At 50.0% G+C, this 143,505-nt stretch overlaps 2 protein-coding genes and 1 long non-coding RNA gene across 4 annotated transcripts; 2 read left to right on the top strand and 1 right to left on the bottom strand.

The window, feature by feature from the left end:
- Positions 1–37,386: 37,386 nt before the first annotated feature.
- On the top strand, positions 37,387–38,022 carry NEUROG3 (neurogenin 3). Its single transcript, XM_070431921.1, has one exon. It carries the CDS (start codon positions 37,387–37,389, stop codon positions 38,020–38,022), a length of 636 nt encoding a protein of 211 aa, XP_070288022.1.
- A 42,297-nt stretch (positions 38,023–80,319) lies between these two features.
- On the bottom strand, positions 80,320–129,482 carry TSPAN15 (tetraspanin 15). 2 transcript variants are annotated; one of them, XM_070432896.1, is made up of 8 exons: positions 129,302–129,480; positions 104,366–104,551; positions 103,110–103,184; positions 91,820–91,915; positions 89,200–89,316; positions 83,244–83,291; positions 81,725–81,841; positions 80,320–81,109 (listed from the first exon to the last, which is right to left on the bottom strand). In XM_070432896.1, the coding sequence occupies exons 1-8, from the start codon at positions 129,395–129,397 to the stop codon at positions 80,960–80,962; spliced, it is 885 nt and encodes a 294-aa protein (XP_070288997.1). In that variant the 5' UTR covers positions 129,398–129,480; the 3' UTR covers positions 80,320–80,959. The 2 variants fall into 2 exon arrangements, with proteins under 2 accessions (XP_070288997.1, XP_070288998.1); XM_070432897.1 differs by lacking the exon at positions 103,110–103,184 and having other exon boundaries at positions 129,302–129,482.
- On the top strand, positions 128,810–138,448 carry LOC139021981 (uncharacterized). Its single transcript, XR_011473582.1, has 4 exons — positions 128,810–129,091; positions 137,272–137,440; positions 137,941–138,077; positions 138,310–138,448. It is a non-coding gene; the product is annotated as an uncharacterized lncRNA (long non-coding RNA).
- The last annotated feature ends 5,057 nt before the right edge of the window (positions 138,449–143,505 follow it).

The raw sequence follows: 143,505 nt of genomic DNA, 5'->3' as shown, positions 1-143,505 counted from the left end.
GGCTTGGAGGCCCAGAGCCTCTCCCCGTCACTCCAAGCCACTAAAATCACACACAAACCAAGGACAAGGCAGTGCCTGCTGCGCACAGGACACGCGCCCTGGAGCTGTGCTGCGCAGAGAGTGGTGTGGGAGCAAAGCGGCTGATCTTGGTCCCGTGCTAGCGTAAAAACTGACGGACAGCACTGGCACCACGGGGAGCTGGATGGAACTGAAGAATCTCAGGCCCTGGCACAGACCTCCTGAGAGTCAAGATCTCTAAGTCCGCAGCCAAGGAATCCGTGTTGTAACCAACTCCAGGGAGTTCTTATACACGCTGAAGTGTGGAAAGCACTGCTGTAGACCAGAGGATTTTCAAACTCTTTTCATACATTCACATCACACGCTAATAGCCGCCGCCCCCCCCCCACACAATATTTATAGATATTTTGAAAATATATCTGTAATATATTTTTGTAAGAAAAAAATGCCAATCAAGCCTATTTTATTTCACTATCAACTAACATTGTTCTTCTCCAACCTAAAATCACTAAAGGATTTTCCTAAACAATTAGTTCCCAAACCAATGAACTCAGAATCTCCATGAGCTGAAGCGGAGCATGTCTATTCCAGGTGATTTATTTTTATTTTTTAAAAATATATTTTATTGATTTTTTACAGAGAGGAAGGAAGAGGGATAGAGAGTTAGAAACATCGATGAGAGAGAAACATCGATCAGCTGCCTCCTGCACACCTCCTACTGGGGATGTGCCCACAACGAAGGTACATGCCCTTGACCGGAATCGAACCTGGGACCTTTTAGTCCGCAGGCCGACGCTCTATCCACTGAGCCAACTCGGTCAGGGCTATTCCAGGTGATTTAATACGCACTCAGGGTGTGGACACTGAGGTGCAATTTTAAAAACATCGCAGGATATGCTCCTCCACCAGATGGCCGCCCCTAAACTTAAAACTCTTAGAAGCTCCAAAGCAGTGAGTTACACTTTGTTAATAAAGATAAATTTGTATAATAAGCCCCAAGCCCCAAACAGGAAACACTGCCCAGGGCACACCATCCTAATTAAAATCATTTACCTCCTTTGACTAACAAAGACCAGTCACTGAGCCCTCAATATGGCACCAAATCTCAAGGAGACCCAGTGGCTACTTGGTGGCAAATGTACTTCATTGGTCCCCTGCCATCCTGAAAGGGCCAAAGGTTCATTCTGGCAAGGAATGAATTGCGGGTGTGTTTCCTGCCCAAGAGGGCCTCCGCTAGCTCCACACATCCTATCGAGTATGTAATCTACAGACACGGATCCCACATAACATTGCATTACACGGGGTCCTGTTTTACTGCAAAGCAGGAGCAGGAGAGTGCACGTGACCAAGGGACCCACCGGCTGTATCACGTACTACACCAGCCAGAAGCTGCTGGGCTCAGAAGGCATTAGAACCGCCCACTGAGGGCACAGCCAAGTGCCAGCTCAGAGGCAATAGTCTGCAAGCTCGGGGTGCCATCCTCAAGGTGGCATTCTAGACCTCGAATCAAAGACCTTTACATGGTGATGTGTCTCCAATCAAAAAAAATACATGGATTTGGGAACAAAAGAGTGGAAACAGCAATGGCCCTACTTAACATCATCCCCAAGGACCCACTTGGGGAATTGTGCTTTCCATCCCCCAACTCTGGGCTCTGCAGGGTCAGAAGTCCTGCTCCCCAAAAGGGGAGCACTGGTGCCAGAGGACGATGAGCTAAGGCTGTAGCCTGTGCACTTTGGGCTCTTGTTCCTGGAGACCAAAAGGCAAGAAGAGGAGCCCGTCTTGCAGGAGTAGCTGGTCTTGGTCGCCAGGAGGAGGTAGGGACAGGAGGACCATGTTTGGCACTCAGGTGATCCCCAATGGAATGGTAAAGGGCAGGTGTAGAAACTCTGTAAAGGGCACGGGACCAGAAGCTCAGAGCCCTCGGGGATGAGGGCCTGCGTGATGCCACCAGGTGAGTCACTGACGTCGAAAGAGGTGCTAGCTGAGAGGGAGGGGATCTAGAATGGCTACAGGAGGAGGGAGATGAGGGCTGCAATTTGTCCCACGAATGTTCCTCTGGAAGAGAAAACCACCAGCATCCTGAGAAAGTGGGTCTGAGTGGTGCAAGGGGTGGACTGTGGTAACTGTGAGGATGTGCTGGCCAGATCCCCGTCTAAGGAAGGACTCATTGCTCTAACTTCTGTGAGAGTCTAGAGACAGTGGCAGCTTTCAGCTGTCATTCCCGTCACAGATTATATTTCTACAGGAGACACTTTACCCATTTCAAACCCTCCCAGGAGCAGCCTCATTCAGTGGGTGATGGAGACGGGGTATCAACGGGCCCTTTCAGCACAGAGCTCCCCTGGAGGTCGGCGGGGCCTGTCAGGTTGGCATCGTGGCCAGTTCCCCCTCTGCTCACCCCTGTTTCCTCTGCCTCTCAACACACAGGCTGCACTCTCAATTCTGCCCCCATTTGCTTCCTGGAGAACCCAAAATGGGGCAAGTCCCCGTTCTGCTGGAATGAGAAAAAATTAATCTCATTTCATGGGAGATAGCTCCTGCCCCTGCTGTAGCAGGGATGGTCAAATGTCCTCCCGATTTGTAATCCCCTTTCGCCTTTTAACAGCTGAGCCCTCTCTTCCACCAAGTCTGACAGGTCTCTAGCCACCCGCGGTAGAACTGGGTAGCTAGAAAGTCCAAAACCAATGATCAGAGGTAATAAGAGATCTTAGAAAGATTATTGGCTATAAATCAATTGTATTAAATACAAGCAGCAAAGAGTTAGAAAATTAAATGACCAAAGCAATACTATTTGAAATAAAATTTTAAAAAATATATAAAGCTCCTAGGGTTAACCTAGCAAAGGATGGACATTTGGTCCTCTATTCTGTTCCACTGACCTATGTGTTTCTCTCTCTGCCAGGGCCACATAGTCTTGATGACTGCAGCTATATAGTAATTCTTGAAATTGGATAGAATGTTTCCTCCCTCTGTATTTTGAGTTTTCAAAACTGTTTTAATTTTTGTAGTTCCTTTGCTTTTCCATATAAAACTTAGAATCATCTTGTCTATATCTTTAAAAAATCTTGCTGGAATGTTGATAGGAATTGTGTTAAGTTTTTATGTCAGTTTGGGGAGAACTGATATCTTCATTATGTTGAGTCAAGCCATAAACACAGCCTGTCTCTTTCATGTTTTAATGACTGTAAGTGGTATTATAGTTTTAATTCCAGTGTCCTTGTGCTCATTGCTAGTACATAAACATGCAATTAATTGTTGAATTTCTTGTGTCCTATAACCTTGATGAACTCACTTATTAGTATTAGGATTTTTGTAGATTTCTTGGAATTTTCTATGTAGGAAATCATGTCATCTGCAGAGAGAGGCAGTTTTATTTCTTCCTTTGCAACCTTCATGCTTTTTATTTCCTTTTCTTGCCTTATTGTGTTGGATAGAATTTCCAATAAGAATTTCCATAACGAGAGTGGTGAAAGCAGACATTCCTTGCCTTATTGCCACTCTTAAAAAGAAATCATAGTCTTTCACCATTAAATATGTTAGCCATGGTTTTGTTTTAAAGATGCTCTTTATCAAATTGAGGAATATCCCTCTATTTCTATTTTTCTAAAGATTTTTATCATGAAGGAATACATTTCATCAAATGCTTTTTTGGATTGATTAATATGATCATGTGATTTTTTCTCTTTGCCATGTTAATGTGATAGGTTATATTGAATTATTTTTCAATATTGAGCCTGAGTTGCATGTCTAGAATAAACCCACTTGTTCATAATGTATACGTTTTTATAAATTGTATTTGCTAATATTTTGTTTAAGATTTTTTGCATCTATATCCATAAAGGATAGTGGGGTTTTTGTTTGTTTGTTTTTTACTATCTCTGTGTGATTTTTGTATCAGGGAAATCTAACTTCATAAAATGAATTAGTGTTCCCTCCTATTTTCTGGAAAAGATTGTATAGAATGAGTGAAAATTCTTTAATTCTTTGATTTTCTGTTTAGTTGCTCTATCAACTGTTGAGAGAGGGATGTTCACATCTCTATGGTTGTAGATTTGCTTGCTCCCCCTTTCAATTCTGTCAGTTTTTGTTCGCATATTTTGCATTTCTATGTTTGGTGCATACCTGTTTAGGTTTGTTGTATCTTCTTGGTAGATTGACTGTGTAATGTCCCTCTGTCTCTGGTAACATTCCTTGCTCTGAAGTTTACTTTATCCTGCTTTCTTTTCATTAATGTTTGCTTAATATACCTTTTTCCATAAATTTACTTTCAACTTGCCTATATTGTTATATTTCAAGTGAGTTTCTTATAGCAGCATATTTTTAACCCACTCTTTTTAACCTGTCTTTTATTTGGTGTATTTAGACCAGTGGTGGCCAACCACGGACCACTGCTGATCCGTGAGGTCCAAAAGGTTGGTGACGTCTGATTTAGACAATTTACATTGTATGTAATTATTGGTATGGTAGAGCTTAAGTCTGCCAATTAATTTTTTGTTTTCTCTTTGTTCTATTTTTCATTTTTCTGTTTTTATTTTTCTACCTTCTTGTGTGTTACTTGAACATTTCTTGGAATTCTATTTTTATTTCTCTTTAGTTTATTTTTTTAGTTTGTCTCTATATAGCCTATTTATGTTATCTAATCATCTAATGCAGCAGTTCTCAACCTGTGGGTCGCGACCCCTTTGGGGGTCAAATGACCCTTTCACAGGGGTCGCCTAAGACCATCAGAAAACACATATATAATTACATATTGTTTTGTGATTAATCACTATACTTTAATTATGTTCAATTTGTAACAATGAAATTGGGGGTCACCACAACATGAAGAACTGTATTAAAGGGTCGCGGCATTAGGAAGGTTGAGAACCACTGGTCTAATGCAATCTAAGTGTAACATTATATGTACATAACTTATCACGGTCTACTAGTGACATAATTTTACTATTTTGAGTGAAGTATAAGAACCTACTTCTCTTTATGTTTGTTTACTTTTCCAATTATAATGTAATGTCTTAAATATGTCTTCTACGTATATTTAGAACACATCAGTGTTACAATTTTTATTTCAAATGTCAAACATCATTTAGAAAACTCAAAGCGAGAAGGAAAGCCTATTGTATTTAGCCATCCTTTCGCTTACCATGCTATCTCTCCCTTGCTGGTGCCCCCATGTTCTTTGTTTTATGTTTTCCTTTCTCTTTAGAGAACTTCCTTTGGCCATTATTTTAGAGTAGGGTCTCCTGACATGACAAATTATTTTCATTTTCCTTCATCTGAGAATGTCTGGATATCGTCTTCACTGCTGAAGGGTATTGCATTGGATGCAGGATTCTAGGTGGACAGGACAGGTCTTTCTTTCCACACTTGAAAAGTATTGTGTCCTTTCTTTCTGGCCTTGGTGGTTTCTAGTGAGACATTGTGACCTGGGTACAACGATAAGAAAGAGACCGATGGATATATAGAGTCTGGGAAAAGTCCATCAGTTGGGATGTATAGTAAAGTGGAACTTCAGAGCAATAGGGAAGGATAATCTTTTCACTAAGTGGTGCTGTGACAACTGGGTGTCCGTATCAGAAAAAAAATGAAATCAGATCCTTACCTCACATAATTATAGATATAGCAATAATAAATCCTGGCTGTATTATAGACCTCAATATGAAAGGTGAAACAATAAAGAATTTAAAATATAATTCATACATATCCATTATATATATCCATATTCTAGGCCTCAGAGTAGGGAGAATTTTCTTAACATGTTATAAAAAGAGACTACCATAAAGGAAATTCTTGATAAGTTTTGCTACATTAAACTTGCATTAAAATTTAAAACTCCTATTAATCAGGATACTGTTTTTAAAAAGTAAAAAGCCAAGCACAATGTGCATGCAAGAAAATGTTTTTCCAATACATATAGCCAACAAAGGATTCAGATCCAGAATGTATAAAGAGCCTCTAGAAATGAATAAGGTATACAGTCAATAAAAATGAAGGTGAAGAATTTGAGCAAATTACAAAAGAAGAAAACCAAGTAGCCAATAAACTTCTGAAAAAGTGCTCAGCATCATGAGCAATCAGGGAGAGAGGAACTAAAACCACTGTGAGGCTACCGCACCCTCGTCAAGTAAATTCTAAGAAGTCTGAAGTGATGGGCAGTGATGAGAATTCCCACCCACAGCTGGTGGATGGGTATAAACTGATACAACCACTGGGGAGAACCATTGACAACTTCCTAGGAAAGGTAAGCATCTGCATTCTTTAAGACCCAGGACACAAGAGTGAATGCTCAGAAGCACCAGGTCATGTGTACAAACATTTTTCATATTAAAAACTGGAAAACAATTTAAATGTCCATCAAACTAAAATGGATAAATAAATTGTAGTAGACCCTACAGATGGAATGCTACACAGTAAAAAAGACTATGAACTCTAACTGCATGCAATACCATAGTTAATCCTAAAAATACTATATTGAACTAAAGAAACTAGAAGCAAAATTCTTATTGCATAGTTTCATTTATATAAACAGCAACAGGAGGTGAAATTGAATTTTAGTGTTTAGGGATGTATACTTGGGTGATAAAAGCATACTAGTAAGAAGAAGCAAAGAAATTATTACCAAATATTTAGTGATTAGTCTTAGGGGAGAGGGAGGAATTGTGCAAGGGGCATGCACACAGTAAGCAGGGAGGTTATGAGGTGCTGGCAACATCTGATTGCTTCACCTGGTTGGTGGTTTTGTGGATGTTTACTTTATAACAATTTGTTAAATTGCAGGGGGGCACAGACCTGAGGAAGGAGTCCATTTATCCAGGTGGTGGTAGAACAGACCTATGCTTTCATTAGAGGCAGCCTGGCTAGGGATTAAGTGTATTGGCCTCTGGACCAATCAACTTGGATTTGAATTCTCTGGCTCTGATACCTACTACTTGCTGTGTGACCTTGTACAATTTGCTTAACCTCTCTGTGCCTTGGTCGTCTTATCTGGGATTATAATGCTACCTAATGTAAGCTTATTAGCACTTAAACATGCAGTAAACTGTACAGGAGCTTTGCTAGATAAGTAAACATTCATACATTCATTCAACATGAAATTCCTTGTGTGCTTGTGGTAGGCTGGGCCCTTCAATACGCCCTCACAGGCCAGGGGACATGGGCCACGGTGCACACAGAGCTCTCAGAACTGGGGCTTCATCTTAGAGTCAATGTGGCTACGTTCCACTGAAATCCAGACCAGATTGCGAGCCTGGGCCAGGCTGAGCCCACTAGCTGTCAGGGGCTCCCAGGTTGGGCATTCCTGCAGGGCCAGGAAGCCAGGCAGGCCTTCCCTGGCTGCCTGTTTCTTCTGGGGGCATGGGGGCTCAGCGGTCTGGCACCAGAACCCAGGCGGCCCCTCCTACTTCAGGGCTCAGCAGAGTAGAGGGAGGTCAGGCTGTGAGAAAAGAGGAGCCGGGGGAGTGGAGGAGCTGGGGGTCCTGGGTGCCTTTTATCCGGTCCACAGAAGGAGTGGAAACAGAAGTGTGGGGGTGGGGTGAACAAAAAGAAGGAGCCAAAAGCAGAGAATGAGGCCAGTCCAGCCAAGTGCTTTTTGTGGGGTCTTAATTAAGCCTGGAGGCCCCATTGTTCCTTTCAGAGTGAACATATGTTCAGGGCCTGGCGGAGGTTTGGGACTGAAATTTCAATGGTGCCGGGTCCTGTGGTCGGCCACGGGCGGTGGGGGGCTGGGGAGGCGGTGTGGGGGAGGCTCTTCCCAGGCCCAACAAGAAACCATAGCATCTCACAGTCTCCTTCGCGGGAGGAGGAAATGAAACAACTAGAACGGGTAGCAGAGCCCCTGCCCACCCCAGGGTGGGAAAATGAGCAGGCCGTGTGGCCCTCGGCGAGCCCCGGTTTCCCAGGGCGCTCCATTCAGGTCATCGACGGGCGCCCATACCTGCTACCACATGAGCAGGGGCCACCCAAGGGCCGACAGCCCTCCAGCAAAGGGCGTGAGCTCCAGGCAAGTCAAGCCTCTAATGCTTGCTCTGCTGTCCACCTTGGGCAAGTGACTCAGTGTCTCCGAACCTCTTTTCTCGCCTGTAAAGTGGGGGTGATGACTTCCATCCCATGCATTTGCGGTGGGAATTGAGGAGGCGGATCCCCGTGGAGCCCTCTGCACACGGCGTCTCACGCGTGTTTGCTGTTAGAAGCCACCATGGTCATGACCAGTGAACCTTCCCCTCCTGGAGCCCTGGTGGTGACAGGGAAGGCACACGAGCCCATGAGCACGCTCAGAGCAGAGTTAAGAAAGGACCACAGCACAGAGAGGCCAACGGCCTGCAGAACAACACGCCCAAGTCTTACTGCGACGACTGCAACTCACACCTCACCCAGGTCTCTCCATCTGCGAGGAAGACACGCTGCAGTGGTAGGAAACACGACGAGAATGTGAAGGACGCCGTCAGGCTCAGAGCCTGATTGACAGGACAACCGCAGCGTTTCAGCAAGGAGAGACGCCGCCTACTCCATCCTCTGCTCAGCCTCCAGCAACTGGCTAAGGTCACCGTTTAAGGTGACCCTACCCGCTTGTGGCTCCACGCTGCTGCTCCAGGTTAGCTAAGCCGATGCTGACAGATCCTCTCTCTTCACCTGTCCCTCCGGATTACAGGAAGGCCATGTGCCTGTGGCCTCAATCTCCAAGGAGTCTAAGAAAAGTCATTGATTTTCCGTTTATTCCCCCTTTTCTTGTTGTAAGTATAGAATGATGACTTCCAAGCCCTTCACATGTTGAAGCTGAGATCAGAAGTCCCATCCATAAAGTCATTGGTTATTTTAAGAACCCCCTCACTGATTGCTTTGGAGGACGTTAGAAATAGCTCAGAGTTCAATCAGAGAGGCAAAACCACCAGCAGCTACTTACTAGTAAAAGAAAGGACTTCTCACAGGGACTAACCTTACTCTGTGGTGGGGCCTGGTGGCGCCAGCGATGGGAGGCTGTTGCTTCCCAGTCAGCTGCTGGATGGAGCCTGCCGCTCACAGGCAGGCAGGTGGGAAGGGGAGATGGACATGAGAGAAGAGAGCAATGGTCAAGTGGACCCTGTGAGGATGAGCGGGAACCTTCACCCATCTCTTACCACCTCCAAGCCTCAAGCTTTGATGATGTTGGTGACATCTACCCTTCATTATGGAAGTAAACACACCCCTGGCCCAGGAGTTAGGGAAGCTGAGGGGCACCTGGCAGGAGCTAGAGTCGCTGCAGTCTGGCTCCTGTCCCACGTGGACAAGATTAACCAGCAGGGGAGCAGCAACGTAGACGAACTGTGTCGTGCCCGGCCTTGACCTTCTGAGCATAAACATGTATAGATGCCTATTGCTCCACTTTACATTCCAAGTCTTGCGCCAAAGTGGACTGCGGGGCACATTCACCTGGAACTCTGCAGGGAAGGGGATTCTGGGAAACATAGGTCAGTTTAGTGACGTTAACCCAATACATATCCACCACACTGGACACATTCATTATTGCAAGAACCGGTAAGTAAAGGAATAAGTTTAGCACTTAGCCTTCCTTTCCCATACAAATTTTATTTCAGGGTAATTCACTCGTTGATGAGGGAAACTCTTCATTCTGAGGCCAACTCACTTGGATCTCTGGCAGTTTGCAGCAGGCATCCAGGGAGCGATGGTTCTCCTGGACGCGAACTCTCCAGCAGGCTAGCTCAGGCCCATTCACATCATGGTCTCGGGTTTGAAATTCAGCAAAAAGAGCAAGTCTTCATGAATAAATGCTTTTCAAACTTCTGCTGGCATCATGTTTGCTAGTGTCCTATCGGTCAACACGCCAGAAATGGACTCTTCATCCCAGTTGCAAAGGATGGAAAAATAGACCCCCATCTCTCAGTGGCCAGCGCAGCACTGTCACCGTGTAGAAGGGTGGGCATGGAAGACACCTAGTTGTCTGACAATCTACCACAACCACCTTGCCAAGGCCTCCGTGAATTCAAGCAGATGTTGTGGTTTATTTTCATTAAACTTTGTATTTTAAGATAATGGTAGATGCTTATATTGTTGTCAGGACAAAAATGCAAGGAGATCTCTTATACATTTTATTCAGTGTCCTCCCTTTAAATTTTTTTTTTCTGTTTGTTTCTTTGGTCTCTTGTTCCTGCCTTTTTAAAAATGTTGTTTATTTATTCAGCAGACATTTTTGAGCCTCAGCTCTGTGCTAAGCAATTCAGGCTTTGAAAATATACGATGCAGCGCCAAGCAGGTGCCTTGGATGAACTGAGGGAGGAAGCTTCACAAAGGCAGCGCTCTTTGCCTTTTCTTGCCTTCCTGCATATTTTTTAGGATTCCAATTTTGTTTTTTAGTGTATCAGTTTGTATATTTTTCTTAGTGGTTTCTCTGGAATTACAATATGCAGGGTGGGGCAAAAGTAGGTTTACAGTTGTTCAGACAGAAAATAAAACAATGAAAAATGATACAAGAATAAAGTCTGTGTTTTGCAGACTCACAACTGTAAACCTACATTTGCCCCACCCTATACGTATGTGACTTACCACAGTCCACTGGTACCAACATTCCCTCACTTTAGGTGAAGTGTGGAAACCTTACTTCCATTTATATGTCTTTACCTTCCCCACTTTTAAATGCTTTAAATACGATTGTCTTGAATATCGTATGGTGTTAGAATTTTTGTTTCATCATTATATGATTCATAAGACTCATGAAAGGGATATTCTATTGTATATGTCCATAGTTTTGCTCTTTCTCTTGTTTTTCTCTTCTTTCCAAATCCCCAAGAGACCTTCTTTTATCACTTTCTTCCTGTTTGAAGAATTTCCTTTATCCATTCTTTAATATAGGCCTGCTAATGACCAATCTTTGAGGGTGTGGTGTGTTTTTTTTCTTCATTCCTGAAGGATACTTTTGCCAGACACAGAAATTGTACTTAGATTTTTTCCTTTCAGCACTTAAAAAAAAAAAATGTCACTTTTTTCTGGCCTCCATGATTCAGATAAGAAATCTGCTTTCATTGGAATTGATGTCCTTCTATAAGTTAACGTGTTATTTCTCTCTGCCTGCTTTCAAGATCTTTATTCTTTGTCTTTAGTTTTTAGAAGTTCAATTATGATGTGTCTTGGCATAGATTTGTTTAGGTTTATCCTAGTTGAGGTTAGTCCAACTTCTTGTATGTTAATGTCTTTAACCAAATTTGAGAAGGTTTTCAGCCATTATTTCTTTGAATACTATTTCAGCTCCACTCTCTTTCTCTTCTTTTCTGGGACTACAATGAAACAAATGTTAAGTCTTTTGTTATCATGCCACATGTTCAAGTTGGGTAAATTCTATTGAGTTGTCCTCAAGTTTGCTGGTTCTACTCTCTATTCTCTCTGTCTATTAATAAACCAATCCAGCAATTTTTAATATTTTCTAAATTCTATAATTTCCATTTGATTCTTCAACTTCTTTGCTAAGATTTTTCTAATTTGTTTCAAGGGAATTTATAATTCTTTGTTGAATCATGTTTATGATAGTTACTTTAAAAATCCTTGTCAGATAATTCCAGCATCTGATTCATCTTGGTATTATCATTGGTTGATTGTCATTTCTCATTCAAGTTATAATGTTCCTCATTTTGGGTATGGTTTGTGATTTTCAATTGTATCCTGGATATTTTGACTATTATTTCAGGAGACACTGGTCCTATTCAAATTTTAACTTAACTTGTAGTCACCCTGTTTAGATTTAGTGTTCAGGTCATGGTCTACTTCTGTGGGTTGTGTTTCTAAGGACAATCTGGTTTTCAGAAAAACTCAAATGGAGGGACAATTTACAAAATATTTGACCGATATTCTTCAAAATTATCAAAGTCATCAAAAACAAGGGAAATTTGAGAAATTGTCCTAGACCCGGGGAGCATAAGAGACATAATGATTAAATATAATATAATATCCCGAATGGTATCCTGGGACAGAAAATAGACGTTAGGGAAAAACGAATAAAATCTGAATAGACGATGGAGTTTAGTTAATAACAATGCATTAATACTAATTGTGACAAATATTCCATAGTAATGTACAATGTTAACAATAGGAGAAACTTGGTACTGGGTATATAGGAACTCTGTACTATCTTTGCAACTTTTCTCTAAACCTAAAACTATTCTAAAATTAAAAGTTTATTTTTAATAACCAAATGGAAATCTTGGGACTAAAACATTACTAGATGGGCTTAACATCAGATTGAAGATGGCAGCAGAAAAATTCTGGGAAATTAGTCAGACTGAAGAACAGAGAGAAAAATATATTGAAGAAAATAAAACCAAACTTGTGAGACAATAACAAGTAGCCCAACATGCATATAATTAGAGCCCCAAGAGTAAAAGAGAGTAAAATTGAGGCAGAAAAAAATTATTCAAAGAAATAACAACCAAAAATTTTTCAAATTTAATATTCATTGATTCACAGATTCAATACTCTCAGCAAACTCCAAGTAGGAGAAACATAAAGAAAAACATGCTTAGGCACATCATCGTCAAACTGCTGAAAACCAAGAATGAAATGAAAATCCTAAAAGCATCCAGAGAAGACACATTACATAATAACAAATCAATTACATAAATGCCGTGTGACTTTTCATCAGAAAAAAAACAGCTGATGCAAACAGGAAACAGAATGAAATTATTAAGGTGTTGAAAGAGAAAAGATAAAATGTCAATCAAAATTTCTATATCCACCAAAAATATCCTTCAAGTTGACTACAAACTAAAGACCTTATCAGAACAATAAAATTTGAGATGATAATAGTAGGCCTGAGCTATAAGAAATGCTAAAGGAGGTTCTTCAAGCTGAAGGAAAATGATACCTATTGGTAACTCACATCTACGGGGTGAAATAAAGAACACCAAAGGTGGCAAATAAGTAGGTAGACATAAAAAGCTATGCTATTTTGTAATTTTCTCAAAAAAGAATAAAAATAATGATGTCAAGAAAGTGAAAATGATAATAATGTTAGATAGGTTTATAATACTGTGGAAGTAAAAGATATCACAAACATAGAAAAAAGGATGGAGGGGACAGGTACATAGCACTATGTTGTTGGAAGAAAATAAAAACAATGAAAGGGTATTAAGAAGTTAATGGAGAAAAGGAGATGAAATACTAAAAAAACATTTCATTAACCCAAAAAGAGCAATGGAGGAACAAAAAAATGGAAGGAACAATGAAAAACAAGTAGCAAGATGGTAAACCTACATCCAACCACATCAATAATTACATCAGAGGTAAATGTATTACACAGTCCAATTAAAAGACACAGATTGTCAGAAGAGACTGGATTGAAAAACAAAACCCAACTATATGTTGTCTACAGGAGAGATAGTTCAAATACAAAAGCACAAATTGGTGGAAAGTGAATTGATACAAAAAGATATACAATGCAAACACCAAACACGGGAAACCTGGTGTGATTATATTAATGTCAGATGACGTAGATTTCAAGACAGACCTTATAAGAAGAGATACATGCTACTTCATAAGGTGAAAAAAGACAATTAATAAATAACATAACAATTGCTAAAATGTATGAACTTAATAACAAAGTTCAACATTTATGAATTCAAACTGGCAGAACAAAAGAAATAGACAAATCCACAACTATAGTTGGAGATTGTAACACTCTTCTCTCAGTAACCTATAAAGTAGTCCAAAAAAAGGTAAGGCTATAGAAGGTCTGAATAGCATTATCAACCAATTTGGCCTAATTGACATTTGCAGAATGCTACACCCAACAATCACAAAATAGAAATTAATTTCAAGTGTGTATAGAACATTCAAGAAAGACCATATTTCAGACCATAAGTTTTAATAAATTTCAAAAAGTTAAAAATTTATAGAATATTTCTCCAGTCACAAAGGAATTAAAATATAAGCCAATACACAGTAAATATCTAGGGGGGAAAACCAAATAATTGGAAATTAAATAACATACTTCTATATAACCCATATCATAAAATAATTAATTACATAAGTTTTTTAATTACTTAAGAAGTTAGAAAAAGAAGTAAATAGAATTCGCCTGGCCGGCATAGCTCAGTGGTTCAGTATCGACCTATGAACCAGAAGATCAAGGTTCGATTCCTGGTCAGGGCACATGCCCAGGTTGCAGGCTCAATCCCCAGTGGGGCATGCAGGAGGCAGCCAATCAATGATTATCTCTCATCATTGATGTTTCTATCTCTCTCTCCCTCTCCCTTCCTCTCTGAAATCAATAAAAAAAAATTTTTTTTAAAGAAGAAATTCAACCTAAGTAAATAGAATAATAAGTATGAGCAAATTCAATAAAATGGAAGAGAAAAATGAATAAGTTTAATAAAATTGATTACCCCCCGCGCACCCTCACACACACACAAGACTTATCAAGAAGAGAGTACAAATTATCAGTATCAGGAATCAAATGGATGCTATCATTAGACATCCTACAGACTTTGTTTATTTTTTAATTAAAATATTTTAATTTTTAAAAGAAATTTTAAGGATAAAATTATATCAATCTTAAACACTCTTTCAGAAAATAGAAGAGGACAGAGCACTTGTGTACCATTCAGGGTCCACACAAGATGTTAAACTGTAATTTGAAGTTTAATATAAAGAAGTATTAACAGGAGGTTGGTAAAAAGGGAAATTGTCTAGTTAGAATTAGAAAGAGCCCTAAAGAACAGAGGAGTAGCCAATGTAAGGAATAGCTGCTGTTCCTAGGCGCCGTCCTAGAGCTACCACAAAGATCCCCTCCCTGGGGCTGAGGTCCAGACCTCGCTGAAGAGGATATGGCGTGGCTCACTGGGTGACTGAGAGGTCTGAGGCGCTTGCGATGCCATGCTGGTGTGACTTGACGGAAACCAGCTCTCTGGGGTGCCGAGGGAAGTCACCTGCAGGGAGGTGCTGTGCCTCAGAACTTGCTACGAATTTGCTGTGCGGGTCACTGTGGTGGGCATCCATGGCAAGGTGCCTCAGCAGTAGCATTCCATTGCAAAACCGCCGAAGAAGTACCCAGGAACGCTGCTGGCTGCCGCACCCAGGGGCGGCCCGTGCTGCAGGGACAAGATGCTGGAGGAGCCACCATGCTGAGTAGCTCAGAGCTGGAGAAAGCTCACTGTGCTGGAAGAGTGCTCCTCCAGTGTCCCTCCAGCACCCTCTGCTGACAAAGTGTAACACGGTGCCGGCTGGCAAAGGAGATCTATTTATATGACCATCCCCCTTTCACAGAGCAGGCAAGCAAAGATGGACTTGGAATTGAAATGCAATAAATCGATAACTGGCACAGCCTCCCAGTTCATTCTCATGTGGCCAGAAAAACTCTGATGACAACACCTGACAAAGACTACACAAGAAAATTACAGACCAATATGCTGCCTGAAGCTAGACATGGAAGTCCTTAAGAAATGTTAGCAAGTCAATTACAGCAATGTATAAAAAGGATAATGTCGCCATGTGCTGCTTAACGACGGGGATATGTTCTGAGAAATGCGTCATTAGGCAGTTTTATCCTCGTGCACACATCACAGACTGCACTTAACAAACCATTGATGGAATAAGCTGTATCACACCTACACCGGATGGTATAGGCCAGTGGTCGGCAAACTGGCCCCTTGAGTGTGGCTCTTCCACAAAATACCACGTGCGGGCACGCACGTACAGTGCGATTGAAACCTCGTGGCCTATGCCACGGGGCCAAAGAGCCGCATGTGGCTCCTGAGCCATGGTTTGCCGACCACTGGTATAGGCTATTGCTCTGGGCTACGAGACTGTACTGCATGATACTGTAGGAAATAATATGAGATTAAATCAAGCACAAGAGAAAATGACGCAATTAAGAGAAGACATAAACACCAGATGTATGAGGCTACTGCAGGCAACACAAGACTTACTGTTTTGTAGCAAGCTTTTTTTTTTTACAAGTAGAAAGAGTATGATGAAAAGTATAGTACAGTAGAGCAAATACATGAGCCAGTAATATAGCCATTCATTATGATTATCAAGTATTATGTACTGTACATAATTGCATGTGCTGTACTTTTACACAGGTTTGTTTACACCAGCATCACCAGTTTACACCAGTAATGTGTTGTGCTGTGACTTTATCATGTCTACACTGCCACTAAACAAGAGGAATCCTTCTCCATTATCATCTTATGGGACCACCATCATGCATGTGGTCTGTTTCTGACCAAAATGTCATATGTGGCCTATGATTGTACATCATGAACAAGTGAGTTTATCCCAGCAACACAAAGTTGGGTTAACATTAAATATATATATATATATATACACCCCACATTAAAGAATAAAGGAGGAAAAACATACAATCATCTCAATAGGTGCACAAAAAGTATTTGACAAAATTTAACACCAGCTCATAATTAAAACTCTGAGTGAATTAGAAATGAAAGGGAACTTTATTCAACCTGATAAGGACATCGATGAAAAACTTACCTGATAACATCATGCATAGTGAAGAAAGACTTGATCAGAGGAAGAGAAATAAAAAACTGGTGAATTTGCTGCTAGAGTTGCCATCTTAAGTAGATAGGCGAGGTGAGGAGCAGCCTGGTTTCTCCTCTTCCCATCCTTTAATCTCCCGTCAGTGTCTCCCATTGGCTGATCCCAAGCAGGAGCCAGTTCCCCTGAGGGCCTAGGAAACAGACCATGGAGGTCTTCTCCCTGCAGCTCAGAGCACAGCTGGGAAAGGCCAGGGGGGCCTGAAGGGAAGCAGGACAGGACATGGCAGCCTGTTGGGAAATTGCCATCTCTCTTGGCAGAGGAAAGGGGGTCTTGCCCAGCACAGCCAGGCCAAACTTACGGTCGTCCAGCAATATCTACTCAACTCCGGAGGGCCTCTTGCTGCTAGCCTGGAACCTCTTCCTCATCCTCTAATCCCTCTTCCCCTAGCCACCTGTTGACTCACCAAATCTGACATCCGGGTTCCCAGGCCAGCATTCCTTCTCCTGTGCCATGCTGAGGACCTGCCTTTTCACAAGTCATTCAGAAGACTGGAATCCTGTCATGCTCCTCTAGCCCAGGCTCCATTCCTGACTCCAGTTTCTGTCAGCACCGCTCTCCCCCGCCGCCCCCCCCAACACACACACACACTTGGTAACCTAGCCCCACCCCAACCTACCCACCCCGCTTCTTGCCTGACATTGAGATCACCCATGTAAATCACCTACTCTCCCATGTGAATCTGTCTGAACTCTGTGTCCCACCAGGCCCATCTGGACTTTCTGGCCAAGTCTATAATAACACAAATGTTGCCAGTAAAATTTATGATTTGAGCTGTCTTCCCAGCTGGAGACAAAGTATCTGTGCCCACTGTGTTCTTACCACGTTCCGTTCACACCTCTATGAGGCCATTGACAGTTTCCTCTGATAAAGGACTTCGGTGGTGGGAACACTACACTGACTTAACTTTGGGGGAACTCCCCTGACCTGAATCCTTGTTGTTCAGGTGAAATGAACTCCTCGTTTCCCCTCCCCACCATCATCCACAGTGTCCCACGGATGGAGCACGTGGCCCCGCATAAGCCATGCAGAGTAGCTTTCATTCCCCTTGTTCTAGTGATTGGTTCAGAGATGGACACACAACCCCAGTCAGACAAATCAGAGCTAACAAGACTCACTTATAAAAATAATTTGAGCTGTGAAGGAAGCAGATGTTATATCTGCAAGACTTATCCTTATGGGGACAGAGGGTTATCCCAACAGACCTCAAAGCACTCTTTGACTCAATTGTCTAAACATTTTCCCTGGGACTTGCCCCACATCCAGGAGAGGACCCGGGGGCCCACGAAGGGCAAGTCTATGGGGCACAGGCTTACTCGTCCTGGCACCTACTCCTGCTGCTCCAGGAGGGCAGGCCTGGGGAGAGCTTGAGACTGCAGCCAACTGGTAGCTCTCACATCATCCTTGCCTACGGCGCAGGTGATTGCATTTCCATTTCCCAGTCCCTCCTACACTCTGCAGTGCTGGGACTCACTGTGCAAACCGCATGCCTGCTTTGCTTGCTGACTTCCTGTTAGAATTTGATCACAGGAGACACTACAGGGAGACTGGGAGGCAGGAATAGCTGAGAAGGAACTTGCTCCTTCCTGTTTGCCGATGTCTCCTGTCAGCATCATCTCAGCAATGGCCCCGACAGCACAAACTGACTCTGAGCAAGAAGTTTCCAGCTTCCTTTGGCAATCTCGCACCAGTCTCATTACCACTCACCCTCAATCCCTTAGTGCCTCCTCCTCTCTTCTGCCTTTAAAAGCTGGAGTTGCCCGTCGCTTCTCGGCCTTTTGGCTAACATCAAGTGTAAAAGTTGGAGTTCCTGAGACTCTTTAGACTCATTCTTAGGCCCTTCTCTTCTCACTCCATGTTCTTTCCCTAAACTGTCTCATCTGTACCCAAACACTGGTTACACTCAGGTGACCCACAAATGTACATCTCCAGCACAGCCCCTTACATTGACCTAATGAAACTCAGAATCTTCTCCTCAGACTTCCACCAAGACCTGGGTGGCTAACATTCCACTAAACATCTCTGCTTGGACATCTCAAAGGTACCAAATACTACATGTCTTTAGGTGATCTCCATCATGTTGAAAGGCACCGCCATCATTTCTATCATGCCTTCTCCAGTGTCCTACACTAAATCTATTGTCAGACTCTGTCCACTTTCCCTCTCTCAGCAAAATCCACCCATTTCTCTCCATGCCCTGACCCCAGTCAAGCCCCACCTTCTCTCACCTGGACAGGCCTCTTGGTTTCTCCTCCGTCTATGCCAATATGCTCTTCACATATATGCTGATCTCTTCATAAATGTACATTATCAGCAGGTGCGTCCCCAGTTCAAAGCCACTCAGGGGCTTCCTATTGCTTTCAGGGTAAATACCCACAAAGCTCTACAGGGCCCAGACTTTCCAAATGGGGCCTTCCCAGCCCTCCAGTGTCACCTCAAACACCTCTCTTTCTTGTTCTCAAGGCCCCCTCCCAAGGGCTCTTTAACTGTATCCAATGTGCCATACTCCTTCCTGCTTCAGGCTCTCTCTCCAGAGCACCTTCCTTGACTCCAATCTTGCATTGCTCCCTAAAGCATGTCACTCAGAGCGCTCACTGGGGTTTGTCATCATCTACTCATAAGATTGCCTTGTTACTGTCTGCCTCCCCAAGTAGACTGGCTGTCAGCTCCTTAAGGGACTGTGACGTTTGGTTCCCCTGGACATCGCTTTAACTAACCCAGTGGCCAGCATACAGTAACCCTCAATAAAGCACCACCCTTGCTACGAGCTGGTCACTATCCTAAGTGCTATAAATGTATTAACTCATTTAACCCAAGAACAACACTAGAAGTGAGTACTATTATTGCCTCCATTTTATAGACAAAATTATCAAGGCCAGAAAAATTAAGCAATTTGCCATCACAAAGAGGGTAAGGTCCATACACAGCCTGGATTAAACCTTCCCGGCTGACCCGACAGTCTGCTGTTGATCACTCCCTACACTGCCTCTTCATAGATGAGTAAGCGATGATTCCCACCTAATAGAGGAGCAGTCTGCAGTTCCACTGAGCTGGAGTTAGAACCCAGAGCCGAGGACTCTTCCCGCCAGCCTTGGTCCCTGCATCTTTGCCTCAGTGACCTCATCAAAAGCTTGTAAGCTTCTCATCTATGGCTTAGACCCAACTCTGGCTTTGTATCAAAGGTGCTAAGCACTTGCTAAATTGACAGACTCTGGGGCTACCAGAGAGCCTATTCTGGGATAGCAAGCGCAGGGGGTCCTGCAAGTCTTGGTTTAGATGCCTATCTCACCATAGACTATGAGCTCCTGAGGCAAGGACTGGATTTATCCCCAGTGGTTGGCCCATTTCAGACCTCAGTGTGTGCTAAATGGTCTTCATTTTGTTTCATCACAGTTTTTAATTCAAAGTTCTTCATTCACTCAAAGCCTTGGCACATCTCTTTAGAAAAAAAAAGAATTCTTAAAACTACAACAACAACAACAAAAACAGCCCGGCAACATGGCTCAGTGGTTGAGTATCAACCTATGAACCAGGAGGTCACAGTTAGATTCCCAGTCAGGGCACATGCCCAGGTTGTGGGCTCAATCCCTAGTGTGGGGCATGCAGGAGGCAACCAATCAATGATTCTCTCTCATCAATGATGTTTCTATCTCTCTCTCCCTCTCTGAAATCAATAAAAATATAATTGGGAAAAAAAAGAAACAGAGAGGTTGCATAACTTGCCCAAAATTGCTAAGCAATCTTCAGACAATTAATTCTTAATATTTGGGGAAGGAGATTATGGACCCCTTAAATGACCTAATGAAACTCAGAATCTTCTCCTCAGAAAGATGCATCTACATACAGAACATTGCCTATCACCTTCTCTGTTTCACAAGCCTCAGGAGCCCTAGGCTGAGGGTGTGGGGTGAACACTACATTGAGAATCTCTACTGTAGTCCAAGGAAGAAAAGTTCTTATTTTCCAGTGATTGTGGGAAACTGTCGGTAATAGATTTCCAATTTATAGCTGGATATATGGTCACCTAAACTTCAAACTACATTTCTCAGCCGCCCTTGCAGCTAAATAAAGCCATGTGATTGAGTGCCAGCTGTGTGGTTAAGTGTTAGCTAACATGAGAAGAAATAATATATACAACTTCCAGGTTGTGCACTTAAAGGGAAGAATGTACAACCTGGTGGCCACACACTTGGCTCCATCAGCTGCATCAGAGTTTACAGCAGCCTATGAGTCTGATCAGCCTTTTCCACTCATTCCACATTCTTCCAACCTCCTGTTGATGGCCCAGAGGCCCAGGTCTCCTATAACCTTCACCTGCATGGGCCCACCGAGCCGATCTCTGTTGGAGACCCACCATTTACAATGTCCTTGCTAAGTTCTCAACAGGACTGAGCCCCTGTTTTAAAGGAGTTCATCCAGAACAAGGGACCTTCAAATACCAGACAGAGAATGACAGCTGCCAAATGAAAGCAACACAGAGCAGGGCTCTGGGACTTGATCGTGGATCGTGGAAAGAGACTTGGGTTCCAACGTGGCCACTCTTGCTGTGTGACCTTGGACAGACACGTTTCCTTTCTGGGCCTCAGTTCTTAGACATTTGTCAGGTTAGTGTTGTGGACCACATGCTAGCAAAGGTCTTCCTCAGCCCTAACCCTCCAGTCATTTGTATTCCTCCCACCTGGCACATCATGCATTTGTGCTGTAATGCTTCAGAAGAGAACTGGTGTTGACTCCAACTCACTCAGGTTAAAAATGGTATTGATGAATTCCATTCATAATCTTGAAGGGTTTCTGTGACAAGTGACTTTCCAAGTGTGTCCTATACAGTGGAATAGTCATCCTAACTAGTCAAGGTGATGCAGTCATGGGAAGAGAGGGTCTCCTGGGGTCAACCAGTCTATCCCCCACCTCTAAGAAGAACTATGCCAGGCCAGAGAATGGGAAGTCTCTACAGACAGGACTCTGAACAGGACTCTCATCATGTGTATGTGTTAGAAAACACAGGGTCATCAATAGTCTAAATCTCTGCTTTTCCAATTCAAGCCGCTTCTCTGGGTCTAATCTCTGTGACTATGGGGAACAGCTGGCCACCACCCTCTCATAATGACCCTTCATAAACATTTATGGAACAGAGGTAAGGTGTGCCCAAATGACCTGGGCCATCTTGATGTCTGGGCAACTGCACTGACAGGAATTTGATTTGTAGCTTCCTGTGCAGACTTGGGGCTTTGCCTAAAAGTGCTCTCTGCTACCCGTGCATCTGTAAAATGTACTCCACCCACCAAATTAGGTCAGATGCCAGGGGCCCTCCAAGCTCTCTATGATTTCTGGTGGACAAGAGTGAGTGAGCCATAGGCACACATCACCATCTGGCCTCATGGATTAGCCCACACCCCCTTCTTTAGTAGTCGTTCAGCAAGAGCCTAACTGGGCTGGTTTTACAAACAGCTCACAAGTGGGGTCCACAATGTAACAGCAAGCCAGGGTGGACGAGGCATAGACTTGGGGTCAGACCGCCTAGATGCTTATCCCCACTCAATGATACAAATTGGGTGCCCCAGGGAGAGTTATATCACCTCTCTCAAGCCTTGATTTCTTCATATGTTAAAGGTGATGCTGACCTCTGACCATGCTGCCCCACCAGTTTGATGAGAAATAATAGTGGGTGAGAAAGTGCTGGTCAGATACGAACCTGTGTCATAATTATTGATGAGACTGTTATGGTGGTTGCTTCAGACATCAGGTTTCAGAGTGGGCTGCCTGGTGGGGGGAGTGCAAGAAGAATCGCATAGTAGGACTTCTAGTTATAGTTATCATTACTATTATTTCCTGGGTGCAAGTTTCTTTGAAGGTATGTTTTATAATGTATGGACCCAGTAGTTTTCATAAATGATTGAGCACTCACTACATGCTGATAGTTTTATGAGCATTAGATCATTTAAGACCCATGAGGGGGGCCCTTTATTGTTATCCCCACTTCATTGGTGAGAAAATAGAGGTGCCTCAGAGAGGTTCCACAGCTATGAGTACAGAAGTTCAAATTGGACTGTCTGACTCCAAATCCCATTCTCTTCTTCACTCCTATGCTGCCAGGTACAGAAAGACATCTATAATGTAATCTATAATATAATAAGTAATATTTTGCATTTGTTTATATTGTACATAATATGTGAAGAATAATGAATAGCTGATGTATTTGAAGGGTGTGCCTAAAATAGTTCTCTGATAGTGCCACATTATCAAAACAATTGAGACCACCTACTTTAAGGTCTAAGAAAGGGACAGGTGAAGATGGCGGCGATATAGGCAGACGCGTCCCAGGTCTTGTCCCGGAGCAAACGGAGTAAGCAGCTGAAACTAATAACACCCACCCCGAATTGGCAAATTTACTCAGCTGGTGAGACGGCTTGCAGCCTGGAAGGGCAGACCTCCCCTGGAAAGGTTAAAAACCAGGGATCTGGGCAGGAAAGTTTGCCAGACCTGAGCCCAGAGGGTCGGAGGGAGACCGCATGGCAGACAGCCGCGTCTCTTGGGACAGACACAGACCCTGACCAGGGTAAGGAGTTCCGCGGGTTTGCTGGCGCCAGGAGATTTGAGATTTGGATTTTGTGATTGCGGAGAACTGAGACTAAAGGGGGCATCCTGAGGAACTGATCAGACCGTGCAGTGCCCATAAGAGAGGAGCGTTTCCCAGACCATGCAGTGCTGGTAAGAGGAGCGTTTCCCAGACCGGTAAGAGGAGCGTTTCCGCGGCCGGCCGGCGTTTGTCTGTTTCTTTGTTTTCACTGAACCCTGCTCATAGGACAGTTCGGATACAGACACTCACCTGTGCTGAAGAGAGGGTGAAGGTGCAGACGAGGGGAATCTGGGGAGAGGCTGAGGAAAGAGGGGGAGCCGGAGGAGGTGGCAGCGAATTGAATGCTGAGACCCCCCTGGGCCCAGGACTGGGGCAGCCATTCCTCCAGAGGGTGGAATTCCTCCCCCCAGCCCCCCAGGCAAGGAGCACAGCCACACCCAGATTCCACCCTGTATGAGATAAAGGACTAAAACAAGCTGATTAGTCCCTGGGAGTTACCAGGGTCTGGCCTATAGAGGGATTTTCAGTCCCACCAACAACACAGAGCAGGGTAAGGATTAAAAAAGGATAGAGAAGCTGTATAGCCTCAGAGGCCAACCCAAAAACACTGCCACCCAGAGGTTGAGCCACAAACTGACTCTTAGGGGAATACAAATTAAGGCAGACTGGATCACAAATACGGCCTGCTTTAAAATCAGGACTGTGATTTACAACACGGAGGAACAGTGTAATGCAGGCAACACTCTCCTAAATACCTGGCAGGACCAAGGCGAACCAGGCTGAAGAGTAGAAGAACCGAAAGACCATCACTACTGCAAATTTTTTCTTTTTCTTTTTCTTTTTAATTTTTTCACCTTTTTACTAAGAAACCATTTTTTTTATTTTTATTTTTTTTTTCTCTTTTTCTTCTTTTTCCATCACCTGATTTTACCCTTTCAATTACCACATTTTTATTTTTAACCAGTATTATTACTCCTACCATTTTACCATTTTTTAAAGTGCCATTTTATTTTCTCTTTATTTTCTTTTGGGATTAGTGTTCTCCATTCTATTTTCATCGTTCCTTTAGCATTAATTTTCCCTATCTCAATTCCACCTCTTTGCTAAAACCCTCTTCCTTACTTTTCCCCTTTTGGTGTCCTGTTTCTCTTACCCTATTCCTGCTCCAGACCTTCCCAATTCCCTCTTTTTACCCCCTGTCTAATTCCACCCTACTTATATATCCTATTTCCAATCTACTGCTCTAAATCCTTATACACCTATTCTTTATCCTTCTTCACTTTCCAACCATTTTTTTTTCTCTCTTATCTTTCTATTGTTTTCTTGATTGTTGAATATATTGGGCTTTTTTTTTTTTTTTTTTTTTTTTTTAAAATTTGTTTGTTTGTTTTGTTTTGTGTTTTTTCTTCTTTTTTAGGACTGGTTGTGAGGTTGTTTCTCTTTTTCTTTTTCTTTTTCTTTTTTTTTTTCTGCTGGTTTTTCCCTTCCCTCCCCCACCCCACCCCAGCTATTTTTGTGCTTCTGTTTTCCCTTACCCCTCTGGATATTATTGGTGGTTTGTAGTTTGCATTCATCTCCAGGGATCTGTTGCTGGAATTTGTTGAGATTAGTGGCAGTTCTATTGGAGTTTGCTCCTCATACGGGGAGTCTCTTCCCCACTTCTACTTCATTCTCTTTTTTCGCTCTCTTTTTTCCCCCCTCTTTTTTCCCAATTCTATTTTTGCACTCCTTTTTTGTTTGTTTTTTTCTTATTTTTCTTTTCTGTTCTCTCTTTTATCTTCTTCTCTTCTTTCTCCCTTATCCCCTAATTCTCTTAATTCGGTTGGTCACCTTTATTTGGAGTTACTAATATTGTGAATATACTTGTGTTCAGTGCCTGGTACGTTGTGCCTTGCTCTGTTGTATTTTGTGCCTTTAAATCAACGCAGCAGATCCAAGCAACAGCAGCCCCCTGATCACCGCAGCCTCCTGATCACCACAGCCTCCTGATCACCACACCCTCTGTCTGTGGAACAGCAACTGTACGTGAAGCCTCCCCCCACCAGCCAGAAGAGCCAACACAGCTGTGAACAACACCCACCAGAGGAGCTGCTGCCAACTGGAAAGCAGCTGCTACCGCAACCGTCTGAGCAGCAACCACAACCCAAGGAGCCCCTGCCACCCAGGGAGCAGCCACTGAACACCTCAACATCTACATATGTCAGCGAGATCAAACATGGGTAGGCAAAGAAACCCCCAAAGGAAAGAAAAGGAGGACTCGCCAGAAAAGCAGCTAAGTGAGACAGAGATATGCAACATGACGGAAAAAGAATTCAGAATAAGGTTCCTAGAGTACATGCACCACATGTTCAAGAAGCAAGAAGAAACAGATGAAAAACTCAACTACTTATGCAAGAAGCTAGAAGAAACAGATGAAAAAATCAACAACTTAAGTAAGTCCCAAGAAGAAATGAAGAGTGACATAGCTTCAATAAAAAACTCCATTGAAAGTATCAACAGTAGACTGGGAGAAGCGGAGGACCGAATTAGTGAATTAGAAGACAAGGAAGCAAAACACACTCAAACTGTACGGCAAATGGAGAAAAAAATTAAAAGACAGGAGGAGAGCCTAAGGGAGCTTTGGGACAACATGAAACGAAACAACATACGAATAATAGGGGTGCCAGAACAACAGAAAGATGAACATGGATTAGAAAACCTATTCGAAGAAATAATATCAGAAAACTTCCCTGAGGTGGGGAAGAAAAAAGTCACACAAGCCCAGAGAGTCCCAAACAAGGTGAACCCGAAAAGACCCACACCAAGACACATCATAATTACCATGGCAAATGTTCAGGATAAAGAGAGAATCTTACAGGCTGCAAGAGAGAGACGGAAAGTAACATACAAGGGATCTCCCATTAGATTATCAAATGATTTCTCAACAGAAACACATCAGGCCAGAAAAGAATGGACGGAAATCTACAAAGTGATGCAAAGCAAAGGACTGAATCCAAGAATACTCTATCCAGCAAGGCTATCATTCAAAATTGAAGGGGAAATAAGAAGCTTCACAGACAAAAAAGGGCTAAGGGAGTTTATCACCACCAAGCCAGCCATGCAAGAAATGCTAAAGGGACTGGTGTAAAAAGAAGAAATATCAAGCTCAGAAAGAAAACAGCCACACACACACACACAAAAAGAAATGGCTACAAACAAATACCTTTCAATAATAACTTTAAATGTAAATGGACTAAATGCTCCAACCAAAAGACATCGAGTGGCTGAATGGATAAAAAAACATGACCCATACATCTGCTGTCTACAAGAGACCCACCTCATTAGAAGGGACTCACACAGACTGAAAGTGAAGGGATGGAAAAATATCTTTCACGCAAATGGAAAGGAAAAGAAAGCTGGGGTAGCAATACTTATATCTGACAAAGTACATCTCAAAGTGAAGGCCATAACCAGAGATAAGGAAGGCCACTTCATAATACTAAAGGGATCAATACAACAAGAAGATATAACCCTGGTAAACATATATGCACCCAATGCAGGAGCACCCACATACATAAGAAAACTTCTGGAAGATATCAGGGGAGAGATCGACAACAATACAATCATAGTAGGGGACTTTAATACACCACTGACATCACTGGATAAATCCGCTAGACAAAAACTCAGCAAAGAAACAGCAATCCTAAATGACTCACTAGATCAGATGGACTTAATTGACATCTTCAGAACACTTCACCCCACAGCTGCGGAATATACATTCCTCTCAGGTGCTCATGGGACATATTCAAAAATAGACCACATATTGGGTCACAAGCAAAGTCTCCACAAATTCAAGAAGATTGAAATCATAAAAAGCTTCTTCACAGACCACGATGGCATAATGTTAGAAATAAACTACAATAAAAACAACCCAAAATACTCAAACACTTGGAAGCTGAATAGCATGTTATTAAATATTGATTGGGTTACCGATGACATCAAAGAAGAAATTAAAAACATCCTGGACACTAATGACAATGAAAACACAACAATCCAAAACCTCTGGGACACAATGAAAGCAGTCCTGAGAGGGAAGTTTATAGCTCTACAGGCCTATCTCAAAAAACAAGAAAAAATGGTAGTCAATCATCTAACTCTACAACTCAAAGAATTAGAAAGAGAGCAACAAGAAAACCCCAGAGTGAGCAGAAGGAAGGAGATAATAAAGATTAGAGCAGAAATCAATGAAATAGAGACCAAAAAAACAATACAGAAAATCAATGAAACCAAGAGCTGGTTCTTTGAAAGGATAAACAAGATTGACAAACCCCTAGCCAGGCTCACCAAGAAGCAAAGAGAGAGGTCCCAAATAAACCAAATCAGAAATGATAGAGGCGAAATAACAACAGACCCCACAGAAATACAAATGATTGTTAAACAATACTACGAGCAACTCTACTCCAACAAACTGGACAACCTGGAGGAAATGGACAAATTCCTAGAAAAATACAACATTCCAAAACTCAATCAGGAAGAATCTAAAAACCTCAATAGGCCAATAACTATGGAAGAAATTGAAGCAGTCATCAGAAAGCTTCCAGCAAACAAAAGCCCAGGGCCAGACGGCTTCACAGGGGAGTTCTACCAAACATTCAAGGAAGAACTAAAACCTACCCTCCTCAGACTACTACAAAAAATTCAAGAGGAAGGAACGCTTCCAAGCTCATTCTATGAAGCCAGCATCACCCTAATACCAAAACCAGGTAAAGACATCACAATGAAAGAGAATTACAGGCCAATATCCCTCATGAACATAGATGCCAAAATCCTCAACAAAATCTTAGCAAATCGGATCCAGCAGTACATCAGAAGGATCATACACCATGACCAAGTAGGATTCATCCCAGAGATGCAAGGATGGTACAACATCCGTAAATCAATAAATGTGATACATCACATAAACAAATTGAAAGAAAAAAACCACATGGTCATATCAATTGATGCAGAAAAAGCATTCGACAAAATCCAACACCCATTTTTGATAAAAACTCTCAGAAAGGTGGGAATAGAAGGATCATACCTCAACATAATAAAAGCCATATATGACAGGCCCACTGCCAACATCATACTCAATGGACAAAAACTAACACCATTTCCCCTAAGAACAGGAACAAGACAGGGATGCCCACTCTCACCACTCCTGTTCAACATAGTACTGGAAGTATTAGCCATTGCAATTAGGCAAGAAGAAGGAATAAAAGGCATCCAAATTGGAAAAGAGGAAGTAAAACTGTCCTTATTTGCAGATGACATGATATTATACATACAAAACCCTAGAGACTCCATCAAAAAGCTACTAGACTTAATACATGAATTTGGCAATGTAGCAGGATACAAAATTAACCCCAAGAAATCTGAGGCATTTCTATACACCAACAGTGAACTTTCAGAAAGGGAGATCAGAAAAACAATCCCATTTACCATCGCACCAAAAAAATTAAGATACCTAGGAATAAACTTAACTAAAGAGGTTAAAGACCTCTACTCAGAAAACTACAGGACGTTGAAAAAAGAGATAGAGGAAGACATAAACAGATGGAAGAACATACCATGTTCTTGGATTGGTAGAATCAACATCATTAAAATGTCCATACTACCCAAAGCAATCTATACATTCAACGCACTTCCCATTAAAATACCAATGGCCTTCTTCAAAGATCTAGAACGAACTCTCCAAAAATTCATCTGGAATAAAAAAAGACCCCGAATAGCTGCAACGATCCTGAGAAAGAACAAAGTAGGTGGGATCTCAATGCCAGATATCAAGCTGTATTACAAAGCCACTGTTCTCAAAACTGCCTGGTACTGGCACAAGAACAGACATATAGATCAGTGGAATAGAATAGAGAGTCCAGAAATTAGCCCGAACCAATATGCTCAATTAATTTTTGACAAAGGAGGCATGAACATACAATGGAGCCAAGATAGTCTCTTCAATAAATGGTGTTGGGAAAATTGGACAGACATATGCAAGAAAATGAAACTAGACCACCAACTTACACCATACACAAGAATAAACTCAAAATGGATAAAGGACTTAAATGTACGACAGGAAACCATAAAAATTCTAGAAGAATACAAAGGCAACAAAATCTCAGACATATGCCAAAACAATTTCTTCACTGATACAGCTCCTAGGGCAGTTGAAACTAAAGAGAAACTGAACAAATGGGACTACATCAAAATAAAAAGCTTCTGCACAGCAAAAGAAACCATCAACAAAACAACAAGAAAACCCACCTCGTGGGAAAACATATTTGCCAACGTCATATCTGATAAGGGCTTAATCTCCAAAATTTATAGGGAACTCATACAACTTAACAAAAAGAAGATAAACAATCCAATCAAAAAATGGGCAAAGGATCTAAATAGACACCTTTCAAAAGAGGACATTCAGAAAGCCAAGAGACATATGAAAACATGCTCAAAGTCACTAATCATCCGAGAGATGCAAATCAAAACAACAATGAGGTACCATCTCACACCTGTCAGAATGGCCATCATCAACAAATCAACAAACGACAAGTGCTGGAGAGGATGTGGAGAAAAAGGAACACTTGTGCACTACTGGTGGGAATGCAGACTGGTGCAGCCACTATGGAAGGCAGTATGGAGGTTCCTCAAAAAATTGGAAATGGAACTCCCATTTGACCCTGTGATCCCACTACTAGGAATATATCCCAAGAAACCAGAAACACCTATCAGAAAGGATATATGCACCCAGATGTTCATAGCAGCACAATTCACCATAGCTAAGATCTGGAAACAGCCTAAGTGCCCATCAGTAGATGAATGGATTAGAAAACTGTGGTACATCTACACGATGGAATACTATGCTGCTGTTAAAAAGAAGGAACTCCTACCATTTGCAACATCATGGATGGAACTGGAGAGCATTATGCTAAGTGAAACAAGCCAGTCAATGAAGGAAAAATACCACATGATCTCACTCATTCATGGATAACAAAGACCATTACAAACTTTTGAACAATAATAGATACAGAGGCAGAGCTGCCTCAAACTGATTGTCAAACTGCAGTGGGAAGGCCAGAGAGAGTTGGGGGGCAGGAGGGAGGGGAGTAAGAGATCAACCGAAGGACTTGTATGCATGCATATAAGCATAACTAATGGACATAAGACACTGGGGGGTAAGGGAGGGTAGTGGTTTGTCAAGGGCGGGGGGGGGGGGGGGAAAAGGATACTTATGTAATACCCTTTGTAATACTTTAAGAGGAAAAGAAAAAAAAAAAAAAAAAAAAAAAAAAAAAAAAAAAAAAAAGGTCTAAGAAAGGGAGAATATGAAGCTTACAATAGTGCCCTCACAGGGCTGGGGCTGGAGTGAGGCAAGTGTGGGTGCCTTGGGCACAAAAGTTAAGGAGACACTCACTCTCAAGTTCATGCAAGCCGGGCCCTACCTCCCAGTATAGACAGGGAGCTAGCAGAGGCTCCTGGAAGCCACAGGACAAGATAGACAAGGGAGAAGGGAAAGTCTCCATTATTTATTGTTCCCAAAACCTGCAACTCCTGGGTGACAGGATAAAGACTCTGAAGTGTGGACAGTGGATGAGGGTTTGGGCTAGGGTTAGGGCTAGGGTTAGGGCTAGGTTTAGGGTTAGGGTTAGGATTAGGCTTAGGCTCAGGGAAGGCGGGTGACAAAATAAAGACTTCCTGCCAGCCAGCTGAGCAGACCAAAGGGAAGTGGAGTTCCAGGCTTGGCACTATGACCTTGAACCTCAGACTGCTCATGTGTAAAATGGGAGTAAGAAAAATCCCTTACTGGCTCCCCCACAGGTTGAAGGGGTGATCTGCCTCCTTCAAGTCCTCTAAGGATATAATTGTAATTGAGAACTGTGTGGGAAACTGCATTGCCTTGGATTCCATTGCTTCTCCATGGAGTTCATCTAGAATTAATTATTGATGCTCCCCACCGTCCACACCATCCCTGTCCTGCTTTCCTGGATCCGACAACTGGAGGGGATGAGCATCCTATCAGCGGTGACTTATAGTAGTGAGGTGGCTACTCCCGCCCTCACTCCCAACTCACAGCAGTCCAGACACCCTTTGGTTCTTACTGCTGTTGCCTAGAACCACCAAGGGGCCGGGGGTGGGTGGGAAGAGCTTGGCCTCAGGGCTGGAGAACAAATGGGTCACCAGACTCCCCTGTCAGCAAAAGCTCTAACTTCTCCCAAAAGAGAATGTCCTTACCAGAGCCACTGGCTCTCAGAAATGTCAGGACCACATTCAGAAACACATACACACACACACACACACACACACACAACCCACAGAAAATAAAGACAATTCTGTTAGAGTAAGGTTGAGGGAGGCTGCTGCTATCTTTTGGAATGAGCAGAGCTCATCCACGCTCACAGTGAGGTGAGAGGGGCACACTTTTCCTGCAGAAACCGGCTTGGAGAGAGAAAGGGCCCAGGAGGCAGGTGTCCAGCACTCAGCACCCAGCTCCCCGGCTGCATCCGGCAATGGAAGAAATGAAGGTCCGAAAGCCTGGTGTCCACAGGCGTGCCTGACTGTCACTGGGAGTCGCAGGTCCAGAGGTGACCTGTGCACCAAGAGTTGAAAGATGGAGGGACAGAGGTGGCTTCCTAAACCCCTCGGTGCCTGTCTTTGCCCACTACCACTGCCCCCCAGCACCTCAGCTGTGAGTGACAGACCCATGGGCCAGAAGCTCAGCTCTGGGGAATAGATGAAGCGGGGAGAAGTGGCACTCTCTCTGTGTTCCCCTCATGCACAGCCCAAGGCCCACTGGTATCCAAGACTTCCAAATTTTGCAGAAAGAACTTGAAAATTACAATGTATTTCCTCCACAGCTTTTTCCTTTAATGGATGGGAAACAGAGAGAGGCCCCGGGTGAAATAATTTGCTCAAGGACGCACAGCTGTGGCAGCAGAACCAGGCCCACTCTCCCCCTTCACTTGCTGATAGCCAAGCCCAGACCAGGAACTTGCATCTGAGCCTCCAAGGAGATAAGCAGGAGGAGAACTGTGCCAAAGGAACTCACTCCACGCATTATGCCCACTTCTGGGAGTCCCCGGAGGAACTAGGCGTCTTCGCCACGGAAGAGTTTAGAAGCCCAGAGGTCAAGCAAGAGCTAGACGGCAGGCAGTGCCGGCTCAGCCGGTCCAGAACGTCTGGCCCTCTCCACTCCTTTCAGGGTCCCCATTCCCGCCGCCTTTGGATCCTCACTCTGCGTCCACAGCCATGCGCTCTCTCGGTGCCACGCCCGCGCCGCGCGCCAAAAGGCGTGCGCAAAGTTGGAGGCGGCTGAAGGCGGCCTCTCCGCCGTCTGTTTCCCCAGCCTGAGCGCGCACAGCCCGGCATATGGACATTTCGCGCTCCGCATCTGTGTCATCAGCCGCACTTTCCGTGTGTGTATGTGTGTGTGTGTGAAGCTGGGCGCTGGGAACAAACGTGCATCTGTTAAATTTGACAATAAAGTCCTCCAGCAAAGCTGCCAAGATTGGGGGCAGCGGGTGGGGGCGGAAAGCCGAGGGGTGTGGGAGAGAGCTGGGGTCTCAAAAGGCGACGCCAAAGTGCCTGGCCCAGGTATTATGTTGGGAGAAGGTGAGGAGAGCAGCTGCTCCTTCTCGCGGGCGTGTATGGGAGCAAGGGTGTCCCTGTGAAGAGTACACACCGATCTGCTCAACATATGTCGCCACAAATCACTGTATCTCTCCCTCCTCCCCCACTCCCTCCTGACAGAGGGCAGAGCAGAAAGAGGCGCTGAGAAGAGGCGCCGCTTCAACAGGTGTCTTAGTGCGCAATGCACCTTTTCACGCATTCACTGTCTGCATCAGCAGCGGGGACAATGTGGACACTTTGTTTCTAGGCGCAATGCGCCAGCTTCGGACGCAGGGGGGGAGGCGGCCCTGGGCAGGGAGGAGGGTCTGGAAATAAAGACCTGAGGCGCTCCTGGTGTCCCGGGCCCTCTCCTCCCTTTGTTGGAGAACTCCCTGGGCCAGAGCTTCCTTGTGCGCCCTTGGGGGTGGCATATGGCGCCCTCTCACCTAACCAAGAAAGAGAACCAGCCACCCACTCAAGAGCGCACGAGGTCCCTGAGCCCGGGGAGGGGGCGTCTCTGAGGGAAAGGCTCTTTCCCAAAGTGAATGAGGAGCCCGCCTTATCTCTCCCCACCCCACCAGCGCCTTCCCCTCAGCTGGCGCAGCCGGCAGCAGCCGTTGGGTGGGGAGCAGCGGCCAGGCAGCACCAGCCTGCGGAAGCGCCCCAGCTCCCGGCAGATGAAATATGGGGCTGGTGAGCCCCTGGAGACCATATGTTTTCAATAAAAGAAGACAAATAGGACCGAGATAGGCCTTGCAGCCAACCTGTTATAAATGGGTGGCAATTGGGCCAATGTACACGGCCCCCGGGGGGAGGCCCGCTCGGTGCCAAATGCATGTGTCAGCTTCTGGGACAGGTGTGCCCAGGGGCCAGGGGCCAGGTCTCCCCCCTCTGGGTTTATCACGGCCAAGGTAATATTGTGCTAACTATGAGTAAACAGTCATTGTGAAAACCAGGGAGAGTTTATCAGAGGCGAACTAGTTGGGGGGTGGCTTAACAATAAAGTTGCCCGCCTTGGGAGCAGGTGACGGCTGGCTGCGGGACTCCCGTGGTAGATGTTTTCCAAAGCACTCCACTTTACAATCTCTTGTAATTATTTATTAAACGAAATCTATTTATTATTATTTTAGCAAACACTGGAGACAGGTGGGGCTTTCTTTTCGTCGTCCCCTTTTGTTTGAAGGGCTGTTTGAAGTGGCCAGTCTCGGCCCGGGCAGCTCGCTCGCCAGATTTTTGTCTTCTGCTCTTTCAGTGCTGAGCGAAGGCGAGAGAAAGAAGCCCCCTCCTCTGTCAAGCCATTAGCTATTCAGCCTCCTGTGGCCCCCCTCCCTCCCACTCCTTTCTCGAGGAGCCCCCAGGCACTGCTAAGATTCCCCCTGCAGATAGGAAGGCAAAAGGGTGGACCACTGCCTTCCTTCTTTTCCAAGCTGCCCGCCGTCTCTAGGCGTCAGGCTGTCGCCTCTCTCCTGGGGCCCCTCAGCCTCAGGCAAGCCCGGACCTCAAAGAGTCGGCGGGTGCAGGGGTCCTGGAGGCACCAGAGGTGGTAGCTGGCCGGGGTCTTCAGGAACAGGCTCTGCTCCCCCTTTGGAAGAGCTGGCGCACAAATACCGCCAGCGCGCACTGAGTTGTCACAGACTGCGCCCCAGCCGGCAAAAGCACAGGAATTAACTTTGGAGAGGGGTCTGTGCTTCCTCTGTGGCATAAAGGGAGGGCGTAAATCCTCAATGTCTAATCCCCTAGGACTCCTCAACCTCCAGCCTCGCCCTCCTGTCCAGAAGAAGGGGAGCGGAGAGTTCTCTCCCGTTGCAAGATGACAGCTGCCCTGGGCGGCTGCGCACTCCTCGCCTTGTTTTTTGCGCAAAGCTGGGAAGTGGCGGCGGGCGGCCTGGGAGCCTTGGAGAACCTTGAGTGGAAGGGGCTCTGGGGAGGCTAGATAAGAATTCCAGGCTGGCCCTAGAATTCCTCCCCAGAAGAAGGTTCCCAAGAATCCCCAGAATCTCTCCTGGTGCCGGAAGCTCACCCGGAGGCTGTCTCCAGCACCCAGTAGCCGCTGGAGGCAAGAGGGAGCCAGGCGAGTCCCACCTTTGCTTCCATCTGAGAGCCACCACTGCATGAAGTCCCGGTTGTGGGCTGCTCCCCAGGCCTCCAGGGACACGGAGAGGTGCTTTGATCCCTTATGGCCGGGGTTCCCTCCACCAAGTGGGGCTGGGTCCCAGAGAGCTAGGAAAGCCGTCCTTTGGGTTTCCTCTCTCTGTTCCTGGTTTGCAGGATGGAAATCAATCAAGGCTGGGGTATGGGTCAGGAGAGTAAAGAGATGGAACAGGAGGGGACACTGGCTCCCCTTGGCACTGGGAGGGGGGGCCACTACCCCTTTTGTATTCTGACCCTGTCGTAACTCACAGACCCACGAATTCTCCTACTTCCTACACGTTGGGATGTCTGATTTTGCCTTGAAAGGATATTTTCCCCCAATCGAGGAGAGGCAGCAGGTGCAAGGGAGAATCTAGGACTAGCAGTCTTAGGACCTGCGTTCTGTGGCTCTGCTAGAAATTCCTCTGTGACCTTGGGTGACTCACTTCTCCTTCCTGGGCCTTAATTTTTCCATCTGTGAAATGGATCTCAGGTTCTCATTCTTATAAATGGAAGACAATTTGGAGCAAGCTCTGACCTAAAGGAAAACAGCAAAATCTCCATGGGTCCCTGAGCCTGAACCGTCGCTACACCTCCCTCCCAGACAGCGCGGGAAGGAGCCTGCGCGCACAGCGCAGCAGCTGGGACCCAGGACTGCGCCCCCGTCCGCATACCGTCCTGCAGTCCCCCTCCCTGGCGCCCCAGCAGATCCAGCCTCTCTCTGCCTGGGAGGCAATCCCAAGCCGCCTGTGCGCGTGCCAGAGGCCCTCACCGGGGCAGATACACAAACTTACCTCTTCCCTCACCCATCCCCCCAGCTCCCCGACCCGGTCCTGCTCCCCTCCGCCATCTTCCGGGAGGCTCAGGGTCCCTGGAGCTGCTAGAAAGCGACGCCTCCGTCGCCTGCAGAGGCTTAACCCGAGACCCAGCCTCCCCAGCCTCCGCCCCGGGCACCCGGGCACCTCGCGGTCAGCAGAGAGGAGCGGAAGCCGCGACCCCTCACCCGGAGTGACCGGAAGCAGAAGACCACGGGGTGTCCGAGGCGGGACAAAGGGGAGGGGCGGGGAACAAGGGAGGGATGATGCGTGCAGACTCGCTTGAGAGAGATTTCCAGGAGGCGAGGGTCCCTGCCCTGTGCTCACCGCCTGGCCCCGGCCTGCTTCGGCGGCAGAAGCTGGACCAGGGGCCCGGCCCTGCGCGCCAGTGACTGGCAGGAGGCCTGAGTGCAGAGCGTGGCCCGCTGCTCTGAGCACCAGCTCTCCGCCGCGTCTAAGACACCCGGGCTGCTGTGAGCTTCTGGCCTCTCCCCACCCTTCGCACCCGAGCTCTGCCCGTGCAGCTGGGCCCAAAGCTGGGGCACTGCCCGCGATTGGTGGCTGTGGAACGTCCCCTGGGGTGGGGTGGGGGTCCCCCATAGCCACCTCTGCCTCTGAGATGCCATCCACATGTCCTAGATGTAGGATGGGAGCGGGAGGGAGGAGAGGCGTCTGAGAAGTTTGGGGCGTCATCTCAGGGCACCCCCAGGCAAAAGTCCCCAAGTGTCAGGGCCACCCGCCTGGGTAGCCGCCGGGTCCCCTCAGAGTGAAGAGGGGCGGTGAAGCCTGGACCGCAGAGCAGGGGGCGGGGTGGCCCCGGGAGTCAGGGGACACTTGTCCACACCGGGCGCCCGAGCATCTGGCTCCCGTTCCACCTCCTGCCCTGAGGTTTGGGGCAAGCGCGCCCTCTCTGCGGCTAAGTTTTCCCGCGGGTCACACACGGAGATTCGCCCACCCTGAGCTGCGCAAAGCCCCTCCAGCGACCAGGAGCGGCTCTGGACAGGGGCCAGGAAAGAGGATCCTAGGGAGGCGTCTGGGGCGCAGCCGGGAGCCAGACGAGGCTCGTCCCGCCGGGTGGGGTTCTTTGAGGATCCGAGAGTTGCTGGGACAGAGCCGGCGGGAGAAAGCAAACAGAGCCTCGCTCCCCTCCCCCGCCCCCCCCCAGCCTTTGTCCGGAATCCAGCTGTGCCCCGCGGGGGAGGAGCGGGCTCGCTCGCGTGGCGGCCCCCGGGTCGCCGCCCTGATTGGCCGGCGGCGCGGGCAGCGGCGGGGCAGGCACGCTCCTGGCCGCGGCCGAGCAGATAAAACGCGCCCAGGGCACACGCCTCGCGGCTCCGGACACCCGCCCGGGCAGGCGCGCCCCAGAGAGCAGAGGCCGGGGCCACTGGCGCTTCCCTCCTTGGGGCTGGGGGACTCCCAGGCGGCGGCTCGGCAGCTCCGCTGAACTTGGCGTTTGCAAGGCCAGCTCAGCTCCCGCCGCTCGAAGCCCGCCGCTCCCAGCCTTTTGCACATGAGACCAAGGTAACACCTGGTACCTCTGCGCATTCGAAGGGGAACGGGTTCTCTGATCAGGTGGGGGTGGCTCTTTCTCGTGCCCCCCCCCCCCCCCACACACACACACACGTAGCCCGGGATGGGGAACTGCCCCTGGGGATCGACCACGCTTACCCGTCCTTCTTCCCCCGCCGCAGGATGGCGCCTCAGCCCTCGGGTGCGCCGGCCGTCCAAGTGACCCACGAGACCGAGCCGCCCTTCCCAGTCGCCTTGAGCGCGCAAGAGCCCTGCATCGTGTCCGCTCCGCCCAGCCCCACTCGCGTGTCAGGGGACCCCGTCGAGGCCGAAGGGAGCGGCTGCCGAGGAGCCGCCAGGAAGCTCCGGGCGCGGCGTGGGGGACGCAGCCGGCCCAAGAGCGAGCTGGCGCTGAGCAAGCAGCGGCGGAGCCGACGCAAGAAGGCCAACGACCGCGAGCGCAATCGGATGCACAACCTCAATTCGGCCCTGGACGCGCTGCGCGGGGTCCTGCCCACCTTTCCCGACGACGCGAAACTCACCAAGATCGAGACGCTGCGCTTCGCGCACAACTACATCTGGGCGCTGACGCAGACGCTGCGCCTAGCGGACCACAGCCTGTACGGTCTGGAGCCTCCCTGCGAGGAGCTGGGCAGCCCGGACGGCGGCTCCCGGGGAGACTGGGGCTCCCTCTACTCCCCGGTCTCCCAGGCGGGCAGCCTGAGCCCCGCCGCCTCGCTGGAGGAGCGCCCCGGGCTGCAGGCGCCGGCCTCCCCTGCCTGCCTGCCGGGCGCCCTGGCCTTTGCAGACTTTATCTGATGGCCTGCCGGCCGCCGGGCGGTGGGTGCTGGGGGAGAGGGCGGAGGTGGAGGAGGTGGCGGCGGCCCTCGCGCGGACTTGCTCCTCCTGCAGCTGGTGGGCCTAGACGCCCGCGGGGTGGCCGGCCAGTTCAGTCCCGCGTCCTCAGCGCCGCGCCAACCGAGACAACCTGCCGCTGCCTGCGCAAGTGGGCGGTACCGGCCGCGCGTTTCAGGCCCCCTCCCTGCCGTCACCCCAAAATCTCGTGCAAAAAACACCCCTGAGAATGGTAGCACTACACAGGGAAGACGCGCCCCCACCCCGTCTCCTGCCACCCTCCCCTCACTCTGTCAGACCGATGACTCTCTCTCACGCTCCTCCCCCGACGTGGTTTCATCCAGCCTCTGGTCTCTGCTCCCCTCCTCTCTCCCTAGCCAGTCCCGCGTGTCCGGCCGCCCCCTCTGCCTTAATCCACGAAGGCGACTCTCTGCCTTCTCCGCGTGCACTTTTCTGAGCCATTGCCCTGCCTGGGGGCTGGAGCCCCGACTGAGAACTGGTCTCACATTCCCCTTAGGGAGCGCCCCCCCCCCCCAATTCCGCCTCCCTGCGACCCAGGGAGCCTGTGCCTTTAGAAAAAATCAGTTTGTAAATTATATGATGTCTTTTGAGATGAATTTTGGTAAATTATATGCCCTCCCCCCTGTTTTTTGTATTTATTGATGAGATTTCAAAAAAAAAAACAACAGGAAAAGTCTATATTTTGTACATAAGATTGTTTAGGGTCTGGGGAATGAGACTTTGAGCCAATAAATAAAAAAGGGGAACCTATAGGAGCCTGAGCCCAGTGTCCGGGTTGTGCAGAGGCGAAAGCTGCCGCCTCTGCGGTGGGGGTGGGGGTGCCTCTGTCCAAAGGGCGGGAGGAGACTTCAGACAAGCCTTCAAGCGGGCTCCTCACTGGCGCTCGCAGGCCCTTTCCCCTACGCTGCTAGCCTGAATGCGGTTACCTCTGGGGAAAGAGGGAATAATAAACAGTCCCGCCACAGAATCGGAGCTCTCAGAAACGCTACCGGTGGGCCTGGCATCCCAGGAATTTTCCCAATCTGCTTAGAGTTCTAGCGCATCTTCTGGGCCATTTTACACACCATTCGCTGGGGTGGTTCGGACTCGTGGGTCTGAGCAGGGGGAGTAGGGGAGGTGGGAGGTCCCGCGGGACTTTCTGGCACCCCGGACTCCTAGCAGCCTTGACTGCAAACTTACCAAGAAATGGTTCGAGGTTTCCAGCCACTGTACTTGAGTCCCCCCAAGGTGGAGTAGGATTGGTGCACGGTGGTGACTGAAACTTGCCCCCGAAGTGCTACTGGAGCCCCACCACCTGGCTTCCCGGGCCCCCAAGATCTCCGGGAAGCAGATAAGAACTCTAAGAATTCGAGGAATATGCCTGGCGCACAAGAACAGGAAGATGGGGGGCTGGCACCCCACCCTGCGCGTAGAACCCAGAAACTGCCTTTGGGTTGGCCCTGGGCGCCTGGGGAAGGAACGGGCCAGCCTCGGGCCGGCAAAGGGAGGTCTGAGGCCCGGACCTGGTGGGTTGCTTTCCATCCCGTTAGAGCGCAAAGGTGGTGGCTTTACAGGGGTTAATGCCTCTTGCATCTGCTTCTCCTCTGCCATCCCCATTTCACACTGAGCTTTTCCTCTCTCCTCTAGGCTTAGGTCCCTAAAGGCAGCTCACAGGAGATATGCCTCGGTGACTGGGATTGGATTTGAGGGCGCAAAAGGGGACCTGGCAAACAAACTAATAAACGAAGGTGTTTTGTTTCATGGCTTTAATCTGGGAGAAGATTAATGGGTTATTGGTGACCTCTGCATCTGCCAACTTTCCACCTGGGGCACCAAGGGGGAGGGGAGCAGGTGTCTGCAGCTCCAGTTGCACGGACCCAAGCCAGTGCCTGCTACTGGCTGGGCATTTGGGGGAGGGGTGTGGACAGACCTAAAAAGCAGGAAGGTCTATCTCTGTCCTCCTGGGACAGTAGCAAGTATGTTGACAAAAGAATTCAAGGCCCCAAACATTGCTACTGGGGGAGGTGCGAGGCACGGTGGGACTGTCACCTGGGCTGGGCTGGGAGGTTAGCCCGGGAAAGTGGCATTTGGGCCAGGGCTAAGGGTTAGGAGAGGACGTCCTCAAGCAGGAAGACCACTGAAAGGTTGTGGGAAGTGGGGCTCAAATAGGCAAACGACCCCCAAAGCTGGAAGAGTGTCTGTTGGCGCTGTGCTCCAGCTGGAGGCACCCACTGCCCGATCCTCTCCTCTTTTTGAGGGCGCTTATTCAGGAGCTGTTCGTCACCCACTGCACACAGACTGGTCCTCCCACCAATGAGTATTTTAAAAATTTCGGTTTAGCCCAGTTTAGGCGGTGTGGATCAGTGGTTGAGCGTGGACCCATTAACCAAGAGGTTATCGGTTCCCTTCCAGTCAGGCAGGGTACATGCCCATGTTGTGGGCTCAATCCCCAGTAGGGGGCGTGCAGAAGGCAGGTGACCAATGATGTTTCTCTCTCATTGGTGTTTCTATCTCTATCCCTCTCCCTTCTTCTCTCTCTAGAAATCAATAAAAACATATTTTAAAAAATAAAAATTAGAGTTTAACCAACTCCACCACTGGGCTGCCACCTTGGGTGGGCGGCAGATTTGCTCCTGGAACTGTCAGCTCTACTCTCAGAGTCAGCAGGAGGCGGAGGAAGGTTTGGGGCTTGGTTGAATCGCTGCAAAGTTTAGGGCTCTCTGCCCAGGAGAGCGCTATCAATCGCTGGAGGTAGTGAACTTCCTCCAGAGGCTCCCTAAGCTAAGAGCCCTTCCTCTCTCGGGGCTCAGAAACCTTTTTTGAGAGTCGCTCACAGAAACAGCCCAGCATCACAACCGCGCTGCCCACTCCGGGGCATTCGTCCTTTAGGCTTTTAAAACCAGGCTGCTCGCGCCTCCGCTGTGCCCGCACTGGTACGGCTGCGGAGCCCCCTGCGATCTGAGGTGGTCGCCTGCGCCCCAGCTCCCTGGAACCCGGACAGGGTCTCAAGCGGGGGCAGGACAGACGCTGGGCTGGAACATGCTCTCCCCTCTTCTGCCTTTGTCTGAGCCCAAGCCTGGCTTCCAGAACAACAGCAATGAATCTTGCGCCATCCCCCATCCCACCCACAGCCACACGGCCTCCCCGTCCGCACACACAGCAGGTAGATTTATGGCGCCCTGCCCCCATCCCACCCCACCCCCAAACCGGCCTCCGCAGGAGGACAAAGCGACCGGGGGCATTGGAATGCTAATGTCTGGGAGCCAGGCCGCGGGGCTGGCACAAAGGCAGGCGGGGCCCCAGGCGCACGCGACCCCACAGGCCCCTCCCCTCCACTACGGGCCACTCTGCCCGGCTTTGTGACCTTGGACAAGTCTTTGAGTCTCAGCTAATTCACTTGAGAAGTTCCCTAATACCTTTTCCCTGGATTTCTGGGCACCTAAGAGAAGGCCGTGCTGGCTGGGTTCTGAGTTACAGTCCCCCAGACCTGGAGGCACGGAAAAGGCCCTTCAGAACCTGGTACTGGGGAGTGTACGGGGAGGGTGTGGGGACATGCGGCTGAGAATGTGGCACAGGTATATTATAACTACACTTTCACATTCATGTAATTCATATTCTCTGCTGTGTCCCCCCCCCCCCCCCCCCCACCACCACCACCACCCCCTTTTAAACATATCTGCAGGCAGTGCTCAATAAAAGCAGCGGACACTCGCTAACTTTACCTGTCAGCTATGCCTTCAAGGGGCCAAGAGCAGGCAGTGGGAGGCTTGAGGCTGGGCACTTCGTATCTCAGGCACCCTCTCGGGGCAAGGCAGGTGGCCACACGCAGGGAAACAGAGACCCACCGTCTCGGAAGTAGGTGACTTTCCCAAGGCCTTCAATCACCGGGTGAGTCATTGAAGCAAAGCTGGGACTGTGAGCCTGGCTCTGAGCTAGCAGCTTAGAGCTTTCTGAACCAAGGCAATCGTAGTTTGTGCTTGTCCTTGGGCTCCCTTATTCTTTGGCTGAACCCCACCTCCAACCCCGACCCCTGGAGAGGTGCCAGGCTCCTGTCTGTCTCTTCTGCTTCTGCGACGCGAGAGGCCAAGTCCGCGGAGAGGGTGCCTTCCGGCCTAACCCGGCCAGCACCGGCTCCAGACAGACTGCTGCGCGCCCCTGACCATGGTGCTGAAATAACCGCGTTGGTTCAGAGGGAGCAACGTGCCTGGGAACGTAAGGTTCTCTATACGGAAAACCACCTATCAACCCCCTTTAATCGCGTTTTTCAGGCCAGAGTCCCTAGAGGGCCCCCTGTGGACATGCAGACCCAGAAGGCTGGTAGGCTTCCTTGGTGTGGTGGGGAAAGCATGGACTGTTACTACTAACTGACGGTGTGACCCCAGCAATGCCTTTTTCTCTCCGGCTTTTAATTAAACCCCTTTGCCTAAGACCCATTTCCCTTACCTGTAAAGTTGGGACAATAAGAAGTAGCTACTAATTGGGCAGGTTAAGTGTGCTTGTTTTTAGTGCAGGTTATGCTGCCATAAATGGCAATTAGTATTATCTTCATCTGTCTCAAATTCTTCTCATTCCCCCAGGTTTCTGTTTTGGGGGGAGGAAGGAGTACTTCTGTATGGATTTGAGTTTCTTATGTTCCCCTGTGCAGTGCAAACTGGCACAAAGGCCAAGACCACCCACCCCTTCCTGGTGACCCTCCCTAGTTTGGATCTACCCTTCCTGAGTCCCAGGACTATATGTTCAGATGTCCCTTGGACACCCCAAATGGCCATGTCCAAAATGGTATCCCTCACCCCTAACCCCAAACTAATACTGCCTCCTGTTCCTGATCTCACTAAGTAGCATCACCTGGTCACCCATACTAGGAATCTGGGGCTCTTCTTGACTTTCCTCTTTCACTACCCAAATCCAAGTAATCCTTAAGTCCTGCTGATTTGTCCTTCTCTCTATTTCTTGAAGCTCACCTCTCCTTTACCTCCTTATTACCACTGGCCTAGTTTAGGCTCTTATCCTCACATGGAGAGACCACCTAGCTCAGTGGTTCTCAATCTTCTGGCCCTTTAAATACAGTTCCTCATGTTGTGACCCAACCCTAAAATTATTTTCATTGCTACTTCATAACTGTAATGTTGCTACTGTTATGAATCATAATGTAAATATCTGATATGCAGGATGGTCTTAGGCGACCCCTGTGAAAGGGTCGTTCGACCGCCAAAGGGATCGCGACCCACAGGTTGAGAACTGCTGACCTAGCTGATCTCCATACCTCTAATCTCCACACTGTTCACTGCACCCTCCATGCTGCAGCCAGAGTTCCCATCGAGCATGCAAATGTGGCATTGTCCCTCTCCTGTTTAGGATCCTCAAGTGGTTTCCAATCATTTCTGGGACAAAACCCATGTTCCAATAGGAATATATGAGTTGTGAAGCGATATTAACCTGGGTTCAATTCCCAGTTGGTTCACTGTCAGTACAACCATCAACAAGTTCCTTAACCTTTCTCTCATTGTCATCATTTGTAAAGTGGCGATAACAACATTACCATTTCAGGTTTAGGTTAGAGTAAAGCCAGGCTGCTGTAACAGCCTTACCAATAATTCAACCTGAGGCGAGCCTTCCAGGTGGGTGGTAGCTCTGCTCCAGGATGTCATTCGGGGTCCTTGTCATCCACATGGTTGAGGCTGCTTTGCCCTGGGTCCCAGCCAGTGGGGAGGGGAGATGGAGGAGCCCCACCCACAGTATAAATGTTTAGACTAAGAAGTTGCACATTTTGCCTCTGCTCACATTCCACGGGGAGAACATGATCACAGGGCTTCACCTAATACAGTGATGGCGAACCTTTTGAGCTCGGCGTGTCAGCATTTTGAAAAACCCTAACTCAACTCTGGTGCCGTGTCACATATAGAAATTTTTTGATATTTGCAACCATAGTAAAACAAAGATTTATATTTTTGATATTTATTTTATATATTTAAATGCCATTTAACAAAGAAAAATCAGCCAAAAAATGAGTTCGAGTGTCACCTCTGACACGTGTGTCATAGGTTCGCCATCACTGACCTAATAGGAAGAGGGGCCGTGCACCTCAGAAGAAGTGAAGAATGGATTCTGGTGGGTAAAGAGCAGTCTCCACCCAAGGAATATTGTCAGGATTAAATAGGATTATACATGTTATTACCATTTGTTTCTCTCATCGTGAGTCACTTACATTTATGACCAGCAACCTGGTGTGCAATGCCTTGCTTGCCTTGACATTTACCTTCCAGAAATACAGACCTGTTTGAATTTTTCCTCTTATGCACAGTCCAGTACCACCCTAAACTGCTCTCTCTGCCCAAATCCCCTTTCCCTCTTCAAATCTCCAATATAGACATCACCTCTTCCCAGAAGCTTTTTTGAACTCTTCCTCCCTCCTTCCTTCTGCCCCCTAATATCCTGTGCATATGACTGTCCTTGTACTTTCCAGGTATTTTGTAATGATCTCTTTGTTCCTCTGCACCCACCACTCAAGGTCTGTGAGATCTTCCCAAAGGAAGAACTGTGTCCATCTTCATAACTTCAATGAGTGCCTCTTCTCAACCATATGCCACATGTTTCTAGAATGAGTTAATAATGAGGGAGTGAGTGAGTGAGTGAGTGAGTTAACTAAATGAATGAAGAACATTGCAATTATCTGTTTAGAAAATCCTACCTTCCCCAGACTGGCTACCACATAAAGGCCAATGAATATTTGTTGAATAAATGAATGATATGTAGAGAGGCTCATTACACTTTCTGCCTCCTACCTTCCTCAGTACCAAAATAACCTGTCCTTGGCTGTCTATGGGCCTATTTTAGAAGATGCCCATCTGACTAGGTAAGACTGATTATCACAACAGTGTCACTATTTCTGAGATGACTAGTAACAATGCCAATAGTCAGGTATGGGTGACCCCTCCTGAGATAATATACTAGTATTAGAGGATGAGTTTTGGCATCTACCTCAATTCCAGCACTTCTTAATTCTGTCATTTTGAGCAAGTTACTCAGCCTCTCCAAACCTCATTTTCCCCATGAGGTAGGTGTGTGAGAAACCCACACACCTACCTCATAAGGTTCAAAGAGGATTTAGATGAGGTGACAGATATGTCCATATACTTCATGTCCCTGCCAGCAATTTGAAGCAGAATTCATTATAGTACCCACCCCATTTCCATTTTATTCTTACAGATGATGATGAGCAAGAAAGGTCTGGGCCAGGACTGACATTAACCATGAAAAGATGACAGAACTTGCCTAAGACCCAGGCCTATTAATTATGGAGACAAACTGAGACTCCTGCTATCCAGAGATCATCACCAGCTACTCGTGCCTCTGTTGCAATAGTTACCTATTACTGCATAACAAATTACAAAGCACACACACAAACTTAACTACTTAAACTAGAAACCTTCACTATGTGGGTCAGGAATCCAGGTGTGGCTCAGCTGGGAGCCTCTGGCTCTAAGTGTCTCAGGGCTGCAGCCAGGATTGTGGTCTCACCTGACAGCTGGACTGGGGGAGAGTCTGCTTCCAACCTAACTCAGGTGGCTGCTGGCGGCCCTCTATTCCTCGGGGGCCATTGCATTGAGGGCCTCTGTTCCTCAGTCCTTTGGGGCCAGAAGTCTTCCTCTGTTCCCTGCTCTGTGGGCCTCTCCATAGGACAGCTCACAACATAGCAATCGGCTTCCTTCAGTGCAAGGAAACAAAAGGTGGGAGGACACTCAAGACAGAAGCCACAGTCTTTTTGTAATCTAATTTCAAAAGTGACATCCTATCACCTCTGCCACATTGCATTTACTGGAAAGAAATGACCAAATCACCCTAGCTGGTTTGGCTCAGTGGATAGAGCATCAGCCTGCACACTGAAGGGTTCCAGGTTCACTTCCAGTCAAGGGCACATACCTAGATTGCAGGCTTGATCCCTGGTCCTGGTCGGGGTGCGTGCAAGAGGCAACCAATCGATCTGTCTCTCTCACATCGATATTTCTCTCTTTGTGTCTCTCCTTCTCCCTTCTACTCTCTCTAAAAATCAATGGAAAAATATCCTCGGTGAAGATTAACAAAATAAAAATAAATCAATAAATCCAGGCCACAGCCCAGGGGAGGGGACTACTCAAGGGCACGAATACCAGGAGGCAGAGATCACGGAGGGCCATCTAAGAAGCTGCCCATCATATCAGCAGCAGAATCTTTACTGCCTGCTTTCCACACCCCAGAGACAAACAGACACAACCACACGCATACACACACACACACACACACACCTCCCCAGGGTCTACTCTACAGGGTTCAAAAGAAAAGAGCCCAGGTGATTTGACTCCTGGGGCTGAAGCACATGTTTCTCTGTCCCCAGCGCTGGGTTTGCTTCCAAGAAGGGCCCAGGAGGGGGACTGCCAAGTGAGCCATTGCACCTCCCCAGCTGATCTCTGACATCCATTACTGCTTTCACAGGCCTCCCCACCCCCACTCCCAGAGGCAGAGATTTAGGATGTCTGGGGCCTGTTCACCGGTGCCCACTGAAGGGAAATTTACTGCCTCTGGAGAACCAGGGCCTGACTTGGGGTCTTGAATGCATCTTTTTCCCCTTTGCCTCTGCTTTATTAGGTTAATCATTGCTTGAATCGGTTGCCATGGTTTGAGCAAACCCATGGCGACTCTATAATGAAGCCTGAAAGACTCGGACCCCATTTATCATCCCCAGTGTTTGGGAGGCCCAGGGCCTCATTTGCCTCCCCCAGAGTCTGGGCACCACCCTTCTGCCGGGGGCCCCCTGGCTCCTTTCGAACAAGGAATAAACAGGTGGCGGCTAGGAAGAGGAGAGGAGATCCACACAGGTGGAGTGAGCACTGCACTGCGCACGCGTGCACACATGCACACACACACACACACAACACACACAAACATACACACACACACACACTCTTATATTTTCTACTCCAGGATCCCAGACACAGACCAAACACACAGGCAGCTCTGCCAGACTTTCTCCTTTGGGAGAGTGGAGGTAAGAAATGACCTGCAGCTTAAAGGGGTCTGTGACTGTCTTAGAAATAGGGAGGCTTGTGTCTCAGCAGGTCCAGATATTGTCACACCCTTGATTCCCTGGGCATAGACTGAGCAGCATTATAATCCTGCAATGAGTAGGAGACAGATGAGGCAAGGCTCAGAAGGGAAACTGAGGCATATAGAGGTTCAGCAACATGTTCAAGGTCACCTGGTGATGGGATAGCCAGGGTAGAACCCAGAATCAGTAAAATTTTTATGGAAAAATGCAAAAATAGAAGAGCATCATGAATTCTCACGTATCTATCACCAAGATTCAACTCAGAACTGATTCTATTTCCCCACCTACCCAGCCACTTCCCCCTGTACCACCTCCATGGATTATTTTGAAGCAAATCCTAGCTATCACACAGTTCCAACTATAAATCCTTCTCCAGTACCCTTTTTACTGAGCATAAATTGCATAACAGAATGTAGCAGCTGAAGGCATTGACTCTGAAGGTGTGCGCTCTGGGTCCAAATCCAAGCTCTGCCCCTTCCCCGCTGTGTGACTTCAGCCAGTGGCCTAATGTCTCTGAGCCTCAGTTTCCTCGACTATAAAAGGAAGCAGTGACACCTCTCTCATAGGGTAATTGTTAGGATGAGACGGAATAGCACAGACAGGTGATCAGCACTGTGCCAGGCATAGAATAAATGGAGGCTTTTTATTGCTTCCATTGCTGTTACCACTGAACCACGAGTAACGACTGCAGTCTGGCACCAGGTCAGCTCTTGGCAGTCTCCTGGCACAGAGGCAAGTGCCTTGTCGTACTCTCTACCTGGCATAGTACTGAGACCTCCTGGAGGAGCTGGGGAGAAAACGAAGCTCTGCCAAACACGTGAGACTGAGAGCAGAAGAGAGGGGCAGGCAGGGGGCTCCTCGGAGGCCGAGGGCACAGAAAGGGAAGCAGCCCATCTGGGTCCGTGGATCAGGGGAGGCCTGAGTCCCAGGAACTGAACAACCCGGAAAGGTTCTCTCCAGGAAATCGCCCACACCCCCAGGATCAAAGCTCTGAGAGGTTTTCCTGGGCTCACGGCACATCCTCCTCCCAAACCTCCCTTTTACTAACAAGTAATTTTGATTGAGTTTATTACATCTAAGGACAGTCCTAGCCTTTTCTGTTATTAGTCTATGAGATCAGAATTATAATTCCCACTTTTTTTAAAGGAAGAGGTTGGGAGGGCTTTTTTAAAAATTGATTCTAGAGAGAGAGAAAGGGGGAGAGATGGATGGATAGATAGATGATAGATAGATAGATAGATAGATAGATAGATAGATAGATAGATAGATGATAGATAGATAGATAGATAGATAGATAGATAGAAATATTCATCAGTTGCCTCCCGTACTGTACCTGACAGGGGATTGAACCCACAACCTAGGTATGTTCTCTGACCGGAATCAAACCCACAACCTTTTGATGAACAAGACAAACCTCCAACCAACCAAGCCACCGGGCCAGGGCTAGTGCGGTACTCGTAACCCTGCTGCATTGCACCGTGCAAGTGCTCTCCTTCTCCTTTGTTAAAGTTCTGGTTGCAGACATTTTCAAACATGTACAAAGTAGAGAGAATAGAACACTATGTCCTCATGCACCGGCACTCAGCTTCCGCAGCCCTCAGTTCACAGCCAACCTCGTCTCGCCTCTTGTCCCCATCCGCCCCGGTCCTGCTCACACACTGTCACCTTTTTGTGTGGAATATTTTAATCGACCGGATATCTATCATGAGACTTGCAAATATTCAGTGTCCGTTTCTAAATAATAGGACATTTTTAAAAACACAACCACCAAGCCATTTTTATACCTAATGAAATGAACAATTCTGTAATATGAATCTAGTCATAGTCAAATGCTTCCAGTCCTCTTTTAGAAAAATGTACAAACAAACAAACAAAACACCTCCCACCTGGGATGCTCCTCTCTCCCACCCTGAGTAAGTGAACCAGGCAGCTGGCTGGAGGCCAGGACCAAGGCCAAGACCAAGACTAGGCTAGCCCTGACCTGACTCCCTGGCTGGGTGGGACTGGCCTTGGGCAAGTCAATGCCTTCCCCTTCCTTCCCCACCAGCTCCATCCTAACATGTGGTGACCAACCATTCTGGTTTGTCCAGGACGTTCCCAGTTTTATCCCTGCAGGTCCCCTGCTCTGGGTAAACCCAGATGGTTGGTCACCCTACAAGGAGCCGGAAACTTGGTGGTGCCCACCCCAACCCTCCCTCCATCTCTAGCTCCAGTCACCCATCAAGAGCAGGAGGAGCTCACAACTGAATTTCAAGGGGCCTCAAAATAACAAATAATTGACCGAAACCTCTGCGGGGCCCAGGCACGCCTGGCTCCCGGAGGAGACGGTTTGAAGCCTCCCAGCCGACAGTAGAGAATCAGATCTTTTCACACCCAGGGCACCAAATTCAGCGGTCTCCTCCCTCCTTCTTTTTCCCCTCTCCAGATCTAATGACAATCCAAAGAGTTCCTGATAGGGTTTTAAAAGATGCTCTTCATTCACTGTCCACGAAGCATGAAAATCAGCTCGTTTGTCTCCATTCTTTGCCCTAAAGGCCTGGCCAGCCTCGGGCCTGCAGTCTCAAACTTGTCACTCACTTTTCACTTCCTTTTGTTGGATTTGCCTTTATTTCATTCTTCTCTCTCCTCCGGGCACCCTCCTCTCCCCCTTCTCACTCCATCCCTGGCCTTCCCCTCCACCCTCCCCCAGCAGTCCCCAGTTCCTCTGTCCACACAAAAAAAGCAACAGACCAGTCTGGGAATTTCTTTACAGCCCCCGTGCATGCCGCCCCGCCCCCCTTCTTCTCACTCACTGCTTTTAAAAGGTGGGAGCAAAAAGCCAGCAGCAGCTAAAAAGGACTTGGGATCCAGGAATAGCACTGCTCAGGCCCTGGCTGGAAATGGCTGCAGGGAGCCCTGCGTCCTGACCTTTGGCTTCACGGCCAGCCGTGGAAACTAAAGCCCAGAGAGGGGAAGAGACCGGCTCAAGGTCACACAGAGTCAGTGGCAGAGCAGGGTCCAGAGGCAAGTGCCCCAGATTCCCAGCCTAGCCTTTCCCATACAGAATTGATGGCTGCTCCTGCACCCCCACGGCACTGAATTTATTCCCCCTTGGGACTCTCAGCATCTGAGCCTAGCATCATAGCTTGAAGGCAGGAGCCATGCCCAGTTCACTGCCGCGTCTCTTGACACATGATAGGCGGGTGGTGGTGGTGGTGGTGGTGGTGGTGGTGATGGTGGTGGTGGTGGTGGTGGTGATGGTGGTGGTGGTGGTGGTGGTGGTGATGGTGGTGGTGGTGGTGGTGGTGGTGATGGTGATGGTGGTGGTAGTGGTGTTGATGGTGATGGTGGTGGTGGTGGTGGTGGTGGTGGTGGTGATGGTGGTGGTAGTGGTGGTGGTGGTGGTGGTGTTTTTAATGAAATTGAAATGAAGGAACACAAGGGCCAGGCTGCCCCCTACTCTTTGGACCTGATAGAGCCCCTCTGGACTGTGGCTTTGTTGCCAGGCCCAGGGTGCTCCCCTGGCCCAGGGGAGAGGGGAGGGGAGGCGAGAAAGGGGTGTATGTTTAGCAGTTAGGCCCGTTACCAGCCATTTCTCTTTCTAAGAACAAGTGGCACTAAGGGGAAGGGGAGAGGTGTGCCCACCCTCCTACAGAGGCAGGGCCAATAGAGCGAGTCCTCAAGGGGCAACGGGCATCTCATCTGGGGCAACATGAAACAGGAGGGAGTAAGAGAAGCAGGCGGGTGTATGAGGGGATATGGGTCCCCAGACAGTGTCGCCTGCATGCCAGGCCCTGTGTGACTGACTGATGGGAAGAGAGGCAGCTGCTGGTTGTGGAGCCACCTGGGCCATGGAAGGAGGTGGGTCAGATTCAAAAGCACATCCCCAAGGAGCATGGCCTCTCCTCTGTGACCTGCCCTCACCTCCTCCTCCAGGCTCCACAAGTCACCCAACTGCCCAAGCTGAAGACCTGAGTGCCATCCCCACCTTGGCCTGTGGGTTCTTCCTCTGCGATGTCTGTGGACCCACCTTGGCCCCTCGCTCCCTGCCGGCTCTGGACTGCACGATTGCCCCAGACACACAGAGGTCCCTGTCTGGAACCTTCCTGCCACCTCTCCCTCCAGTCCAGCCCACACATCCTACCTAATCTTCTCGCTGCAGGTACGTCTCTCCTCTGCACGGCGCTTTCCAAGGAGGTAGGAGAGCCACTTACCTCTTCAGCAGGTTGTGGTGGTCAGAGGTACAGCCTAGGAGTCGGGCTCCCTGGGGGAGATTACAGATCAGCCCTGTACCAGCTTGGTGACTTTAGGAACCTGTTTAAGCTTCGTTGTCATCTGTGAAATAGGAATAATTACAGTATCTCTCTCACAGGATAGTTATAATAATTAAATACATGATTTACGATATAACACAATATACACTGAGTATACGCTGTATACAATATAATAATATATAAACGTAAGAGACTGCATGAGACCATCAATGAATGTTAGCTGTTGCTATTTTCATGAATATGTCCTTTTGCAGTTTAAAACTTTTATCATGTCCATATATTACTTTATCAATTTATTTTTTTCTAAGCCTCTTTCTTTCTTTCTTTCTTTTTTTGTTAATCCTCACCCAAGGATATTTTTCCATTGATTCTTAGAGTGGAAGGGAGGGGAAAGGAGAGAGAGAGAGAGAAACATTGTTGTGAAAGAGGCACATTGATTGGTTGCCTCCTGCACATGCACCGACAGGGGTTGGGGATTGAGTCTGCAACCAACCTCAACCAGAATGGAACTCAGGACCCTTCAGTCTGCAGGCCAATGCTCTATCCACTGAGCCAAATCATTTAGGGCTCTAAGCCTTTTTATTCTTTATTATTTTAGTTATTTAAAAATTTGACCCATCTTAGAACCCATCAACCAACCAAATTGGAGAAGATATTTGTAAATGATATATCTGATAAAGGGCTAATATCCAACATATATAAAGAACTAACACCCAGCTGGTGTTGCTCAGTGGTTGAGTGTTGACCCAAGAACCAGGAGGTCATGGTTTGATTCCCTATCAAGGCACATGGCTCAATCCCTTGTAGGGGGCATGCAGGAGGCAGCCAACCAATGACTCTCTAATCATTGATGTTTCTATCTCTCTCTGAAGTCAATAAAAAAAATATGTAAAAAAAGTCATATCCACAACTCTAATTTTAAAAAAAGAACTCACATAACTCAACAACAACAACAGCAAAATACACCAAATAATTCAGTTAAAAAAGGGGCAGAGTGTCTGAATAGACACTTTCCAAGGAAGATATACAAATGGCCAACAGACATATGAAAAGATAGTCAACGCCACTAGTTACTGGGGAAATGCAAATCAAAACCACAATGAGATACTGTCTCCCACCCATTAGAATGGTTATTATCAAAAAGATAGTAAATAACAAGTGTTAGAGAGAATGTAGAAATGTAACTGACTGCCACCACTATGGTAAACAACAGGGAGAGTCCTAAAAAAATTAAGGATAAAGCTACCATATGATCCAGCAATTCTTCTTGGTATTTACACCCAAAATATGAAATCACTTATTAATAAAGATATGTGTGCCCTATGTTCATTGCAGCGTTATTTACAATAGTCAAGACATGGAAACAACCTAATTGTCCATTGACATATGATTGAATAAAGATGTGATATATGTAATGAAACACTACTCAGCTGGAAAAAAAAGATGAAATATTACCATTTGTGACAACATGGGTGGATCTCGGGAGTATCATGCTAAGTGAAATAAGTCAGAAAGAAAAGGACAAGAACTGTGTGATGTCACTCATACAAGGGATATAAAAAAAAGGCAACAAAGAAACTAACAAAACAAATAAAACAAACCCATGGAAACAGACAACAGAATGATTACCAGAGGGGGAGGGGGAGGGAGGTGAAATGGGTAAAGAGGTCAAATACGTGGTAACAGAAGGAGACTAGACTTCAGGCGGGAGCACACGATAGAGTACACAGGTGTCAAACTATAATCTTATCGACTTAAACCTGCTATAATGTCATTAACCAGTGTCACTCCAATACATTTATTTTTTTAATTGACCCACCATTTTTTGTCAACTATATTATCAAATGCCTTAAAATAGTCAAATTTCTAAGCCCAGAAATTCCTCCAGAGAAATCATCAGAAACTGCATAAAAATGTGTCAATAAAAGTATTCATAACACCATATTTTATAACTAGACGCCCGGTGCATGGGTTCATGCACTGGTGGTGGGCATGGCCTGTAGGGATTGGCCTGTTGTGGGAGGGCTGCTCATCCTGGTCAGCCGAGCGGTGCTCCCGCTGTGGGACCACACTGACCACCAGGGGGCAGCTCCTACATTGAGCATCTGCCCCCTGGTGGTCAGTGTGCATCATAGTGACTGGTCGACTGGTTGTTCTGGTCATTCCACAGTTTGGTCACTTGGCTTTTATATAGAGAGATGGTAAAAAAAAAAAAAAAAAACAACTAGATACAAAGGAAATGTGCAACCATAGAGGGCAGATTTGATTGCATATATATTAGACATATTAGAATATCAATTATATGTTATATTAATTTGTGTTGTAAAATAATGCTTGCTAATATGGGGAAATGTTCACCATGCCTTGCTAAGGGGAAAACAAACTATATTTTAATAAAGATGGCAGAGAAGGCAACTTGCAAACCACTCCACTACAGAATATTAGAAATGCTGAATAAAAGGTGATACTCAGTATTTTAGAGGTTTAGTATGAAACTATATGCACAGAACATATGTGCAGATTTATGCTTGGAGAAAAAATCTGGGAAGACATCCACAGATTTATTGACAAAACTGTGATTTTCTTTCATTTCTAAATTTTGTTAGTTTTTTGCACTGAGCTTCTATTATTTTTGACTTGGAGAAAAATGTTATCATTTAAAAGCTTTGATTAATGAATACAGTGATATTCTGATTTTTTAAAAATGCCTCTGAGGAGAACCCAAATACATAAAATAAAAAAAACTCCTGGAGCTGAAACCGGTTTGGCTCAGCGGATAGAGCGTCGGCCTGCGGACTGAAAGGTCCCAGGTTCGATTCCGGTCAAGGGCATGTACCTGGGTTGTGGGCACAAGCCCCGTAGGAGATGTGCAGGAGGCAGCTGATTGATGTTTCTCTCTCATCGATGTTTCTAACTCTCTATCTCTCTCCCTTCCTCTCTGTAAAAAATCAATAAAATATATTTAAAAAAAAACAACTCCTGGAAGATCTCAAGGGAGATTGACAACAATACAATCATAGTAGGGGACTTTAATACCCCACTGACATCACTGGATAAATCCTCTAGACAAAAAATTCAGCAAGGAAACAGCAATCCTAAATGACTCACTTGATCAGATGGATTTAAATGACATCTTCAGAACATTTCACCCAAAGCCACAGAATATACATTCTTCTCAAGTGCACATAGGACACTTTCAAAGAGAGACCACATATTGGGTCACAGGCAAAGTCTCTCCAAATTGAAGAAGATTGAAATCATATCAAGCATCTTCTCAGACCACAGTGCCATAATATTAGAAATAAACTACTATAAAAATAATAAAAAATTCAAACACTTGGAAGCTGAATAGCATGCTCTTAAACAATGATTGGATTACCAAAGAGATCAAAGAAGAAATTAAAAACATCCTGGAAACAAATGACAATGAAAACACAACAATCCAAAACCTATGGGACACAGTGAAAGCAGTCCTGAGAGGGAAGTTTATAGCTCTACAGGACTACCTCAAAAAAACAAGAAAAAATGGTAATAAATCATCTAACTCTACAACTTAAAGAATTAGAAAGAGAGCAACAAGAAAAGCCTACAGTGAGCAGAAGGAAGGAGATAATAAAGATAAGAGCAGAAATAAATGTCATAGAGACCAAAAAAACAATACATAAGATCAATGAAACCAAGAGCTGGTTCTCTGAAAGGATAAACAAGACTGATGAACCTCTAGCCAGGCTCACCAAGAAGCAAAGAGAGAGGACCCAAATAAACAAAATCAGAAATGAAAGAGGCAAAATAACAACAGACCCCACAGAAATACAAAGGATTGTTTAAAAATACTATGAACAACTCTATCCCAACAAACTGGACAAACTATAGGAAATGGACATATTCCTAGAAAAATACAACCTTCCAAAACTCAATCAGGAAGAATCTAAAAATCTCAATAAGCTGATAACTATGGAGGAAATTGAAGCAGTCATCAAAAAGCTTCCAGCAAACAAAAGCCCGGGGCCAGACGGCTTCACAGGGGAGTTTTACCAAACATTCAAGGAAGAACTAAAACCTATCCTCCTCAGGCTATTCCAAAAAATGCAAGAGGAAGGAACACTTCCAAGCTCCTTCTATGAAGCAAGCATTACCCTAATAATACCAAAACAAGATAAAGACAACACAATGAAAGAGAATTACAGGCCAATAACCCTTATGAACACAGATGCCAAAATCCTCAACAAAATTCTAGGCAATCAGATCCAGCAGTACATCAGAAAAATCATACACCATGACCAAGTAGGATTTATCCCTGGGATGCAAGGATGGTACAATATCCGCAAATCAATAAACATGATACATCACATAAACAAATTAAGAGATAAAATCACATAGTCATATCAATTGATGCAGAAAAAGCATTTGACAAAATCCAACATCCTTTCTTGATAAAAACCCTCAGCAAAATGGGAATAGAGGGGTCATACCTCAATATAATAAAAGCCTTATATAACAAACCTACAGCCAACATCATACTTAATGGGCAAAAACTAAAACCATTTCACCTAAGAACAGGAATGAGACAGGGATGCCCACTCTCACCACTCCTGTTCGACATAGTTCTGGAAGTGCTAGCAATTAGACAAGAAGAAGAGATAAAAGGTATCCAAATTGGGAAAGAAAATGTAAAACTGTCATTATTTGCAGATGACATGATACTGTACATAGAAAACCCTAAAGACTCCATCAAAAATTTATTAGACTTAATAAATGAATTCGGCAATGTAGCAGGATACAAAATTAATGCCAAGAAGTCTATGGCATTTTAAAAAAATATATTTTTATTGATTTCTTACAGAGAGGAAAGGAGAGGGATAGAGAGTGAGAAACATCGATGAGAGAGAAACATCGGTCAGCTGCCTCTGCACACTCCGCACTGGGGATGTGCCTGCAACCAAGGTACATGCCCTTGACCGGAATCGAACCTGAGACCCTTGAGTCCGCAGGCTGACGCTCTATCCACTAAGCCAAACCGGTCAGGGCTATGGCATTTTTATACACCAATAGTGAACTTACAGAAAGAGATTAAAAAAGCAGTCCCATTTACCATTGCACCAAAAAAATTAAGATAACTAGGAATAAACTTAACCAAGGACGTAAAAGACCTGTACTCAAAAAACTACAGGACACTGAAAAAAGAGATAGAGGAAGACATAAACAGATGGAAGGACATGCCATGTTCATGGATTGGTAGAATCAACATCATTAAAATGTCCATACTACCCAAAGCAATCTATAGATAGATTCAATGCACTCACCATTAAAATACCAACGGCATATTTCACAGACCTAGAATGAACTTTCCAAAAATTCATCTGGAATAAAAAGAAGACCCCAAATAGCTGCAGCAATCCTGAGAAAGAAGAACAAAGTAGGAGGGATCTCAATTCCAGATATCAAGCTGTATTACAAAGCCACTGTTCTCAAAACTGCCTGGTACTGGCATAAGAACAGACATATAGACCAATGGAATAGAATTGAGAACCCAGAAATCGACCCAAACCACTATGCTCAATTAATGTTTGACAAAGGAGGCAAGAACATACAATGGAGTCAAGACAGTCTCTTCAATAAATGGAGTTGGGAAAATTGGACAGATACATGCAAAAAATGAAACTAGACCACCAACTTACACCATACACAAAAATAAACTCAAAATAGATAAAGGACTTAAACATAAGACGGGAAACCATAAAAATATTAGAAGACTCCACAGGCTGCAAAATCTCAGACATATGCCGAAGCAATATCTTCACTGATACAGCTCTTAGGGCAATGGGAACTAAAGAGAAAATAAACAAATGGGACTACATCAAAATAAAAAGCTTCTGCACAGCAAAAGAAACCATCAACAAAACAACAAGAAAACCCACTGCATGGGAGAACATATTTGCCAATGTTATCACCGATAAGGGTTTAATCTCCAACATTACAGGGAACTCATACAACTCAACAAAAGGAAGATAAACAGTCCAATTAAAAAATGGGCAACTGATCTAAATAGATACCTTTCGAAAGAGGACATTCAGAAAGCCAAGAGACATATGAAATCATGCTCAAAGTCACTAATCATCCGAGAAGTGCAAATCAAAATGACAATGAGGTACCATCTCACACCTGTCAAAATGGCTATCATCAACAAATCAACAAATTACAAGTGCTGGAGAGGATGCAGAGAAAAAGGAACCCTTGTGCACTGCTGGTGGGAATGCAAACGGGTGCAGCCACTGTGGAGAACAGTATGGAGTTTCCTCAAAAAAACTAAAAATGGAACTCCCATTTGACCCAGTGATCCCACTTCTAGGAATATATCCCAAGAAATCAGAAACACCAATCAGAAAGGATATATGCACCCCTATGTTCATAGCAGCACAATTTACAATAGCTAAGATCTGGAAACAGCCTAAGTGCCCCTCAGCAGATGAGTAGATTAAAAAACTGTGGTACATCTACACAATGGAATACTATGCTGCAGTAAAAAAAGAAGGAACTCTTAGCATTTGCAACAGCATGGATGGAACTAGAGAGCATTATGCTAAGCGAAATAAGCCAGTCAGAGGAAGATAAATATCACATGATCTCACTCATTTATGGAATATAATGAACAACATAAACTGATGAACAAAAACAGATCTAGAGACAGAGAAGCATCCATCAGACCGTCAAACCTCAGAGGGATGGTAGGGGAGAGGGGGTAAGGGGGAGAAATCAACCAAAAGACTTGTATGCATGCATATAAGCCTAACCAATGGACACAGACACCAGGGGGTGAGAGCATGAGTGGGGGGGGGCGGTGGCAATGGGGAGATAAGGACACATACGTAATACCTTAATCAATAAAGAAAAAAAAAATTTTAAATGCCTCTGGTGGTAAGCAGGAATGGCTTCTTTGACAGGGAGCATCTGTGATGAAAACTTGGCAAGCATGGATCAGAAGGGTGCGATACAGGTGCTCAGAGGTTAGTGAGCAAGGAACAGAGTGGGGTTTGAACGCCTCCCTCTCAACCCAAAGGCCAATGATCCTTCGTCTTTCCCCTCCAGTTTCCCATGATGCCATGGGGCTTAAGGAAGGGATGCAAAGGAAGCTGAGCCAGTCCATGGCACTGGGATTGGAGAGGTTTCTTCAAGTACCCTGAACTGTGTGGGCATTCTGGGAATTCAAAGCAGACCCAGGGCCCAAGCTCCTCACCTGCCCAAGAAAGGAGCTTTTCTGTATTAAAAACATTTATCAGAAACAGTGGTTTATTTTGTTAAATATTAAGGTGGTGCTTTAAATTTGTCATCGTTTTAGATAAGTCTCTATGCAGGGGGTTGAAGAGTGCCCCCTCCCTTCCCCAAAGGTACAGCAACTAGGGACCTGTACATATGAGCTTATTTGGAAGAAGGATCATAGCAGATGTAGGTAAGTTATGTAGCTGAAGATGAGGTCATCCTGGATTAAGTGGGCTCTAAATCCGATAACAAGCCCTTAGAAGAGAAGAAGCAGATATTGACACAGAGAAGGCTGTATAAAGACAGAAGCAGAGACTGGCGTTATGTAACCCCAGGCCCGGGGATGCCAGAAGCCAGCAGAAGCTGGAAGAGGCAGGGGGGATTCTGCCCTGAGCCTTCAGAGGGAGGGTGGCCCCGCTGACATCTTGGTCTCAGACCTCTGGCCTCCGGAACTGTGAGAGAATCATGTTCTGTTAAGTCACCCAGTTTGCGACGATTTGTTACGGCAGCCCCAGCCACTTAATATACTTTCTTAACAACATTGCCTCTTTCTGTACCTCCTGACACAGAGCACACACCAAACATCGAGTGCATGGCAAATAGTGAACACTTGGCAAATGAACACCCAGCCCCACCTGTCTTGAGGAGCCACCACAAGGGTCAGTTGTGGTCCGGTTCTGTGCACTGAAGCTCACTCCTCTCCACAGGCCCCAGGCTGCTGCCGGACCGAGCACTTCCCTCTGCTGCCCCAGCCTCGGGGCTGCCTGGCCCTGGCAGCTGGCCACCCATGTTCTGGTTTGCTGCCACCTATGGCCTGAGGAGCCAGTGATCCCAGCTCAGTGGGATTATGAGCAAAAGAAGAATAAATGAATCCAATAAATAGATTTCCTTTTAATAGCATGTGTGAGCTTTGGGTCTTGAACTTGGTGCCATCAGGATGATGCCAGAGGATGTGAAGGAGAGAGGCCTCAGCTATGGGATGGGGCAGAGACCCCAGGGTACCCACAAGGGCCTCTTAGAAGTACAGATATCAGGGTGAAGCAAACATGCTGCTGTGGGCACAGCACTCTGCCTCAGGGTGTGTCCAAGGAAAGGGCTTCTGGAATAACTGAGATGGCCCAGGCCAGGTTGGGGGTGAGTCCCAGGAGGCCACCTGGAAGAGGTGAAGCTTTGAAAGAGGGATGAACCTCGGGACCTAGAGGGAATGACAGTGAAATGAGCGTGGATTTGAGCCCAAAGCCCTGGTTCGAATATCAGCTCAGTCACTGTTAGCAATTGGTGCATATCCTTCCATATATATATTTGAACCTCTGTGTGAGGTTCATGAACATTTCCAGATTGGACTTGATTGGCTGCCTCACCTTGGGGACTAACGCTCCGAGGAACAGCATGGGCCAGGAGGCTGTGGCGATGGTGGCAGAGCACAGCGGCCTTCCTGCAGCTCCTCATCCATCAGCGCTGACAGACCTGGCCCCCCATGAGGGCTCCAGCCAGCTGCTGAGCAACGGCAGGTATGGCGCAGGAGCCCCTCCTTGGGCCCTTGGCACCCTCCTCTTAGGTCAACAGACAGAGTGGGCTCTGTTGGCCAGGCCGGGACAGGGAAGATTAATGGAGCAGGTGCAGGCTGGGTGGGACAATCACCTGGCCTAACAAGGTCTCTCCTGGAGATGGAGTGCCCGACCCAAGCCAAGAACCAAACCTGATGTCATTCATCCTGGCTCGGACTTGACTGGAGCCACTCACTACACTGCCCCTGCTGCCACCTCTTCCCCAGTCTCCCCTGGCCTCATTCAGTCTTCAGCGGGGGGGGAGGGGGGATTCTACAGGGAGGCCCCCAGAGCCCAGTCTGTGACACTCAACTTTAAAATAAATGTTTTTCTTGTTTCTTCAATCCCCCCAGTAACTCACTGCAGAAAAGTGTAGATTAGCAAAATACCATAAATCACCCATTAATCTCACTACCCAGAGATAACACTGTTAATGTTTGTTAGATATTATATCTCTATGTATCTATCTACACACACTCCCCACACACATGAACACACACATACATATATAAAGAGAAAAAAGAAATCACTTAATATGTTTTATTTAATCCTGTTTTTACATTTAATATATTAGGACCATCTTTTGGTGCCAATGAAATATAGCAGATCTACTTTATCATTTTAATTGCTACCTATATTCTGAGTATTCATGTACAGTATCATATACACTGAGTGGCCAGATTATTATGACCACCCCATCAGTACAATGAAGTGAATTAGTTATGCAAGTAATCTACACTAATAAAAGAGAAACATGCAAATTAATTGTCACTCCATCACTCTGCCAGTCCGCTACACCCACCAGCCAATCAGAGCAACTATGCAAATTAACCCAACAAAGATGGCGGTTAATTTGCATATGCAGGCACGGAGCGAAGGCTGAAGACGACTAAAGATGGCGGGGGCCACGGAGCTGGAGCGAGCAGGAGGCCGGTCATAATAATCTGGCCACTCAGTGTATATTTAACCAAAAATTCCCTGTTGGATATTTAAGTTGTGTCCAATTTTTGCCCTTTATATATAAACACTAAGATGAACATTTTTATTTATTTTATTTTTTAAATATATTTTATTGATTTTAGAGAAGAAGGGAGAGGGGAGCAAGAGATAGAAACGTCAATGATGAGTGAGAATCATTGATCAGCTGTCTCCTGCACGCACCCTACTGGGGATCAAACCCACAACCCAGGCATGTGCCCTTGACTGGAATCGAACCCGGGACCCTTCAGTCCACAGGCCAACACACTATCCACTGAGCCAAACCAGCTAGGGCAAGATGAGCACTTTTATACATATTTTTAAATTATGTCTTTAGGGAAATGTCCTAGAAGTGCTAGGTCAGAGGGCATGTGCCTTTTAAGGTTTTGATACATATTGCTAAAGGGTTATATTCGTGCTTACTGGGGCCTGTGCACTGCCAGCCTGCACAGCCCAGGGTGAGGGAGAGAGGAAAGAGCAGGACAGCTGTGGACAGAGGATGGGATTGAGGCCAATCTAGCAAGGGTCCCACCGTCCAGGGGCCCGTCACCCACCCTTGCACTCAGGGAAGAAGTTGCTGAACAGGCAGGTCAGGAAGCCCAGGGGCTTGGGAAGCGAGTACCTGGGAGCAGCATAAAAGTCAGGGCAGAGGAGGAGAGAATCACAAGGGGTGCCGTCGAAGAAGGCTCCCCAGCCCAGGTGACATCCTGCTGGCCTTGAAAGGTGAGGAGGACGGACCTACTCAGCATGAGTATCCCAGTGGGGCAAGCGATCAGGGATGAAGTGCCACACATTGTGGGGGTGAGGGCGGGGCTGGGAGATGGAGGCAGCCAGAGCCTCCGTTTAGACATGGCAACTCCCTCCTACCAAGCTGCTGAGTCTGTAACAAGGCAGACCCTCGTCCCATGACCGGACCCAGTTGACAATAGAGACCGCCCCACACGTAAGCTCTGTGACCTTGAGCACCTCCCTGACCCACTCTGCCCCTCAGGCTTCCCGTCTCTGAATGGGGATGATAATCATACCACACGACTGTGGGGACTGGAAATCTATGGAGCGGGCTTTGTAAATTGTGAGTCCTCTAAAGGCAGCGGTCAGCAAACTCATTAGTCAACAGAGCCAAATATCAACAGCGCTTCTTCAAAATGGACTCGCCCAGGCCGAAAACCGACTTCTGCGCATGGGCCACGAAGCTTCAATCGCACTGTATGTGCGCGCCCGCACGTGGTATTTTGTGGAAGAGCCACACTCAAGGGGCCAAAGAGCCGCACGTGGCTTGCGAGCCGCAGTTTGCCGACCACTGGACTCTAAGGGATTCATCGTTACAAAGCAGAAGCTACTTTATGGTTTTCTGGCCAAAAAGCTAAACTGTATCAGGTTTCCATGTTCTCATTTCTAAGATGTTTTGTCCGCCCGACCGTAGGACACGGAGACCCAGCAGCTCAGCGGAGAGCTCCCTGGGGCCCACGGGAGGGAATAAAGCGGACAGTTGCTGGGAGCCCCCGGGCCGCTGCCACTCCGCACTCCTGCCCTGCATCCTTACCTGGACAGGTAGGAGTCACTATTTGCTCTCTTGGACAGGTGGGCAGCCAGGATTCAACCGCAGGGCTGTCTGAACCTTAGTCCTCGAGGCTTCCCTGGGCCACCAGAGCTGAGGTCACTGCTCAGCGTCACTTGGGACAGGAGCCTTTTGGAGGACAACTAGGCCCCCAGGGCTGGAGAGTGTGGGCTCTGAGGCTGTGGAGCTAGAAGGCAGGGACAGACTCCCTCCCACAGGCTCCCGCCCCCGAGCACCACCTCTGGCCCCCTCTGCATGGGGTAGCCATCTGGTGACCTGCCCTTGTGCCTCTGACAATGATTTAACCACATTAGTGGGGAGTTGCGGGAAGGGGAGCAGGCGGTGTTGGGGGGCAGGGGAGATCTGTAAGGCTGCCAATGGGGGAGGGGCTTTAACTCCAGCCTGCCCCCAGTTGGCTCAGCCACTAGTTGGGGACAGGAGGAAGAAAACCCAGGGAGAGGCCAGGGGACCCTCTAATTCTGCTCCTGTTTCCTGCATTGGGGTCCACTATGGAACACCAGGGACCCACTGAGCCCAAGACCTGCGTGCGTGTCTTCACCCGCCCTGGGCCCAGCTTCCCTCGGTTAACCTCAGGCGGCTCTGAAATACGCTCACTCCTCTCTCCTGTCCCATCCGGGCAGAGTCTGACGGGCCACAGCATAGAGCAGATACCACACTGGCCTGGGCACCCAGAGACCCGGGTTCCTGTCACCGCTTCCCCCTGTGCTGAGGCCCCAGAGCAAGTGCTGCGGGGTAAGCAGGCAACGTGGACGGTGGGGGCCACGGGGGGACGGTGGTCACCTGGAGAGGCCACATAGCCCTAAAGAGTCAGCTGCTGCCCACCTCCAGCTCACTGTTTCTATGCAGCAATGAAGACCTAGAATTTTCCAAGAGAAGCTAGACATTGAGATTCATATGTGAAATCTTCCCCATGTTAGCAACTAATTGGGGGGAAAATCCAAACACTGTGTAGGCCAAACAGAGTAAGTCTAAAGGTAGCCTGAGCCTGGAGTCTCTGGTCTAGATGCAGAAACCCTAAAGGCAGAGGAGCCACTGTTAGAGACCGTCTAGCACAGGGGTGGGCAAACTTTTTGACTCGAGGGTCACAATGGGTTCTTAAACTGGACCGGAGGGCCGGAACAAAAGCATGGATGGAGTGTTTGTGTGAACTAATATAAATTCAAAGTAAACATCATTACATAAAAGGGTACGGTCTTTTTTTTTTTAGTTTTATTCATTTCAAACGGGGCCAGATCCGGCCCGCGGGCCGTAGTTTGCCCACGGCTGGTAGCATCACCCTTTGCTTTAGGTGGGAAACTGAGGCCAGACAGGGGAGAGAGGCATAACTTGGTTGAGGTCACAGAGTGAGTCAGGGGCCGAGCTGGACAAGGAGCCTGGGTCTTCTGCCTCCAGCCTGTGCTTTTGCCATAACTTGCCTCGTTGAGGGGGTTGTGGGGAGACCCTGGAGATTCAGAGCAGGGCACGAGGGCGAAAAGCTGAGGGCCCCCTCCGGCCAGGCTCAGCGGAGGCACCTCAGCCCTCTGTGGGCCCATGGGCCCAGCATTCATGTACCATCTTTACCTTTTCCCCCGTTGCTCCTTCCTGTTCCAAGACTCAGGGCTCAGGCAGCACAGACCGAGGGGATAGGGGTCTGGCACCCTCGCTCTGCATCACCAGCTGTGGTGCGTGACAGTGGGGAGCATTTCAGTAAACACTGATGTCTAAGCCAATTAAGAAAGTACATAAAGAAGCATATTAGAGACCAAGTGTCACATTTACTAAGGATGAAGCAGATTCTGAAGAGTATAGCTCATGGCTGTGAGTCAGTGGGCTTCCTAATGCGGAAACCTAGAATCAGACTCAGAATTAGACAGGCAACCCTGCAGCATCCCCCGCCTCCGCTCCTCACAAGGGCACAGCAGAGATGTGTGCTCTCTGTGCGCATGTAGCTTGCACCCAGGGAAAGGGGCGGGGCCACCTAAGCCCTGGCTCTCCAGTCAGCTAAGCCTCTCAGTAGTCCCCAGAGCAGACTGTGGGGGAGCAGAGAGGCCAGGTGTGTTGGTCATGGGGCTCCCTACCCACAGAGGAGACATCCAGATTCCACTTTATCTGTGCTATTGGCTTAGTAGCTATACTCACTACTCTCTTCGTGATTGCCCTGAAACATGCAATATGATTGCTTCATGTCACATATCACACAAATAATATTATACCATCTATACTAATAAAAGGGTAATATGCTAATTAGACCAGACATCTTCCAGACATCCTTCCAGACAAAGCCACGGTGGCAGGGGCCAAGGCAGAGGCGCGATCAGGTCGGCAGGGGAGGGCAGTTAGGGGGCAATCAAGTTGGCAGGCAGAGGTGGTTAGGGGTGATCAGGCAGGCAGGCCAGCAAGCAGTTAGGAGCCAGTGGTCCCAGATTGTGAGAGAGATGTCCAAGGGGTCCCGGATTGGAAAGGGTGCAGGCTGGGCTGAGGGACCTCCCCTCCCCTCCCCCCCACATGAATTTCATGCACCAGGCCTCTAGTCTATAATAATAAAAGGGTAATATGCTAATTAGACTGGACGTCCTTCTGGATGTCCTTCCGGAACAAAGCTGGGGCTGCAGCCATGGGATCCAGGCAGCCTCCTCGGCTGTGAGGGAGGGATCGAGGCAGCCACGGCTGCGAAGGCCCACTCTTGCACAAATTTCATGCATTGGGCCTCTAGTTCCATATAATGTAAGGACCTCACAAGTATACTTCCATTCACATACATTTTCTACATATATTATAAACCTCTAAATATATCATTATTTTCTTGCTTTATACAATTATATTTTCAAAAAGGTTTATTTACCCATATATTTATCATTTCCTGCTCTCTTCATTTCTTTGCGTAGCTCCATTGGTGTGTGGGAAGAAAATATGAGACCTCCTATGAATAGGCGTTTTCCGGATGGAAGCGCGTGTCTGTGTGGCAGAACAGCATGTGCCACGGCACGAAGACTAGACTCCACTGTCTGTGAAGGCAGGGCCAGAGCTGTCTCATGTTTACCTCCAGCACTGGGCACACGGCCTGACTCATGGCTGACATCCCATAAATACTAGTCTGTCTGGCCTTTCAGTGCTACCTAGAGAGGGGTCCACGCAGCGTTGTTCTGGGTTCTCATCAGAACTCAAAGAGAAACTCGCGTGTCTGGGGCCCTTGATGTCCTCCCCGTAAAAGAGGATGCTGTGCTCAAATCCTTTGCTGAGAAATCCTCCTGGGTGGCACCAACCTTAACTTCCAAAGGGAACAGTCCATCTACAAAAGGGACAGGGATGACTTCTACATCTAAAGCTGAAGAGGACCTGGGAGATGCTTCCTTGGCTGCTTCAGCCTGTGCAGACTACCCTCATCTTGGACCTCTGCCTCACTCCCTAAGCATCTGACTGGAGACCCCCCTGCAGACTCGGAGGTGCCCCTAAGTCCCTGGATCAGACTTGTATCTCACTATTCCCCTCTTCCCCACCATTCTGAGAGCAGGAATGGCCTGAGGGAGCAGGGGGAGCAGGAAGTCCCCGAAGCCCAGAGTGGTCACTGATTGGCCAGGGGTGAGTAGGTGAGGCTTAATTGAGCCACACCCCCTAGCAGGCACTGCCCCTCCCTCAGCTTTCCCAATTTGACAGAATTTCCCCAGGGGTGGGGGTGGGGCCAGTGTTGTCCCATCCTTGGGCCTGAACTCTCCTGGTGCCAAAGCTCCCCAAATAGCTCCCCTGGAACAGGAGCTGCAGGCAATGTCCCCAGTCTGGAAGGGGTATTGGCGGGGGTGTCTCCAAGATCCTGGATCCTTCCAACGCCCCCCAGGTCCCTGTGCCTCAGGAGACTCCCAGTCCGTGTTCTGGGCAAGAAGCTCCATTAGTGGGGATGGGAGAGGGGGTGGGTGGGAGGGAAGCAGAAGTGGGGGGGGGGGGGGGAACAGGAGACAAGCTGTGTGGCCCTGAGGCTGGCAGACTTTTGAAGGCTGATTTGCTCTGTCTGGGCTGCAGGAAGCAAATGCTAATGTCCTCCTGTAGGGCGTCTGCTTTCCTTCTTCCCTAGTCCGAAGGGAAACTGAGAGGAGGACCAACTTTTCTTGTTGCCCTGCGACCACCATCATCCTCCACCTCGTCTGGGACCCCAGTGACCACCCCACCAAGCACCAGGTCTGACCACTGATGCAGCAGGTCACCACTTTGTCTCTACGTTCCCCACTAAATAGTTGGGCAACCAAGGTTAAGGGCAGCCAGGCTGAAGCCGCCCTACCCACCGCCCCCGGCCAGGGCTGGGAGAGCCTAGGGTCGGAACAGAAACAGCTGTTCGGTGGAGAGAGGGGTTTCTTTTCAATCCTCTCAGTCCTCCTGGGTTATGCCCTGGGGAAGTCTGGGTTCGTTGTAAACACTTGCTAACAACCCCCTCCCTTACCTCTCCCAACCCACTCACCCCAAGACCTCGAAGCTCCAAAGCTCTTGGCACCCCGACACCTAGCTGAGGTTTAACAACACTGGGTTGTTTAAATTAAATTTCTTTTTAAAATTAACTTCTACTTTTTAAAAAAAATTTACTGTTAGGATATAAACTTTCCTTGTTACATACTGTTTAAGTGATATATTTTAAATTTAAAGAAAAGGGATTCATAGTTTAGGTGGGTAAAGTGAAAGCAAAAACTATGCAGTGGGTACCTGATGATTCAATCTGGAAACCCCCAGTCCGATGGGCCAAGAGTGGGGTTCAGAGAGGATGAGGCGCAGGGACCTCTCCTGCACCACCCACAGGCATGGAGCTTCCCAGCAGAACTCTGGCAAAGAGGAATGAGTTAAAAGCCCCAGTCCCACCGATCCCCCCATGCCTCCCAGGGTGGGGGACTTGACACACACACACACACACACACACACACACACACGCTCACACACCCTCACACTCACACACACACACGCTCTCACACACACACACGCTCACACACATGCTCACACACACACATTCACACACGCTCACACACACACACACGCTCTCACACACACACACACACTCACACACACACACACACACACACACACCCTCCCTCTCTCTTCCCTCTCCCCTTCTTGCCCTCCCTTCCCTCCCTAGACTCTGAGGCCCCTTTGGCAGCCCCTTTGTAAGGTAATTGGATTTCTCCCCTTGTTAGTTTGCAATGAAAATGTCATCCATTCCGGGCCACCGCCAGGGAGGGGTCAGGCGCCCATTCAGCAAATCGGCCTCGAGCTGTGAAGCTATTCAGGCCTCCCAGCCTCCAGCCGGGCAGCTGGAAGGCTTCCCTGACAATGCCCCCTTCGCCTCCACCCCTACCAGCGTGCCCAGCCCGAGTAGCCACGACTGGGCTGGGACTGGGGGGCTGGATTCTGAGGCTCCCAGGTCACCACCACCCAGCCCCAACCAGTAGGCGCTAGAGTAATTTCATTTTAAGAGCATTCCCCGGCCCTACCTGTGGGCATGTGGTAGGGAGTAGGCTTCCCCCAAGGGGAGAAGTTCCATAAACTCTAAGACTTTAGGGCACTTGTAAAGCAGCCTGAGAGATGCTGGGCAGACGGATGGACACCTTGGCCTCTCTTAGGAGATTGCTGTATGTGGTGAAGCCACCAAACCAGAAGCCGTCCTGCAGCTGCCCAGCCTCAGCTGGACAAGCCCATGCCCCTCGTCCCCAGCGTTCCTAGTTGGAAAGACAGGGGACAGAATGGCTCACGTCTGCCAGAGTCCTTCCCCAGGACCTTGTGGGCAAAGTGGGGGGAAAAAATGGGGGGAAGGCAGCCCCATGAATCTGTATCCTTGAAAGTCTTCCCCCAAAAGGAGAGAGAGAAATCCCCCATCCTCACCCTCACTGTTCAAACATGGAAAGTGAAGTCTAGACTGTGAGTTCTTGCTCAAAATCGCACAGCTGACAAGTGGCCAAGAAGGGTTTCCAACCCTGGTCTTTCTCCTCCCAAGGCCCTTGTATCCTAATTGCTAGGCTTACTGCTTCAAAAGCAAAGGCAGTTTTAGATGCATTAGATCCAAGCCAGAGCCGGGATAGCTCCACGCCTGGTGCCCACAGCCCCGCTGGACAGCAAGGCCGGAACTCCTTGTGCCTGCAGAACTGAGGGCTCTAGGGTGCTCCCTCTCCATCTGGGGACAGTGAGGGGCCACACTGGGCAGCTGGAGTCCATTCCCCCAGGGCCTCAAGGAACAGAACAGGAAGTTCCTAAGAGATGGCTAAGGATTCAGCACAGGAAGAACTTTCTGAGAAAAGGTGGAGTGGGTTGTAGTGGGTAGCAGGGGCTGTGAGTGGAGGCTAGGCTACTACCGGCTGGGATTCAAAACCACTCTACTCCAAGGTGCCATCTGTAACTAATCCCACCTCCTGGTCCTCTTACCGCCAGCTGGCAACAGCAAGCTTTTCCATCCACTTGGCCTCTCCCTTGGTCTCGCCCCCACCATCTACCCTCCTACCCCCAAAGCCTTCCTGGTTATCCTCTCCATCATGAATTGCCCCCAATGAGGAGTCTGCTGGGGGCAAAGGGGGGTGGCATTGGCTCCTCTGACACCTCAGGAGCTTCCCCACCATCCTCACTTGTCCACCTTTGTTAGGAAACCTTATCTTTTTCTGAGGCATACAGTCATCAGCCAAGGTCATCATGGAACATTCTGATGACCCAATAGTTAGGAGGACATCGCACCTGGATCACACTGCCTCGTCCCCATCAAGGTCTGCCATTGTTCAGGGGAACCTCGGCACCCCTTGGGAAATTCACCTGGCACCTCTGTTCCTCGGCCCCAGGACAGTTATCTTCAATTCACTTTGGCCGCCCTCAGTCTGGAGGTTGGTATCACCCTGAAGTTGTAAACTCCAGAGCTGCCCTCACCGGTGTAGACTCCCACCTTCCAGCGCTGACTCAGGACACATCCCCTAGATGACCAGAGAAAGTCCCAAGGGTGTTTTTGGTGTTGTTCCTTCTAGGCTGATATTTTCAGATGTATGGTGTGCTCTTTCAAAACATGACTTCTAATCCTTCTTTATTTCAGGAAAGTTTTCTTGAATAATAGTTTTAAGTGCTTGTTTGTTACCTGTATTTTTGTTTTCTCCTTCAGGGATATATTGGATCTTCTTTGTCCATCTTTAATATTTGTCACCTTCTTTTTCTCTTAACGCATTATCTGTTGTCTCTATTCTCTGTTCTGTTCCTTCTGTTTTAGTCTTAATTTATAAAGTGAAGTTTTCCCTATTATTTTCTAATTCTCTTCTGAAGTTCTGTCACCACATTTCAGATTTTTTAAATTCTAATTTAAGTTACTCTTTTATGTTTTATATTAATTTCTTAATGTATTGAGATAATAGGTTATAGTTTTACACTTTTTGGTATAGGTTTGTCTTTCTGGTATGCTTTTATTGTCTGTACTAATATTATCCTGTTCCTTATTCTCTGTTTTTCTTATAAATTTGAGTCAGATTTGGCCTCAATATTTCTTTATTGTTTATTTTTATGTGAAATTATTTTTTCCTGAACTTTTAGAAGGAGGCATGGTTCAAGATATTTTTTATTATATAATTCTTCTATTGTGTTTATATAGTGTTAAAAATATGGTGGCTTGCTTACTCAGGTTTCCTGGTTGTTTTTCTCACTCTATTTTTATCTGGATCAGCTCTTTACTTCATCTCTATTGTTCCTGTCCCGAGAGGTCCTGATGATTCTGAGGAGAACCCCTCTGCCTTACTGTTTATTGCATCCAATACAAATTGTAATTCAGTTACTGTAGCGTTGGTTTGCCACTGTCTCTTGCCCTTATGTAATATAAGTATTCTCTCATGTCTTAAATAGAGCCCGAAGAACAAATATTGTCGTTTCGCCAGTAAAACCTGTTGCTGAAGAAGGTTGTACTCTGAGTCATATACTCATTCAACAAATATTCACTGAGCCCCTACTATGTGTCTCGTGAGGAGCTAGAGCTATGGAGACCTACGAGGTAGCCATTGCCCTCTTGTCCTCCCTTCCCTTTGCTGCCCCTGTTTCCATAGGCCCAGGGGCAGCCTCCTCTCAGGAAGAGTTGTTTGTATGGGCCTTTGTTGGATGTGAGGAGTGCCCTGGCTCCATAGGATCCTGAGACCCTGGTGGAATCTCCCTCAGAGATCGCAGGTGGGAGATACGGGGGTATGTGGTACCCAGCCAAGCCTCAGCTGATATTCTCCGCATGCTGGTTCCCTTCCCTGTGGGAGACCCTGTTCTAGTCCAGGCGACACGGGCCAGGAGCCTTTGAGCGGCTCTTCTCACTGCAGTTGGTTTCTGAGGCCTTCTTTGCTGCCAACAGGGCCCAGGTGATCCTGAGAGGAACTCCACTGCCTTGCTCCAGAGGCTCCCCAGCGCCCCGCAAGTCAGCATCAGGAGGACAGATAGGCCAGTCATGAAAACCCCGCCAGGAGGCTGAGCCCCCACCTGCCCCTTGCTGATGGGGTCCCCCCTAGAAGCTGCTGCAAGATCTGCCTCCCACACAGGCTTAGTTTCTTAAGTTGATGCAGATATTTTCCTGTGTGCAGCGATTTCACTGGCTTTTTCATTGGATGTTGGAAGGGGGAGGAGCAGCCACCCCATGTTCACTGTGGCAGATGGAGGAAAGGACACGAGAGCAGGAAGAGGGAGGGGAAACACAGCCATGGGCCGGGGTGACAGGTGGCAGTAAAGGATACCCTTACACCTGGCATGACACCCCCCCCACCCCAGCCATCACACCTAGGAACCCTGAGATGCTCCCCTTGGAGAGGGGAGAGAGGTCCAGAGAGGGACAAAGACTTGACCAGGCTGACAGCCGGAAGGCAGCGCAGCACCCCAAGCCCGGCCCCCTGGGGTTCGCCTGTGAGATACAAGGGTCCCCCTGAATTCCCGGGGGCCAGCCCAGCACAGGCGCCACCTGCTCCCCACCACTTCCACTCCCTCGCACCTGCTTACTGAGCACCCATTGTGCACCAGACATGTGGGGAGCCGCTATAGGGTTAAACCTCGGACTGACCTGTTGGCAAAGTCACAAACAAGTCCCAGCTTAGAGGGCACAGTCCTCTTAAGCATAATTAGGCTTGACCTTATGACGCTTCCTAGATCTTACTTGGGAAGCTAATGGGCTGAGGGAAGTGCAACAAGAACAAAAACAAGTGAAACTCACAAGAACAGTGTAAACAAGTGAAACTCACAAGAACAGTGTAACTATGGAAACCACTACCTTGTTTACCTCTGACTATAAAAATAAAGGCTCAGCTTGCCTTTGGATCTTTTTCTGTGGCCTCAGCCAGGCACAGGAAGATCCACGGAGACTAAAGAGAGCTAGAGAGTTCTGAACGCTGTCTCCGTGTAAAACATTCTTCTCCGACTCCGTCCACACCTTTGGGAACCCCTGGACCGCTGGGGCTGGACCCCGGCACAGACAGGGCGCTCTGAACCCTGGGGGAGACAGTGCATGAAGCAAAGCAAAATCCGGCTTGTCAGTGGGGAGATGGATAGTATGCAAAGCAAACCAGGAGAGATCATGTATTCCATGACCCCGTGTCACCACTGTTACTCATTGCGTGGGGCCAGGGCTTGGGAGCTGAGCCTCGCAGGGCAGCAGCCTTACAGGTGTGGTTTCAGGTCGCCCACAGGAACCCAGCAGGCCAGGTGTGGGCGGTTATCCTCCTTCCACAAAGGAAGAGGCTGCCCTCTCGAGGCCAGGTGCCCGCACTGCTCCTCCTGGCATCTCAGTCCCTGCCAGCCTCCCAGCCTCATTCCAGCCCCTTCCTTGGCTGATTATAGACCTAGGCTTCCCTCTGGTGGTTACACGATGCCCAGGCCTGAGGCTGTGCTGGCTGAGCAGGGTTGGGGTGCTTTACCTGGGGTTCTTTGTGGGGTGTGCAAAGGAGAAGGCATTAAACCAATAGGTGATCCTGATCAGATGCAGGCAGAGGGCTTCCAGTCCTGGTCCTTCTATCCCACTGACTGGCCTCGCTAAACCCCAGTGTTCTCACCTGCAAAATGGGAATATGAAAGCACCTGCCTCGTTGCTGGGACTAAATAGGATGAAGAATAAAATGAGCTCAGCTCAGTGCCCACCTACCAATAGTCAATAATAGTAACTTATTAACTGTTGTTGGTATCTGCCCTCAGTTTCCTAGGCTATAAAATAGGGATGGAAAAATCTCATCTATGCCAACTTCTTAGAATAGTCATTCATTTAACGATTATTTATTGAGCACCTACTATATGCCGGTACATGTAGTATTTTAGGCTCGTTGACATTGTGGCCCACTCTTTTCGAGTAGGGGGTAGGGAGGCACTCTCAAGCTGAGGGCCCCAGCCTGGGCCCAGGCTCTGGGGGATGGGGAGGGTGGAGTTGAGTGCAGGGCTCCAAGCAGCAGGCCAGCAGCGCCACCTAGTGGCAACATGCAGTCAAGCCAGCAGACTTGTACTTCCCTGGGTTCTCAGGACTGAAAATCAGGCTCCCTTCCAGGGCACACAGACCTTGGGGAACCAGGACCCTGTGCGGGACAGGGAGGTCCCATAATATTTCTGGGCACTTCCCAGGCCCCAGGAGGGTGGTAGGCAGGGCAGGGGCTTTAAAGGAGTCAGGCTCTGGGGTTGCTAACAGAGCCTCTTGGCATACAACTTATTAAAGTAGTCTGGCCTCAGTTTTCCTCATCTACAAAATGGGCGATCGTAAAATAACAGAGAACTGACATGAGACTCTGAGGAAACAGGGAGGGGCAGGGGGAAGAGTCAAGTGCTGGATCTTTCCGGTGAGACGAGAGGTAGAACCATCTGAGCTAAGAATGAACTGGGAAAGTCCCGGGACCTGCTGACTGGAGCAAGGGTCCAGGGTAGGACCTCACATGCCAGGCCAGCACAACATGGGGAGCGAGGACTTCGGAGTCAGACATGCGTTCAAATCCTGACTGCATCACTTCCTAGATGGGCCCCAAGCACATTCCTTGACCCTTCCAATCCCAGTTCCCTTTTCTAGAGCCTCCTAGTGACTGTGGGCCATGCTGGGTGAACAGAGATGAGCACAGAGCCATGCACAACAGGCAGCTGATCCATGATTCTCTCTCGTCATTGATGTTTCTCCCTCTCTCCCTCTCCCTTCCTCTCTGGAAGCAATAAAAAATAATTTTTTAAGGAGAAAGACTGCAGTTTTATCAAGGGTGGCCAAGGCCAAGCTCACCAAGCAGGGGACATTTGACCAGATGAAAGTGAGAGCCAGCCATGCGGACATCTGAGAGCAGAGCACTTCAGGCAGAGGAGGCAGCACACGCAAAGGCGGGGGGGCGTCCAAAGAACAGCCACGTCTGACTCCGAGGCCCTTGGCCTAAGCAGCTGGCCGGCTGGAGTGGCCGTTCCTGAGATATGGAAGGAGCTTCAGGGGCAGGCGTGGGGGGAATATCAGGAGTCAGCACAGGAAGTGTTAGGCTTGGGGTGCCTTTTGCTATTAGACATCCAAGTGGGGGTGTTGAGTAGTCAGTGGATGTCTGCGTCAAAGGGAGGAAGGTCATCTTGGGAGTTTTTACAACCACGAGGCTGGAGTGAGTGCAGACAGACCAGACAGACGAGGCCCTCAGACGCTGAGATCGGGGAAGAGGAACCAACACCTGAGACTGGGCGGCCACAGAAGGCAGAGAGAAACCAGGAAGGTGCTGTCTTGGAAGACAGACAGAAAGCACTTCGAGGAGGAGGGTGACCAGATGGCCAAGGGCTGCTGACCAGTCAGGGAGATAAGGAGAGGGCATTGGACTCAGGCGTGAGGAGGTCATTGGTGATCTTGTTCAGAGCAATTTGGGCGGCAGCAGGGGGCAAGGGCCCTATTCGGGAGGTTTGAGAGTGAACGTGGAGAGAAATCAGAGACACTTTGAAAGTGGTAGTTGTGACGGGAGGGAAGGAGAGAAATAGGGCGGACACTAGAAGGGTAGGAAGATCGAGAAAGCTTTGCCTGCTTGTGTGTTTTCAAGTAGGAATAGGAATGACTTGTTTATATGCTCCTGAGAATGATCCAGCTGGTTCCTGGAGGAGATCCGTAAAACTGATAAACCCCTGGCCAAGCTAATCAGGGAAAAGAGAAAAGTCAAATGACCAATATCAGGAATAAAAAGATGTAATCACTCAGGTCCTACAGATATTAAAAGGATAAGAAGGGAATGTTATGAACGACTTTGTGCCAATAAATTTGACATCTTAGGAGAAATGGACAAATTCCCTGAAGGACTCAACTACCAAAGCTCTCAAGAAGAAATGAATAACCGAAATAGCTTTATACCCATTAAAGAAGTCAGACTTGTAGTTAAAAACCTTCCCACAAGAAACCTCCCTCCGGGCCCAGGTAGCTTCACTGGCGAATCCTATCAAACTTTTAAAGAAGAAATAATACCAACTCCACACAATTGAAAAGTAAGGAATATTTCCCAAGTAATTCTATGAAGCCAGCATTCCTCTGATACCAAGACAGACTAAAACATTACAGGAGAACTACAGTCCAGTGTCTGTCCCGAACACGGGTGCAAAACTTCTAAACAAAATTTTAGCAAACCAAACCCAATAATATATTAAAAAGGTAATGCATCATGATTGAGGGGGCTTTATTCCAGGAAGGTTGATTTAACATTTGAAAAGCAATGTAATTCACCATATTAACACACTTTAAAAGATGTAGGAAAAGCATTTGACAAAACCCAGCATCCATTCTTGATAAAAATTCTCAGTAAACTAGAAATATAAGAGACCTTCCTCAACCTGATAAAGGACTTCAATGAAAACCTACATCTAACATACTTAATAAAGACTGAATGCTTTCCCCCTCAAATTAGGAATAAGTAAGGATGCCTACTCTCACACTTTCTATTCGGCATTGAATAAAACAGAATAATTTTTAATTTTTTATTGAATTTATTGGGGTGACACTGGTGAATAAAATTATATAGGTTTCAAGTGTACATCTCATCTGTATGTTGTATTGTATATTCCCTACCCAAAGTCAAGTCTCCTTCCATCACCATTTATCTCCCCTTTTCCCTCTCCTGTCTCCCCCACCGCCCTCTTCCTCTGGTGATCGCCATACTGTTGCCTTTCTATGAGTTGTTGTTTTCTTAATCCCTTCATCTTTTCCACCCAGCCCCTGCCACACACCCCTCCCCTCTGAGAGCTGTCAGTCTGTTCTCTGTCTCTATGAGTCTGTTTCTATTTTGTTTGTTAGTTTATTTTGTTCATAGATGCCACATGTAAGTGAAATCATTCTGCATATAAGAGAACCCAGAAATAAAGCCACACGTATATGGAAAATGATTTTCAACAAATCTGCAAAGGCCATTCAGTGAAGAAAGGAACATCTTTCAACAAATGGTGCTGGAGCAATTGGATATTCATAGACAAAATAACTGAATTTCAATTCATATCTTGTGCCACATACAAAAATTAACTCAAAATTAACTCACAAGCCCACAGTGGCTTTAGAACCAGAGTGACTGTCCCTCCTAAATATAATTGCTTTACTTAACTATAAAACTTCTAAAAGAAAATACCTTTGTGGCAAAGGTTTCTTAGATATGATACCAAAGGCACAATGCACAAAAGAAAGACATTGGACTTCATCAAGTGAACATGTCTGCTTTTTAAAAACCATTGTTAAGAGAATGAAAAGACAAGCCACAGACTAGGAGAGAATATTTGCAAATTGTATATCTGATAAAGGACTTGTATATAGAATACATAAAGAATTTTCAAAACTCAATAATAAGAAAACAAACAATAAATTGTTTTAAATATTTGAAAAGATGCTTCAACAAAGAAATTATGTGGACAGTGAATAGGCCCGTGAAAAAAATGCTTAACATGGTTAATTATGTAGGAAATGCAAAATAAAACTGCAACGAAACATCACCACAAAGTCAAGAAGACCGGCCATAGCAAATACTGGCCAGGATCTAGAGGAGAGAAAATCATGCATCCACTTTGGAATATGCTTTGGCAGTTTCTTTAAAAGTTAGGCACACAGCCCTCGCTGGCGTGGCTCAGTGGACAGAGCGTCAGCCTGCAGAGTGAAGGGTCCTGGGTTTGATTCCGGCCGAGGGCACATACTTTGGTTGCAGGCTCTTCCCTGGCCAGGGCCCTGCTTGGAGGCAACCAATCGATGTGTTTCTCTCACATTGATATTTCTCTCTCTTTCCCTCTCTCTTCAACTCTCTCTAAAAACCAATGGAAAAGTTTCCTCGGGTGAGGATTAAAAACAAATGAGAGGAGAAAAAAAAAAGGTAGACATACACTTACCATGCGATCCAGTTGTCCACTCTGAGATATTTACCGAAGAGAAATGGAAGTGCAGTTGGCCTTTGAATAACAGTTTTGAACCGTGTGGGTCCACTTACATGCGGAAAATACACTCGGCCCTACGTATCCGTGGGTTTCGCACTGCAGATTCAACCGACGGCGGATCGAAGAAACAGTATTTTCACATTCCCAACCGCAGATTCCCAACCTCGGGTTCCCAATTGTGGGTCAAAAATACTGCTTTGGATCCTCTGTTGGTTGAATCCACAGATGTGAAGGGCTGACTATAGTTAAGTTTTGGGGGCAAAAAAACATATTCCCAGATTTTTGAGTGCCCTGGGGGTTGTTTGAGGGTTAACAGTATATTTCTACATAAAGACATGTACATGAATGTTCACAGCAGTTTTATTTGGAATAGCAGTAACAAATAAAAACAAGACAAATGTCCATCAGTAGGTGAAGAGATAAATAAACTATGGCACATCCATAAATAGAATACAACTGAGAGCCCTGGCCGCTTGGCTCAGTGGATAGAGCGTTGGCCTGCAGACTGAAGGGTCCCAGGTTCAATTCCAGCCAAGGGCACATACCTGCGTTGCAGGCTCGATTCCTGGTATGGGGCGTGTAGGAGGCAGCCGATCAGTGTTTCTCTCTCATCTTTAGAGATAGATGTTTCTATCTCTTTCTCCTCCCTTCCTCTCTGAAATCAATAAAGAAATATATATTTTTTAAAAGAATACAACCAAGAAATAAAAAGGAATGGACTACTGATATATGCTACAAAATAAATGAATCTCAGAATACTTCTGTTAAATGAAAGAACAAATGGAGAGTACCTGCTGCATACGTCCACTTATGTATAATTATAGAAAATACAAAGTAATTTAAAGGGACGGAAAGCAGGCCTGTGGTTTCCTTAGAATGGGATTGTGGGGAGGGCTATAAAGAAGGGATGACTAAAGGATAAGAGGGAAACGTTCAGGGTGATGGTTATGTTCATTATCTTAATTGTGGTGGTGGTTTCATTGATGGTATATTTGTCACTTTATTTTTTAAATATATTTGTCACTTTAAATATGTGCAGTTTATGTTAAACATACCTCAATAAGCTGTTAAAAACCAAGTTTGGGGAATATTGTATTTGGGATTTTTATACAAAGCCAGTCTTCCTTAATGCATTTTATGGTTCTGTTTTTTGTGTGTGTGTGTGGGGGGGGGGGGGGGGGGTTTTGGTAATTATACAGCAAGCATGCCCCAAATCAAAGCCCACAGATCCTGTTTCACAAGCATCGAGGCCTGCACGCATACCGTCACTTTCTGTGTGCCCTGGTGTGGGAAAAGGACTCGTTCTGAGGGTCATCCCTCCATGCCTGCGAGGCAACGGGCCCAGGTGATGTCACTGGCTTTTCCGCACAAAAGGAGAGGCATCCCAACCACAGGACCAAGACGTCCTCGCCAGGTGCTCCGCGTTGCTTTCTGGAGAGGGAAGGGGCTGAGCACTGGACGGCAATAAAAGTGCCCACTGAGCGCAGTCCTCTGCGGGCACCAGCCATGGTCCCTGGTGCCCGTGAGCAGCAGCGAGAGGAGAGGGGCGCCTGCGGGGGGCGCTGGAAAGAGGAGGACAAGGCGACCAGTCGTCCAGGTTCCGAGGTAAAGTGGCTGTGGACAAGTACACCCAGCGCCGTCCCCAACCTCAGTGTCTCCGCCCCTTGCTGCCCCAAAGGCCGCTCCGAGCATGGCGCGCATCCTCAGAGAACAGCCAGAGCCCGGGGCCAGGAGAACCCCAGCCAGGCACAGTTGGGGCTGGCCTCGTGTCCAGAGGTCAAGATGGGGACCAGCAGAGGCTGCGGCAGTGGCTGCGCTGTGCCTGGTTCTGCACACCTCCGTCCACACGAGGCAACAGGCAGCACAGCAGGGGGGCTGAGTGCCCTGGGACATTCTCTCCCTGGGTCATGTCATGGCTTTGCCCATCACCAGCCATGCACCTCGGGCCAGTTACTCAGCTACTCTGTGCCTCAGTTTCTCCTTCAATAAAATGAAGATGACAAGAATTACCACAGACAGCTGTGAGCATTAAAGGAATTAATATCTGTAAGATTTTCAGACATGTACAAGTCTAGACACAGGTACGCTCGCTGACGTTTGCTGTGGGTGCACTCTGTCCTTTTGAACCTACACATGGCAAGTTAGGCTTGTACACGTAGCCGACCAAGCATCCCACCACTTAATCCTGGGTGTGATGGACATGCCCCTTAACACCCCTAGAGTAAGTACATCAGGTTTGGGGCTCTTGCTGTTTTATTCTATTGCCCTGGCTCCTAAGAACCCCATAGAGCAGTGGCTCTCAACCTTCCTAATGCCGCGACCCTTTAATACAGTTCCTCATGTTGTGGTGACCCCCAACCATAAAATTATTTTCGTTGCTACTTCATAACTGTAATTTTGCTACTGTTATGAATCGTAATGTAAATATCTGATATGCAGGATGTATTTTCCTTGTTACAAAATGAACATAATTGAAGCATAGTGATTAATCACAAAAACAATATGTAATTATAGATGTGTTTTCCAATGGTCTTCGGCAACCCCTGTGAAAGGGCCATTCGACCCCCAAAGGGGTCGCGACCCACAGGTTGAGAACCGCTGCCATAGAGAATCTAGAATCCAAGTCGGAGGCTGCAGGAAGGCAGGGGTGGACGGATCCCTGTAGGGCCTGCTGTCTCCAGCGGGGGGCAGTCAGCACCAGGCTGTGCTTGGCATCCCGCGGCCTTCGCCCCGCCCCCGTCCCTGGGAACAAGTGCACGGCTTCCTGAAGGAGGGACAGTCACCCTGGTGTTGAAGCCACCGTGGGCTGCGGGCACTGCTGCTCCCAGACCCAAGGCTTTCCTAGTCCCCTTCGGCCCCTTCCCAGAGGAGGAGCCTCATGCCATAGGTGGCTTGGCCTCAGCTTCCCAGTCTGTAAAGGAGGCAGTCATCTCTGCCTCCTCCCCGGAGGGTTCCCACCAGCGAATTCCTAGCAGGAAAGGCAGGCTGCAGGCCCAGCCCACAGGCCCAGCTGGGAAAAGCCATTTCCTTAAGTGGCAACACCTAAGAAGAACGAAGAACGGGAGAGGCCCTTCCGGACCCGGCTCGGGCAGCCTCGGGCCAGCTGCGGAGTCTCCCGGCCTCGGTGTCCCAACTGTCCCAAATCTGGGCCCCAGGGTGGACCCCTTCAGTCCTGCACCAACACAGGGCTGCCGAGTCCACGTTCAGGCCTTCCTCGCCCCTCCCCACCCACCCAGCAGCACAAATGAAAGACACACAAAAAAATCAAGTCTTTATTGTTTGATTAATAAACCGGCTTAGAGGGAAAAGAGTGGAGTGTGTGGGACACACCCAGCTTTGATTAGTCAGAAACTCCTGTTAACTGTGTACAAAATGAGCGTTACAAAATCACGTAAAAAAACAGGACCAAGCAAAGCAGCAGCCTTGGGGAGGGCTCAAGGCACCTGGAGGCTGAGGAACAGGCCCACCTGCCCTGGAGCATGGCCGAGGGTCGGGGCCTGGGGTGTGCACCTCCCCGCCTGCACTGCGGGGCACCCTGCTCTCCTCTCTCCCGTTTACAAACCACGGAAAACCGCCCCCAGAGGGGCATAAACATCCGAGGCCAAGGCACTGCCAGAAAAGACTGGGCCCTGAGCTGAGCGCGGAGCTTCCCCTCCCCACGGCCCAGGCCACCCTGGTCCCCGTGCCCCGCAGCGAGCAGACACGGACGGCAGCTGGGGAGGCCTCAGGTTCCGTTCTCCAGGGAGGCAGTGGCCACGGGGGGGCCCGAGCCGGCCACCAGAGCAAACAGCCAGGCTTGGTTCAGTGCCGCCCAGGGAGAGGACCGCTGTCCTGTGCAGCGCCCACGAGGCGGGGCTGTGCTGGCACTGTCCTGTTGACGCCCTGGCCCAGGCCGGCCCTAACTGGGGTAGCACATGCAGCATCCCGCGCCCGCCGCGTCCATGCGGGGCTTGGCGCCAGGCCCCAGCAGCCCGTCGGTGACCGAGTACTCCGTGATGATGTCTTCCACCCGCGTGATGTACAGGAACGTCAGCAGCACCCCCAGGAACTGAGAAGAAGGGCAGGCGGGTGAGGCTGCTGGGGATCGGGCAGCCCAGCCCTCTCCAGCAGCCCCGTTCCCAGAAACCCAGGCAGCCAGTCAGGAGCACTCATGGCACCGGTGGCCTGGAAACCCCAGGGCACGGCCTTCTCCCCAGCACCCCCACTGTCAGCAGCCCCACCCTGGGCCCTCCTCGGCCCTCCCAGGAAACCCCAGAGACCTCCCCTGTGCCCATCAGCAGAGGTTCCTCCATCCTGGGACTCCTGTCCCCACCCCAGCTATGCCACTCACAACCTGGGCAAGTCTCACTTAACCCTGCCGAGCGAGTCTCGGTTCCCTCCTCTGTAAAATGGGTATAACAGGACCTACCTCACAGGACAGGAGGAGGGAGTGCGGGGAAGCACTCGGAAGAGCTTTATGAGCAATGCTACTGCCATGCGCCCTCTCCTTCCAGCCCTCAGCCCTCCCAGGTGAGCCCAGCTTGCCGGTACAAGAGCCTTCTTCACCCGCCCCTTTTGTACCTTCTCTGCACCTGCAACCACCTGCCACCCTTCAATGAGCCCACAGCCCGCCCACCACCCTGCCTCCCACTCCCCACCCTGAGTGGAGCGGGGCCCAGCCCACCTGGGGGAGCAGGATGCCCAGCAGGAGGCCGGCCATGATGGTGTAGTTGTCCATGAACCAGATGAGCACGGCGTTGGTGCAGCCCCGCACGTAGATGACGTCCTGCACGCTGAGGCGCTGCAGGGAAAGAGCCTGGCTGAGCGCCTCCCCGGGCAGCACCCCGGTCCCAACGACCACCCATTCGAGGTCTGGCCAAGTCCCTCAGCCTCCCTGAACCTGTTGCACATATGCATGCGAGAAGGTGGCTCCAGATCACTGAGTCTCAGGGGGCAGTTGTGTTCCCTCGAGAGCACGGGAGCGCTGTGGTGGCGCTGCTGGCGGTCACAGCGAATGGGGTTGGGGACCGAGGGACTTCAGAGCTCAGAGCCATCCTACTTCACCCACTTCCCTGCCTGCGTGCTCGCTATGTCCCGCAGGCACTCGTGTGGGTGCAAACCCACTCATAGTTATCTGAGCCCAAAGCCTAACTCCAGGCACATATGAAAACCTAAGTGGGGTCTTACTACATACACTGAATTCTGCAGAAGTGTGACTATGTAAATTAAGGGATGATTATAATTTATTTTGTGTGGAACTTTATCGAGAATTGTTTACCATTTAAAAAAAAACATAAAAATAATGCAAGTTGCCAACATGACAGCCGCCGCCCCTGTGTGCAGACACCTGACTGCGCTGTGTCTTCTGGGCATCGACCTGGTGCCTGAGCCCTTTGTTGAAACGTGTTATATGGTTATAAGTTGTTTTATTTCATTTCTCCTTCCATCTCAGTTAGATCAGGTTACTTGTTTTGAAATTAGGTGTGTAGGTAGGTTACAGGTCATATTATCTGTGGATTTCATTTCAGGATAATATCTAGGGCATTGCCAAGAGGTTAGTATACACACTGGCCATTGGGTCTGATGGCTTGAGGGCCATTGGGTCTATGGCTCTACCGCTTACGTGTGGATCAAATCACCTTCCGGACCCACCCCAAGCATGTGTGTTTCCAATGAGCTCCCAGGGCCGTGCTGCTGGCCTGGGGCCGCACTGCGAGGACCACTGCTCAGAGGCGTCTCGGGCATCCGGTTCAGCTCCCTCTCAGCACTGCCCCGGCCTCTCTCCCAGCCCAGGGAGCCGCTCAGGAAGCTGACCCAGGAGGGATCCTGAGGGCTCTGTCCTCCACGGCCTCCTGGGTCCCAGGCTGAGAGAACCAGCGGGAGGCATCTGCAAACGGGTGCTCCGAGGGCAGAGGCAGGCTGGCGCTGGGCACGCCGGGCACATGAGTGTGTCTCACCGACAAGTCCACAGCAGGCCCAGGCCAACCCTGGCAGGCGGCTTCTCCCAGCCTAGGGGGCTCGTGGCGCCCTGAGCCCCTCTGTGTCTGAGGAGGGGTAGAAACCCCTGTCAGTCCCTGGCTCCTGGTCACAGCCAGAGACGCTGGAAAATCTCAGCAGCCAGGAGCCCACCCCCAGGGGACCCTGCAGTCACCCTGGGGAGAGGACAGGAAGAGCCACTTTCCTGGAGACCTGGAAGACATTACCTCCTTGTCGATCGTTCTGTAGCCACACATGGTGTTGACGACTGCCGTCTGAAACAGAAAGGTGGGTCAGCTAACACTGACGTGGTGTGCAGTCAAAGACACTCTTATCCTCCGTTCTATGGAGGAAAGAGCAGAGGCGGAGTTGCACTGCCTGGTCTGGTGACAGCTGAAATCCCACCCAGGCAGTCTGGCTGGAATCTGCATCTCCACATCCCGCCTCTAAGCAATGCCGACGGAGGGGAGGTGGGAAGGCTAGTTCCGCGGCACTTGGGTGGGAACCACTACTCCATCAGCGGCAGCCCAGGAACCCAGAGAAAAGCGTGCCACCCCGGCTGCCCCACTGCGGCCTTGCCGGGGCACAGCTCTGCTGGCACGCAGATGCCCTGTCTCAGAGGTCGGCTCCTGAAGGAAAACCCCAGGCCACAGCCAAGACCCTGGCCAGTGCTGGGTTATCGGAGGGCAAGGCTGGGATCTCTGACCCACTGCCCGCCCCTGCAGACTGCTACCCCACAGTGGAAGTGCCCCCATGTCCCCTAGTGGGAAGAGAGTCCTTCTCAAGAAGTCCCAGAAGCTGACAATCTAGGTGCTGGGAAAGCTGTGTTCGGCCCTGGACCCACCAAAGCCCTTCCCAGCAGGCGAGAGTCACAGGGCTGGTGCGGCCCTTCCCATCATCCCTGTGGGCCTGTGCCATCTCCTCCTTCTATGAGGTGAGAGAAAGCTAGATGCCCTGGTCCCGCCCCTCCACATCTGAGTGACAGCTGCTGTGGGTCAGGGTGCAGCAGGATGCAGGAGAGCAGCAGCGTGGCCTCTGGCATCGCGGTGCCTGGTCCAGATCCCGCTGTCACTATGAGCTCTGTGACCGGCCTCCGGGTGCTGCGGAGGGGCTGGCACATGGAGGCACTCGATACATGTTTACTGAATGAATGAATGAATGAATGATAGGCTCCTCGGTCCTTTCCATAAGCAATGGTGATCGGTGAACCCACCTCATGAGGCTGTTTTGAACATAAGAGGACGGGCCTGCTTGCTTCTGCTAAGCATTGCCAGGGCAGCAGGCCACACCGCCTTTCCTTCGGCTGCCAGGGAGCACCAAGCCACCAAGTCCCTTTTCAGGGACTCCATAGCCCTTAGCTCAGCGGTTCTCAACCTGTGGGTCGCGACCCCTTTGGCGGTCAAGATACACACTTGAAGTGCGTGTCCCAGGGCCGGGCACACAGGAGAGCCCAGGAATGCCAGCTGGAGGGACTTTGTTTATAACCCCAGCTTCCGGAGAGGCCAGGAAGAGCGTGGCTCTCCCTCCTGTAGAGCGGGTGGAACTCAGACTCACCCGGATCAGTCTAAGTGTCAGGGCCTGGTGTGTGAGCAACATAGCTCCAGCCTCAACCGTCCGCCTGGCGCCCTGGAACCCAGCATCGCCAGCATCCACAGAGCATTCTGGCCCCTCCAGGCCATGAACATGACCCCCACGCAGAGGGTCAGGCCAGGAGCAGGGACGTGAGGGCACAATGAGAGTGGGCGCTTCCCACCCTGTTTGCCCGTTCATTCAGGCAAATACGGACTGAACACCTACCATGTGCCCATAACTGTCCTAGGTATTTGGAACAAAGAAGAACTAAACAAAGTCCTCCCTTCATGGAACTTCTATTCTAAAGAGGGAGCCGTGAACATAATAAATAGGCAAACTCTATGGTGTGTATCAAGGTGACAAGAGTGACTTCACGCTTCGCTGTGGTTCCAGCCCTGAAGGTGGGACCGCAGCCCCTGCCGTGGGGAGCAGACAGGCAGCGGGCAGAGGCATCCCTAACACAGGAGCCCAGGACCCTCCCTCCGCCCTGGGGTGAGGGGGACTCGCCTTCCCTTCCAGGAGAGCTCCCCTCCAAGGAGGGGGATAAGAGGCATCCAGGGGCTTTCCCAGAGTCAAGCCTGCCTGGGTTGGACCACAGAATCGGTATTTACAAGCCGATGTGAAGCTCTGTTGCTCCCTACCCCCTAGAGAGCCGGGGAGCTGAGGCGGAGTTCCTGCCCCAGGTTAGCCGCTGAGGCCCAGGCAGAGAAGGCTCAGGCAGGAAGAATCCTCTCCCTGGGGGAGGGACCAGAACTGCCCAGATCCTCTAGGAAGCCCTGTTAGGGTATTTCTTTTCGAGCTGAGAGCGAGGGGAACCATGGCTTTCCCCAGAGGACGGGCCTGCTTGCTTCTGCTAAGCATTGCCAGGGCAGCAGGCCACACCACCTTTCCTTCGGCTGCCAGGGAGCACCAAGCCACCAAGTCCCTTTTCAGGGACTCCATAGCCCTTAGCTCAGCGGTTCTCAACCTGTGGGTCGCGACCCCTTTGGCGGTCAAACGATCCTTTCACAGGGGTCGCCTAAGACCATCCTGCATATCAGATACTTACATTACAATTCATAACAGTAGCAACATTACAGTTATGAAGTAGCAACGAAAATAATTTTATGGTTGGGTCACAACATGAGGAACTGTATATAAAGGGCCTGAAGGTTGAGAACCACTGCAGCTGATAGGTCAGTATTTCACATCTCTGTCATCCGGCCCTCCTACTTCAGAATATATTTCCCACAATTCCATTTTATTTAAGTTTAGTTTTTTGTTCTATGTGTTTCAGAACCTTGGCTGAATGTGATCGTATAAGACAAGTAGCTTCACACACAAATGGAACCGATTCCATCGAGGAAGGAAACACTCTCTTTCACATTTAGAGAAAATCATCCCAGTGCGGGGGACACGGGGAGCACACGGAAGGACCGGAGATCACGCAGCCAGGTGGCGGGCACCTCCCCACCCAGTGTCCCCATTCAGAGGCCAGCACTGTGTTTATACTCCCAGCCTGACCTCTTCCCCCAGACTCCAGGCTCATCTCTAACTACCACTTTGACAGTCCTGCTGGCACGTCACACTGGCTCTCAAACCCCACATGTCCATGCTGAGCTCCTGACGTCCCCAAATTTGTCCCTATAGTCCTCCCCCTCAAGCAGTGGTAGCCCCACCTTTCTTGTAGCTCAGACCAAACTCTGGGAGTTCTCCTCAGTTTCCTCTCACCAACCCCCCACACCCCATCTGCCAGCAAATCCTGTCGGCTTACTTGCAAAACACGGTTTGCCTCCTCCACGACCGCCACCTGCCCTGAGCCTTTGCCTCCTCCTGCCCGGTGTGGTGGATGCTGTGCGGAGCTGCCCAGCACCCCGCAGCTGCTGCTGGGAGGGGAGCGCTGCTGGCAGCAGCCCTTAGCTGGCAGCCCCCCACCCCCCGCAGTGACTGTCACGTGTGGTTGATTTTATGTGTTGATTTGACCGAGCTTGGCGGTGCCCAGATATTTAGCCAAACAGTGTCTGGCTGTTTCTGTAAGGGAATCTTTCCAATGAGAACAACAGTTAAATCAGTAGACCAAGGACAGTGGATCACCCTCCCTAATATGGGCAAGCCCCGTCCAATCCGTTAAATGCCTGATTTGAACAAAAAGGCTGCCTTGCCCTGGCGGCCATGACTCAGTTGGTTGAGCATCGTCCAGTGAACCAAAAGGTTGCCGGTTCAATTCTCGGTCAGGGCACATGCCCGGGTTTCAGGCTCAGTTCCTGATAGTGGATGTGCAGGAGGCAGCCAATCGATGTTTCACTTGCTCTCTCCCTCTCCCTTCCTCTCTCCCTAAAAATCAATTTAAAAATCATTTAAAAAAAAAAAAAAAAAGGCTGCTCCCCCTCCCCCCGCCCAATTTATAGAGAATGCTTCCAGCCAGACTGTCTTCAGATCTGAACTGAAACACCAGCTCGCCCTGGGTCTCCACCTGCCAGCCTTCAGCGAGGGCCCACGCCAGCAGCCCTCCTGGCTCTCAGGCCTTGGGACTCAGACTGGAAGGAAGCACTGGTTCTCCTGAGTCTCCAGCTTGCTGACTCACCTGCAGTTCTCAGGACCCCCTTGCCTCCATGATTCCGTGAGCCAATTACATACACACACACACACACACACACACACACACACGGGCACACGTCCTATTAGTTCTATTTCTCTGCTGAGCAAAGCCAGCAGTCCCTCCCAGGTGGGACACGGGACCACTGCAATGCCTGGTCACAGTGGGTATGAAGCCTCGGCCTCCGTGCCCCATGGATTCAGCTGAGGCTCCTACTGGGTCTGCATCGTCGCTCAGCTTCCCCCTCTGCCCAGCTCTGCTCTGTCAGCTCCCTTACAGGTGTTGACCCTGAGAGCACTTCTACTGAGCCTCCTGCTCACTATCCCGAACCCCAGAGTCTGCTGCCCAGACAGCCTGACCTGTGACGCCTAGACGGCTGCACTAGCCCTTCACCCGGCTCCCTGCCTCCACCTCTGTCCCCACAGAAGCCAGGGTGATCCTGGGAAAGCCCAAGTCAGAGCTGCCACTCAGCCACTGAAGCCTGTCACTTCCTGTCACTCCGGGGAACATCAAAGTTCTGACGGTAGCCTTCGGGGCACCCATAACTTCTCTGGCTTCATCTGCTACTATCCTCACCGCCCCCAGTCCTCACTCTGCTGCAGCCAAACTATCTCTGTGCTGTTTCTCAAACGCACTCGGGTCATTCCCACCCCAGGGCCTTTGCACTTGCTGGTCTCTCTGCCAGGAATGCCCGTCCCCCAGAGATGCATGGCTTACGCCCTCACTTCCTTCAGGGTTTTACGGAGAACCCACCTTCTCAGTATCTAAAATGGCAGCCCTCCACGCCCCCGCTTTACTTTTTGTCCCTAGCACTTATCACCTTCTAACATCCTCCTTTATTATTTGTTTTGTCCACATGCAGGCAGAGAGTTCTCCGTGTGTTTGCCTAAGAACACACGGAGCACTAACCCCCAGAACCCGGAACCACGTCTGGCAAATAGTTGGTCCTCAGTAAATACTTGTTGAATGAATGAACTAAAATTGGGCTTCCTCATCCCAACTTGGACATTCAGGTGCCTCTGCCCTGGCTGACGAAGTTCAGGATCATTTCCCACAGGCCCCCCAAAAACACTGGGCTCCCTCCCAGCATCCCCTGCCCAGAGAGCCCCCCTAAAATGGCAGCTAACATTTCCAACACACCTCCCTCCTGGCCCAGCCTTTCTCAGAGCTCGTGCCCTTGTCACTGGCTCCCCGACTCCTGGGTGAGGCCACACCCACGCCACCAGCTGCTCAGTTTACTGAACCCGCCAGTGGGCACAGAATGATGGCGACGTCCGAAGAGAAATTTTCCATGACTATCGGAGCATGAGTAATCGCGAAGCTCTCTGCCTCGTTCCAGCCCAGAAACCAGGCAGTTTTTGGACACATTAGTCAAACACAGAAGATTGACGAAGCCTCTGTCCTTCGTAAGCGGTGACTACACAGGGCCGCCTCCCACGTCGCTAAGTGGGTGAGGGGGTTGGCAGGCCCCTGCTGGCATTTACATCACCAGCCCCCCTTCCAGGCGCCTTGTTACTGATGATCACCAGGCCCTCAAGCCCTGGAGACGCCCAAGGCCGGCCCTGCTCTGGCCCTCCCGCTGCGGAGGCTGAACCGGCCACCCCCGCTAAGCTGCCCTGGCCGGAGTCCTCTCCTGCTCCCGCCTGGCTTATCCGGGAGTCCAGAGCACAGCTCTGGCGATGGCTGCCCGCCTGCCATCCCAGCCCCACCAACCCTCTGCTGCCTCAGTTTCCTCTCCTGTTCAGTGGGTAAAACAATAGCGCCGACCTCACAGGGTAGCTGACAGGACTAAGTGGGTTAATACAACTAAAGCACCTAGAACAGGCCTGCACAGGTGAGGCGCAATGATGCAGACTCACCACTCCTAGCGAAGGAAGCCCCCCCCCCCCCCCCGCCAGCTTCACCCCTGCAGGAGCCCTTGAGGCCCAGGAGGCCCGAACAATGACCGCCACCTGAGGCCTATCCCACCCACCCACCCCTGTCCTAAAGACAATGAAGGTGCCCGACCAGCGGGGTGGCCGGGGAGCAGGGAGTACCGTGTTTCTGAAGCAGCAGGTATAGGGCACCCCGCAGGCCAGGGGTCCGGGGGCGTTGCAGTCGTGGTACTGGTTTTTGCTCCAATCTCGGTAGTCTTCGCCGCCACAGCACTTGAACTGAGGGAGGAAGCAAGCAGGGAAGGGAGCTGCTGTGACCACTGAGGCCGTGGGCACACAGCAGGAGGGGGTCCTGGCAGGGGACGGTGCAATTTATGAGGTGGCTCGCCCTGGTCCCAGGAGTGACAGGGAGCACCTGAGCTGGGTGCTGTCAGGGCGAAGCCCCCCCAGGCAGCATGGCCGCCCCGGAGGTGGAGAGCACCCCGTCACCGGAGAGGCATGCGAGCCGAGGCTGAGAAGCCTCTTGGTGGGATGCCAGGGTGGTGGCTAAGCACGGGAAGGCCAAGTCCTTCCTCGACAAGTGGATTCCATCTTCGTGTCCCAGTGCCGGTGTCAGACCAGGGAAGTTGGCCTACAGGGTCCCAGAGACTGGGATTCTATGGAAGCCACCACAACCAGTGGCCCCAGCGCTGCCTGCCTGCTGCCCTTAGCAGAGAGGCACCCCCCTCCGTCCGGCCCTGGGCTCAGCACTGAGCCATGAGAAGGCTGGTGCCATTCTCCCCCGAGATGAGCTCCTCCCTGCATCTCCCCCTGGAGCGGTGCCAATGCCTGGGGGAGTAGTTACTCTTCTGGGGTGCAGTGTGTCCAGGCACTGTTCTGGGCACCACAGGGACAGGGTGAGCAAAGCACGCGGCCCTGCCCACCACGTGGGACACATTCCAGTGGAGGGAGTCCGAGTGCAAGCACGGCATGGAAAGGTCAGTGCCACAGCGCTGTGCACCAGGAATGTGGACACACAGGGGAGGAGGGGGAGGGGCAGCGTCAGGGTAGGAGGTCAGGGAAGGCCTCTGAGATGACATTTAATCTGAACCATGAACAACAGGAAGAAGTCAACACGTGCAAAGACCCTGCACAGCAATGAGCCGGCTGTATTTCAGCAGCAGGCGGAGGCCAGCGTGCAGGGCACAGCGAGGAGAGTGGGAGGGGTGAGGGTGAGGGGGCAGCACAGGCCAGACTTACAAAGCCTTGTGAGGCAGAACAGTAGGAGCTGGGATCGTATTCTTTCTGAGTGACGGGAAGTCACTGGAGGGCTTAACCAGGGGAGTGATATGGTGAGAGGGCCTGATCAGCCCACAACCTTTCACGGTCTGCACAGGGCCGGTTAGGCTATTAGGTTTTAGGACCTGGAAGTGCCTCTCTGTGGTACAGCACAAAGGGCATTTGCTTTGCAATCAGACAGACCCGAGTTCACATCTTCACACCACCACTCCCAGCTGTGTGACTTCAGGCAAGCTGATCAGCCTCTCTGAGCCTCAGATCCTCATCTGCAAAGCTGGTTGAGAAATCCCAGCTGTGCACAGCTGAGCTGAAGATTACAAAGAGAGGCCGTGCATGATGCACCCAGCATAGGGCCTGACACCAAGTGTGCCCAATGAGCATGAGTCATACCCCCACCCACCCTGGGAGAAATAAAATCCCCAACCAGCTCAAGGCTGGGTCCAATAAAAGCATCGCACTCCACCCACCAGACAGAGCTGGCAAGCACATCCCTGGCCAAGAAGGGCCTCCCAGAGGCTGCACCTGTTGTGACCACAAGAAAGCCCTGAGCCAAGGGAGTGGCCACTTCGGGGACCCTGGGTGCAGTAAGATGCTGGTCCCCACTGAGGGCTATCACGGGGTGAGGCCAGCGGAAGCCCCCAAAGCCATGTCCAGGAAGTGCTGTCAGGGCTGAGCAGGCTCACAGTCCTCCAGCCCTGCCTGCCCTCACCTGGGAGAACATGAGGACACTGACACCTGCTGACTGAGGTCTTGCCCCATGCCTGGCACTGCTCTAAGCACTTCTGAATCAAGTCCAGGCAACCCCGCCAAGAGGAGGGGGACCATCAGGATCCCCCGAGGCAGATGAGGAGCCTGAGGGTCAGGACTAAGTGAGATGGGTGTGTCTAAGCCAAGCAGGACAGGGGCCGGCCCTGCAGCTGCTATTGCACTCACAGGGTTGGGCCACCCTTGGGGGAGAGGGACAGCATCTCAAAATGACATCATCGCCGTCCAAGAAGGGTCATGGAGGAACAGGAGAAGCCCTGTTCTGTTCCCGATGCCGGGGCTGGAATCAGGGAAGGGCTCTGTTCCCACCGGGGCTGGAATCAGGGAAGGGCTCTGTTCCCACCGGGGCTGACCTGGACTTGGCCGGGCGTGAGCTCCCGCCACTGAAGGAGCCGGCAGAAGGGACTTCTGACCTGGGTGGCTTAGAGCTCAGCTCACTCCCCTCTCAAGGAAGGAGGGTCTTTGCCCATTGGAGAGGGGCACCCTGGGACCCTGCAGGGTGGCCTGTAGCTACTCCTAACCTTATTCCCATTTTTAGGGGGAGGGTCCATGGAACAGGTAGGGCAAGGCACGTGGGCAGAGGACTGGTTGAGAAGGTCAGCCCCGTCCTGGCTGGTCAGCCACCTGCTTGGGAATGGATAAGCCACATCACCCCTCACCCTCACCCTCTTGAGCAGGGTCCCAAGCGGGGGGCAAAGCGCATGGGAGGCACATCTCTGACTCAAAAAGCCTGGCTCACCTTCTTCTGAACAAAGTCCATGATGTTTTTGAAGTCCAGGTCATCATAGTAGTTCTTGATTCCTCTTCGAATGTTGTCGTTCAGAAAGTCGATGGTCTATTTAAAGAGAAAAATGACAAAAGAGGACCACACATACCCCAGAGACCAACCCAAGACCCCCGGAAGTTCCCACTAGAACAGAGTGCCCAAGTGCCCAGGAAGCCCCATCCCTGCCCGCATGGAGCACCCCCTCCCTCCCACCCTGAACACTCTCGACCTCCCTGCCCACACACCCTCTCTGTGCCTCTAATGCCCATCGGACGCCTGAGTCCCTCTGCCATGTCTGAGCAGGAGGGACTCACCCCCTTTTCCTTTGCAGATCAAACAACCCAGGCCCTGAGAGGGGGCCCAGCTAGGGGTGCACAACCCCAAAGCAGCCATGGGGCCGGCGCTCAGCTGTCCCGGTTCCCAACCTGGTGTTCCTTCTACTGTCCAGAGACAGGCCTGAGCTGAATCTTCCCTTTGACCCCCAGAACTCTACACTCTTCTCTACTATCCAACCTCTTGTGTTACAGGTAAGGAAGCTGAGGCCAGAGCGGGGCCCTGACTCTCCCCAGTTCGCAGAGCAGGCTGGTTAGGGGCCCAGCCAGGACAGGGCATGAGGTCTCCCGAGTTCTGCGTGGCCCCCCCTCATCGCGGCAGGGCTCTGGCCCGGAGGAAAGGGCCCACCTCCTGGCTGGAACTGGGGCAAGCCCCGCCGGGAAGAGCAAGAGCGCTGGCATGCCGCCCTCCCCCAGTCACCCCGGGCCTTCTGGATCAACGGCCTGGCTGTTGTGCTGAGATCCCGGAGCACAAAAGGCCCCATAGCGGGAGGGGTGGGGACGGGGATGTGGGCAGCCCAGCTCCATGCTCACAGGGACAATCGGGGCCTTCAGAGCAGGGAGGCCCTCGTATCATCAGAGATTGTGCGGCACAAAGCGGGCATTCTCGGCCCTGGAGCCAGACGACGGCCGGGGGAGGTGCCTGCGGGGACACTGGGGCAGCGGGGCCCTGGGGTCCAGGCCCAGGCCTGCCACTGCGGCCCCGTCACAGCTCTTCCCCTCTCTGGGCCTCCGTTTCCCAGGCCTGTGTATGACATCTTCCAGATCAAAGACGAGGCTGAGAGGGGCTGTCAGGCCTTAGGATCAAGAACAGTCCTGCAGCCACCCAGGCCTCAGGCACTTCATTTAACATTTGAGCCTCCATTTCTTCCCCTGCAGAATGGAGAGGCATCCTCTGCCTCATAGGGCTTTGAGATCTAAATAAAATAAAGCTACAAAAGTCCTTATGAAGATGCGGGGACATAGCAGGTCCTGGTCTTATTAGTATAGATCGTGGTCAGCAAACTGCGCCTCGCGAGCCACATGCAGCTCTTTGGCCCCTTGAGTGTGGCTCTTCCACAAAATACCGACTTCTGCGCATGGGCCACGAAGTTTCAATCGCACTGTACATGCGCGCCCGCACGTGGTATTTTGAGGAAGAGCCACTCTCAAGGGGACAAAGAGCCGCATGTGGCTCGTGAGCTGCAGTTTGCCGACCACTGGTATAGATCTTTCTTCTTCCAGAGACACATACCCATGGCACCACTTCATTCCCATCACATCATCCGTGGAAAACAGCTAAGCCCAGGGGGAACCACGGCCCCACGTCTTGTCCAAAAGACATACTTCAATGGCGGCAGCCTTGCGCAAGAGCCAGTCCCTGGCCGAGGACCCCTCACAAGCACCCTGCAGCCTGGAGAAGCCATGTGGCTTGTCCAGGGTCACCCTGCTGTCGCTGGCAGGTTGATGCTGACTCAAGGTGTCAAACTCTCCGCCTGATGCACTTTAAGAAGCCCAGTTAAGAAGCCACGGTTCAGTTTGGGGCCATCTCCCCAGCCCATCTGCAGTGTCAGGAAGAGACACAAAGGATACATCTGCCAGGTCCCTCCCGACACACCGCCCAAAGCCAAGGAGACAAGGAGACCGGCGCAGGGGAAGCTCTGTGGCAGCAGGAGAGCCCTCTGCTGCTGCTGAGCAGCCGCCCCGGAGCAGACCTGGGAGCTGGGGAAGACTGGACACAGCCTCCGAGGCCTGGGCCAGGCCTCTCCCACTGAAACCTCTGCACTCAACAGCCCACGGACTGCACGTGTCTGGCGCTGGATCCTGGGGCCAGGGCTGGGTGGCCACACAGCCTGGCAGAGCAGGGACCACCTGGATTTTCCAGCCTTAGGTGCCTGCTCCCCTGGGTGATCCTGGGCAATGGTTGGAGTGTCTACGAAACAGGACACCAGGGCAGAGCCAGTCTGCCACCCCTGGTAGGACAGGAATGAGCTCATGGATTGAGTGGCATGCCGCAGGGGCCCTTGGCTGAGCTGGGCCACAAGGGGTAATGTCAGTGTCAGGGACATGTCTAAGGCTACCTGCATGAGGGCGTGTCAACTGGCCTCCTGCCACTCTCGAGGCACTGCAGACACAGCCCCGGTGCACCACGTCCTTCTGCACCTGTCCCAGCCCACTGGCCACCTCCCAGCCCTCCACCGGGTCAACGTGCTAGAGATGGAGGGGAGGGGAGGAGGGCAGGAGGACCAGGCAGGTCTGCAGAGGAGATGCCAGAGGCCCGAAGGGGAAAGCTCTCCCTCGCTGTTTGGTGAGCAGCCCTGACCTCTCTCCCCAAACCGTCTCAGTCTGAGCACCTTCCCAAGCTGCCGACTCCAAAAGAGGCCTGTGTGGGAAGCAGGCTTTCCGTCTGGGGAACGGAGCGGGGCCCTGTGGGGAAGACAGGCCCCCCTGGAGGCCTCCGGACACGGGCAGGGGAAACAGATGGTCCCAGGCTCCATGGGCAGCAGCTGCCCCAGTTCCCAGCAGGGACCTCTCTGCATGTGTGTGCACTGCCTTTGGCACTGTGTGTGCCTGTGTGTGCATGTGTGTATGTCCGTGTCTGTGTCTGTATGTGTCTCTGTGTGCCTGTGTGTGCATGTGTGTATGTCCGTGTCTGTGTCTGTATGTGTCTCTGTGTGTGCGCCTGTGTGTGCATGTATGTCTGTGTCTGTATCTGTATGTGCACCTGTGTGTGCATGTGTGTATGTCCGTGTCTGTATCTGTATGTGTCTCTGTGTGTGTGCCTGTGTGTGCATGTGTGTATGTCCGTGTCTGTATCTGTATGTGTCTCTGTGTGTGTGCCTGTGTGTGCGCCTGTGTGTGCATGTGTGTATGTCCATGTCTGTATCTGTATGTGTCTCTGTGTGTGCACCTGTGTGTGCATGTGTGTATGTCCGTGTCTGTATTTGTATGTGTCTCTGTGTGTGTGCATGTGTGTGCATGTGTGTATGTCCGTGCCTGTATCTGTATGTGTCTCTGTGTGTGCACCTGTGTGTGCATGTGTGTATGTCTATGTCTGTGTCTGTATCTGTGTATCTGTGTGTGCATGTGCGTGAGTGTCTGTGTGTGTGTCTGTATGTGCACTTGTGTGTCTGTGTCCATGTCTCTGTGTGCGTGTGTGTGTACAAGGAGATGTGTAGGACAGTCAGGCGGTCCCTATGCTGTGATGGGTTTGGCGGGTGGGTGGGAAGTTCCAGCGAGGCAGGTAGGTTGCCCTGTTCATTATGACTGTAGGGAGCTCTGCTGTGTTCAGAGGGATTGGGGGTGCCACCCAGAGGATACGCCTTGTGGAGCCCGACAGGGAAGAGGCAATTCTGGCTTCCTGTGCTGCTCCCAGAGGCAAACACACACAGTGTCACACACACAGTGTCACACACACACACACACACACACACACACACACACCAGCAGGGGCAGCTCCAACAAGGACTAGAAAACCACCTTTCACAAACCGCTGGCATGGCCTCAAGGCCGCGTGGCCCAGGCTAAATTAAGCAAACAGTAAGCAAACATCAAAGGGCCGTTGTGTAAGCCACCAGGTTCAAGCTATCTAGTTCTCTCTTGCAAATCTCGTTTTAAAGGCATCCGAAGCCTCCACATCGCCCCTCTCAGCAGAGATGCTTAGGGTGTTTCTAAATCAATGAGGAATTGGAAGGGGTGGGGGGGCAGTGGCAGCAGCTCCCCTGGCTGGGAGGCTGGAGGAGCAGGGAGAGGAGGGAGGGAGGGAAGGGCCTGGTCTCCTGGCTTCCTGGAGGCTGTCGGGCTCCATATCAGCTTCTAAAACTCAAGGCCGGGGAGGCCGGCTGCTGGCAGCCCCGTTGGAACCAATGCCAACCTGGTTCTCAGAACATGAAACCAGCACCTCAGAGCACTGAGCCAGCCTCTCTGGGCTTCCCTCAGTCCCTCGAAGGTGGGGACTCGTCCTCTGGCCCCCCGGCCCAGGCTCTGCTCCAGCCCTGGACTGGCCCAAGCTGACAACTGAGGGCCAAAGAGAACCCAAGAAACAAGAACAAAAGGAGAGGAGAGCTGCAAGGTTGTGGGAATGCCTGCCATTCCCACCCACAGGCCTGGCCGAGTTTAATCCCTGTGCGGGGGAGGCTCTGCTTCCATTTCCCAGGTATTCGGGGCTCTAGCTCTAACTCCCCGGTGGCTATCCATGGTGGGGTGCACCAGCAGTGGAGTCTGGCCAGATCAGTGCAGAACTTTCTCTCCTTTGCTCCGGGTAGAAGGATATACATGTTCAGGTGCTCAGCCAAGCGGGCCATGGTGCGTGCGTGCGTGTGTGTATGTGTGTGTATGTGTGTGTGTGTGTGTGTGTGTATGCATGTCAGGTGCCATCTCCTTTCTCCCTGACCCCAAGGTCAGGCCCAGAGCTACTAGTGCCAGTGTCATGATAAAATAAACAGGCTGCGTGCTGCCCACCATCCCCTGGCCTGGAGTTGGGTGTCAAGGCCCGGGTGGCAGAGGGAAGGAGGCCTGGGATGGGGACACAGATACAGCAGGTAGAGCCCAGCACCCTCTGGGTGACCCTGCTCAGCTCTGCCTGCCTGGGAACACACAGGTAGGGGTCACCCGCCTCCAACATTCCTGACATCCTAAAGAGAGTCCCGGGAACAGGCTGGGGTGATGGTAGGTCAAGAGGGGTGAGACAGACAAGTCATGGAGGTCATTCAGGTTTCCTCCCACTGGTGGGGGTCAAGATGCTGCACCCCTGCTCCTACTGCCCAGGCCTCAGGGCCACCTGCTCTGTGCCCGGCTCCCCAGTGCATGGCCACCGGACTGTGCAGGCAGAGAGGTCTCTTCCGTCTGACTGTCAGGAGGGGCCTGACAGCAGAACCCTGGTCCAGGGCCAGGCGCTGGTAGAGAGTCTCTGCCTCACTCCAGGGAGTCTGTATCTCTGCAGCCTGGCTGTGGCCACGGTCCATGCATTTCCTGAGAACTTAGTGTGAAGTCATTCGCTGGATGATTTGTCCCCATTTGTCACCACAAGTGGATTCTTAGAGTGAGCAGGCCACCTATGGGGGCTGGACTTGTTACAGTGTGGCTCAGAGAAAGCTGTCTTCTCTTCTTGGCGAGGAGAACATGGAATTGGGAGCTCGCCGCCTCCCAGCAGCTGACCGTGATTGCTCCCCGCCTTTTTCTCCACCGTACACTGCCCCTTCCCGCACCATCAACAAGCCAGGCTGCTCCTTCCCTAGCCTCACCATTGGCTCATCTCTTGTTTGACAAAATCACACTGCACTAGAGTTGGGAGGGACATTATTTTTCTTTATATGGTATTTTCCCCTGGATTATGACAAAGGAAAAAGGAACTTTGAAAGCTAGGAAAGAAATATAAACAAGAAAATAAAAATCGCCCCCGTCCCAACCCCTTGGAGGAAATGTGAGTTTGTGTGTTCAGATTTCTATTTCCTTCCAGAGTTTTTTAGGCCTTTTTTTTTTTTCATGTGGAAATCTTACTGCACTTATAGTTTTGCATCTCATTTTTGAATTATTTTGAAATATGTATTATAGGCATAGGACAGCACAGCCCACCATGAACCCCAAACAACTGAGACCCCGATGGTGAGGGTCCATCCTGGGCTACATACCGAGACATCCTCTGGCAGGGCTCGGTGAGGGGACACCCCATCCCAGGGGAAGGCACACACTTCACCCCACAGTTCCCTCAGGGTCTGTGAATAACTGGTAACGCCCACCCCGACCTCAGGCCCACAGCATCCCTAGCTGTAAGGGCCAAATGGCCCCTGGAGGTTTCATCTGGGCTCGGCTCCCTCACTAAAGAGGAGTGGGGTCGGAGCCCTGTGACTGCAAGGCGCTGGAAAACGACAAATCGGCCTGCCTTTGGGAAAGCTCGCTGGAAACCAGACTGCTGCTCACAAAGGGGATTGTTTATTAAAACCACTGCTGCTGCTGACCATGACCTGGACCTGGGCCGTGGCCAGCAAAGCACTAACCCATCATCTCTGGAAAGCCGCAGGCCGGCCGGCAGCCCTGCTGGCTGCACAGAAAAGCATCGCGTGGGCAAATGGAATAAACAAGTCTCCCCTCAGCCCTGCTGACAAAATAACTCATGCCCTGGCTCTGCCAGCGCAGAACAGACCTTCTGAAAAGTAGAAAAGAGGAAAAGGAGGAGCAGGTAGCAAGACTAGGTTGGGAAACCAACCAACGAGGCAAATAAGAAATCAAAAGGAAAATTTAAAAAAATCACAAGACAAATTAAAATCTAAGCACAACATACCAACACTTAAGTAGTTCTAAGAGGGAAGTTTATAGTGATAATGTTTATAGTGATTCTTTCTACATTAAGGGGGGAAAAGATCTCAAATAAACAATCTAACTTTATACCTCAAAGGACTAGAAAAACAAACTAAGCTTGAAGTTAGAATGAAGAAAATAGCAAAGATCAGAGTGAAAACAAATGAAATAGAGACTAAAAAAGACAATTTAAAAAGATCAATAAAGGTAAGAGTTGGTTTTTTGAAAAACATAAATAAAATTGACAAAGCTAGACTATGAAAAAAAGAGAATATTTTAATAACTAAAATCAGAAATGAAAGAGATGTTATAAAAATAAAGAGGAGACGTTACAACTGATGCTACAGAAATACAAAAGATCATAAGGGACTGTTGTAAACACTTATACACCAACAAACTAGATAACTTAGAAGAAATAGATAAATTCCTAGAAACATACAACCAACCAAGACTGAATCCGGAAGACCAATAATGAGTAAAGAACTTGAATCAGTAATGAGAAGTCTCCCAATAAAGAAAAGTCCAGGACAAGATGGCTTCACTGGTAAATTCTACCAAGTGTTTAAAGAAGAATTACTACCGACCCTTCTCAAATTATTCCCAAGCACTGAAGACAAGGGAACACTTCCAAACTCATTTATGAGGCCAGCATTGCACTGACACCAAAGCCAACAAGGAAACCACACACAAAAAATACCAGCTAACATCCCTGATGAACATAGTTGCAAAAATCATCAACAAAATATTAGCGAACCAAAATCAATAGAATTACAAAATCATGATCAAGTGGGATTTATCCCTGAGACGCAATGATGATTCAACATCTGCCAACCAATCCATGTGATATACCACATTAACAGAATGAAAGATAAAAATCATATGATCATCTCTATAGATGCAGAAAAGCATGTGACTAAATTCAATATCCTTGCTGATAAAAACTCTCAACAAATTAGGTATAGTAAGAATGTATCTCAACCTAATAAAGGCCATACATGACAAGTCCACAGCTAACATCATACTCAAAAGTGAAAAGCTAAAAACGTTTCCTCTAAGATCAGGAAGAGACACTGTGCCCACTCTCACCCCTTCTATTTAACATAGTACTGGAAGTCCTAGCCAAAGCAAGAAAATTAGGCAAGAAAGAGAAATAAAAAGCATCCAAATTAGAGAAAAAGAAGTAAAATTGTCTGTTTGCAGGTGACATGAGGTTATATATAGAAAATCCTCAAGACTCTAGCAAAAAAACTGAGAACTGATAAACAAATTCAGTAAAGTTGCAGGATACAAAAAACAACATACAAAAATCAGCTGCATTTCTACACACTAGGTGCTATCCAAAAAACAGAAATTAAAGAAACAATAACATTTAACAATAGCATAAAAAAAACAATAAAATACTTAGGGATAAATTTAAACAAGGATGTGAAAGACTTGTACGCTAAAAACTATAAAACATTGGAAGACATTGAAGAAAGCACAAATAATTGTAAAGATATCCCTTGTTCATGGATTGAAAGAAATAACATTGTTAAAATGTCCATATTACCCAGAGCGATCTACAGGTTCAGTGCAATACCTATGAAATTTAATGGCATTTTCCATAGAAATAGAAAAAAAATCCTAAAATTTGTATAGAACCACAATAGACCCCAAATAGCTACAGTAATGTTGAGCAAGAAAAGTGAAGCTAAAGGCATCACACTTCCTGATTTCAAACTATATTACAAAGCTATAGTTATCAAAACAATATGGTATTGTCATACAAACAGACACATAGATCAATGGAACAGAATGGAGAGCTTAGAAATATATAGTCAACTAATTTTCAACAAGGGTGCCAAGAATACACAATGGGGAAACGATAGTCATAGGCAATCAAAGCAAAAATGAACAAGTGGGACTACAGCAAACTAAAAGGTTTAAGCACAGCAAAGGAAATGACTAGAAAAATGAAAAAAAACAACCTACAGAATGGGAGAAAATATTTGCAAATAATATATCTGATAAGGGGTTAATATCTAAAATATATAAGGAGCCCTTGCAACCCCATAGCAAAAAACAAACAAACCCCAAATAATCTGATTAAACAATGGGCAGAAGATTTGAATAGATATTTTTCCAAAGAAGACAGACAAATGGCCAACAGGTAAATGAAAAGATGCTCAGCATCACTAATCATCAGGGAAATGCAAAGCAAAACTACAATGAGCTATCATCTCACATGAATGTCTATTAAGAAAAAAACAAGAAATGACAGATGTCGCTGAGGAGAAAAGGGAACCTTTGTACACTGTTAGGGGGAATGTCAACTGGGGCAAGCATTATGGAAAACAGTATGAAGTTTCCTCACAAAATTAAAACTAGAACTACCATATGATCCCACAATCCCACTTCTGGATGGACATCCGAAGGAAATAAAATCACTATCTAAAAGAGCTACCTGCCATGAAGAGATCTCCCATGTTCACTGCAGCCAAGATATGGAAAAAACCTACATGTCTGTCAACAGATGAATGTGGCAAAGAAAAAACACAGCATGTATATTGTATTGTGCATGTACAGCACACACACATATACAATGGAATATTATTCAGCCATGAAAAAGAAGGCAATCCTGCCATATGTTTCAACATGGATGAACCTGGAGGACATTATGCTAAGTGAAATAAGCCAGACAGAGAAAGACTCTTTGGTATCACTTATATGTGGAATCTAAAAAGAAGAAGAAGAAAGTTGAATCCATAGAACCAGAGAGTAGAAAAGCTATTGCCAGGGACTGGGGGTGGGTGTAAATGGGGAGGTGTTGGTCAGAGGGTATAAACTTTCCGTGGTAAGATGAATAAGTTCTGAGGATCTAATTTACATCATGGTCACTAGAGCTAACAATACTGTATTATATACTTAAAGTTTGCTAAGAGGATAGATCTGAAACATTCTCACACACACAAAAGTCAACCGTGTGAGGTGATGGACGTGTTATTTAACTTGATTGTGGTGATCATTTCACAATGCTTATGTATAGCAAATCATCACATTGTAGAGTTTAAATATATTACAGTTTTATTTGTCAATTATATCTCAATAAACCTGGGGGGTAGGGGGGATAGAAAAAATAGAATTGAAAAAAGGACTGAGCTGCCTCTGTCTTGCTGTGTGCTCTTGGGAGGGCTGCCTAACCTCTCTGTCTCACTGACTTCATCAATATGATGGGAATCTCCCCTCCCCTCACCCGGGGCTCATAAAACACGAAGACCCCTGGGTTGCAGGGGTGTAGACAGGCCTGTGGTTCGGGTCCATCCATAGGAGACCCAGGCAGAACAGGCTGCTTCCTGCTCCCACCTGAGCCAGTGAAGACTTTGGCAGGAGTCAGAATCTGGGTCATTTGAGGGATCCGTGCAACCCGGTGTCTGGGAACTTTGTGTCTGGGACAGTGACTGCTGCCTTGGGCTCAACTTCTGACAAGATGGACAATTTGGCTGCATCCCTGATGCACCGTCCAACAGTGATGCCCCGGAGTGCCAGGAACAAAACAGTCTGGGTGGTGAGGGTGGGGGCAGGGGAGCGGACAGAGAAAACTGAGTTTCCGAGAACAGGCCCTACTCCTCAAGCCCTGCCTCCAACGCCAAGCCCGGAGGAAGACAAAGGAACCAGATTATGGGAGAAATGACGGATCTCCGGATCTCCGAGCTGGCCGTCAGCCCCGCGCAGCCACTGGCTTCCTGTGGGACCTTGGGCAAGTCCCTTCTCTTCTTCAGGCTTCAGGGCAAAGGAGCTCATATGTAATGAGGGTGCACTAGGGGCCAAGTTCTTCACACGCATTCTCTCATCAAATCCTCAGCCCGAACTCCGTGAGCTGGGAACCATGACCCCTAAGGAGCCCAGGGGCTCCCAAGAGGTAAAGTACTTGCCCAAGGTCACACAGCTCGTATGAGGCTACATGGCATCGGTGATGGAAAGAGTGGGAGACCAGGAATCCAGAGAACCTTTCCAGCTCGAAGGGCTCCTGATTCTGCAAACCGTTCCAGCGGGTTTGCTGCCACATGGTCCTTTCAGCCTTTCTCACCCTCACTCTGATATCCCCGCACAACGAAGTCCTATAGACAGTGCCTCCAAAATGTACGCCAAACCCCTGGTCTCCCCGCAGTGAGTGAAATGAAAGCCAGATCACATCACTTCCCCCACACAACTCTGCAGAGGCTTCCTACTGCCTTTGGAGAAAATTCCCACCTCCTACACCTTGGCCCCTGAGAACCCACGTGACCTGCACCGGCTGGCACTGCAGCTCCGCCTTCCTCCCTCCCCATCTCTCACACCCATCAGCCAAGTGCATCCACACTGGTCCACCCACCAGACAAGCTCCTTTCTGCCTCAGTGGCTCCCTCTGCCTGGGTATCTGCTCCCCTGAGCCTCACCTGGTAGGCTCCCTCTCGTTATTCCGTCATTGTCCTCCCATTCTGCGCCCAGGCACTCTCCCATCACCCTGTGCTGATTTCTTGCTCTCTGGTTTCCCCTTTCAGTGCCCGTCTCCCCAGCAAAATAAACGAGGCATTGTATGCCCTGCTCTCTTCTCTGCGCACGCCCAGTTTTACAGCCCGGGGCACACACAGTAGGGCCCGGCATGCATGTGGCTGATAACTGCGCCCCAGGCCCACCTGGTTCCGGAAGAGCAAGGCCACCACGCCACCAACGAGCTCGATTATGAGACAGATCCCAAGGATGTACATAAACTGAAAAACAAAATTCAGAGATTTGCCTAGAGGGGCAGAGGAAGCGCCGTCAGCTCCGAGGACAAGCGCATCAGGCGTCATCGCTGTCAGATGACAGAGCCTCCCGGGCCGCTCGCCCTTCCTCCTGTGAGGACACAGGATGTGGATGTTCTGAGGGAAAGCCCGTCTTTGAAGCCCGTGGTCAGGAAAAGTGACTCAGCTGTCCAACCCAGACTGTTACCGAGGTATGTCCCAGGGACTGAGATGGAAAAGCACCCCACCCCCGCTCCGCCTCCCTCAACCCCACAGGAGAGCTGGTCCTCGCTCAGGCTGCTCCAGAGGGGACAGGCTTGGCTTAACAGACAGGGCAGCATTTCCAGCTGTGCGGGCAGAGCCCCTCACAAGTGGCTTCCCAGACTCCCAGTGTGGTGAGGGGATGCCTGAAACAGAGAAAATGCATCCCACCCCTGCGCTTCATCACTGTACCAGCATTGTCCAAACTGAGGCCAGCAAATCCCAGCCTCAGGCAGCACCGAGGCCCTGCTTATAGGGCTTTCAGGGGCCTCCCATGTGAGGAAGACAATGTGGGTGCAGAGCAAATGCATCTGCCTATCTGGTACCCCCAGCTTTGAAAACCCATCCTTCACCCCATAGTAAGGAGGGCAGGAGGCCTGGCCCCACCCCCTGGCCCCAGGGCAGGCCTTCTGAGTCCTGGGATTAGGGCCAGAGTTACCAAGAAAGACTCCCTGGGATCAAGAGCCACAAGGACTCTGTTGGCCTGGGGCTGCTGGCCATCACCGCCCAGGGAAAAGAAGGGCAATGCCCGGTGTCCAGCTGGGAGGTGGGGGTGGGGGAGAGAGCCCTGGGCGCAGCCTGCACCCCTGGACCCAGGGTGGGTTTGCTGGTTATGTGCGCTAAGAACTCACTACCAACTGGTTTTTGTTTCACTTGCTCTCATTTGAATGTGGTTTCAACCCCTTCCAACTGGAGTCTGGACCCACAGAGGGTGTGAGTGAGTGAGAAGGCTAGTATTCAAATCAGCCTTCATATGCAGAAGTGGAGGTGGCCACTGTGGGCAGAGAGGCTGGTCCAGGAAACCCTCCAGGAGAGCTGCCTGAAGGCCTGGGCCAGTCTCCCTGCCTCTCCCGGGGACTCCAAGGGCCTGCCACCCACCAGCTGAGGGGTGCGCGGGGCCAACTCACCGCTTGAAGAAGGCACAGGTTGTCTCGAAGGGAGGCCAGCACGCCGACGAAGGAGACGATGAACATGATGACTCCCAGGAGGATGAGGATAATGGCTGGGGCCAGAAAGGCACTTTCGAGGGTTTTGTATTTCTGCCGCTCAACCTCTGCGTAGATCCCCACGGACAGAACCAGGGTCCCGATCAGCTGCAGAGAGAAAGGGGAGGAGGGAGAGGTGAGAAGGACTGGAAGGCACTAGATTTTCCTCCGAAGAGCTTAGTGAGGGCGTGGTACCGGCCATTGAGGGGGCTCACCCCAATGACTGTCCAGGGAGGGAGCCTGTTAGAGGCTGAATTGTAGTCCCCCAAAAATTCCTATGCTGAGGTCCTAACCCCCAGGACCTCAGTGTGACTGTATTAGGAGACAGAGCCTGTAAAGAGGTAATTAGATTAAAATAAGGTCAGGTGGGTAGGCCTTAATCCTATATGACTGTTGTCCTTATAAGAAGAGGGCATTAGGGCACAGACATTCACAAAGGGAAGACCAATGGGAGACACAGGGAGAAGACAACCACCTACAAACCCAAGACAGAGGCCTCAGAAAAACTGACTCTGCCAACACCTTAGTCTTAGACTTCCAGCCTCCAGAATTGTGACAATAAATTTCTGTTGTTAAAGGACATATGCACCCCTATGTTCATAGCAGCACAATTCACCATAGCTAAGATTTGGAAACAGCCTAAGTGCCCATCCATAGATGAGTTGATTAAAAAACTGTGGTACATCTACACAGTGGAATACTACGCTGCGGTAAAAAAGGAGTTCTTACCATTTGCAACAGCATGGATGGAACTGGAGAGCATTATGCTAAGTGAAATAAGCCAGTCAGAGAAAGATAAATACCACATGACCTCACTCATTTATGGAATATAATGAACAACATAAACTGATGAACAAAAACAGATCCAGAGACAGAGAAGCATCCATCAGACCATCAAACCTTAGAGGGAAGTTAGGGGAGGGTGGGGTAAGAGGGAGAGATCAACCAAAGGACTTATATGCAAGCATATAGGCCTAACCAATGGACACAGACAACAGGAGGGTGAGGGCATGAGAAGGGGGATGGGGAGTAACGTGGGGATAAGGACACATATGTAATAACTTAATAAAGAAATTTAAAAAATAAATAAAATTTCTGTTGTGTAAGCCCCCTAGTCTGTGGTACTGTGTTATAGCAGCCCTAGCAAACTAATACAGATCCTATTTGGAAATCTAGGGAAAAGTCTTGGTGAGTCAGGGGGAATGCCTGGTGGAGGATCAGAGAACCTGGGCCTTGCACAGGCTGTTCCATTGCCTGGAACGCGCTTCCTCCTGAAATCCACATGGCTCACTCCCTCACCTCCTTCCTGCCCTTGCTCAGTTGTCACCTGTGCATGGTGAGACCTTTTGGAGGGCCATCTTATTTAAGAAAGAATCCCGCCTCCTGACGCCCTGATCCCATTTCCCTGTTTGACTTTTCTCCTTTGCACTTGCCAGCATATGACTTTTTCCCTTTGATTTTGTTATTGTCTTCCCCACAAGAATATAAGCTCCGTGCCAGGAGGGGTTTTTTCGACGATTACGGGCATCCCCAACAGCCAGGACAGCCCTGACATTTAGGAAGTACAATCAGCGTTTACAACCAATGTCTGCTGAATGGATGCCAGCTGCGCTTACCAACAGACCCCCTTGGGTGTGAGGTCAATGCTTTCTACCAAGTCTCTTGCCTGTCCAAGGACTCTGACTTTCTAGGCCACACACTCCTGAGGGCAGAGGCAGATCATTGGAGACCCTGGACTCCTCCACTGAGCGGAAGGCAATGTGGGAGCATAACCAGAAGACAGGGTGCTGCCGGCTAAGGCCCGAGGAAAGGAAGTGAGGGGATAATTCACATGTTGGCAAGATGTGCCACGAGCACAGATAAGCCAACATCTGGAACACGGAGGAGGCTGTCCCTGCAGCTACTGGCCTACCCAGCCATCAATCGGCTAAGCGTGCCCTCCAAATAGATCCCTTTGACTTCTTTCTAAAGACTGTCCTGGGTAAGGGCAAGGATGCCAAATATCACGCAGACCAATCTTACTTAGAAACACCAGGTAACGGGATGACCAGGGAGCCAGGATCCTCACCCTCCGGTCCGCAGTCTGCTGTATTTCACAGCTAAGTGCCACTCCTTTGGTTTGAAAAGGTAATTGGGTTACAGAGATCCACTCCCCTCAAGTCTAGTAGGAATGTCTTTCCAGTACACACGGGCCAGGAAGTGCTGAAGGCATTGACAAACTCAGTGGTAAGCCAGTTATTCACACATGGCCATAGCAGGAAAACTGTAAAATGATGTCATCAAATTCACCCACTTGGGTAAACGTTAAGATTTATAAGGCAGGGCACAAACACACACACGGCCCTACCCAGGAAAATGGTGATCCCAGGAAATGAAACCTACCTTTGTAAGAGAAAGGTTAAACAAAGACTATCTGGTCACCTCATGCTCCAAAACCCAGAACACGGTGAAATCGTTGTTCAAGATCAGCCTAAGCCCTGTGGGGCCTTTGAGAACAAGGGCATGCAGCTTTAGAAAGCCAGGTCCCCGCTTCCGGTCACTGCACTTGCAAAGAATCACTCACTCAGCCCTCACCCTGAGCCAGACACAGAGGCGGCCACGCCTCCAGCCCAAGGCTGAGGATTGTGGTTAAGGAAGAACCCCACAGGGAAGCACAGTCCTCAGAACCCAGGCAGAGAGTGACTGTGAGGACGAGGTGAACTTGAGGGCTACAGAGTCGGGGCTCATTTTCCATCTTTTATATATATAAATTGATTTCAGAGAGGAAGGGAGAGGGAGAGAGAGAGAGAGAAACATCAATGATGAGAGAGGATCATTGATTGGCTGCCTCCTGCACACCCCTTACTGGGGATCGAGCCCACAACCCCGGGCATGTGCCCTTGACTGGAATCACACCCGGGACCCTCAGTCCGCAGGCCAATGCTCTATCCACTGAGCCAAACCAGCCAGGGCTCATTTTTCATCTTGATGAAAAGTGTAAACCTCATGCTGTCACTGAACCAACAGGAGAACATCTTAATATTTTCACAATTGACCCATATACGTTTGAGAGTCCTACGTTTCCTGTTGTAAACAAAGAAAACAGTTCTCAGGCAGGATGGCGACCCCTCTTCCTCACTCCCCTCCCCCCCGAGGCTGTGCTTCCGAGGTAAGGTGTCCTGCTTAGGAAACCATCTCCAAAACACCAGCGCTGTCGCTGCCCCAGTTCTGAGCAGAAGTGATCCCAGCCCTCTCCACAGAGGCAGAACTCAGCTTCTGTTTTGACAAGATCCCGCGAGCCCCAGGGCCCACTCCGGAACAGCATGTCGGCAGGAAACAAAACTTCCTCCCATCGCGCTCCTGTTGCAAAGCACCACAGCATTTCCAGACCACTGAAGCCATAGGGAAAGCTATCATGGCAAATGCCAACCCAAGCCTCCTGACTCCCCCACCGCTGGGTACCCACGGCCCGTTCCTCCTGGTCCACCCCGAGGTGCTGCCACCCAGCTCTCCTAGAGGCCTGGCAGGCAACCCCAAGGCGGCTCCCCACACAGCACAGGCTGATCTGGGCTCCTCAGTTCCCAGAAACTTCAAGATTTCCAAATGATATTTACATCTCCGATGACATCAGTTTATGTTTCCATTCGACTATAAAATTAACTGTCAATGCCAGTGTGCGATCACATCCACTCTTCTCTGCTAATTATAGCCCTTCCCCAGGCGGCCGGCCACTCCAGCTCCAGCGCAGGAAGCAAATGGCCTATTTGTCAAGCAGGACAGCTTCAGCTAAACAGGCTGGGGCAGGGGCACACAGCCACGCCCAGGTGGGGCCAAAGAAGGAAAGCACATGCTGCCGGCAGCCTACAGGCCAGGCCCAAAGCCACATGGTGCCGTCAACAGGCTGCTCAGGAACCGGGGTGCCCAGCGTGAAAGGGGCTGAAAGCCCCCCCTAAGCCCCACAGCCTGGGACCCACCTTCCTCTCTGCAGGGAGAGGCCCAGCTCCATGCCTCTGTGGGAAGCAGGAGCCCCCGTGAGGCACTCCAGCACCTGTGTTTCCTCCTCCAGGAAGCATCTGGTCACTGTCCCCTCCACAGACTGCCCTCCCTCCCCCCGCCTCCAGCTGAGGCAAGTCTGCACTTGGAGGGGACATGAGAGGCCCATTTTCACTCCAAAAGGCACAAACCAGACACCTATTGTGCTCCAGGCCCTGAGGTCACCAGGGGCCACAAGACTAGACATGGGGTAAGAATGGAGGAGGGGAGATTGGGAGATGCTAGAAATGACCTCTATGGTCCTGTGGATGGGATCCAGGAGGTCTTTCAACTGGAGTTGGAGAGAAGATCACACCTTTACTTCTGTTACCCTCTAAGGGAAATGTTCCTGGCACAAAGAAGGTGAAGACCTCTTGGTCTGTGGGAAGCAAGCTGCAGTTCCTACTATGGAGAGATACAGACGACTCTGGGAATTTGAACAAAAGTGAGAGGAAGAGAGGAATTGTCAGAAAATCAGGGTGGGCTTCCTGGAGGAGCCAGTGCTTCCTGGAAGGCCCCAAGCACGGGTTCATTCTAAAACTATCTCAGGGGGGCACTCGAGCCTCCAGGGTTCCATGTTGGGCCCAAACCAAGCACTTTTCTGAGTTTCTAGCTTGAAGATGTGGGGGAGAGCTAAACTCCAGGGCCTGAGAGAGATTTTAAAGGAGATGGGGCTAGCAGGGTCCCTGCACCCAGCTGACAAACCCTAGACTTTGCATCCTTCAGCCCTTCTGTCCCAGGCCCACCCTCCTACTCAGCACACTCTGTACCAGCTTCTCCTCCGTCCAGATCAGGGCTGGAAGGAGCAGGAGAGGCGAGATTAAAGATGGGAGTTGGCAATCCGGGCCTCCGTTTATTAGTGCAGTGTCCTGGGCCATGTCACCCCTGCCTCTTTGAACCTCATTTTTCCCCTGTGGGACAGTAAGACCTGCTGCCATCTATAAAGTGCTGTACAGCATCCCCCAAAGTGCTAGACCTGCATCAGCTCCCTTAACCTTCACACCCCCGCACATCCTAGAAACGATGAGTCTCATTTTATAGACCAGGCTCTGTGGATCATGGGAGGAGTCGAGTCATCAGGATGCATGACAAAAACCTATCTGTCTGTTCTGCCACTAGGACTTCCAGACCAGCCTTTTGCAAAGATCTGGGAGAGAAGTGATCTGAAATGTCTTTGCAAAACATAAAGGTGCCAACGGAATAGTCTATGATGTTGGTAACATTCAGTGCGGTAGCCACCAGCCACAGGTGACTAACAAGCTCTTGAAATGTGGCTTGTGTGTCTAAGGAACTAAATGTTTAAATTCTATTTTATTTTCATTTGACCACATGCAGCTAATGGCCATCGTATTGGACAGCCCAGATCTAAAGTGTTTCTCACTGATGCTGTCTCTTACCACTCTTACACGGTTGCTTTCTGAAAGTAGAGAGGCCACTCTTAGTAAAAAATCATGTGTCCTAATCACCCTGCCACTAGCTAGAGGAGGTTCAATAGTATTCACTGGCTTCATTCAGGAGAAAACCATCTCTCCACCCACTTTCTCCAAGAAGATGCAGTTCCTGATGCCCACCCCCTCCCCTTCCCTAAGGAAAGCAGGACAGACCAGATCCAGAGGCCCTGGCAGTGCCCCCAACCCAAACTGATACAGGGGCCAGACCCACCTCCAGGACTGCAGGGCAGTATTCTAAGCTTTGGGGCCCCTGAGCCCGGGTGCCACTGACCAGGCCCCGTCCGACCTCCAGGCAGCCTGTGCTAGAGAAACAGGCCTTCTTTCAGCCCCAAATAAAGCCAGGCCTTGAGAAAGCCACAGAAGCTGCCTCCTCCTGCCAACAAAGAAGCCGGTCCCTGGTCTTCATCACTGGGCTTTGCTGTCAGCTTGGCCTTGACCCTGGACTTCTTTTTAAAAACTGGAGATCAAGTGCAGAGGACTCGGTTAATTGCCATCCTTGATCCACGGCGTTCTCCCGCACAGCCTGCTCTGGTTTGTTATGTAACGAGTACCATTTATTAACCAGTCCTCCAGCCCCCACAGACCTGCCATGACCCACTGTCATACACTAGGGTTCCATATATGCCTAGGTCAGCTTCTAGCTCCCTGCCTCTTCCATCAGTCAATCTACCCCTCAACAAACCTCCCCATTGTAGTGACTATAGCTTTAGAACACATCTTAGCACCTAGTAGGTCAAGTCCCTCCTTCCTGTCTTCTTCAGAAGTGACCGGATATTCGTGGACCTTGACTCTTCCTTATACATTTTAGAATCAACTTACCAAGTTCCATGAAAAAAAAACCCTGCTGAGGTGTGACTAGAGCCGCCCAAATCCACAGATCCCTTTGGGTAGAACTGAGTCAGGGCTTCCTACCCATGAGCACAGTGTATTCCTTCTTCACTTATGTCTTCTTTGTCATGCTTTCTCTAATGAAAGGGCTGTCTCCACTTCCTCCAGGCTTCTGCATGGCTGACAGGCAGCGCTGGGGAGAGACGTTGGGAAGTATTTCCAGGCCAGGCCCTCCAGCGAGGCCCAGGGTGGAAAACATGCCTCTGAAAACAAATCTCTCTCAGAAGCAGAGTGGGCACACCAGTCTGGTGGCTACCCTCCTGTCACCAACGGTGACAGCAACTTGATTTAAAAGACTCCCACGTGTTGTCTGTTCTCTATGTGGTGAAGTTTCTTAGAGGCCTCTCTTGTCACATTCTCACCCTATGATGTTTCACATTCCTATGGCAAAATAAAAACTAAAAAGACTCCCCCCACACACAGCACATTCCAGGCTGAGAAAGGCCTACCGTAAGCCGGAGCTTTGCGAGCCCAGCTAATCTCCCGGGCCAGGGCCAAGGGGGCTCTGAGAACCACCACAAACACGGAAGCCGAGGGGCAGAGCTGCCCAGGCCCAGACACGCCCTGGGGAGTTTGGGGCAGGCAGATGGGAGGTAGTGTAACACATGCCTCATAAGGACTCTGAAACAGAGCAGTCCTTTTCTCCTGGGAAATCAGGGAAGGCCCATTGGAGCTGGACCTCGAAGGGTGCCCGGAGTCAGACTTTATACACTGGACCCGCCCTCAGCGTGGGGACCGGTCTGGTATCTGCTGGAGGAATGAATCTGAGCAAGTATTTGCTCCACACGCCTATGAGCCCGAAGAGGAAACTCTGGTGACCCCATTCCACAGTGAAGCCTTGCAAGGTTTAAGGATAAGAGTGACTCGCGGTTCATCTAGAAACCCTGGAAGCAGCCATGGGAAAAGGGGAGTCAAGAGCAGATCACCTCGACCCAACACTCCTCCCTCTGGTTTCCTTTCCTCTCCCGCTCTTGGCCCTTCTCTCTCCCCACCTTCCATGTGTCTGCACCGAGAGTCAGACCTGCCTCCCAGGGCTGTGCTCTCCTGGCACCAGGGTGATTATCTTCCCAGATCTCAGCCCCAGGCCAGGCTGACTCATTAGCCAGAGGCCAATCAGAACCGAAGCCAGTGCTCCCCGGAATGCAGCCAGGACCCAGGCTCTGGGAGTGGGGACTCCCTGCTCAGGCCACTGAGAGCAGCACCTGAGGCCTAGGGTTGGAGCGGAGAGGCTAGGAATGATGAATGCAGACTGGGGTTCTGGGATATGGGCAGGAGACTAGAGATGAAGAGCTATTCGGGGTTGGGGTGGAGCTGCTTCCTGCTGGGGTTCACTCAGGGGTACATCCTGTGCCGAACCACTGCTGGTCACCCCTCTTTGTCTTCCTGGCCCAGTTGGCTGAAGCTCCACTGCTCAGGGCTGCAAGCCATTGGCCAGAGTGGGTAAGATGACCCCTTTTTCAGACCCTTTAAAGAGACACAGGCTCACAGAGGTGACAAGGAGCTTTGTCCTAGACAATGGCTTTCAGTTCAGGTCCCAGCAGCCGGTTAGTACCCACACCCGTCCACCAGGAAGTGAGCCAGGCACATCCCCCAGTCTTCCCCTGGCCTGGGGTCTTTCCCAGAGACCCCAAGTGAGGACAAGAGCAACTTCAGGGAAGGGGAATGAAGGGGGGATCCCCCATGATCTTACTTCTCCCTCACCATCTGGGCTGCTGAGAGGAGAAGCCACAACAAAGGAGGGAGCCACCAGAAGGGAGCAGGCGGTGGAGGACCAGGCATGGGGGAAGGGGAGGAAGAGATAAGGGAAATTCCGGCCATGAGTGCAGAAGGCAGTGAGGCCTCACAGTCAGGGCACACCTGCCTGAGTTGGGCGCATATGAATTGAGGCCAGTCTCTATATAATGTTGGCAATAACAGGGCTTACTGTCTCAGCCTGCTGCTTTTTCATGTTAGGTCTATTCTTATATCTAAGGAAAATGAATCAAATTCTCTTGATTCATTTTTTTCCCCTTTGCCCAAAATCCCACATCTGAACTAAACCCTTCCTCTGCCCCTAAACTAGGATTGGAAGGCAGAGGAGGTGATCAGATCACACATGTCAGTGCCTGGCATTGCAGAGCCTTAAAGAATGTAAGCTGACCCACTACAAACACTCATGACTCCACAGAGGTCAAAGGGCAAAGAAGAAAGGCGGCAGCATCATACATTGGAAGGAGCACTGACCTGGGGCATGGGAGCCTGGGACTGTAATCCCAGCTCCGTCACTAGCTCCCATTCGACTTGGGCCTGGTGTCTTCACCTCTCCTGAGTTCTCCAAGCTTTCCCTCCAAGTCCAGGAAGGTCACACTTCTGCATGAGAAAGGCCCTACAGGGGACCGAGATGCCCTTCCCAGCCCAACCTCAGAGGAGGTACACACCCTCAACACTGCCGGCCACAGCAGTCGTGGAAAGGAGAACAACAGTTTTTTGGAAATAAAGCCAAAAGGGACTAATGACCATCCTCCAAAGCTCAGCTCTAAGCCCTCCTCCCCCTGGCAGCCTTCCTGGGTCACCCCAGCTACAGGGATCTCTCTTCACTCCTGATCGCCTATGAAATCAACAATGGGAAGCCCTCACTGGTACTGATATTTATAGTATTAACTATGCCCACTGACAGGTAATTCCAGGAGTGTATTACCTGCTGCATGCAGGGCATGGTGGCAGAACCCAGCAACACACATACCATCTTTGACCTACAGGACTTCACATTATGTAAATACACTAGTCCCAGAAGTTCATAGGAAGTTTGATGGCTCCACTCCCAGACCACACTCTCCTGACAAAGCCATATGGGAAGTGGTTAGGGCCTATGCCAGTTCACAGTGGCCTAATGAACCACAATGCCCCTGAAGGAAGATGCCACACAGAAGTTCCTGGCACCAAGCAGTTGCTCAGTAAACGTGACTTCCCCTTCCCCAGGAAAGAGGTAGGACGGATGTAACACTAACATTTCAAGACTCAAATCAGACACCACAAACCATTTCCCCTTTAGAGGCACTTTGGTCCAAAGATAATTCAGGGGAGGAGGAGTCCCTATTCTGAATTCCAAGGCAGCACTCACTGATCCAACATACATCTATTAAATGCCTGTCAGGTACCAGACAGTCGCCGGGAGTAAAAAGATACCGAGTTCCTGCCCTCAAGGAGCTCATTCTACTAAGAACACCTACTTGCCAACAAATGCAGCAGAAATGGGGAAACACGGGGTAGAGGGGACTGAACGTGCAGAGGAGGAAATGCTAAATCCTGGGCAAGACCAGTGAGATCACGGAGGCTTCCTGGAGGAGGCAGTGTTTGAACTGAGCCCATGTAATGCATGCATTTGACAGGCAAGAATTTCTGAAGTGGACAAGAGTTTCAGGTGCCCACGAAGGTGCTTCAGAGACAGTAGCTCAGCATCGCTGGCGCCAAGGGCAGGTAGGTAGGTGGAGGCCGGGGAAGCTCACAGAAGGCAGACCCCCAAGGCCTGATCTCTCAGGCGAAAACAAACCGTTTATACAGAAAGTGAGAGGGGGAAAACATGTTATTACTACGAATATGGTTTTACTTATTGGCGTGATCACGTATTAATTTATGTAATGTCTGGTCACTGGGGTGTACACCTGAGACTAATATAATGATGTATGTCGACTGTAATTGAAAATGATTAAGAAAGAAAATGGTTTGGCCTTCCCGGATCACCCACCCACCGAGGATCCCTGGAAGACACTTTGAGAGCAGCTGCTTTAGGAAGGGGGAGAGGAGCACAGATAGAGCAGCAAACACAGAGCCCCAGCTCTGGTGGAACTCACATTCTAGTTGGGGAGAGACAAACAAGGAAAACACGTAGTATGTCCTGGTTACACGTGCTCTAAAGAAAAACAAAACAGCAGAACAGGAAAGGAAGCCAGGGAGGCTGGGGGAGGGGGCTGCCATTTTAAATCGTAAAGACCTGAAGTAGGGAAGGGGTCTCTGCCATCTACACGGACATGTGGACGAACGTCCAAGCAACTACCAAGACTTTGGAACATGTCCGTGAGTTCAAGGAGTAGCTGCTGCAGCATGACAAGGGGTGAGTGCAGATAAGGCGAGAGGGCAGGGGTGGGGCACGCCAGGTCAGGTGGCGCCCTTGAAGCCACTGTGAGGACTCTGACTTTTGCTCTGAGTGGGTGGGAGCCACTACAAGTTTGCGGAGCATTGATCTGGTCTGACTTTGACTTTGAAATGAGTTACTCTGGCTGCTATGCTGCCAACAGAGGGGGCGGTGGGGGTGGGGGGTGGGGCATGAAGGCCAGAGGGAGAGCAATCAGGAATCTACTGCAGTAACCAGATTCCAGGTGACGTGAGCCTGGACGAGGGCAGGCGCATGGAGGTGGTGAGAATCGGGCAAACTCAATATATGTTGAACTTGAAACAGGGAAATCACCGAAATAATGTATGCAGGGGAGTCACACGCTCAGATTGGCTTTCAAACGTTCTTTCACCCAACTGAGTATTCACACAGCCCCAATGTCACCCTACGGCTTACTCGTTTGTTATCGTGGGGAAATGCACATTTACAATGCAGAGGGCCGGCGGTCCAGCTTGGCATGGCCAGCAGCGGGGTGGCCAGACATCACGTGTCTCCTAAGGTGGCATTCTGCACCTCCTGCCGCGTCCCGTGTGCAGCGCTCCTGCAGAAAATGTGTGGCCTGAACCCAATCAAAGGAAACTGGGACGCAAACCCACAATGCTAATGTTCTGCAGATCAACAGACCCAGAGGCTGCAAGGGAACCAAACAGCAAAGATCCTCTACACTGGGGGAGGTTAAGGAGACTCGGCACAACCACAGCAACGTGCGAACCTTGAGTGTGCCCTGAATTGGGTAACTTAGCCCACAAAGGACATTTGGAAAACAGCTGAGGAACTTTGGATATGATCTGCATAGATCAGCGGTTCTCAACCTTCCTAATGCCGCGACCCTTTAATACAGTTCATGTTGTGGTGACCCCCAATTTCATTGTTACAAATTGAACATAATTAAAGCATAGTGATTAATCACAAAAACAATATGTAATTATATATGTGTTTTCCGATGGTCTTAGGCGACCCCTGTGAAAGGGTCGTTCGACCCCCAAAGGGGTCGCGACCCCCAGGTTGAGAACCGCTGGCATAGATGATGCTTTATTTCACGGTGGTTATTTTTCAGGACAAGGTGGCGTGTGGGAGAAAGCCCTGAATGCTGAGGTATCTGAGGGTGAGATCGCAGTGGCTGCAGCTTCCTTTCAGCTGGTTGGCAAAAAAGAAGTATATGTATTGAAAGATTAAGACAAGATGTTAACAGTTGGTAACTCAAGGGCACACAGGTGTCTTTGAACTCTTCTTTCGACTTCTCTGTGGGTTTAAAATTTTTTTAAAAAGAAGTTTCATTTCCACTATCCCAGCTTGAAGAGGAACCACTGACTTCGTACTCTCCATCTTGCAAAAGAGAAGAGGCCTCTACAGGCCCCATCCCAACTATGTCCCAAGCATGGGAACCAAGGGACCAAGAGGCTCCACCAGGGCCTGGTGGGTCTCCCAAGCAGGCGGTGGGTACCGGCCCTGGGTCTTCCAGCTCTTTAGAGCCTCTCTCCCAGCACCCGGCACAGGGCCCCGTGTGCAGCTGATGATTAAGGGTGGGCACTCAGGGAGTCCCCGGTCTGGCATCCAGCCACCAAGCAGCTCTCCTCCCAGCAGGAGGAGGGTTCTGGCAGGGGGCCCCACCGCTCCACACTGCCTTCCCGGCCCAGCAAGCCTTTCCCTGCTCACTTTCTGAATTTCCCTAAGTCAGGAGAGAGCAAGACCCCAGTAGGTCTTGGTGGGTCAGGCAAATGCAGACAAGTAACACACCGTCTTCCCCAGGATTCCAGAATCACCTCTCCTGTTTTTTGTTAAAATGAGATCCATTGCAATACACGAGCCGTGGCCCCAGATCCTGATTTTTTCAATGCATTACGGGAAATATTGTGGGGACAACTGGAGAAGTTTTAATGTGGTCTTGGTATTTTCTTAGGCGTAATAACGGTGCTGTGGTTGTATCCAAGCGCTTCTTTTGGAGGTGCATGCTGGGATATTTGGGTGACCTGTCACAATCTCTGCAGCTTCCTCTGACATGGCCAGATGTCAAAATTACCGGTTCAGGCTGCTGGGCATATGGGTGTTCGCTGTGTCATTCTGTCACCTTTCCTGTTTTAATGTTTTTTACAGTAGAAACATTGCGAAAACAAACAAGGTCCAAGTTCCACCTCTTCCGCGAGGAGTCTGTTTACAGGTCTGTGTCTCCCTTTGGCCAGGGACGTCTCAGTGGCCACAGCAGGGGCAGGCTCACCAGTGGCCCAGGACAGGAAGCCTCCTCAGGCCTGAAATTGATGCCCCAACCAGATGTTTCCCTGCGAGCTGGGGCTAAATACAGCCCGTGGCAGGATCCTACCTGTTATACATCCAGCTGAGCCCACAGAATACAGGACCCAACAGCTTTAAGACTCAATCCTCCCTGATGTGGGGAGGCTTGGAGGAAGGAGAGAGAGAGTTCCGGTCATCTTCAATCCCCTCCTCCCCTTTAAGACAATTAGGACAAGAGAAGACAAACACCACAGATCAACATCATGAGGAAGCCCTGGTGCTGAACATCAGAGGAGGTGAGGCTGCCATCACCTCTCCCTGAGGCTGGGCTGTGAGACGCTCCCTCCCTGAGGAGCTGTGACTCAGAGGGACAGACCACTCCCTCCTGAGTGTCAGGGCCTCTGCTGTTGAACAGGAATGATAGCTCCTGCCCAGGGGTCAATCAGGGACCCTACGAGATGGGGAAACCTCTTTGTAAACGGAAAGGTCCTGTAACACACGAGAATCCCATTCTTTCTTTAAAATCAGCAGACACAAAGTGCCTACACCTGACCAAGAGGTGCCACTATTTGTCTTTAAATCAGACGACTTTTTTTTTTTTTTAACCAAAATAAATATGGTCCTGACCTAATCTAATCAACAGAAGTGGAAGGTACCATCAGGCTAGACAGAGGACGGGGCGGGGGGCGCTTTCTAACTGCAAAGGGGCAGCTTTAATTCTAAGGGAGGCCACTCCAGAGGAGACCGCAGTGGAGAAGGAAGACAGAAACCAACAGGCCCCTCTCCTGTCTCAGGGGCTGTGGCTCCTGAACAACTCCCGTCCCATCTCATTTCTGCTCAGAGCATGAGCACTGCGCCCAACTGTCCAGTGCTGACTAAGTCCCCTCCAGAGCCTCCTGGGAGCTGCGGACTGGCCCCGCCCCGGTCACAGGACGTCTGCAGCTGTCCTGAGCATGCTGCTAGGACTCGGGGTGCCAGCTTCTCAAAGGACAGCGACCAGGCTGGCTCATCCGTCCCCTTGGCTCACAGGGCCAGGAAAACAGATGTCCCAGATCAGAGGCTGAGCAGAACCAAACCAGGGGCATGAACCGGGCTCCCGCTGCCTGGTTCTTTCTGGCCCTGCAGAGAAGGCCGGTCTGTGATAAACCTCATGTCAGGCCCTTGTCCCCAGGCCCAGCAGCAGGCCTGTTAGAATGGGGGCTCCCGCCTCCAGCTGGAGAGAAGGATCCTGGAGTGCAATCACCGCACAGGGCCCCTCTGAGCGATGGAGGTTGTCCCACTGGCCACAGGCACTTGCTGCACGTGATCTGGTCTCAGCTCCCTCCCCTCGGAAAGGAAGGGGCTGCACCAGATGGCCTCCAAGGCCCTTCGAAGTTCTACCCAACTGGAATCCCAAGCCGCATCCTAACTGCCCGAGTGATGGGTGACACTCCTGCTCTGAAAGGCTGCAAGGGAACCCCGGGTGCTTTACAGCCCACTGGGCAGGCCGTTTTGATTTAACTACTTTCAGACCAGGAAGTCCTTCCTGAGAGCTAACTTGCATCCCCTTCCTGAGTTTTAGCCTCTTTCTATCGGGCTTTCCTTTTGGAGGGGGAGCCCATAAGAAACAGGTTGCAGAGCACAGACAGCCTTTGACCTGCCAGGGCCTGCAGAGTTAGGAGGGGGCGGGGCCTCTGGTGGGGCAGGGCTATAAGTCACCCACTTCCTGCCAACCTCCCCGCTCCTCCAGCCACAACCGGTCTCCACCTGAGTCTTCAGCGCAGCCCACAGAAGGGAAAGGGATTTGCAGGGCCCTGAATTGGGCCCCTTCCAAATGACGCAAAAAGGGCTTGCATTCGTTCCCTGGGACTGTCGTAACCAATGACCACAAACTGGGTGCCGTAAGACAACAGAGAGGTATTCTCTCACAGTTCTGGAGGCCCAGGTGACGTCACAGGACCACTCTGCCTCCGGAGGCTCTGGGGGCAGAGCCATGCCTCTCCCAGCTGCTGGAGGCTCTCAGGCGGTCCTTTACCTGCCTCCGGCTCTGAGCCGTCCCCTGGGTCTGTGCCTCCTACCTGTCTCAAAGCTCCCCCTGCCTTTCTCTTATAAGGACACTTGTCATTGGATTTAAGGCATATTTTGGCCATCCAGGATGGTTCAGCTCAGGATCCTGAACCTAATTATAAGACCCTTTTTCCAAATAAGGTCACATTCAGATTCAGGGACATAAACATATCTGGCGCTTTTGGGGGCGGGGGGGAGGGCATGGAGCGGAACCTACTCAACCCACTACAGAGCTCACTGGTCAGAGTCAGAAGCCTCCATTCTTCCACTGATGGTCACCAGCTCACCACATGACCCCAAGCAGCTCAGGCCACCTCCCTGGCACTGCTTCTCCCCCACCTGCATCCTCTCCCAGGGCGGCCAGAACTGCGGGCCCCGCTCCTACAGATCACACCCAGCTTCCCAACACGGTGCCTGAGCCTCAGCCGTCCTCCAGCTGGAGACAGTCAAAGGGAGGAAACTCATCCAGCTCACCTCCCAGTGTGTGACCCCCTGGCTCAAGGAACTCCAACCTGTTCTATGGAGACTTTTCCACGTTTCAAAGTTAACCTCAGACCAGGTAAAAGGATGCTGTAAACATAACCAAAAGGAAAACACAATTCTAGAGCCACAGACCCCCCAAAATACATCCTGGTCCCCTGAAGGAGCCCAGCCTCCCACATCCCCAGGCTGGTGGTCTCCACACACCTCCACCAGCCCTTCCTCGCCCAGACTGGGTCCCGCCAACTCCTCCCCCCCACCTCCCTCCACCTCCCACACACCTCCTCCTGCCCTGGCCAGCATGCTCTCTCACTTTCTGGGCCACTCCCTCGGTGGTGCGCCTCTCCCAACGTGTACACCACATTCCCAGCCCACAGAGACTGCCCACGTTGTCAGCAAGGCTGAGTACAGGACTCAACTGGAGAGAACGTCGTCTTGGGAACCAGGCCAGTCCCCTCAGAATTCCCTCACAGACACAGCTGTGAGGTGTGGTTTCCACTCCAGCTGCACATTAGAATCACCAGGGGAAGTTTAAACATGATGGGTGCCCAGGCCTCACTCTAGCCCAGTGGTTGGCAAACTGTGGCTCGGCAAACCGTGGCTCAAAGCCACATGCGGCTCTTTGGCCCCTTGAGTGTGGCTCTTCCACAAAACACCGACTTCTGCCCATGGGCCACAAAGTTTCAATCGCACTGTATGTGCTCGCTCGCACGTGGTATTTTGTGGAAGAGCCACACTCAAGGGGCCAAAGAGCCGCATGTGGCTCGCGAGCCGAAGTTTGCCGACCACAGCTCTAGCCCCATGGAGTCTGAGAATGGGGCCCCGACGTCTGTACTCGTCAAATCCCCCAGGGAGGGAGGCTCCGAGTCACAGGCAAGGCCCACTGGGCTAGCAGTGGGTCACTCCCTAAGGTCTCAGAATTTTATGCCAGCCTTGGAAGCCCCACCCACTCCATTCGGGCCAGGAGACTTCACCCCAACCTGTGACAGGGCGGGACAGGGGCTAGCCTCCACCCGGTGCCAAGCCCCCTCAGGGCCCACAGCACCCGGCACACAATGGGTGTACAGGACCAACCGCCAGACCCCAAGCACCTCCGCAGTCCCCCGACACTGCACCCAGCACAGCCCGTCCCTAGGACCGGAAACAGCCTGGGAGGCTGTGTGACTGGTCCAAGGCCACACGCTGCATCCTGGGAGGGGTCTCCTGCAGGAAGGGGGCGGGCTCTGAGCCCTGACCAGGCCAAGGCTGTTTTCCTTCCACCTTCTGGGCAAATATTTACTTCCCTGCAGGCCAAGATGCAAGCACCGTCATTGGTGGGAAAGCCCCCTTTCAAAAAATTAAACACAACAGGCACCGTTTCCACAGGGAACAACTCTTGTCTCAGGAATGGATGCAAATGGTTGGTTGTGCCAGTCACAGCCCCGCAAGGCCTTCGTCTCCTCAGCCCCTGTCTACCCAGCTCACAGGGCTGTTCTGAGGATCCAATGAGGTAAACAAAGTGGCAGGACTAGTACAAGGTGGTGGCTCTTCCCGTGCCACGCCCCCCATGCCACGCCCCCCCCCCCCCCCAACCCCCTCACCACAGCCAGTGAGCTCCGGGCTCCTGCCCAGGGACACAGCACCTCCCAGCATCTGCCCTGACGCTGACCACACAAGACTCTGCTAAGAGGGCCCTGGAGGCATCTCCCCATCCAAGCCTCGCCCCTGTGGGAGGGACAACGGTTAGTGCCTTTCCACAGACAAGGAAACTGAGGCACAGGGCGTTGTCTGGGACTTGTCCATGGTGCCGCAGCCAGTCAGACCTGGTCCACACCCCACCGCTCCCTCTGAGATGCTCTGCACAGGCCTTTTTGTGGCTGGCTCCTTCTCACCCCTTGAGCCTCAGCTCCTCCTGAAGGCTTCCCTTGACCACCCACCTAAAGCAGGAGGTCCCACCTCTTCCCGCTGCTCCCTAACTTCCTCTTTAGCACGTATCCCGAGCTTGTTTCTTTACTGGTTTGCGTGCCTTCCAAGGTCTGAACTAAGCCTTTCTTGTTTGTTTCCCAATAATTATCACAGTGCCTGGCACACACGTAGACGTCAAGATAGCATGTGTGGCCCTGGCTGGGTAGCTCAGTTGGTTAGTGTCATCCTGATACACCAAGGCTGTGGGTTTACAGACTGAAGGGTCCCGGGTTCAATTCTGGTCAAGGGCACATACCTCGGTTGCAGGCTGGATCCCTGGCCTTGGTCAGGACACATGCAGGAGGCAACCAATTGATATGTCTCTCTCACATTGACGTTTCTCTCTCTCTGTCTCTCCCCCTCCCTTCCTATCTCTCTAAAAATCAATGCAAAAAATATCCTCGGTGAGGATTAACAACAATAAAAAAAGAAAGGAGAAGGAGGAGGAGGAGGAGGAGGAGGAGGAGGAGGAGGAGGAGGAGAAGGGGAAGGGGAAGGGGAAGGGGAAGGGGAAGGGGAAGGGGAAGGGGAAGGGGAAGGAGAAGAAGGAGAAGGACTAACAACAATAAAAAAAGAAAGGAGAAGGAGAAGGAGAAGGAGGAGGAGGAGGAGGAGGAGGAGGAGAAGGAGAAGGAGAAGGAGAAGAAGAAGAAGGTGGTTATGGGTTTAATCCCTGGTCAGGGCATATTCAAGAATCAACCAAACGCCCGGCCGGTATGGCTCAGTGGTTGAGCATTGACCTATGAACCAGGACGTCACAGTTGGATTCCTGGTCAGGCACATGCCCAGGTTTCGGGCTTGATTCCCCAGTGGGGGGTGTGCAGGAAGCAGCCAATCAATGATTCTCATCATTGATGTTTCTATCTCTCTCTCCCTCTCCCTTACTCTCTGAAAAAAAAAAGAAGAAGAAGAATCAACCAATGAGTGCATGAATGAGTGGAATAAGTTGACACCCGCCCAATCAATAAATAAAAATAAAATTTTTTAAAGAGAAAGAAAGGAGGAAAGAACTTAACTGAATATGCAAACAAATTGTCCCCACCTTGAAAAGAACGGCAGGTCAAGACTGGACTCTCCTCCCTTCCACTAAGATGTTGATTCAAACCCACTCAGATCCAAAGGTTCATTCTGGGAAAGGTTTCTCTTTTCAATCCCGTGTCCTGGGCTTACTCAGAAGACACCGCTCCCTGCACGTGGAGCCAGCTGGTACAGAAATTTCATTATCAGCTCCTTATCTGTTTACTGAGCCCCACCCCAGGTTGGCACTGTGAGTCACAGAGAGAAGAGGCACAGGGCAGCAGGGGGAGGAAGGAGGCAGGTCATAACTCCAGCTTCTCAGGAACAAACAAACAAAGGCAGCAAGGTCCCAAGCCAGCCCCACAACTTAACAATCCCTTCCTTCTGGGAGGGGTCACGCACGGAAGCCTAGGCTGGGAGCAAGGAGACTTTCTCGGGCTCGCTTTGCTCATCTGGAAGATGAGTGCGTTGGAACATTCTCCACACCTCTCCCGGGCCTGCTTCTGGTCGTCTGGATTGTAAAGGCCTCGTGGCCAGGCTGAGGGCGGGGGTGGCCTCTCTGCCGGAGGCCCAAGCCCAGGCCCTTTGCTTCCAGATCTTCTCTGACAGCCCATCAGGCATGGGGACCACTCCTCCAGTACAAAGGCTGCCTCCTTTCTGCTTGGGTTTTACTCGTTTCTCTTTGAAATGCTTGCCTAGAACAAGAGGAAAATAGACCTGCCTAACGAATCAAGCACACTTTTTTTTTTAATTTAAGGAAATAAAATACGTACATATACGTACAAGGAGATGTCCCCATGGGTGTTTGCCAACATGTAGCAGTGGTTCCCTCCCAATGTACTTATGTGAATTGCTTGAAATTTCTTAGAACTATGTGCACGTATTTTCACAAAAACAATAAAGCTCTTTTCAAAAGTTAGAAATACCTGCTGGAAACTGAATCTACTTTCTTTTCCGCTTGGCTTCATTTAGTACTTAAGTGGCGTCCAAGCACCTGGCTCCTCCCAGAGCCCTGAGCCCAGAGAGGACCACTTCTTTCAGCAGAAGGAAGTGGCTGGGAAAGGCCATGGGGACCCAGTGAAGAAACTGGAGTCAGACAACCTGGGTCCTGGTCTTGGTCTGTCACTAACTTGCTGTGGGGTCTCAAGCAACTCACTTCCTCTTTCCAGGCCTCTGTTTTCTCCTCAATAAAAGAAAAAGGTCACACCTGGCTGGCGTGGCTGAGTGTCAACCTATGAACTAGGACAGTGGTCGGCAAACTGCGGCCCCTTGAGTGTGGCTCTTCCACAAAATACCACGTGCGGGCACGCACATACAGTGCGATTGAAACTTCGTGGCCACACTCAAGGGGCCAAAGAGCCGCATGTGGCTCTCGAGCCACAGTTTGCCAACCACTGAACTAGGAGATCACAGTTCGATTCCCCATTGGGGCACATGCCCAGGTTGTGGGCTTGATCCCCATGTGGGGCATGCAGGAAGCAGCCAGTCAATGATTCTCTGTCATCATTGATGTTTCTATCTCTCCCTCTCCCTTTCTCTCTGAAATCAATATATTTTTTAAAAAATTTTAAAGGTCACACTAGAGGTGCCTTTAAGGGCCCTTCTCATTCTCAGTCTATGGCTCCTGAGCACCTCAAATGAAGAGGAAAGTAGGAGAAGAAAGGCTAGCCCTTAAGGAGCTGATAGTGTTTCTCATGTGCCAGGCATGGCTCTTAGCATTTCTTACTTATTAATCCATGTAATGATCGCAGCAACTCTCAGGTAGATTTTAATATCACTCAATTTTACAAATAGGGCAAGTGAGGCACATGGAAGCTACTGCCTAAGTCACTCAGCCTATAAGGACCAGAATTGGGATTTGAACTCAGGCAGCCTGGTCCAGAGTCCGCACTCTTCCCCATTTGTTAAACTCTAGGAATATATAAGAAAACACAGGCCAAGCTATGATAACAGGGTCCATGCTTGGACAAAGCAAAGTTAATATCGCCTCTGACACATTACCTTCACTACTTACCCACATCCACTTCCTTCCCACTCACCCCCCTAAGTTCTTTTCTTCCTAATATTACTACTAATATTACTACTAATATTACTACTAATGTTCCCAGAGTGACAGTTCCTCCGTGATCAGCCCTGCCCACTTCGCAAATTCAAGACCTCAGCAACATCTAACCACCCTGCTCGGCCTCTGATCCAGGCACCGCCATCTCAAATCCTTACTTAAAAGACACAGATTTGGACTCGACCACCTCCATGCAACAGGCCTTCTCTGAGCACGTACTGGGTGCCCAGCCCCGAGACCAGCATTTGGAAGAAGATATGAATGAGCCACACCCTGACCTCCAGGAGCCCACAGTCCAGCAAGGAGAAACAGTCATGTAAACGGATCTCTGGACTACCCTGCGGTGAGTGCTAAAAATAGAGGTGTGTCCCCAAGGGGCTGAGGGCACATGTGTCAGAATGATTCACCCTGCATGATGGGAAGAGTTGGTTCCAAGCGCCTCTGGGTGAGGTCATTGCTCATGGAGAATCCTCAGCAACCTACCAGAAGGAGCAATGAACTGGGGGGGTGGACACCCGGGGGTTCATGCCAACTTCGCTGAGCGACTATGAAATATGTCCTCCCTGGGCCCTAAGTTCCCCCTATGAAAGCGAGAGGGCCCCCTAAGAGTGGCAGGAGATCACTGTAAGTGGTTCAAGGTGGGACTCATATTGACTCATGGACAGAAAAGTTCTCATTGCTCACTTCCCTTCCGATCCTCCCCATCGCATAAAGGAGCAAATCTCAGCTTTGGTGCCAGCTTCTCTTGCCAAACTGCTTTTTGAACAAAGAGGGCAGGCCTCAGGTTCACAGCCTACCGCACCCATAATATCTAGCTAGGATTTAATAACGTTGGTTTCCTTGCACTGTACTTACTGTAACCGTTACCTACTATATTTGATGAGGGAATATTATTTTTCCATTGGTAGTAGTGTATAAACCCTTCTTTTAAAAACAAACTTAAGTTTAAAAAGTGAGTCCGTTTATAGGTATACAGCAAAGAACGTTACTGTTGGTAAAACCTCTATGTGGAGCAAGTTAACACTTGTCAACCTTGTAAGCACATACAAAACCAGGCCAAGCTGTCCAATGCTATTGGACACTCCAGTGGTGATTACCACTGGAAGGGAGGGGAGGGATCAGAAGCGGGAACAAGGCGTGGTCTGGCTTCTGCTGTCCATTCTGCTGGTTGTCCTGGTGTTCACTTTGTAAAAATCCATCAAGCTGCATACACTTATTTTTTCAATATATTTTTATTGATTTCAGAGAGGAAGAGAGAGATAGAAACATCAATGATGAGAATCATTGATGAGCTGCCTCCTGCACACCCCACACTGGGGATCGAGCCTGCAACCCGGGCAGGTGCCCTTGACCGGAATCAAACCTGGGACTCTTCAGTCCACAGGCCGACGCTCTATCCACTGAGCCAAAGCAGGTAGGGCTGCATACATTTATGATTGGTGCTTTTCTGGATGTATATTATACATTCACATAACCTTTAACCCAGCAATTCCACTTCTGGAAATTAACCCACAGACATTTGAAGATGCTCACTGCAGCTCAGTTTACAGAAACTAGGAATCGGAAACAACCGGAGTTCCCCAGCTGGAGACCGATTGAATAAATTCTGGCATCGCCTACAGTGAATTCTATGTGGCCCTCAAACAGAATGAGGCAACCCTTAGCCGAGCTTCAGATTTTACATGGATTTAAATGTAAATAAAGAGGTAAGGGGGCAGAACTGCGTGCTTGTGGAAAAACAAGAATATAGCATATGCGCATGTATGTGTCTAGGGCATCCTATGGGAGAATATTAGCTCAGAAAAGAATCACAAGAAGCTGACAATAGCTGTCCCCTCTGGACTGTGCAGGTCAGGGGAGAGGGGTAGGAGGGAGATTTGTCACTGATAACTACTCTTTTGTACTTATAAATGTTGTACAATGCCTTTACTTGATAATAAGTTTTAAAGCCAAGTCTTACAGAAGGTGCATGGTTATGGTAAACATTATGGCTCCTTCCAGACCTAAAGGCTGAGATGAAAGTGTTAGCACTTTGGGCTTATAAAGCAAATAACCCTTGGCACCACTCCTCCTCCCGAGGGATGGAACCAGGCATAATGGGCTTTCCTGTAATGATGTGCAATTAACAGCAAACCCAGTCTCGAACAAATTACTTACTCACACTAGGCTCCCGCCCTGCAGTCAAACTCTGGCCCCTGGAGCTGCCCGGGCAGAGTTGGCAGGTGGCTGAGTCCTTGGCAGGGGTGGGGAGATTTTTAAGCAGAAATAATTCCAGGGATGGTAAGGTGAGCTCAGTTGGCTGAAGAGGAAGGATTCCGAGTTCTGAGACCCACCCTGAACCCAGAGAAGAAGCAAAGCCAGGGCCATAAGGTGGTCTTCTCTCTGGGCTGCAGGAGACAATGGCAGAACAAGGCCTTCCCAATTCAAGATTAGTTTGTTTTTATTATTGATTTTAGAAAGGGGAGACAGAGAAACATCAATGTGAGAGAGATACATTGATCGGTTGCCTTTTAAATACGCCCAGACCAGGATTTGAACCTGCAACCTACGTATGTGCCCTCACCAGGAATCAACCCATGAGATGACGCTCCACCAGCCAGGGCAAGCTTAGTTTAATGGTATAACTTTCTTTTGTACAGCACTTGGCTTGCCCACATGTCCCTCTGTCCTCACATCACTGATCCTAAAAACAGCCAAGGCGGTGTGGAGCACAGTATCAGTCATCCAGTTTACAGATGGGAAAATGGAGGCAGGAGGTGGTTAAGAGGCTGGTCAGTGATTACATATGGAGAGAAGGGGTGAGGCCAGAAACGGAACCCCCACCTTCTGACTCCTGGCCTTCCCTATTTCCCCACCTCCACACCCACCAATGCTAGCCTTCCCTCTCTCAACTCGGACCTTCTGAGAGAAGAGCTCCTGAGGCCAGACAAGCAAGGGGCAGGCAAAGCATCCCAGAATCAGAATCGAGGGGCCCGTGAGACCATCTAGCCCAGCAGTTTTCAACCCTGAGTCCACACTAACATTGGAGAGCTTAAATACGGTAAGTTAAAATAAATACCCATGCCCAGGCATCGGTAGTGTTTTTAAAGCTCTCTACTTGACTCTGATGCAACACTGAATGAGAAGCCAAATCACCCCCATCTCAATCCCACGTTCACCCTGCTGCCTCCCTGGGGTTCCCACCCACATGTCTGTGCTCATCCTCTGGCCCCCAAACATACTGCTCCTCCCTCTCCCACATTACGTAGTGTTCGAGATTTGGATTAGGAGCTGAGCTCACCTAGTTTTCTAGATGGGCTAGTCGCTTAACAGCTCTGAGGCTCCCAACAGACCGTGACTGGCTTAAGACCTCCCAGTGAGTCAGGGGCAGAACAAGATTGGAATATGTGTCTCTTGACCACTAGGCCAGGTCACATCTGCAGAGGGGCCACAGGGAAAGCCAGGCCTGGTGGCAGATCTGACAGTTCCTGCCGGTAGAATAGAGCCAGGGAGAGGCCGAGGGGGAGACAGGCGTGTGCATGAGTCTGGGGGCGATGGGTGTCAGTGACTTCCTCTCCCCTTTCTGGGAAAGTCTGCCCTGGGGCACACGGGAGGCAAGGGCCTCGTCTACACTGGCAGGCCTGGAATCGGACTGTGGGCAGATGTCTTCATTTCCACGTGGGGGCCAGCCTCGTCTGAACTCTCCATAAAGAAACCCAGTCTCTTGGGGACAGTTTACCAGGAGGACCCAGTTTCCTTGCCCACAATTAAAAAAAGGACTTGCACTCCTTGAGCTCTTCCCTGGTCCCTGTGCTAAGTAAGCACTGTGCTCGGCCTACTTCATTGAAGCTCCACAACCATCCTAAACGTTGAATATAATTAGTCTCCATTTACAAGTGCGGTAACGAGTTGAAGGAACTTCCCCAAGATCACTCAGCTCGAAAGTGGTATCAGCAGGATTCGAAGCCTGGTTCATGTCCAAGGACTACCATCCTGCCCCCACCAAGACAGTAGAAGGGGAGGGAAAGCTCAGTGGGCGTGGAAGTTGTTACTAAGCTCCTAAGAGTGGCCGGAGACCTCCCCAGATGTCGTCTGGTGGAACCCTCCCAACCAGCGGCGGGCAAGGCACGCACATCCTCCTGGCACATCCCCCTTCCACTCGGAGGGAACCAAGAGCAGCGGGGAAGCATCTTGCTTGCTCAGGGGCATCAGCAAGTAAATAGTGGGGACCTGGCCGGGAGTCCAGGGCCACAAAGCCTCCTGCACCGGCTGATGGGGAGGGAAACTCAGTAACGCCCCGCAGGCGGGGTGGGGGTGGTCGAGGCGCACGCGGGAGCCAGGCCTACCCGCAGAGACGGCGGAGGACCAAACGGCTGGTCAAGTGCACACAGGTGAGCTAGGAGGTGCTCCTTCGTCGTAGCCAAGCGGCTCTAAGGATCCCGACCAGGGGGCTGAAATGCAGGCTGAGCCAGAATCTCCCCGTTTCCAGGGAGAGGGGGGCGAGGAGCAGCCACGTCTGGACGCAACCCCGGGCTCGGCGCGGGGGCGGTCGAGGGAGGGTGCCCCCACCTCCATCCCCGGGCCCTACTGGGGTCACTCACCCAGAACACTGTGGAGTAAATGACGAGCGAAAACTTGAGCCAGAGGTAGGAGAGGCGCGCGCAGTAGCGCACCTGCTCCGAGTCCCCGCGGGGCATCCTGGGCGCGCGGGGCGCGGGGCGCGGGGCTCCCGGCTCCGTCCCTGGCAGCGAGCAGCCCCACCTGCGGCTGCCAGCCGGGCGGCCCGCCCCGCCCCTCCCCGCCTCCGGCGCCCGCTCGGGGACTGACACCAGAGAGCCGCAATCACAGCCCGGCCCGGGACCAGCCAGCCCCAGCGGCCAATGGGCTCGAGGCACCGGCCCAGCCTCTGGGAGGGGGCGGGATGAGGGCGGGGCTGCAGCCGGAGACCCAGACTAGGGGAAGGGAGGGGAGGGGGCGAGGTTTTTGCAAAGGAGGTCGCGTGCAACTCTGGAAACGGCTGTACTCTTGGGGCGTGAGAGGATGTGTACAGAGGAGCTGTAGGGAGAGAGAGAGCGTGCCCAATCCGGGTACATAGGAAAATGCACTTTCCACCATTGTCAAGAGGGAAGACTATGGGAATAGGTCAGAACCTAACCGCTCAAGTGCTAAAATGGGCAAGACGTGAAGTGTAATAAGGAAGTGGAGTTGCTCAGCCTGAGGAGGGCGGAGAGCCGGGTCTGGGAAGGTGCAGCAGACCAGGGTGGGGCTAAAGGGCCCCCCATGGAGCCGGGACCCTGAGTTTCCTTTTCTAACGGACCCCTTTTCCCCAACCAGTCTTCTCAGTGGCCAGGTGAGATCCCAACCCTGCTCTCCGGGAAGCCCTCCTCCACGCCCATCCTCAGGGCAGCTTAGCGGCCCCCTTCCCTGCACACTCAGCCCAGGTCTGACCCAGCCTCCTCCCACCCGGCCTTCCCCTGCCTGGAGCCAGACCTGACGGTGGGACTCTCCCACAGCTAGATGGCCCCAGCTTGGCTCACAGCTGTTTCCTTGCTTCCCAGGCCCGGTCAGCCTGGGAGTCCATCTGTGTTTGTTGCTTTTGTCATTAAATGTGTGGCCCAGAGGTCACGTGCCAGGCAGTGCTGGGCGGGTCCCTGGTGGCGACTGCAGGAATGGCACCCTTGTCCTGGTCCCTTGTTGTGGACTCCGAGCCTCCTGCACACGCAGACTCCCAGAGGGAGACTGACACTTGGCCAGCCCGACGCCCAGGGCTCTGCCCTGAAGGAAGAACGAACGTAAGGCTGGGGGTGGGAAGGGAGCCCTCCCCTGCCCCGAAGGGTGAAAGGGAACTCAAGTTTCTTGGTGCAAAGGAGCCGGCTCTGTAAGGGCCCCTTGGGTAGAGACATGGAACCAGAGACTGCAGCAGATGGATAACCAAGGTCCAAGAACGCATCTTACCACGGTGTTCAGAGTGGTCCTTTAGCTGGCGGCAGTCGTAACGGTACCAGGTGTTAGACCCGTGGGGTCAGACCAGACCTGGGTTCAGCAACCTCAGTACTTGAGTTCTGGCTAGGAAAGAATTCAGAGCCAAGACTCAAACTATAAGAGAACATTCCATTTAGAAAAATCACAGAGGTGGAAGTAATTCGTAGAAGAAATGAGCTGAGGGAACGTTATAGAGCAGTGGTTCTCAACCTTGGCTGCACATGAGAATCACCTGGGAATCTTTTTAAAATCCTGATTACTGGGCCTCATCCTCTGGAAATTCTGTTTCTTTGTTATGGGGTGGGGCCACAACATTAGTAACAAAGAAATAGAATTTCCGGAGGGTGAGGCCCAGAAATCAGGATTTTAAAAAGATTCCCAGGTGATTCTCATGTGCAGCCAAGGTTGAGAACCACTATTATAGAGGCAAAGGGAGGGCCCTTGGAGCTTAGACATGACGACGATAAACGTGATGCACCTCGGGGAAAGGGAAAGGGAACGGCAGGGTGTACTCCAGGAGGGAGACGCACTGGTCCTCCTCCTAAGGGTTTTAAGGGTGGAGATGTTAGGGGTAGTCCCAGGGGGAATATCTGAACAGAATATTCAGCAGCTTTTCAGGTGTGTCTCTTCAAGGTCTAGCCCAGTGATGGTGAACCTTTTGAGCTCGGAGTGTCAGCATTTTGAAAAACCCTAACTTAACTCTGGTGCCGTGTCACATATAGAAATTTTTTACATTTGCAACCATAGTAAAACAAAGACTTATATTTTTGATATTTGTTTTATATATTTAAATGCCATTTAGCAAAGAAAAATCAACCAAAAAAATGAGTTCACGTGTCACCTCTGACACTCGGTGTCATAGGTTCGCCATCACTGGGCTAGAGTCTAGGTCTCCACTGATTGATTGGTCGGAGCCAGGGCACGGGGTCATTATCCAATGCAGCTGGTCCTGAGGTCAGCTTTGGCCTCGCTTGTCTGGTTTTGCAGCTTTTCTGGGTTTGGAGCTGAAGTACAATTGAGGCCTAGATGTCATCTCTAGGAAGGAAAAGTCAGGAGGTCCAAATGGCATGACCAGTGATATGCTAGAGAGGAAATGTCACCCTGGGGACAAGGCCCCACCCTACCTTTGTCCTTTGCTAGGCACCCAGGGCTTTCCACCATGGCGACCTTCTGTACCTGGCCCATAGTCCTTGCTCTGCTCATGTCTGTCTAACTGCCCACCACACTTTCTGTTCTTTGAGGAGGAAAAAAGTTAACTCCTTGTCCTTCTTTGCTAATTAATAAGCCATGAATATTACTGATACACTTCTTATGGTATTCTCTATGCTAGTAGCTTCCTTCACCCACCCTGCAGAGCCGGTCTTACGCCCACTCTTTGAGGCTTTGGTCTCTACCCCCTAGAGTGCTAGTTCAGCACCTTGTCCCCCGAGGGATTAATCTGTCTCCCTCTCCCTGGGGATTAGCCTCCTAGCTTACACACACACACACACACACACACACACACACACATACGCACACATCTGAGCCCTGTAAGATGCCCTGGAAAACGAAGCTGAGACACCCCTGCAGAGGGAGCCTGGAGCTCTTTGGGGCCGGCACAGCCTTCCCTGGGCTCCTGAGCTCCTTCATCGTCCCTCCCCACCCCCAACCTGAACCCCAAGTGCTGAGAGCTGCCCCTCAGCCATTTTGCAGACACTGAAACCTCAGAAGTGACAACCTATTTTCAACTTTGTCCTCCTTTTGCTAGGAGCTCTGGGCTGGGGGTCAGCAGGTCTGCTGCCGATCCTGGTTTTGCCATTAACTTTCTGTGACACTTAGAATACATGGCATAGAGAGTGTGACATGCAGGTGTGAGTGGGACCCTGGCTGCAGATTAGAATCACCTGGTGAGCTCTAAATGCGTCTTGATCTCCGAACCCCATCCCAGTCAAACCAGAATCTCCACCTAGCGGTGCCTGGGAATCGCTGTTCTTTTAAAGGTCTCGGCACTTTCTAAAGTGCAGCCAGGACTGAGCATCCCTGGTGTAGAGGTAGTCATGAGGGGGAGGTGGTCAGCCAGCATTGTATCAGAAGGTCACACAGCAGAGGTCACAGCCTATCCAGCCGTATGCTGATAAATGCGTCATAACTGTCACTCCATGGGGGAGGACCCTGTTGCCAATTTCCATAGTGTAAATACTTCCACCACATCTGATTTCACATTTCCAACTCAAAATAAATTAACCTGGGAGTTAAACAAACGTACACGTCACACACAATCAGTTCAGCCGCCTCTACAGTTCTCCGTGTCTACATCCACCCTCACCCCACCCCCAACCTTTCCTGATTAGCATAGAGAATGCCACAATGAGTGTATCAGTGATATTCATGGATTATGAACTGGCATAGCAGGTATTAGAAATGAGCTCCCCTTTGGGGAAATTAGTAGTATTCGAGCTGTGTAGATTGGCTAAAATGGTTTGGGGTCACCACTAAGTCCTTGTTCAGAGTAAACGAATCTCAGCCCTAATGGGTGTGGCTCCGTTGGTTGAGCTGCATTCCATACATCAAAAGGTCACCCATTTGATTCTGGGTCAGGGCACATGCCCTGGTTGTGGGCTCCTCTCCAATAGGGGGCCTGCAGGAGGTAGCCGATTAATGTTTCTCTCTCTCTTTCTCTCTCTCTCTCTAAAAAATCAATAAAAACATTTTGAAAAGAAAAAAATCACTTAGGGATGATGCACCGAGTTGAACCCTTGGGGATCCCATGTCCCACGGTATTCTGGTTGCCTGGTGTAACCACCAGTCTAACTCAGTGGTCGGCAAACTGCGGCTCTCGAGCCACATGCGGCTCTTTGGCCCCTTGAGTGTGGCTCTTCCACAAAATACCGACTTCTGCGCATGGGCCACGAAGTTTCAATGGCACTGTACATGCGCGCCCGCACGTGGTATTTTGTGGAAGAGCCACACTCAAGGGGCCAAAGAGCCACATGTGGCTCATGAGCTGCAGTTTGCCGACCACGGGTCTAACTGAATCCTGCCTCTACACTGCTGTATTTTCCTTAGTGGCCCTTTATGGCAAGGTGGTCGAGCACCTAAAAGGACCCAGAGCTGGGCCTTCACTGACCTCATGGAACAGACTATATGAACCGGTTTTGTGACTACTTGCTAACAAATGTTGGTTTCATCAATATTTGTATGGGCAACAGAATTTGTTCTGAGATCTGCTTCCATGATAACTTGGCAGGCAGCTTGCAGGGTGAAATAACCCTCCCTTTTAGTAGCTACGACTGTGCATGGAAAAGAACCTCAGGGTTGGGTATGACCAACTCGGCTTGCATGTTTGCATTCGTGCCGCTGGACAAGTGACTCTCTCTGTGCCTGTTTCCCCATGTGCAAAGCCATGAGGTGGACTGTTTCTCTTCTAGCTCTAACAGTCTTGGCTATGGTCCTCACAGTCAAGTCAGTCAACAAATGATACTGAGCTTTGCCTATGTCAGGCCCTGCTCCAGGCTCTGGGCACAGCTGTAAACAAGATAGACAAGAGCTTCTGTTCTCTTCTGTTCGGGAGTGCGGGGTTGTGGGGACATGCAACATGTGTCAAACAAACACATGCCCTGGCCAGTGTGGCTCAGGTGGTTGGACCGTCATCCTGTGCACCGGAAGGTCCTGGGTTCGATTTCCAGTCAGGGCACATATCTGGGTTTCGGGTTCAATTCCCAGTGGGGGCACATATGGGAGGCAACTGATCGATGTATCTCTTTCACATCCATGTCTCTCTATCTCTCTCCCTCCCTCTCTTTCTCCCTCCCTCTCCAAAATCAATTTTTTAAAAAACATACATGAAAAGGGTAATTGCATGTAGTGACATGTGCTAAAGATCTGGGAGAAGAGCTTCCAAGTGAAAGAAACAGCAGTGGAAAGGCCATGAGAGAGGAAAAAACTTGGCAAGATCCCTGGGGCTCATGCAAGGGATCAAGGGAGAGTAGAAGGGGACGAGGTCAGAGACAGGGGCAGAGCCTCGTAGCTTTGATAAACGGAATAGGTGTATGTATTTCCAGTTCCAGTGAGAGTCACTGGGAGGTTTTAAGCCAGGACCTGATACAGAATCTGATTTATGCTTCAGGAGGCTGCTGCATGGAGGATGGACAAGAGGGGGCTGGGGCTGGGGCTGGGGCTGGGGCTGGGGCTGAGGGGAGGAAAGCTGGTGGGGAAGCCATTGCAGCATCCCAGAGCTGAAGGCTGTGGCTTGGACTAGGGACACAGCACTGGAAATGGTGACAAGAGGTGCACTGGGGCTGTAGCTTGGAGATAGAGCCAGCAGGACTTACTGCAGAGTGGGTAGGAAATGTGAGGGGGAGAGAAATCCAGGATGATCCTCTGAGTGTTCTTGCCTTGCGGAACTCACTAGATGTTGCTGTCCTTTCCAGCGGCGAGGAAGATCAGAAAGAGAGGGCATGGAAGGAGACTGGGTCAACAATTACTTTGGCCATTTCATCTTTTGAGATATCTTTTCAAAGTCCAACTGGAGTTGACCAGGGAACTCAGAGATGAGGGTTAGGTTAGACGACATAAATTCGAGAGTCATCAGATCAGTTTAAACCATGGGCCTACAACGTGTGATCATCGAGGGAGAAAATGTAGCAAGAGAAGAGAAGACAATACGAACAGACCCTGCTCCAACACGAGAGAATGGGGGGCTGGCAAAGGAAACCGACAAGGTCCAGCTGCTGAGGTAGAAGGAGGATGTGGCCGGAGAGGTGACAGGAATGTCTGGAGAAGGAAAGGCTTCAAGAAGCTAAAAGAGATGCGTCATAGGACTTAGTGTCCTGGGAACTCGCCTCAATACACCGAGGCTGCAGTTATGTCCTGGGAGGTCAAGTGGGAGCAGAACAGTGAATTGACCGTCAGCTTTGCAAGATACCGGTCATTGGAGACTTTCAATGATGCAATGGAAACAAAATCTGATTGAAGTGGATGGAGGAGAGAAAGGAAGGGGAAGAAATAGAGGAGGAAAGTACAGATACCCCAGGAGTGAGCACTCGCAGGCAGGTGTAGGCAACCATTCGGATGGGAGGGAGTGCATAGGTGGAATTCTTCCCCACCCACCAAACGGCCTCTCAGGCCAAATATGCAAGAGGTAGCCTCTATGTTGGAGATTTTAAATGGCCAGGAATTCATTGCCGCATCTCCATTGTTAAAGAACAAAATTCAATGGAGTAAATTTGAAGATCTAATTGGCTTTATTAAGCGATTCATGAACCAGAAGAGCGCTCGAGGAATTGTACAAAATGAAAGTTGTCCAAAAAGAGGCTGGGCCTAAGTTAAAAGAGTAGATTACTTCGGGCAAGGACAGCTTCCCATCAGATTACCTCACTGGTGAGCATCAGGGAATTCCAGGCCGATTGGTTTAAAATTCCACTCCTGGGAGCGGTCGACTCTCCAGTTAGGTTACCAGCGGTTCTCAACCTGTGGGTCGCGACCCCTTTGGCGGTCGAACAACCCTTTCACAGGGGTTGCCTAAGACCATCCTGCATACCAGATATTTACATTACGATTCATAACAGTAGCAACATCACAGTTATGAAGTAGCAACGAAAATACTTTTATGGTTGGGTCACAACATGAGGACCTGTATTTAAAGGGCCAGAAGGTTGAGAACCACTGGGTTAGTTCCCCCGTTTTAGCTTGGTGATGTGGTTCAGCCAACGTGACTCCGCTTTGGCCCATTGTTTCTTTTCTTAATAACAAGAGGCGGATTCTGCCTCCCCACCTCTTGCATCCAGGCTGGCTCTTGGGCTTGCTTTCACCAATGCAATGTGAGTGCAGCGAGTCTGAGTCCCAGGCCTAGGAATCAAGAGGCCTTCCGGCTCCCGCTGTGCGCCCTCTTGAAATGCTGCTGCCGTGAGAACAAATGTGAGCCAGTCTGCTGGAGAGACCTCCAGTGGTGGGACCGAGGTTCCTGGCTGACAGCCACCAACTAGCAGACCTGTGAGTGAAACCACCTTAGACCATCCAGCTCTCACCCCCACAGCTGACTCTGTCTACTCGAATGAGTCCAGGCATGACTGGCTGAGCCCAGCCCACAAGCACCCACCTAGAATCATGAACTAATATGTCATTGTTGTTTTAAGGCACGAAATTCTAGAGTGGTTTGTTATATAGCGAAAGCTAACCCGTCAGTCTTAGAGTCAGAAAACAAATAAAACCCACCAACTCAAATACTTACTCCCTTCTTTTTCATCTTCCTCCGATTCTTCGCCCAAAGTACTGTACTTTTATTTTTCTAATTGATTTTGAGAGAGAGAGAGAGAATGAATGAATGATTTGTTGTTCCACTTATTTATGCCTTCATTGATTGATAATTGTGTGTGCCCTGACCAGGGATTGAACCCACAACCTTGGTGTGTTGGGACAAATGCTCTAACCAGCTGAGCTACTCGGCCAGGGCAGTACTGCACTATAATTTATCTTAAGAAGAGACTTCAGCTGTCCTTCGGGTTTTCCTGGACTCCTTCAGTGCCACCCCCTGGCTGATTTCAGGCCACGTCTCCTTCCCATCCCATCCTAACGCTCAGCGATGTCCGTTTATTCTTTACCGGTTATTCAGTTGGCATCAGGCACCGAGCTGTGGGCTTTCACATAATCACCTCTTAATTCCTCACAACCCGTGGAGTTTGATGTGGCGAATTGCTGGGGTCCAGCCCCAGCGGATCCAGGGGTTCCCAAAGGTGTGGACGGAGTCGGCGGAGAAGGAATGACACGGAGGCAATGTTCAGGTGATCGTCATAGCCAGGTTCCTTTTTTTATTGTCATCTAACATCTGTATATATACTATTTGGTCCCAGTTCTATCCATTCTATACAAAAGGCCAGGGGGCTTCCCAAGTCCATTCAAAGTTTACTCTATTGTTCCACTAAACTACAAGGAAGTAACTGAAGGAGGTCACTCCAAGCAAAGATCAAAGCGACCAACCACCCTTCTGACACTCAGTTAAAGGGTTTATTGATAAAAATCCTCACCTGGGGAAACAACCTTTCTTCTCCTAGCCAGGTTCCTTCCCCTATTGTCCTCTTACATCTGCATTTATCCTATTTGATCTCAATCCCATCCATTCCATTCCAAAGGCTAGGGCGTTTCTCATCTCCATTACAAGGTCCCTTGAAACATCCCTGCAGGGACTGCCTCAAGTAGCCAGGGTGGATCGGCTTCCAGCAGCGAATCGCACTTTACAGATGAGGAAGCTGCAGTTCAGAAGTAACTGACTTTTCTCCGTCAGGAACTTCAAGTGCTTGGTGACCCAGCAAACCATGTGCCTTCTACTCTCCTGCAGCTGTGGCTTCACCGACACTGGAATGAAATGGCTTAACAACGGGCTTTAGAAAGCAACCAGGAACAGCACGTGCAGTTCAAGTCGTGAGTTTAACGCTGCTGAGAGTAGAAGCTGTACCTGGGGTTGCTGTGGGGTACTGCACGATAGTAGCTCCCTGAGATTCTAAGTGTTTTGTAGAAAAGGGATCTATGGAGTCTGGGAATGCCGCGGGACTTCCGAGGAGCCTTTCACATGAGAATGGAGGGGGGGTGTCTCCAGAAGGAAAGGACACTCAGCCCTTCGCAACTATATTTAACCGTACGCTCTGTTTCCCAGGCACCGAGGCTGTCATCTCACAGCGCAGCATCCCTCGGATGTCCCTTTGGAAATGCTGCCCCTGGGACTGGCTTCTAATTTTTTGGACTGGAAAGTGACCTAAAGTTACATGCCGTGTACTTAAGAGGAGAATAAAAAGCAACAGAGATTTTTTTCTGCTTTGTGTCTGACTTTGCAAAATTACCGAACTTTCCCTGCTGGGATTGTCAGATAACCAGATCGGTCTGTGATCTTACTGCCTAGGGCTCTGCAGGGGGTGAACTCGGCCGGGGGAGGGGTGGGGGGAGTCCAAGGGATTCTGGGAAAGAGCCCCCAAGGAAAGCCAAATGCTCATGACTCAGAGCAGCCTGGGTCAATCCAGAGGTTTTTCATGCTGAAGAGCTGCCTCTACAAGGCCTGCTCCTTCCGGCCCCTCTCCCTGCTCCCCATCACTGCCCCACAGAAGGCTGACTGCCCTAGACCCCTCTCTTGGCATCCATAATCTTTCTCTTACCCTTGGCTGCCGGACACCCCTCCTTACAGTCCCAATCCCAGGACTGTTTCTGGGGCTTTCAAACCCCCCCGGGGACTTCCTGCCTCCTTCCAGACAAACAGGACCAAGTCACCTAGACGCCCACTGTGCTCTGCCCCTCCCCACCCTGTTCTTCTTGAGACCTGATCCTGGACCAGCTGTGTAAATGTTTCCTCCCACAGAGGTCAGCCAGGCCCGCCTTCCTGCTGCCCGTGTGCCAGGCTGCCCCTGACCAGCTGTCTAGAGCAGACGTCCTTAGGGGCAGCTGTGGGTGTGCGGTAGGGGGTTGGGGAAGACAAATGTGAATAACCTAACTGAGAGGTCACAGGAACTATCACCAATAGCACAGCTGTGCCATGGAGCCCTGTGCAGCCACTGAAAGTGAGGTGGGGGGTCACTGGGGTGGGGGGTGGGGGTTAATGGGGGGAAGGGGAGACACCTATACTACTTTCAACAATAAAGATAACTTAAAAAAAAGTTATGTGGGGAGGCATTGAGTATTGAGGGAACTGATCTTCATACACTGAGACTCTTGACTGTTTGGGGACCAGGTGGGGCCTAAATCAGGTTCTTCTAATTCTGAGACCAGCAAGGCTTTCTCAGCCTCCATCCCCAGGGATGGGCTGGGGAACAGGAGCAGGAGCAATGTCACAGGAGAAGCTGCTGTTGACCTTCAGAAGGAGACACCTGCAGAGTCCTGGGGAAAGTGCCCCCCTGCCCCCCTGCCCCCCCATCAGAGCCCAGAGCATCAAGCTGGGAGGTCCCGAATCTGGCGAGTGGGAGGGTCCTACAGGGAATAGTCCGTCCAGGCTGGTCCCAGGGCTGGGAGTGAGGTCAGAGCCCAAGAGGCTTCTGTCTGCTGAGCCCGTGAGCCTTTTTGGAAGGGGACAGGCTCTGAAAGCACATTGCCTTCGGGGGATAGACGGATGCACGCGTTAGGGGCAGCCCACGGGTCATTCAGTATTGGGGCGCTGGGATCCAGGTGAGGAGGGACTGTGGGAACCAGAAGGCCTACTTCCTGATATGTTTGGGGAGGGGAGGAGGAATGGTGCAAGTTCAATACGATCATAGATTTCCCCCCAAGTGTACTGCCCCTCCACGTGGAGGATGAGGTCGGATATGTATGAAGACAGGCTCTGTTCAGAGAAAAAGGGGGGAGAGCTTCTTCTTAGTGAGACACCAGCAGGTGGCTAGTCGTCTTCTGTGCAACCTGGTTTCCCAGCCTTGATGTCTCCACCACCTTTGGGAGCTTTTCCTTCCTCATCAAGTGGCAGGTCCTGTGGCTACATGTCCCTGAGGATGGCATGAGGCCTGGCCCGCTCAGCACATGGCCTTCAGCTCTCCCAGGAACCCCAAGTGACTGCAGATGGGAGTCTCGGCTCCAGACCTGCGGGCACCAGCCACGCCCTGGCCGCACATGTGGCTCCCGGGGCGACTGGGAGAGGCTCCTCACCACAGTCCCACCCTGGGACCCCGCGGTGCGTGGGCCTCTTCCTCCCTCTCTCGCCTTCTGCATCCCCAGGAGAGAAGCAGATGCCCTGGCAAGACGCTTCCTTTCTCTGTCCCTTCTCCTGGGATGGTCAACCGTCCTGTTTGCCCACAGCTGACGGTGGTTTGTGGTTTGTGGCACATGGTACGTCCAGTTTTAAAACTGGAACAGTTCCTAGAAACCATAACAGTTTGCCTGGAGCTGGGGGTTTGCTGGGATGCAGGACATTTGCTGCCGAAACCGGCAAAGTCCCGTACAGAAGCAGGACAAGCCGGCCACCCTACTTCTTTCCAGCTTTCCCGCCATCTCCCAGATGTGCAGGGCAGCAGCCAGTGGTGAGAGAGCCTCAGGCGGTGCCCTCTGAGGGAGGCGAGAGCAGTGGGGGGAGGACTCGGGATGGGACCAGTGTCCTCAGCTGTCTGAAGGCGGGCATGGGGGAGAAGGGGGTGCCGTGGGACAGAAGTGGGACCGGTGGGACATGGTGCAGGAGAGCCGGGCTCCCTGAAGCAGCACTGGGTTGTGAAACATTTGATTCCGTCAGGATAGGGGGGCAGGGGGCACAGGACACATGACAGCCCTACCACATGAGGCCAGCCCTGCATGAGGACCCTGGGAACGCTAGTGACCCTCTCTGGACACCTGTGCATCTGTGACGTGGGACCTTCGAGGTAACCAAATGAAATGATCAAGCACTGTCCCTAGAACAAAGCAGGAACTAAATAACTGTGAGTCCCATCGGCCAACAGCTGACACACGTCTGTCCAGTCCAATGAGGGATGGACCAGAATCACTGGACAGGGGGTGGGCAACACCGCGGAGACCACAGAACTGCTTCCCTCTCCTCTCGGCCCAGGCACTAGCCCTGTGCCCCCACCCACCTCCTACGACATTTGTCCTCTGCTGACTTTCTCCATCAAAACTTTTTGCAGCCACCTACCCATGCGGTTGGGGCGGTGTTTGTGTCCCGCATCATGAATGAGAAAAGAGAGAGGTTAGGGCAGCGGTCACCAACCGGTGCTCTGCAGACCACTGGTGGTCCGTGAGGTCCGAAAGGTTGGCGACTGCTGGGTTAGGGTGTTTTCCATGGGCCACTGAGGCAGCAGCAGGAAACCAGCACTGACAGTGGTGGTTCACGGAGTGCCAGCGCCGGGAGGACCTTTAGGTAGCATATGACCAGGCCTCGTGAACGGACACATTGCTCATGGTTTACGCTTATACTAGAGGCCCGATGCATGAAATTCATGCAAGGGGCTCGGCCGCGCAGCCACGGCGGGTGGCTTGCCTTGGCCTGAGACAAGCCTCGGCAGCTGCCTTGGTCCTCACAGCCCTGGCTTCGTCTGGAAGGTCGTCCAGAAGGACGTCCAGTCTAATTAGCATATCACGCTGTTATTATTATAGATTCCGTGCCCTTTTCTACATGTGTACCGTATTGCGCAATAAAAAGTTTGATAAAAGAAAATTGTCTCAATCTTATTTTACTTTGCCTTTCCCTGAGGATTAGTGAGGTGGAGTGTACTTTTATATATCGACTAGCCATTTATAGTTCTACAAATTCCTGTGTTCATCCTTGCACATCCTGCAGCCGCTCTCGGATTAAGTGGGCAATGCCGAGGCCGACAGGCTGAGAAAGTGCCATCCCCACCTTCTCTCCCCAGGGGGACCCCAGGCTGGCCTCACAGAGCTGTGACCGAGGAAGGCTCATGGAGCGGGTGCCAGCAGGGCCGGCCTTGTTGGGGCCCAGCCGGGAACTCCGGGAAAGTGTCTGGAACACGGGCTGACGGGTGCTGGGCAGTGGTGGGCACCCGGCTTCCCTCAGGAGGGAGTGCAGCTGCTTCAGGGGCTGTGCTGCTGGGGGAGGAGGGGCGCCTCAGGCTCCCTCAGGGTCCGGGCCATCCCGGGTGCCCGGAATGGGGGTGGGGAGCACAGAGGTGGGTCTGGACTTGGTCCGATAGCTATGAGGAAGGGAGGGAGGGCTTGGAGCACTCAGAAACCCCCATCCACCCGCTGGTCTACACCAGGAAGTTACAGGCCGAGTCCTGCCATGTGCTGGTTGCTGTGGGACCCTCAGCAGCCCTTACAGGCGGACGTCACCATCTACAGTTCACAAAGCACTTCCACCCACATGTTGAAGCCCTTCCCACTCCTACATTTACTTCAATGTGGGCCCTTCTCCACTAGATTGTCAGCGCCATGAGGCAAAGACGGTCTCACCACCATGGTATCTGGGCGTGTGCTGGGCACATGTAGCTGCTCATTAAACACAAGTCAGCTGCCTTTGGCCACGAGGGCTGACTGCTTGTAGCCCGTCTCAGGCTGCAGAGTTCTGCCCTTCTCCTCCAGAAGTCCAGCGACCCAGGCCCTGGAAGGAAACTGTAGGGTCACCGGGACGGTCAGTTCTCTTCTCTGAGACTTTCTGACTCCTTTCTCCCACTTCCTGTATTTCCCCTCAGGCATTTCAACTTCCTCTTTCCTGTTTGCTGAGCAGCCAGCCCGGCTCAGCTTCAGCACCTACTTTCTGTCTGACATACCCAGTCCCTCCCCGCCCTGCTCAGAAGAAACAAAAGGCCTTCCCTTAGCAAAATATCACTTTCTGTTCCCAGCATGTGCCGGCTGCACTGTTCTTTCTCTCCCCTGGGCCATCAGCACAGCTTCGTGGGAATCAAGCCAGGGTGAGGCTTGGTCCCCGACCCTGTGCCCCGTCAGGCAGCCCTTTAGGGTCTGAGCAGGGACCAGAGCCAGGGTCTCCTTCCCACTTCCTACGCTGCCTCCTCAGGCTTCCCTCCTTCCCTCTCCACGAACTCTCCACACACAGAGCAATGCTTCTCACCTTCCCGGGAAACAGCCCCGAGGGTTCCACATGGCTGCCGAGAAACCAGGCCGGCCTGGGCTTCTGAGGGTCGAGTAGGGGGGCTAGGGAAAGACCCCTGTGAGGGTAGGCTACCTTTTGGTGATTCATTCTAGAGGTACCTGGTCATTAAAGTCAGCTGGGGATGGAGGGAGCCATGGTAGGGATTTTTTTTTTTTAGTAAAATCCAATCCTCCTCTAATTTTACTCTCTTCTGAAGCCAATCAGCTGCCCCCGAACATCGTCTTATGCAGCATTGCTCAGACATTTTTTTAATATTACCCAGAAATGTAGTTCACAGTCTAGCCTGATAAACACACAAAACACACACTGAGCAAAAGTGCATGAAAT

The sequence above is a fragment of the Myotis yumanensis genome, unplaced genomic scaffold (genome assembly GCF_028538775.1).
Source record: "Myotis yumanensis isolate MYYU_CA2020_CCGP unplaced genomic scaffold, mMyoYum1.0.hap1 SCAF_13, whole genome shotgun sequence".
NCBI lineage: Eukaryota > Metazoa > Chordata > Mammalia > Chiroptera > Vespertilionidae > Myotis > Myotis yumanensis.
The sequence above is the reverse complement of the archived record's forward strand: the minus strand, read 5'-3'. Positions and strand labels throughout refer to the sequence as shown.

Excerpts from the sequence above, each read along its gene's own strand:
- NEUROG3 (XM_070431921.1), top strand. The coding sequence starts at position 37,387 with ATGGCGCCTCAGCCCTCGGGTGCGCCGGCCGTCCAAGTGACCCACGAG.
- TSPAN15 (XM_070432896.1), bottom strand. The coding sequence starts at position 129,397 with ATGCCCCGCGGGGACTCGGAGCAGGTGCGCTACTGCGCGCGCCTCTCC. Across the intron at positions 91,916-103,109 it reads CCTTGCTCTTCCGGAACCAG|ACCATCGACTTTCTGAACGA; the intron begins GTGGGCCTGGGG and ends CTCTTTAAATAG. Across the intron at positions 89,317-91,819 it reads TGGACTTTGTTCAGAAGAAG|TTCAAGTGCTGTGGCGGCGA; the intron begins GTGAGCCAGGCT and ends TTCCTCCCTCAG.